The sequence below is a fragment of the Mus musculus genome, chromosome 13 (assembly GCF_000001635.26).
Source record: "Mus musculus strain C57BL/6J chromosome 13, GRCm38.p6 C57BL/6J".
NCBI lineage: Eukaryota > Metazoa > Chordata > Mammalia > Rodentia > Muridae > Mus > Mus musculus.
In genome coordinates, this window is record NC_000079.6 from 118,672,527 (window position 1) to 118,816,705 (window position 144,179).

The 144,179-nt window shown below is 37.0% G+C and overlaps 1 protein-coding gene and 1 long non-coding RNA gene across 7 annotated transcripts, besides 24 other annotated features; one reads left to right on the forward strand and one right to left on the reverse strand.

Annotated features, from left to right (window-relative positions):
- Positions 1-13,593: 13,593 nt before the first annotated feature.
- On the reverse strand, positions 13,594-33,113 carry Gm16263. Of its 6 annotated transcripts, XR_382940.3 has the most exons (6): positions 30,627-33,113; positions 28,635-28,754; positions 24,625-24,661; positions 22,789-23,035; positions 21,607-21,762; positions 13,594-13,692 (listed from the first exon to the last, which is right to left on the reverse strand). It is a non-coding gene; the product is annotated as a predicted gene 16263 (long non-coding RNA). The 6 variants fall into 6 exon arrangements; XR_873999.2 differs by lacking the exon at positions 22,789-23,035; XR_873997.2 differs by lacking the exon at positions 13,594-13,692 and having other exon boundaries at positions 19,372-21,762; positions 30,627-33,112.
- Positions 38,866-40,274: an enhancer, noted in NCBI's record as "construct 266". NCBI's record gives its function as "enhancer in inner ear" and the evidence as "EXISTENCE:transgenic organism evidence [ECO:0001131][PMID:23220102]".
- Positions 38,866-42,857: a biological region, named in NCBI's record as "Fgf10 5' regulatory region". NCBI's record gives its function as "regulatory_interactions: Fgf10".
- Positions 39,050-39,070: a protein binding site, noted in NCBI's record as "Gata3.1". NCBI's record gives the evidence for it as "EXISTENCE:protein binding evidence [ECO:0000024][PMID:23220102]".
- Positions 39,142-39,571: a conserved region, noted in NCBI's record as "conserved_region; 0.4 kb fragment of 3-1 enhancer". NCBI's record gives the evidence for it as "COORDINATES:sequence alignment evidence [ECO:0000200][PMID:15765517]".
- Positions 39,142-40,014: an enhancer, noted in NCBI's record as "3-1 enhancer". NCBI's record gives its function as "enhancer in inner ear" and the evidence as "EXISTENCE:transgenic organism evidence [ECO:0001131][PMID:15765517]".
- Positions 39,297-39,320: a protein binding site, noted in NCBI's record as "Gata3.2". NCBI's record gives its function as "important for enhancer activity" and the evidence as "EXISTENCE:protein binding evidence [ECO:0000024][PMID:23220102]".
- Positions 39,339-39,357: a protein binding site, noted in NCBI's record as "Gata3.3". NCBI's record gives the evidence for it as "EXISTENCE:protein binding evidence [ECO:0000024][PMID:23220102]".
- Positions 39,420-40,682: a transcriptional cis regulatory region, noted in NCBI's record as "delIII region; BlpI fragment". NCBI's record gives its function as "positive regulation of expression" and the evidence as "EXISTENCE:deletion mutation evidence [ECO:0005510][PMID:12490567]".
- Positions 40,774-41,410: a transcriptional cis regulatory region, noted in NCBI's record as "delII region; AflII/NheI fragment". NCBI's record gives its function as "mediates stimulation of expression by Tbx5" and the evidence as "EXISTENCE:deletion mutation evidence [ECO:0005510][PMID:12490567]".
- Positions 41,971-41,981: a transcriptional cis regulatory region, noted in NCBI's record as "SP1 site; -182 to -172". NCBI's record gives its function as "important for promoter activity" and the evidence as "EXISTENCE:site-directed mutagenesis evidence [ECO:0005528][PMID:14726452]".
- Positions 42,173-120,047, forward strand: Fgf10 (fibroblast growth factor 10). The gene is made up of 3 exons (NM_008002.4): positions 42,173-43,185; positions 108,980-109,083; positions 116,593-120,047. The coding sequence occupies exons 1-3, from the start codon at positions 42,858-42,860 to the stop codon at positions 116,788-116,790; spliced, it is 630 nt and encodes a 209-aa protein (NP_032028.1). The 5' UTR covers positions 42,173-42,857; the 3' UTR covers positions 116,791-120,047.
- Positions 42,204-42,857: a promoter, noted in NCBI's record as "0.7 kb fragment; ApaI to translation start codon". NCBI's record gives its function as "drives expression in apical ectodermal ridge (AER), limb, cartilage" and the evidence as "EXISTENCE:transgenic organism evidence [ECO:0001131][PMID:12455635]".
- Positions 62,998-64,887: an enhancer, noted in NCBI's record as "VISTA enhancer mm917". NCBI's record gives its function as "enhancer in: dorsal root ganglion[5/6] | limb[5/6]" and the evidence as "EXISTENCE:transgenic organism evidence [ECO:0001131][PMID:17130149]".
- Positions 86,421-88,145: an enhancer, noted in NCBI's record as "1.7 kb enhancer". NCBI's record gives its function as "enhancer in second heart field (SHF)" and the evidence as "EXISTENCE:knockout evidence [ECO:0001091][PMID:23093675]".
- Positions 86,468-86,498: a protein binding site, noted in NCBI's record as "Nkx2-5 site 1". NCBI's record gives the evidence for it as "EXISTENCE:protein binding evidence [ECO:0000024][PMID:23093675]".
- Positions 86,640-86,670: a protein binding site, noted in NCBI's record as "Nkx2-5 site 2". NCBI's record gives the evidence for it as "EXISTENCE:protein binding evidence [ECO:0000024][PMID:23093675]".
- Positions 86,886-86,915: a protein binding site, noted in NCBI's record as "Nkx2-5 site 3". NCBI's record gives the evidence for it as "EXISTENCE:protein binding evidence [ECO:0000024][PMID:23093675]".
- Positions 86,886-86,915: a protein binding site, noted in NCBI's record as "Nkx2-5 site 3". NCBI's record gives the evidence for it as "EXISTENCE:protein binding evidence [ECO:0000024][PMID:23093675]".
- Positions 86,979-87,009: a protein binding site, noted in NCBI's record as "Nkx2-5 site 4". NCBI's record gives the evidence for it as "EXISTENCE:protein binding evidence [ECO:0000024][PMID:23093675]".
- Positions 86,979-87,009: a protein binding site, noted in NCBI's record as "Nkx2-5 site 4". NCBI's record gives the evidence for it as "EXISTENCE:protein binding evidence [ECO:0000024][PMID:23093675]".
- Positions 87,227-87,257: a protein binding site, noted in NCBI's record as "Nkx2-5 site 5". NCBI's record gives the evidence for it as "EXISTENCE:protein binding evidence [ECO:0000024][PMID:23093675]".
- Positions 87,227-87,257: a protein binding site, noted in NCBI's record as "Nkx2-5 site 5". NCBI's record gives the evidence for it as "EXISTENCE:protein binding evidence [ECO:0000024][PMID:23093675]".
- Positions 87,374-87,404: a protein binding site, noted in NCBI's record as "Nkx2-5 site 7". NCBI's record gives the evidence for it as "EXISTENCE:protein binding evidence [ECO:0000024][PMID:23093675]".
- Positions 87,374-87,404: a protein binding site, noted in NCBI's record as "Nkx2-5 site 7". NCBI's record gives the evidence for it as "EXISTENCE:protein binding evidence [ECO:0000024][PMID:23093675]".
- Positions 88,049-88,078: a protein binding site, noted in NCBI's record as "Nkx2-5 site 8". NCBI's record gives the evidence for it as "EXISTENCE:protein binding evidence [ECO:0000024][PMID:23093675]".
- Positions 120,048-144,179: the final 24,132 nt, after the last annotated feature.

Genomic DNA, 144,179 nt, shown 5'->3' on the forward strand with positions numbered 1-144,179 from the left:
TATCAATTAGCCAGTAGGAGATCAGCAACAACCCAAAAAAAAAAATGACAAGACAAAACAAGTATACAGCACATAGTTATAAGGAGTAGTTACAAAAACAAGTATATGATACATAGTTATAAAGAGTAGTTACAACTGGTCAGTTGTTTACTTCTGGAATTTTCCATTGAATATTCCCAATCTTAACTTTCCCATGAGGAACTCAAACCCTGCAAAGCAAAACTGAGGAGAAGGTATGTACTCGAAACTTTTGTGCAAGATAGGTTACAGGCCACTAGGGAGCATTTGGCATATGTAAAGTATCTAATTTTCTTCTGGTTATTTTTTTCCATGGTACTCGTCTGTGTTGAATTTAGCTGCTATTGTGTCCATCAATGATTTCTTTTTATAGTCCTCTGGGATTTCTTTCTCTTTACCCTTTGTTAGACTAAATAGTTTGTCATCAACAAATTCTTCCCTTTTGCTACTCTGTTTTTAATATATTCGGCTTATTTGATCCCAATTGTCCCCATAGGACACCACTGTAACATTTTTCCATACTCAGAATTCCTCATTCATTCGCTCATTTTTATTTCTTAATAAGTATAAAATCTATAATGTGACCTCTCGATCTTTGCTCCTTTCTTTACCCACTGCCATTCAGATATTTCTTTCAAGGAAATTAATTTAAATTTTACTTTCGGCGTTACCATAAATTCCACTTATGAATATTCAGTAGCTTCTATTGTTTATCCCCTTTTGGAGAATCCACCGTCTCAGGATCATGATGGCAAAGAGGACTCCTCTGAGATCATGCTGTCCGTGTTCTTGCCTCTGGGATTAAGCTATCCCTGAGTGATTAACTCCCGTATGCTTTTAATCTGTAACAAAGCAAGCAATCCATTTTGAGTTCCTATTTGGTTTTCTAGTTCCAAGGCTCTGGGAAGGGTGTGGTAGTGAAGAGTACTATGTGCTTTGTTGTTCTACAGCTCTGGGTGTGCTGGTGGAAATGCACTGGTAACTTGAGAGACATCTCTGGATGTCCCATAGGTGAATACTGGTAGTGACAACTCCATTTCCCCCAGAAGCAATACAATCAGAAGTAAAGGAAGTGAGCTCTGAGATCAACACCATTTGCTTCTCTTGTTTTGTGGCACTTACCCCGACCCCCAGCTTGACTTCCATTTGTGTGTGTGTGTGTTTTCTGTGTCCAAAGTTGTTTGGTGATGTTACTCTGATACCAGTAAAGACCTGCTAAGCACCATTTGTAAATTAAATGGGTTATGTTTACATGCAGGAATTAAGTTTTCAAGTTAACATACAAATTTAAGACACTCGGAGAAGAGAATTTCTTATAAATCTTGATGCAAACCCTCATTGAAGGCTTCTCTGCTGTGTTTCCATAAAGCCACCCCATTTACTTACTAATTAATGCTAAGAGAGAGGTTTTGTTTCTTTTTTTTCTCTAGTTTTTTGTTTAGTTGAACATCTGGTCAGCAAGTATTTATGCTTCAAGGCAAACATCAATAGTTATCAAAATTGGGTGGCATAGCATGTGCCCCCAGCCAGGTTCACCCATCAGTCCTCAATTTAGTTGGTATTAAAAGGCATAATAATAGTGGGAAGTGGAAAGGAGATTTCTTCAATATGGTGGCATTGGGAAAAAGGACAGAGAACCACTGAATCCCTTGCATTCCTCTTCCTGACTCTTAAGAAAGATTAAAGTTTAAGTAAAGGTCTAAGGATACACATCTAAACAGCCTCAGTCCCACCTACCACTGACTGACCCATCATTGTCAGCTACAGCCTCAACCTCTAAAGTGGTCTGACAAGTTGTTAGAACTCTGTGAAATCTCTCCAGGAGACAAGTCCCTCTTCTAGCTGGCGCTTTTCCCTTCTCCCAGCATGAGATTCCTGGGGAAACCCAATTTCTTTGGAATTCTTTCTATTGTTTCAGTGGTCTAATAGATTGAGAGACAAAGATGCCTCTTTAGAGTATCTTCATCTCTGTCAGAACTGTTACCTAGTGATGCATTGAAATGAACATCTTATTCTGCAATACAAGCATTACAGTGCATGCCAAGATTCTCAGCTTACAGATCCAATATAGAATCAAAATGATTGGAAGATGATAAAATCCAGATCTTTCATGATGTTTATTGCTGGACATAAGAACAGAGTCTCAATGAGTGGAGCATCTCACAGAATTAGCCACACCATTTAAATTGTTGTTATTGTTACCATCTTTGCTTTGCTGAGTAGATAATATTAAAATTTGGTAGCTTCAAGCATATATAGCATATCTTACATTGCAGAATTGCCCATGCGATCGTCACTAATGATTTCCAAGGGTGTTTGACAGTTACTAGGACTGACTACAAGGGCTGAGTTAGGAGCCATTTCTTCCTATTACTAACAATGCCTTTCCTTTAAAAATTACCATCCTTTTCTGATTGATAATGTTCCCTCTGGATTTAGTTATCTAGTTCATAATGACTTTGTTTTCCTTGAAACAATTCTTAAGCATCACGTTTCCTTGATGTTTTCCTTACATCCTTTCGTCATGGTACAACTTCCCATCTGGATTGTTTCCCTTTGCAAACTTGACGTCTAATCAGAGCTTTGTACTCATCTGCTTTATTACCTATGTGGTGCATCTGAAAAGTAAGTGTATGGAACAGTTTAGAAGTACAATATCATATTAAACGTTTTTGAAGGTGACCCACATAGTATTTTTGTACTTGACCCAAACCTACACATATCTGAGAACAAGGGATCTTATTTGAGGAATTGTCTCTAAGTGATGACAGGGAGATTTTATCAGTGAGGGGAGCATTGCTGATTGATGTGGGAGAGACTAGCCTGCTGTATAAGATACCAACCCTGGGCAAGTATATCCTCCATAGCATAAGAAGATAGCAAAACAAGCCAGGAAAGCGCATGCTCTGTGATTCAGCTGTTGCCTTCAGGTAATTGCACTGAGGTCCTGGCCTCTCTACGATGGATTATGAAGGACAAGCTGAAATAAATCCTTTCCCCTCGAGTTGTTTTCAGTTGTGATGTTTATCTCAACAACAGAAAGCAAACTAGAGCAATACCCTTCAGTCTCCTCTCTTGAACATCTAAAACCTGTTCCCTTCTTTATTTAAGCAAAGCATGTGTATTTCTTAGATTATACAGAGACATTTCTGACTGGTCACTTTGAATATCAGTCTGTATCATTTATGTCTTTCACAAAAATACTATGTGGGTAACCTTAAAACTGTTTAATATGATATTGTATTTCTAAATTGCTCTTCTCCAAACTATCCAGAATATGCAATTACTTGGAAATGAAGTAATTACAAGTGTAAATAAGTATGATGTATTTCTATTCAAGCAAAATGCCTCCCCTGGGCATATGACTGATGTTCCTATATATTAGAACAATCTGCAGAGAGGCATGTACACACCACACATGCAGAATGCATGTGAACATTAAGTCAGAGATGGTTTATGTATCCATAGATGAACAGCACCCCAAACAAAGCTAGGGGACAGGTATGGAGTAGATTACTCCTCATGATCTTCAGAAGAAACTTAGCCTATAAATAATATTCCAGTATCCAGACATGTAAGGCAAAATTTTTTATATTTAATGTACTGCATTTATGTTTCTTATTTTAAATCAGCTTTAGCAAGCTAAAGAAACTGATAGTTTTAACTCAATCGCACCTATTTTCTATCACATCAAACATATTTCTTTCCATGAAATATAAAACTTGAATATGGTCTTGGATCTGTCGAGACCCTCCTTTTATGTTTCTTGGTTCATATGTTTATAACACTCACTTCATTTTCTTATATGTTCATACATGACAGCCTTCTGTATAATTATTCACTGGGAAGCTCCAGTATGTCCATCATGATACAGTAATGAAGAGATCAGCTCAGAGCCTTTGGAAAGTTCCATCACACCGCTCCCCTCCTAGAAGAGACATGACAGAGAGCACATGGGCCAGAAGGAAGAGGCTAATTAAGCCCCTACTACCTCATTCTCTAAAGACCAATCCGTTTAAAGGATATACTGTTTTGCCAATCATATTGTGCCTAGTTGCTGATGCTCTATTCTGCCCCTGGAAACTACATTAAAACTTGCCGAACAGGCCACCTGAGGTCACCACCTCTCCTTCTGGTACAGGACAACCCCAACACGTTAGAACTTGGGGACTGGGGTTTGTGGTGGCAGTAAGCTAAGGCTCGTCAGTCTTACAGTAATGGCATCTCAACCTCTGTGAATTACTACACAGTCTGATTCAACCCCTCTCTTCCCTGTGCCCATGGCGCCTTCCACATCCCACCCTCTTTGCTTTGCTTCTCATTTCACTTTTTAGCCTTCACTGACCCTCCCTCCTTATTCATTCCTCCATCCAACACTAAATTCCTTAAGGGAAGAAGTTTATGTTGTTCACTTGGCTCTACTGGAAGTTAAATATTCTGAATTGGTAAATGGGCACAGTCTCTTTATTCCTTAAAAGACTGTTTTTTAAAATTATTTTTAATTCTTTTTTATAGTCCACTCTTTAATCTCAACCCCCAGGTCCATTCTCAGACAGTTCCTTACCCTGTTTCTCTGTCCCTATTTCCAAGAGGATGTCCCCACCCCCACCCTGCCAAACCTCCCAACTCCCTGGGGCCTCAAGTCTCTTGAGGGTTAAATTCTTCTTCTCTCACTGAGCCCAGACCAGGCAGTCCTTTGTTGTATATGTGTTGGGGGGCCTCCTATCAGCTAGCATATGCTGCCTGGATGGTGGCTCCGTGTCTAGGAGATCCTGGGGGTCCAGGTTAGTTGAGACTGCTGGTCTTCCTCCTTTATTCCCTTCTTTATCCTTCATAAAATAGGTTCTCTTTCTCAGCACTGTGCTTAAATGTTGTATTGATTATTAAAAGATATTATGTGTGTGTGGGGGTACCTCAGCTCCTTTTCCTGCCTCCAACTTTCCCATGTAACCGTCTTGCTTTCTCCCAAATTCGTGGCATCTTTTTCTTTGATTGTTGTTACAAACATTCTGAAGTATGCTCAGTCCCTATGTTACTTACTTGTATGTATATGGTCTCAAGGCTGACCTCTTTCTCTTTCATGGCCATTACTTTTAATTTTCCCATTTTATGCTAAAAGGCTACATTTTCGTTATCACATGTTTTGCTCAGACATGTTTCTTCAGTTAATATTTATTTACAAAGTTGGGAAAGAACATGTAATAAACATATCTTTAAAATCCTGTTGGCCTAGAATTCGAACACCTAATACAGAAAATCATTAACCAAGGAAATAAAATAAAATAGTTTTACCCTATCGAATGCCTTTCCAACTCAGTCCTTTGTTTTAGAGCTTAATAGCAAATGTCCCTCACAGCATTGAGCACACTTGAAGTTTAAAGTGAAATTGAATAACCACACAATGTTCTTGGCTACACATGCATTTCTGTAGAAGACAATGTTGTCTAATGAGATTGGAGGCAGGGGGAGAGAAAGAGAGTACAACACTGTATTTCATTGTGTTCAGCAAATACCCATTTTAGTAAATATATATGGTAATGAATACATATAATTCTCAATAGATAATTATCTTTTCTTTAGAAATGAATTAAATATGATGAGTTTTTTGATTTCTGTTGTTTGAAATATTTTTTTCTGCAAAAATAATTGGATCCTTACTGAGTATTGGATTTCATTACTCCATAGTCTTTAGTCTGTATCATACAATTTCAAGACAGAAAGTACAGCAGAGGTTACCTAAAAAAATGGGAAGTTTTGAAAAAGTAGATACACGCATCCAGGGCTCACTAGCATGTCTGAATTTTTTTTAGCTATGTGGAGAAATGAAAGACTAGAACTAATGCCTTTGGGCTATATATGAAATGCTCATCCTGATACAGGATAAATTAGTGTCCCCTCTTGGGTTCCTCAGTTTTATTAATAAAAGAATTTTAAAATGGACTCCAATGGAAGCTTAAGGACATTTTATTAGAATTTAAAAAATACTCCCACCCCACTCAGGGAAGGCAAGCTGTAAATACTTGACAGTTTCCTGGAGGAGACAAATAGAGAGAATAAAAAAAAATCCATGTAACTAAAGCTGTTATGGAGGACAGACATGTGGCAGACAAGCAGTCACATGGCAGAGGTAGGGGAGGGAAGCTTTGGAGAAAGAATAAGGCAGCCCAGAACACTAAGGAAATCCAAAGTGGAAAGGGAAGTGTACTTTGGAAAGAGAAGTTTCAGGCTGGAGCAATGGCTCAGCACTGGAGAGCATTTGTTCTTACAGAGAATCCAGGTTTGGTTCCCACCACTCACAGGATGGTTCCCAAATGTTCATAACTCCAGTTCCAGTGGATCTGGCTTCATTGTTACACATACATAAATGCAGTCAAAACACGCGTACATGTAAAATAGATAAATAAATGAAAAACAAAAGTTAGAATATATTTTTAAAAATTAAGAAGAAGAAAAAGAGAAGTTATATTTCTATGAATAACCCAGAAAAGTAGGTGGTCATATAGAGCTAGATATGTATTCCTTGGAGAACTGCTTCACTAGGGGTGGGGATACTGGGAAGAAAAGGTATAGTATATCACTAAAAGAAAGGTACCCTACCTCCTATCTCCTTGTCGTGGCTTAAAGTGAAGCTGCATTCCTAGGAGTAACCCTTGGCCAAGTGATTGACCTGGTCCAAATGGAACATCAGGTTTCATCCCAGAATAAAATTTCTATTCTCTTGATTAGAAGGAAATCCTTTTCTACTGTATAATTTCTATGCTGTTTGCCCATGCCGAAAGAAAATCTAATGACAACAACAACAAAGCAAAGTATATAAACACTAACTCTGTATCATGCCAATGACAGGAGTGTCTTATAAATTTTCTACCATACCGGAAATGTCAGTCCAAGGTCACACACTTCATGAGTCTAAGATTATATTAGCCACAATAAACAGGGAGCATGCTTTTGTTGGCTCATGTTTCTATAAATATTTACAGTTGTTTGAATTACAGCATTTTTCTGTCAATTAATATCTATGTAGAAAGTAAAGGCTGGCGAACATTCCATTGACCAACTTTGAAAGAAAAACAAAAAAAAAACAGCAGAAAAATAAAAAACAAAGTTCACCGTGGAATACAAACATGTGATGTCATCACTAACATTTTGGTAACCTAAGGAAACAATGCATGCCAGCTGTTTTATTTAGGGAAGTAGTCTAAATGTTCAAAGATCCATTGTACTGTAAAATCTAAATCGTCCTGTCTCCTTTGTGTTTCTTTATTAATTTCATGTGCCATTATTCATTTCTCTCCTTTTGCTAAGGACAAGAACATTTATGTCCCTCACAGATCACAGAGGTAGTTCCCATAATACATGCTTTGTGCATAGTTGGGTGGCTGGAAAGAATCATGCTGAGAAAACACATCAGATCTTTTTTTTTTTAAAAAAAAGACAAGGTAACAAATAAATTATGAAGTCATATTGAAATAAAAAAAATACTTATGGACCTCTCTGGTACTGATTATGCGCAATGGGTCTCCAGAGGAAAAAAAATATAACAAATGATGAGCTACAAGGTCTAAGCAACTGTGTGATTTTCTTTTCTTTTCTTTTTGTTTTGTTATTGTTTTTCCTTTCCTTTCCTTTCCTTTCCTTTCCTTTCCTTTCCTTTCCTTTCCTTTCCTTTCCTTTCCTTTCCTTTCCTTTCCTTTCCTTTCCTTTCCTTTCCTTTCCTTTCCTTTTCTTTCCTTTCCTTTCTTTTCTTTTCTTTTCTTTTCTCTCCTTGAGGCAGAGTTTTTCTCTGTAGCCTTATGTTGTTCTAGAATTCTCTCTGTAGACTAGGCTGGCTTCTAACTCATAGACATCCACCTGCCTCTGTCTCTTGTGTGTTGGAATTAAAGGTATAGCCCACTGTGGTTCTAAGAAAGTATTTTAAATAACAACTTGCTTCACACTGTGACCTCTTAGATAATCAATCACTGAAAGTTGAGTTTGCTTTTTTGATTATGGCATTTTTCATAGGCAATATTCTTCAAGATATTAATAATATTATGGTACAAATGATCAAAATAGCTTTGCAAACAGAGTTAGGATTTCTAGATTCTAGATCCCTCAGACAGTAGAAGACTAGATAACTGTGAAGGACTTGTATTATGTGGGGGCAGTCAGTAAATGTTTAATTTCCCCTCAGTCCCAGCTTAGAACTTTATTTCCCATTGATTAATGATTATTTCGGAAGATTTATGTTGGAGTTTTCTCATTAAAATGAGGAAATTTGGCTACTCAGGATCACTTTACAGTCAAGTTCAAGTCACCATGGTTGTCTGTTCTCACAGCCTATCCAAGAAAACTGTCTGCTTTCAGAATTCAAACTCAATTCTGATTATCTAATACCACTGTTTTTATATTGCTCATCCTTTGTTTCTGGTGCAATTTTCCATTTGAAGATCTACCTCTTTTTTGCTTGTATAATGAGGAAGGAAATGATTATTACAGAGGAAAACAATGACCCTATACTGTTATATACTCTCTGTATATGTATATATGTATATATGTGTACATATGTACATGTGTATATGTGTATATGATGTGTATATGTGTATATGATGTGTATATGTGTATATGTGTATATGTGTATATGTGTATATGTCTATGTCTATGTATATAATTGTATTAATATACTTTTAAATTTTTATTCTTATTTTATGTATATGAATGTTTTGCCTATATGTATGTTTATGTACCAAGAGGATTCACGTCAGCAGAGGTCAGAGGGGAATATTGAATCTTATGGAACTAGAGTTGCAGACAGTTGTGAACCATCACTTTAGTTCTGAGTACTGAAGCTGAGTTCTCTTCTAGAGAAGCAATTGCCCTAAACAGGTAAGCGACCTTTTTAGTCCCTATATATAACATCTTGCCATGAGGCTATTACTGTCACCTTATGGACAGGCACTCAGATTTGAGGAATTCTTAATCCGCCTTCATGAAAAACAACCATACAAGTTATCCACCAATGTCCTTCATGAGTGGCTCTATCTCTTGAGATTTTGCTAGAGTCTATAGTTACAATAAACAAGCCCATATTTCAGTGGTGTACATAACAAACGCTTTTGTCTAATTTCTATGACTTTTTTTTCTACTGGTCATCTTCATATTTTCTGCCAGTTCCTTCATTCTTGGATTGTCACAGAAGAAGCTGTCTTTCTCCGAGAATGCAGGCGCAGTACAGAAGAAATCACAGAATGGTTACACCTTATGTACTTTATTTAAGTTGAGAATTATATGCTATTCTCCTGCTTATATTTCATAGGCAAAATAAATCAAAGAGAGAAGCTTAGAACCAACTATAATAAAAATAAAATAAAATATAAATTCTCCCATATGAAGGAAAAGAAGTACCCCAATGAACAAAGCAACTCCCTATGATTTCTTTCCCTTTGACACTACTATTCCTAGTTCCTGACTTGTAAAATGATAGTGTCACACTGACAGGCCACGCTGGCATGTGGTGAATTTTCAGATGCCTATTGTATATTTTCTTGAATACAAGTTACCATGTCAGTTTGTCTCAAGTACCTTCTTATCATAATCTTCTTTGGTGCATCAAGGAACAGGCCATGAAATTTCCAATGTTCTAAAACCTGCTGTCAGGGAACAGAGTTGCGGTGTTATGTACTCTTCTGGAGGAGAGCTTCACTTTCTCTGATGAATTCTCTTGAACAGGCCTTTGTTTAAGCAAAATAAGCAAGCACTTCTTCTTTTAGTAAAAAGCAAAGATGGTGAAATGCTAAGCAGGAAAACCATGACACACTTCTCTACCAGACTCTTCCCTCTTGTTTATATGGCCAGGAGGTCAGCTTGAGGATGGTGGTCACTGAGCCAGCCGGCTTAGCATTGATGCTGGCCTCTCCCGGGAACTCTGCAGCATACAGAGGAGATTCCAGCCTATTATGACCAACTCTCTATGCTCATATAACAGACACACTAATATCTATTTTATATAAGCATAGACAAGTTAATCCATCTATGGAGGACTCCACTTTCCTAAATGGAATGAGTCAACTACACTAACTGAACACTATGGACATGTAGAGAGGTAGTTCGAACAGGAGGTGGGAGAGGTACTTAGATATATGACCTATTTGAGTTACAAGAAATTAAGGGCAGACTTGGTATTTCTTTTGAAATGCATAATCAAATTTTGAGCACTATATTTCTGCATTTTAGAATGGTGTTGGTGATTAAATGAACCACACCTCCTGCCATACTGATCAAACATGTAGGTCCCCATTAGGACAATTTTAAAGCAAGTCCAATTTTGTAAAACCATGGAACTTACACTTTAGAATTTTCCATCCCTAACTACTTCTTTCACGTCAGAGGAAGTCTATTCCATTTAAAATAAAGAAAAGATTTTAAATTAAGTCACAAAAGATCCAGAGAACTCCAAATTCAGTCCAGTTCTTCTTTGAAACCACAACTGATGAAAAAAAAGTTCTTTGTTAATTTCAGTTTGTGTTACATTCTTAATTTCATTTAAATGTAGGTATTTTGTAATTTCCGTTTCCTTTCATGTAAAAAAAAAAAGCTGTATTAGGGATTATAGACATAAAGCTTCACAAATTACATGTATCCGGTATAAACTGGTTTGTACATAACACTCCCTTTATAAACAAACAGCATAAAGTGTACCTGATGTGATACTGACACTCCAGAGCTATCATTTGACATCAGCCTCTGTGTTTTACCATTTAATATAAACTTTTCACAGTTTCTTTTTTTCATAAAAGCTATCTAAAAGAAAAGGAAAAAATATTTTCCACTGAAGCTCTATGTAAAATATTTTAGTTTTAAAGCATATGTGTAATTATTTTAGGTTTGATAAGTGAATATTTTCTAATTTTGAAACAAAATATTGCTGTATACTGGATTTGAAATCATTAAACATTTAATGATTTTAGCATGCCCCATTTCACCTACTATACCATGTGAAATTCCCTTTTAAAATATCAGAAGACTTGAATAAGAGTATATACAATTTGACCACAGAGTTGCTTAATTCATTTGTAAGTAGACACATATTTTTTAAAGATATTTTCTTTATTTACATTTCAAATGTTATCGCCTTTCCTGGTTTCCTTCTAAAAACCCCCTATCCTCTCCCTGCCTCCCCCTGCTCACCAACCCACCCACTCCCACTTCTTAGCCATGGCATTCCACTACACTGGGGCATAGAGCCTTCACAGGACCAATGGCTCTCCATACTCTTGAGAGGATATTTTCAGTGTGAAATAAAGATGTATTTAAACACTAGGTACCTTAGCACATAAAGAATAAAGCAGGAAGTGTTTGGATGCTGTAATAAGCATTGCCTCTGATTTTGACTCTGTCTAATGTCTGACTCTAGTCCTTGAGAGACTGACAACTTTGATATCAGTGGTAGGGAGGGATCAAATGCTCATAGAAGCGAAGAATGGCAAGACCAAAACCTTCTACAGTCTAAGAACTATTTGTGTAGCTTTCTGAAGGAGACAGGGATCATTGCTCAAAAGTCATTTACTTTGATCACATGTTACCTTGGTGACCACAGAGTAACAGATGCTTCAAGAGAAACTGGAAGAGTGGAATTATGGAATTTTTTATTCCTTGCTATACTAAAGTAGAAAACAATCTCTTAGATAACTAACATACAAAAGCAGCCTAGGTAAGTGTGGGATTATAAAAGGCATTGAGGTGGCACAGGGGAGTTGGAGAACAGAAAATATTCCAGAAAGAAAGATGGGAAGGACAAAATCTGGCCTACTGGAAAAGTCCTTTGGGGGTTAGAGGAAAGAGTATACTTTCCAGAAAACATATGAGGTATTTTCTTCCCAGGCAGGCCTAAAGCTAGGCCTTTAACCTCAGGTAGCAAGAAGCTGATGTTGGAAGATCACAAGTTGAAGACTTGTTGGGGCTGTATAGCAATTCTAGGCCAGTTTGGACTAATGAGTGAACTGCTATTTCAAAACTATTTTTAAAATAAAATAGCTTTATGACAGAGTGACTGCCTGCCTTGTAGGTACTTGGTTTTCTTTCCTGGGACAGTCTTCCAGAGTTAGGAAATGTTAAACACTAGCTACTGATCCTAGAAAGAAGAAATGCAGTTAAATATATATAGAATTTGACTAGACAATGAATATTTGTTCTCTCTTCTCCAAATGGGCTACTTGATATTAATGGAGCATTTACAAGGGACATGCCAAATCACTGGCTTGGAGCTCTACCTGGAACTGAGCAGCCAGGCAGCAAAGGTAATTTGAGGTGGAAAAAGAAGCAATAATTCCTCTGGCTTATTATCACTTATACGGAATGGACACAAAGAATATGAGCACAAGAAATTTGGTAAACAACTCCGAGAAGCTACAAGTCCTAAGCAAGAAATTAAAGATTTGTTATAATGTACTTTTGTCCGAGTTCCTGTTTTTGGAGCTGGAGATTTTGTAGATTGAGGATTACAAGAGGAATGGTTTGCTGAATAAATAAAAAGTACAGGACAGAATCTGGTTGCTTCTCCAGGAGTTTTCTACAAGATTGATGAACACCTGGAGTATAGAGCACAGAGCGATCTGGAAGCCTGCCAGATTTGTACTATAAAGTCACAATCTAAGGGAGAGAAAGAACATTGTCAGATAAAACTATAAAACTGGATGTAATGAAAGACATCAGCCATTACAATCAAACATGTTATGCAAGCAGGATGGGGAGGGGGAAAAGAGAATTTATAGTTAAAAAAAGAGTAAGGGAGGATCCAGAATTGTGTAATCAGAACCCAGATCATCGGCAACATTTGGAGTATAATTCAAGACAGTAAAACACTAAGATTTGTAGCTCAAAACACATGATCATAACAATGAAAACTTGTACTTTGTTCAAGCAGAAACTTGAAAGAAAGAGTAAACAGATCCTACGTGTCGTGAAGATATAAGTTTATGTGGAGCTCATCAATTCTACTTTTGATAGCATGAAGGAAAATAGCCCGGTGGAGATAAAAGAAAAGAGAGAACAGAGTGAAATAGCAGAGAGAATGTTCCGTAGCTTGCTTACTTAAAGAAGGTCTTGTTCCTGCTCTTAGAACTAACATTAAGCTTAGATCCTGGAACTGTGGCTGGAGATGGCCCTAAATAGGCGGCCAGAGCAAAGTCATATCTGGAACTCTGTTTACCTAGGGAGTTAAAGGCCTTGGAGCTGGGGAAAGGACCTAGATCTTAGTTGAAAGCCAAAGTAATGAATGGTAGATTTAAAGATCAAGATGAGGCTGAAAACAGGAGCTGTCAGAAGCTGGAAGGATTAAGAGCAGGCCCCGGGTGTTGCAGAAAGTTTTCTGACAAGCGACTCTTGATGAAAGCAGGAGGCAGAGAGCACCGGAGTGTTTGGATTACCCTTAGAAGTGATGTTTAGTGCACAAGAGGTGACCATGGGTGGGAATATTGACAGGTGGCACTGTCTGCAGTTTAAAGGACACACAGATCCCAACCATGCAAAGGAAAACAAATAAAATGATGTTGGGAATTCTTTCTTCTTCTTCTTCTTCTTCTTCTTCTTCTTCTTCTTCTTCTTCTTCTTCTTCTTCTTCTTCTTCTTCTTCTTCTTCTTCTTCTTCTTCTTCTTCCTCTTCTTCTTCTTCCCTGTAGTCTGTTAAAGGCCTCTCATCTGTTATGGGGACCAGTTTAATAAAATCAGAGAAAGCATAGATTTTAGAATCAAATTGTTTAGCAATGAAGCCTGATTCTACAGGGTTCTGTGACACAACCCTGAACAAGAGATTAAGCTCTGTTGTGCTTGTTTCAAGTTTTTTATCAGTGAAATGGGAATTATATTAGAAGGGCTGATGTCACTGTGAGCTGAGTAAAATTAAATATAACAACATGTTGACAGGCTTGAGCTTTGGGCGTTATGGTTTCTATGTAAATATTAGTTTACTCTTAGTCCAGACACACGGCCAGAAGCATTTGTAAAGGCCTTAGTCTGCCTGTCACTAAGTTCTTGTCTAGCATTAAAATGGGTGTGGGAGGAGAGCCTACTGGAGGTCAAAATGGCTTTTAAAGAGGACAATCATATTCTCTCATCGGGAAATGGTGGTTCTCTAACCCAGCATGCCCTCAATGGACCTGAAGTTCCTCTGATGTGTTTCTTCTCTAGATCTAGCCTAGATACAACTAAAACTGAGCCTCAGTAAGCAGAAACTGTATAAATGAATAAACAGTGAAGGAATTGCCAAGTAGAAGAGACAGAACATGAAGGCTAACTCACCAAAAAAAAAAAAAAAAAAAAAAGTCACTCCAGGTTTTAATAGTATGTAATATTCATCTGCTTTCAAATTTTGCTGCCTACCTTGTACTTTTATCTAGAAACTCTAAAACTTAGTAAAGTAAAAAAAGATTAAAATTTATGTGAAGTGTATCAGAATTTATCAATATTTACTATTAATACGGAAGAAATACATTTTTTCCAAATTTAGACATTGATAGATCTAGGGAAATCACAGGGTGTGATTAAAAAAAAAAAGCAAAAACATAATTTAGGAATTATCTACCTGAAGGGATAAAGAGAAAAGCCAGGTTGGATTTTAAACATTGTGCTCGATGCAGGTATTGTGACTTATGCCTGCGTGTGTGTGCGTGGGTGTATTTTGGGATAAATCTTCAAACAGCTTTTAAGTGTTTTCTATAATTTGCCCTTCTCTGGTTGAAGGTCACAGGGTGTGTGATTTTGCAACTGGTAGAAGGCAGAACCTTACACTTTGAATTTCACAGCAGGAATCTGACAATAACTTATATTTAAAGTCAACTATTATCTAGTCAGAACATCAAACAGTGATTTCACTCACCATCACTGAAGACCAGCTAGTTGTAAATTTCTCATACTAAACAATCTTTTTAGGTAGATGTCACTCATATTGAGACTCAATCTACAAATTAGCAAGAAAATATTAATATTTATGAAATTATAAATGTCTCTAATGAAACCATCAGCTCTGGGGATATATTTAAAATGTTCATCTTAGTATATAGCATTTGTTCAAGTATGTATGAGATCAATTTTAGCCCAAATGAAGCACAAGCCAGAGTTTCAGTATCTTTTCTATCTTTCTTAGTTTACTTCTTATCAGTATAGTTTTCCAGTCTTTTCTACCATCTTAGTAAGTATTAAACTAGTGGCTTAATAAAACCCGGTGCCTGGACTTCTTGGTCTACGAAATGTCTATACTACTGTGCCCAAGACATAGTGTTCTCATGAAGATTGACTTTATATAGGTAAATTCCTTGAAGAAAGACAATGTTGTTCATCTCCTTGGCCATTACCAGAAGCATCATGGTTGGCATTTTCACAGCGAAAGTTTCATGCTGCCATATTCCTATCTTCCTGGTTACTGCTTCAGTCAAAGACCTTGGGCTGGATGGAGTGCTTTTTACTGTTTTAAAGAAATACTCATGGGAGGAAATACAGAGACAAAGTGTGGAAGAGACTGAAGGAAAGACCATCCAGAGACTGCCCCATCTGGGGATCCATCCCATATAGAGTCACCAAACCCAGACACTATCTATTATGGATGCCAAGAAGTGCATGCTGACAGGAGCCTGATATACCTGTCTCCTGACAAGCTCTGCCAGAGCCTGACAAATACAGAGGCAGATGCTCGCAGCCAACCATTGGACTGAGCCTGGGGTCCCCAATGTGGTCCCCAGTGGAAGAGATAGAAAAAAGGACTAAAGGAGCTGAAGGGGTTTGCAATTCCATAGAAAGAACAATAATTTCAACCAACCAGAACCCCCAGAGCTCCCAGGGACTAAACCACCAACCAAGGAGTACACATGGAAGGACCCATGGCTCCAGCCGCATATGTAGCAGAATATGGCTTTGTTGGTGGTCATCAATGGGAGGAGAGGCCCTTGGTCCTGTGAAGGCTTCAAATACTCCAGTTCAGGGTAATTCAAGGGCAGGGAGGCAGGAGTGGGTGGGTGGGTGTGAACAGACCCTCATAGAAACAGGGGGAGGGGGGATGGGATAGGGGGTTCTGGAGCTGAGGAAACCGGGAAAGGGAGCAACATTATAAAGGAAATATCTAATAAAAAACAGATTTTTAAAAAAAGTATGTTAGCTCATAATAAAAAAAGTAAAAGAAAGAAAAGAAAAGAATGGAAAAGAAAGGGAAGAGAAGAGAAGAGAAGAGAGAGAAGAGAAGAGAAGAGAAGAGAAGAGGAGAGGAGAGGAGAGGAGAGGAGAGGAGAGGAGAGGAGAGGAGAGGAGAGGAGAGGAGAGGAGAGGAGAGGAGAGGAGAGGAGAGGAGGAGAGGAGAGGAGAGGAGAGGAGAGGAGAGGAGAGGAGAGGAGAGGAGAGGAGAGGAGAGGAGAGGAGAGGAGAGGAGAGGAGAGGAGAGGAGAGGAGAGGAGAGGAGAAAAAAGAGAAGAGAAGAGAAGAGAAGAGAAGAGAAGAGAAGAGAAGAGAAGAGAAGAGAAGAGAAGAGAAGAGAAGAGAGAAGAGAAGAGAAGAGAAGAGAAGAGAAGAGAAGAGAAGAGAAGAGAAGAGAAGAGAAGAGAAGAGAAGAGAAGAGAAGAGAAATCCCCACCCTTTCTAAGAGAGTCTAGTCTATAATATCTGTGCCAAGAGGAGAATCTCCAGCTCCCATTTTGGTTTCTTTAGTTTTCTCTTCCTCTGACTTTGTTAGAATCCTTTCCTAAATTTGAATGACAATACTATGTTACTAAGAGTTACTAAGTTGGGCGCCCAGTTTTCTCCTTTCATTCTTGGGATGTGATTGTTTTAGTTGTTTTTGCAGTCAAATTCTGTCCACTGAAAATAGTGATTTACTCTGCAAGCTGAGCGACTTTGAAAAGCTAGGTCTAGCCAACACAGAATAAGATGCTTGGTAATACATTCACTATGTAGCAAGTGTATTAGAATTGTCTATCAGGTGTTGTTTAAATAGACTCAACGGATAGACACACATTGTATGTTTAGTATATAGTTTTGGCTGTGAATACTCAGCAAAATAAGTTATTTCTACATCTATTTTATCTCTCAGCTCATTTAGATCAGAATTGTATCAATACTTGTAGTTGGCATAAGAGTATTTTATATGGTTTCCTTCCTAATATTTCCAAAATTGCTATCCTGAATCATCTTTCATATTGATTGTATGTGTGTGTGTGTGTGTGTGTGTGTGTGTGTGTGTGTGTGTGTGTGTGTGTTCTAGAGCAGCAGTTCTCAACCTGTGGGCCTCTCTCACCCCTTTTGGGGTCATTATTAGATATCCTGCATATCAGATTACCTACATTACAGTTTATAACACTAGCAAAATTACAGTTATGAGGTAGCAATAGAAATAATTCTGTGGTTGATTGTGGTCAGTTCAACATGTATGGAAGGGTCACAGCATTAGGAAGGTTGAGAACAACTGTTCTGGGGCACAGGAATGCCAAGGCCCATATATGAAGTTCATAGGAGAGCCTAATGTTAGTCTTTGCCTACCTTCTTCTTTGAGCATAGGTCACTTTTTGGGTTTTGCTACTGCATACAATACTAGTTCAGCTGGCCTGGTATACAGAGATTCTCCTGCATCCATTGTCTGTCTTACTATAGGTGTGCTTGGATTATAGGCAAATGTTACCATGTCTGGCTTTTATGATGCCCTTGGGTTTCAAAATTAGGTATTTGAGTATGCATAACAAGCACTTTACCTACTGTTCTACCTACTAAATCTCTCCAGGCACATTTTCCTGTTAAAGTTACAAAGTTATTTGTGACTGAGCATTCTTGATGTGGCAACATGAGTTCCCGATGATCATCTCCCATACCAGACAGAAACCAGAACTATATAGTCTCCTTAATGCTTCCTGGAATCCAGGGATGGTGAGCCACGCATGGCTTCACCAATATTACTCCACGTATCTATTTTACTGTTTGTTTCAACGTATATGAAAATATACTTCAACTTTTAAAATACTTTTATCAGTGCTAAGAAAATGTTCAGTGTGAGCATAGTATAAGTAAATTCTAATTTTCACCCCTACCTCTCAGCATCACACACACACAGAGAAATTTAATTTATTAGCATGGACCACATACTTCCTGGAACCCCAGCACTAGGGAGACTGAGGCAGAAGGAATTCCATGTTCAAATCCAGCATGGGCTACATTATCAGATCCTGCCTATAAGAGAAAGAAGAAAGGATACAAGAGGGGAAAGAAAATATAAAGACCAAACCAGAGAATGAAAATATTCGCTTATTGAAAAAAAACTGTAACTGAATGCCTCTCTCCCTCGTTATAATTATCCATGCCCTATGTAATTTGATCTGTAACTCTCAACCTTGGCTCTGCAGCATTTGAGAAATATGGTTGTCCTACCTCACTATTTTATGGTTGGAAACTTGAAACTACATTTTGAATAAGCTTTGTAAGGTATTCTGATGGTCACATGTGAGATTCTTCCCATTTCATTCTAATGAATTACAGTTCACTATATCTTAATATTCGGGTGCATCACTTTGTACCTGGAAATAACTCCTCAAAAAGTCTTGTTCTCCGATGAATAACACTGGGACAATGCTGGGAATATGCCTGTGCTGCACTCTATCCTCTGCATTAGAGTTCTTTGCTCATTAAATACTAGGTATTTGCATGTTTATTTTCCTATGGACTCTGCTTAGTGAAAAGGGACAGCCAATGTAACGACATGTTATGTAAATGAGTTTAACTATTAGTAATAACTTGTAATGTGATGAAAAGTTGTACTCATTTGGATTGTAATGATCAGTGTTTATTCATATTCTTTAAAAATAACTTGCAGCTTAAGGAAATTAGAATATATAACTCTACTCTAGCGATGGTTTCTTAATCCCAAACAGATTGTATACATTTTAAATAATGCTAGACAGAAGACACTCCTTTTTTGAGCCTTCAATTATCCATTTAAATATTAATAAAGATCAGAAAATTTGCTAACCAATGAATCATGATTAAACAGATAAAGGCTGATGTAGTTTTGGAGCCAAATTGTCAGAAGACTCTTAGTAAGGGAACATCCTTTCATATAGATGTGTGTCCCCAACTCTAATAACTGACTTCACCTCTGAGTCATATTGTATACATATTCCTAGTATCTATTTAAACATAAGTAAATAATTAAATTATGCATGAATCTATTTGCCAGTTTATGAATTATGTATTTTTGTTTGTTTTGAACGTGTATAATAGCAGTGGAGGCCAAGAGAATGGTGAAGTTCCAGAACCTGATGATAGCATTTGAGAGGTACTTAACCATGAAAGGAAGGCATTGGCTAGAAAACAAAACAGCATGCATTTAATGAAGAGCCAACACAAAATGTCTCAGAATTTCAATGACTCATTCTATATGGATTATTGAACAACAGCAGAAAACAAACTTGAAGAATTCCCATGTGCTTTCCCTTTGGAATGAAACACAGCAGATAGGACTTTTGCCAACATTAGATCTAGGAACAAGCCTGATACCAAGAATTTGAAGCCACAACATTTACTTGGTACCATTAGCAACCCAAAGTAAAGTTCTGACTGCTGTTGATTGAGCTCAGATGCCTAGCTCATCAAATTCCAGGACAATGAAAATCTGTTCCAAATGAAGACTATTCTATTTGGCCCATCTCCCTGCACTAAATGGGCCATATGAAGCAGATACCATAGATTGTAACACAGTATAACATAGATTATTTGAAGTTAGCATCAAAATGTTTCTAAAAGTTGATAAACACTTCAAGTACCATCACAACCAAGGACGAGCCTCTAAGAATAACCAATCTGCTCATCAAAATAAAGTGTTGCTATAGAGATAGAAGGTGATACCAAGTTACAAGCTTGTATCCATGCTACAAACATTGTTACAAACATGTATCAATCTGTCTCACAGCTACTTTGGATACATAAATCTTCTGCAAACAACGTTTGGTGTATCTAGAGACTAGTGCCATGGATCAGGGGCTAAGAGGGCATGCTGCTCTTGCAGGGGACCCAAGTTTCTTTCCCAGCAAGCAAGGCAGATGACTCACAACTGCCTGTAACTCCAGCTGCAGGGAATTCAGGGCTCTTTGAGAATTAAAAGGTCGTTCCGTTAAATTTACTCTTAAATGGCAACAAACACTAAAATGAAGCAACCTTGAGATTTTTCATTATCCCAGATTTTATATTTGTTGCATTATAATGCAACATTTTATCAATGTTCCTGAGCCCCATTAAACTCTAAGCAGAAAAGCTTATAATTGTCTATGCCTGAAAAGTGTATTTTTTGCTTAGACAATAGAATTAACAAAAGTAATTTTATTTAAACACAACTCTGTTAGACTTAATTTACATAGTGGATTGGGAATAAACTAGTAACAGACACAGTCTTGTTTTGGAGCAGTCTTTACTTCCTACTTCATCATAAAACCATGACCTTTGTTGTACTTATTTAATTTGGGGAGTGGGCAGGGGGGAGTATATGTGATCAAAATACGTTGTATACATGTATTAAATTCTCAAAGGATAATAAACAAAACAAAAACTGAAAAGTTTTTGCCTTGAATAAGATTAACTTGCATTTAATCCCTCACATTTTAATTAAGTTCACTTGATATACTTACTTGTAAGATAATGCTATTCTGAATCATAGATTGCCCCCTGCAAGGGAGATGATAGTTGGATGGAAATGGATGGCTAAAGAGATAGGAGATAGAGTCTGAGGTAGAGTCATTCAGTGTGAAACCACAACAAATGTTATTGCTTGGATCAACTTCAGCACAGAAAACAATCTGAGCCAATTGTTCAGTGCAGCAGAGATACGCATGCAGGCTTCATTTTCATACCCATACCCGGTAGTACTTCCTTTGAAGTTGTGGAACTGAAATTGGAGACAAATTTTGCCTCTTTTATAGTTCTTCTATCTCAACAACAAGTGATGCTCAAAGGTAAAAGTTATTTTAAAAAATCTTGAGCAATAAAATATAAATGGCATCATGGCTCAAATCAAACAATTACCTAAGTTCTCTGGACATTGTTACTAGAGTGTTTAAATAAAATGCTATAACTATAAAGCCAAAACTATTCTTTCTTCTTAAATCTGAAAAATTGTGAGCATAGATATATTTGAAGTGGGAACAGGATTGCAGAACTTTATGATACATTAAATAAAAAGCTAAGATATTTTAAACTAATACAGCACATTAATATTGGCAAGAATTTTTTCAGCATATACAATTGAACAGAGTTAAGCCATCATTATAAAACAAAAACAAAAACAGATAAACAATGAAATTGTTTCATGTTCTTCTGAAGTCCTTACAATGAATGTTTTCCTAAATACTTTCCAGACTGGGGTGTACTATGCCTGAGATACCAAATGTAATCTCCAACTTTCATGTCTTTACCCTTATTCCCTCCACCTAGGGTCATAATGCATACATTGATTGTAGCATTTTATAGTCTAGAATTCAGAGACTATTATCTCAAGAAGTATCACAGACTGATAGGAAGATGCTAATTTGTAAAACATCAACTGAGTAGGAACAGAAACAAGGGAGACTCATGGTGAACTCACAAGTAGATACCTACCTTAAAGCAGTCTAGTCAAATTTACTGAAAACAAAGCCATAGCTGAACCAGTGTGATGTGGATCAGACAAGCCAGCTTCATTTGATTCAGGGGTTGCCATGTTGCAACTTTTAGTCTTCATTGCTGTTTCCGATCACTAATCACGATGTAGATTGACTGCATAAGTAAGAGCAAAATACAACTGAGCAATTCAGACTCATTCCCAAAGTTGGATAAAATGGTCTTAGGCGGTTCTCATGGAATGGACATCTTTGAAGCAGTTCTTTGGGTAATATTACTGCCAAAGTTGAAAAGCTCTAATATAAAGAAGTAAATTTCAGTTCATCACATGCAAATGATTTGTTTGCCCCTTTAAAAGCTAATCAGTAATGGTCAGGAACAGGCTACTAATTTGGAAACGTGTATCAAAGGCAATTCACTCAGCTATTATTCAAGAGCTTATACTAGTTTAGATTACACATTCACTTGTTTATAAAGGGTTGGGATACAAGTTCAGATTAGATCATGACATTTATACGACATGTAATAGAGGGTCCGTTTTTTAAATAACAGAATCATATCTATCTCTGTCTCTCTGTCTCTGTCTGTCTCTGTGTCTCTGTCTCTGTGTCTGTCTGTCTGTTTGTCTGCCTCTGTGTGTGTGTGCTTGTCTGACTCTGTGTGTGTGTGTGTATGCATGTGCCTGTGTGTGTGCGTGTCTATTCAGAAAGGGGAGGTTTGTGACTGTGAGAACTGTCATGTTCAAATGCTTCAAGGAAGACTAGCAGGCTGGAGATCTAGGAAAAGAATGACATTTTAGTTTGAGTCTAATCTCTGTCTGGGGGCAGAATTCCCTTCTTCCCAAGAAACTTCCTTCTTTCTTCTCATAGATTCTTCAGCAGATTGAAAGTTTCTCGTTCACATTATTAAAAGTTTATTGATTTAAATTTTAATCTCACCTTAAAATGTACAGAAATATGGGGTGACAGAAAAGCATGATCAAAATATATTGCATGAAAAATTTAATCCTAAAGAAAGGATTGTGACTACAGAAAAGAATCCTGTGTTCCTAAAGCAGGATCTTTAGAACACTCTTTAGCAATGACAGCTGGGAGAGTCAGTAAGAGGCAGTCCTCCAGGGCTCTGCTCTGCAGGAGAGCTGGATTATCTGGCCTCCCTGGCTGGGTTTGAGGGTTGACTCACAAGGTGGAAGTATTTCTTGTCTGCATTTGTAAGGCACAATGCCAGAGTTTGAATACCAAGGTGTGTTCCAGAGAGAGATGCCAAGGGTCCGTTTGCAGAAATTGGTCCAAATGTGCTATCAAATCAAAGAAGCCCGAGAGCCATAGCCAAAATAACGCTACTGTGGGAAAGCACAGGGAGAAACAACGGATCAGAACTGCAACTGGGAGGTAGTGAGCAGGATGGAACATCTGGTGCTGTCATCGTTCTGGGTAAAGCAGAAGATAAAACAAGCTGGGGTATTTAAAAGGTCTCAGGACAAGACAGACAGCAAGCAAATTGGCTTTTAAAACTTAGCCTTGGTACAAATTAATTCTATCAGAGAAGATTTCTAGGATTGTAAAATCTGTGATAGCAAATAGAGCCTGAGCCAAAAATGCTGATAGATCTTGGCTCCTTTTAACTATATTTTTAAGCTCCACCTTCCAAATAGAGTTGAATTTTGACCAACAATATATTTCAATAAAATAAATTACATATATATGTATATATATACATATATATTCACACACACACATATATATAATGATTTTAATAAGACACCAATTTGTTTGTTTATTTCTTTTTGAACTAGATAGTTTTTTGTTACTCAGAAACCTCTCTCCAAAACAAAATACACTCTAGCTTCTAAGTTTAGAAGTGATGTTTTTAAATGTAACATTTTAAATGCAACAAGGTAAAGTATGTTTTTCACAGGTAATATTCTTAGATTGGGTTTTCCTGAAACAATCTCCAGTAGAAGAATCTCTGTGAAAGTGGTTTCCTAGGAAAGTGCTCCCAGGCAAAAACAACAGTGGATCCAGAAGCAGGGAGTGAAGGAGATGAACCAAATAAGACACAATCTCAGCTAAAGCCACCTCTACTAAAACCTGGATACAACGTGACTTCATTAGAGTTCCCTAGAGTATGTGCCCCTCCTTAGGGTTATCCTGCCCTAGCAAAAGAGACATGGCTTTCATAGTATTGCATTGTACTGACCATCATTAAGAGTCACCTTCAAGAGACCACCTAGTCTTCTTTACAGGGAGATAGAAGTAGTTCTCTCTTACATGAAGTCAGACATACAGTTTGATGGAAGCAAAAGTACAAAAGATCTTAGATTAGGACGTCTTGAATCAGGAAGTGTATTAGATATCTGGAAAGAAGGCTAATAATTGTGGTAGATTTGGAGATAATATTATTTATGTATATATAAAAACTAGTTTGGGCTTTTATACCATATATATGTGTGTGTGTGTGTGTGTGTGTGTGTGTGTGTGAGAGAGAGAGAGAGAGAGAGAGAGAGAGAGAGAGAGAGAGAGAGAGAGGTAATTTCTAAGCAGTAGAAATGTACTGATCACACTTCAATGGCAATAGGCTGGGAAGTCCAAGATTGAGTTGTCCATAAAGTCTTTGCTAAACATAGCTTCATGAATGAACCCTCTTGGCTTCTTACTTGTAAGGAGAAAAGGCCAGAGGAGAATCCCTGAGCTTTATAAGGGTTCTCATCTCATTTGTGAGAGTGGAGCCTTCCTTAAGAATTCATTCAAATGCCATTGAATTACTTACTATTGTAATGAGTTTTAGAAACTGGGAAGATCCTAACCACTATCTGAACTCTGATCTGTTAAAGTAAAATCTTTTAATGAGATCAAATAGTCTTTTGTAAGAAAACAATGCTGTATAAAAATTATTTTGGGGTTCCAGAGAGATGGCTCAGTGGTTGAAGCACTCGTTGCTCTTGCAGAGAACCTGGGTTAGCATCCCAGAACCCAAATGGCTCACAACTGCCTGTAACTCCAATCCCAGGGGACACACCTTTGGAACTCCACAGGCATCAGGCATACATACATATCTGCAAAGAAAAAAAAACTCATTTACGTTAAAAATAAGTGTGTGTGTGTGTGTGTATGTGTGTGTGTGTATGTGTGTGTGTGTATGTGTGTGTGTATATGTGTGTGTGTGTATGTGTGTGTGTGTATGTGTGTGTATGTGTATGTGTGTGTGTGTGGATGTATGTATGTGTGGACGTGTGTGTGTGTGTTTGTATGGATGTGGATGTGTGTGGATGTGTGTGTGTATAAAGAAAATGTATTATGAGAAAATGTTTGCCAATTGCAACAAAAATTAGAAATCAGAGTGTTTGCTTGTAACCAACACCATCATCATTTTAGAGCTATAATGAAAGAGAAATATGGCAACAGAAAAATGATCTGGAGTGGTTATTAAGTGTCCTTACCATAGAAAGATGAAAAGAATAAAAACTCACTGATGCAATTTGGGAGATAGTGGCATGGTAGAGTGAAATAATATTTAAAAGAAAAATTTGACATATACAGTAATAAAGCAATAATTGTAAAATGTTCTCTATTAAAGTTACTAAATAAATGATAATCTATTGTAAAATCATTATAAAATGACATTAATGAAAACATCTCATAAATAATATTGATAATTTAAAATAAAAAAGCTTTTAAAATCTGATGCAAAACCTGGAAGACTTTCAAGAGGTAGTTAATAGATATGACTTACAAAGTGTAATTTTGTTTACTGTAACCAAATACAAATTAAGCAAAATTTAATGAGATCAAGTAATACTTCTAGAGCGCAATGGCACAGCACAGAAAATATTTAGGCCAGAAATTTAAAAACAATTAGTTTTTTTTAGGTGAGTATTCAAAAGCAATGTTTATTTCTTTCCATAACTGAAATAGTGTAATAAAAGAGAAGAAAAAGAGAAAATGAAATTCCTGCCATTAATAATCTACTTTCCTACAGATTCAAATAAACAATTTAAAATTACTAATCTTTATGTTTATTATCTCTACCAATATTTATGTAAACATTTGTACATAATTAATATATTAAAACATGTACCTATGCCCTTTTGTTTCAGTGTTTTATTTCTTTCCTTGCCTAGTAAATTTTATTAACCAGAAAGTTCCATCTATAGCACAAATTTTCCTCAAACTTATGGCTGTCCTTCTACCTCAGCGTTCTAAGTGCTGGGAAGTCAAGGATAATGTACCACATCTAGCTGTCAGTGTTCCTAGAAGTTGAGTTTCTAGGGTAAATGTGTACATTTTTAAATTTAAGGAGATAAAAATAAATGTAGCTGAGGATCCAGTTTTTTATTTCTTTTTTTCTTTTCTGTTTGTTTGTTTGTTTTTGTTTGTTGTTGTTGTTCTTGTTGTTTTCCGAGACAGGGTTTCTCTGTGTAGCCTTGGCTGTCCTGGAACTCACTTTGTAGACCAGGCTGGCCTGGAACTCAGAAATCCACCTGCCTCTGCCACCCGAGTGCTGGGGTTAAAGGCGTGCACCACCACGCCCGGCTTCAGTTTTCTATTTCAATGCAAAACTAGGAGCAACCAGAATCAAATTTTAAAAGCTTCCATAGACATAAATCACCATGCATTTTCTAGGATCTATAATCGCATGTCAGGTCCTCTTATCCACTATAATGATCCATATTGATATGTCAATGTAATATGACATGATATGATATGATTGATATGATATGATATATTATATGACATGATATGATATGATATATGATATATGATATATGATATATTATATGACATGACATGATATGATATATGATATGATATATTATATGACATGATATATTATATGACATGATATGATATGATATGATATGATATATGATATGATATGATATGATATATGATATGATATGATATATGATATGATATGATATGATATATTATATGACATGATATATTATATGACATGATATGATATGATATATTATATGACATGATATGATATGATATGATATATGATATGATACATAATTAGATTGGGAGATTCTCCCCACCCCACCCCTCCCTTCTTCCTTACCTTTCAGTAATACGTTTAGTAGCATTTCAAATTCAGCTTCTATTCTTTCTCAGTATCTTAAATTACTTTTTTATATTTCTCCCAAACAAGGCCCAGTGTTGTTTCACCCTTAACTCTTACACATATACGGCTCATCAGCACACCACACTCTTTATACTTTTGTCTGTATCAATGACATGGGCACTTCCCAACATCTTTAGGGTTGCCACTTCACTTTTTTTTTTCTTGAATATGGCTGTAGTTGTCAAAATGATCTCTCTGCTCTTACACTTTATTCCCTTCAAGGCTAGCTTTGTATAATAGCCAGAATAATTTGTTTACCTTAATGGGAGATATATAAATATATATCTCCCATTAGGTGTGCTGACAGGAGATATCAGATATAATTCACATAATGTCTGATGATACCAAATGCCTTTGTATCTTTGCCCCATAGCTGTGTTTAGCCTCTTCATGTCTTTAACTAGTATCATGATAATCCTAAAGTTTTCATTTTGAAAAACCACAAATGTTCTTTTTCTCAGTTATTATTTAATGAGCCCAAGAAATGACTCCTTTTCTGAGCATCATGAAGAAAGTCCTCTCATGTGTTTTTCATAAAACATTCAGTGATTTGGGCTTCTGCATTTAAGTCTATGACTCATCCCGAGAGTTACTTTGTGTGAACAATGACAGGTAAGGGTTAAGTTTTTACAAAGTTGAAATGTGGTCCTTTGTAGACTAACCTCTTGCAGAATTTGTAAAGAATTATCAGAACACCTTTTAAACTACTTGAAACAACTCACCATTGAGAACACTGGCCTTGCAATTTTCTTTGGGGGTAAGATTTATTAATTAGAAATACAATTTCTTTAATACGGGGACATCCAAATGTTCTATTTTGTGGGAGAGGTGATAGAATTTTCTTTATTTTGATAAATTCATTCATTTTGCCTAAGTTGTCAAACTAGTTTATGTGACTGTTCTTGTTACCCTGTTACTTTTTTTAATGTCCAAAATTCCCGTTGTTCACTTATACATTTCATCTTTAGAAAGCTCATTGTCCCGCACCAGAGAGCTACATCTGTAATAATCAGTCACTCTGTATTGCTGTATTGTCATCCAATCCCAACAATTACTTAATGGCTACCTTTTCCTATTCTGTGGGTGTTTACAAATGAATAACGGACATGTAATGACCATTCTACTCTTTTGTTTTCTTGTTTTTTTTGAGACAGGGTTTCCCTATGCAGCCTGGGCTGACCTGGAGCTTGTTCTGTATTCTCTGCCTTCCTCTGCCTATTCATCATGTCTTTCCCAGGCTCAACATAGCTTATTAGCTCATGTCTTTTTAAAACTGAGCAGTAGTCCATCATTTGAATACAACAGTTTATTTATCCACTCACCTACTGAAGGATATTTTAGTTGCTTCCAAGTTTGAGCAATTATGAATAAAGTTGCTATAAATATTTATATGGAATCTTTTGTGGAACTATGACTTTCCTGTTGATCTGGGACATGTTTACTTTTGTTAAGAAACTGCCAAACTCTTCCAAAGTGACTGCTTCATCATCTGTTTCTACCACTGAGCAAAAAAAATCTATCTTTTTTCCTCCCACCATGTATTGTTCCTCATGAACATAGAGTTGAAAAAAATGATGTGAGTCTATTTCTGGATTCTCTATTCTATTCTATTGATGCATTTGTCAGCTCTTATCCCATACAATACTGTTTTAATTATAACATTATTGGGGACTCATTTTTTAGGGGGGTGGGGGATTGGTTGTTTTGTTACTCTATAAAATCTTTAGAATCAAGATGAGGATATCCAAATAATTTTGGAAGGCATTTTGATTGGATTGCTCTGAAAAATATAGACTAGGTTGACAAATTCAGAGTCCTTGACTTTGCATGCCTTCCACCTTGAGTTTGCTTTGCTGCCTTGTATTAGAACCTGTAGCTATAGTGGATAAATCATCACCTACCTTTCACCACGTAGAGCATGGGTGCACTTGGTTACACTGATGCCTGCATTTCTCACTTGGGTGGGTGATAATGTAAGTCAGATTGTCTTTTACACTTCGAGTTCTCCTTGTCTACTGTTCCTAGGAAAGGATTTCATTGATTAGGTAGGCTCGTGTTTTATCCCACGGCATTGGTAGCAATCACCTTTTAGAGAAGCTGCCAGTCCCTTAGTATCTACACAGATGATCACGACATGTGCAAAAATGGCTTTTCTACTTCAATTTGTGTATGTTTCTGTGTGTGTGTGTGTGTGTGTGTGTGTGTGTGTGTGTGCATGTTTGAAACTTTATTTTACTTTTGTCTGAGTTATGACTTCTAGTACAGAGTTTGAAAACACTGGTGACAGGAAACAACACTTCTTCTTCTTCTTTTTTTTTTTTTTTCCCTCTCTTGTTTTTTTGAGACAACACTTCTTGTTTCTGGTCCTGATATGGAATCTTCAGATTTTAACCAGTACGTTACATCTCCTATAGTTGTTTTGTGCAAGACTGGTCTTTTTCAAGCTTTCAGTTCATCTCTATCCCTAGTTTTATTAGAATATTTATTTATCATGAATGGGCCCAGAACTCGTGAATTTTCTGTATCTATTGGTTCAATCATGTGGTTTTTTTTCTTAGCTTTTTGATATGATACATTTTATTTATCAATTTTAAAATATTTACTAGCCTTCAAAACTTGGGATAGGGCTGGTGAGATGGCTCAGCAGGTAAGAGCACCCGACTGCTCTTCCGAAGGTCCGGAGTTCAAATCCCAGCAACCACATGGTGGCTCACAACCATCCGTAACAAGATCTGACTCCCTCTTCTGGAGTGTCTGAAGACAGCTACAGTGTACTTACATATAATAAATAATAAATAAATTTTTAAAAAAATTTAAAAAAAAACTTGGGATAGATCCCAATTAGTCATTCAATATAAATTTACTTGTACATTGATAGACTCAATTTGTGAACTATATTAAGGATATTTATACCTATGTTAATGAAACATGCTGGTTTATAGTTTCTATTGATTCTAATATCTTTACTGAGTATTGTTATGTGCTTAGTGATGATGTTGTAGAATGAATTATGAAACATTCCCAAGGAGAGTATAGACTCATATAATTCTTTATAATTAAAAGCTTGACAGATTTGATCATTGAACAAATCTTATCCTGTACTTTATGTTTTGAAATGTTATTAGTTATCAACTACATTTCTTTAATAGATATAGGTCAATGCACATTGTTCTATTTGATTTTAAATGAAATTTTACGGGTCATGTATGTCATTCAAAGGACTAACTAATTTCATATATATTATCAAATTTATGAGTGAGGAATTTTCTTGATGTTAATTTGTTATTCTTATGATATCCATGGGATCTTTAATGATTTTTAAAAGCATCTGTTGGCAACAAAATACATTTTTTTCTTTTATCCTCATCTGTTTACAGGTTTATCAATTTCATTAACCTTTTCATGGATCTATCTTGAGATTTTATTGATTTTCTTTATCGATTTCCCACCTTTGGTTTTATCAGTTTCTTCTGTCTGAATTCTTTTTTTCCTCTGCTCACTCTGAGTTTAAGTTTCTTGAGATAGATAGGTAGATAGATAATTTTAAATCTTCCATTTTTAATATGTGTACTCAATACTTAGAAATATTGATGTTTTCATTTTCCAGTATGCACAAACTAAAAACTTTATCCCTCAGTGTTATGAGATTTTTTATTTAAAAAAAACAATGCCATAGCATGCAGGCTGAGGAGGATAGAACTGGAGTCTCTTCTACAAATACATGTTTCGGTGGTTAGCCACATAATGGTCTAAAACTTATAGAGGAAAACTGGGGCTCCCATTCTCTGACTCTCTCTTTCCTGGGGTGATCTTTGAGTTCCCAAGAGGCACAGCAGTGGCTGTGTCATTTTGTGTTTGAGACCAAAAGTTGTGTTTGTGCATCATAAGCTTACCTCTCGAAGCCAGCCCAGTAACTTCCCCTTCCTCGTCCTCAGGCAGCGGTACAACAAATGCTCCACATACAGAAGGCCCTGAGTTTGGTTTGCAGACTAAAAAGGAGGTAAGAAAACATGTGAGGGTTGGGAGAAGAAAGGAAGAATGAAGAGATAAAGGGAGGAAGAGAAGAAAGAAAATGCAAAGGTATTTCTGGGGTAAAATGTGCTTAGTCAGATTTAATAGACTTCATGTGATTCTTTAGCATACCATTTTGGCTACATACAGCAATTCTCTCCACTTTATAACATAAATTGTGAACGGCTTCATCTTCTTCACTTTTCAATATCTAGCACTGGGGTTGTTTCTTCTTCAATGTTAGAATTCATCAGTGATACCAGTGGGGACAACAGCTTGGTAAAATTTTCTAAAGCAAGTTGGATTTCTTTAAGAAATGTAGGACTGTTGTTTACACAAATTTAGGAGTAATTACACTTAGATATGTCTATAAATTTTGTCTCTTACCTCGTTGCAAGTGGCATGTTATATATTATCTTGCAGTCTTATAGCTCTTTACTTTGACTGAACTCATACCATCAGCTGTGCATTAGCTACAATCTCAGCTCAGTCCTCTCCTCTATAGCTGAGGTCTTTCTCACAAAAACATGCCTCAGAGCTTAGGCAGATAATTGTCTAGCATGTAAGGCAGACAGGAGATAGCTCACTCTCTGGTTGTCTTCTTGCATCATATCCCCCCTTCCTTTATAGTGTTCTGTGGTGTCATTCTGTCATTGTGGGTTTTAGACCAGAAAACTGTGGTATTTCATCACAGATTTGCCATGCCACATGGCCACTAACTGTAGCTTGCCCTCAGGCTTCTCCCTTTATAGCCACAAACTCTCTCCAGATCCAGGGACCACATCTGCATATGACAATGGCTGGCATGAGAAAACAGCCATGTCTTTTTATGTATCAGTGAGGTTGCCAGAAACCTTCCCTTATGCCAGACCTGTGTCATATGTCCACCCGAAAACCAATCACCAGTAAAGACAATGTTGTGTTATGTTTGGCTTAGTGAGTTTAATGGCGTGAGAAGGAGAGTGGGCTTTCCAAATAAGTCAGTGGCGCTACCACAGAGGAAAAAGCTAGTAATGGGTCTGAGATAGACAGCCAATCGTGTCTGCTATGAACACTTCTGGACTGAAAAATTCCAGGAGATGCTTTTTCACACCAACTAACATGGGGATTGTGGGCCCCGCGATTGTGCAATGTAGTGCTGCTAAAATTAATTACTAGATAATTTTATAAAAAGTGGAGAAATGTATGAAGTAAGAGATCAGATGTAATCCCATCGGATGGAGATAGAGGTAGAACAATGAGAAGTTAAAGGACATTAGTGACTGCAGATTTAGTTCAAGAGCAGCAGAGTGCATGAGGCTCTGACTAAAAACAAACAACAACAAAACAGAAAAAAGAATCTGCATGGGCTCCTACGTATTTGAATAGCTACTCCTCAGTCAGTGGAAATGTTGGGAAAGATTAGGAGGTATGGCCTTGTTGCACGTGTGTGTCACAACAGTTGGACTTAGAATTATCAGAAGGCCATGTCATTCCCAGTTGGTTATATGTGGCATATATTAATACTTACTTGTGTAAAAGCTATCTAAGTCTTGAGCAGTTTTTCTTTAAAAATATTTTTTGGCGGTGCTGTACATTGAATCAGGGTCTTACCCATGCTAGATAAGTAAAGTAGTCTATCTTTGAACTGTACCTTCAGCCCTTATAGTTTTTCTACCATAGGGATCTGTTGGCTGGTTTCTATTTGCCTTGTGTTGTAGGACTAGATGTCTAGCTAGAGATCACTGAAAAATTGTATGAGTGGGGGTTGAGGTGGAGGTGTCTGGGTGTGCATAAATAAGGGAAATTACTGTAATAAGTAAGGAAAATTCCAACAATAAGCTTTTAATATGAAAAATAGAAATAAAATAGTCCTCATGTATTTTTAGCTATACAAAATATAGTTGAAGTAGTAAAAAAATAGCAGCTAGACAAATTCTGCATCAATCTGTTTACAAATGAGCATAATTTCAGTGGTGAAAGGCAGACTGCTGCTTTCTCATAGATTAGCTAAAGGGACCAAGGCTGTTTTCCCTCTAGCAATAGAAATTTGCTATCAGAGTATCCCAACCTCTACTAACTGCCATGGGAACACAGAAGCTAAGAGTTTAAAAAACGTTACAATCAGGCTACCCTAGCCTCTACTAACTGCAGTGGGAGGTAGAACAAGGACTTGTACCTGGGACTGGAGGCACTAAGGAGACATTGTAAGGATTCTTTAGCAGAAATGGGTTGTAAGGTGCCACTGTTGCGAATTGCTAGCCTTCCTTGGGATTCAAGGGCCTCTCCAAGATCTCCTGGATATAGAGGTAGTTTAGTACACCCTCAGTCGCAGTGGTGGCACACGCCTTTAATCCCAGCACTTGGGAGACAGAGGCAGGCAAATTTTCAGAGTTCAAGGCCAGTCTGGTCTACAAAGTGAGTTCTAGGACAGCCAGGGTTACACAGAAAAACCCTGTCTAGAAAAGCCAAAAAAAAACAAAAAACAAAAAAAAACAAAAACAAAAACAACACCACCATTTTCTAAAGGCCCCTGACACAGTACGTGCTGAGAAAGACATATTCAGTCGCCTCATGTTCAAGACACTGAACTAAGAGGTGTGTCTCCCTCCCACCCCCCACCCCCCTGCTTCAGAGCCAGGAAAGGGCGTCTACTATCCTGGAAGGGATTCTGTCCTTGATGTCTTGAAGGGCTGAAACCTTTTAGGTTTGCTTATCTGGAATACACAAAGGAGACTGCCACTGTCCTACAACCTATGAAATTCCATTCACCCTTCCTGGAACCACCTTTTCTTTAACCTGTAAATTAAGGACCAGAGGACAGCAGGCAGCCCAGTCTTATCAACTGCATCCTTGCTGAGACAGTCAGATGATAGTGCAAAGGAGAAGCATTGCGTACTCTGTGCTGTTTCAGTTTCTACAAAAGTCCTGAAAGTCAAAGGGCTTATGGAATTCATGGAAGGACAATGGCCATCTTCACAATCCTCTTCATGTGCATTTCTTCTTCAGATTTTTCTACATGAAACAGCCTTAAAACTTATATGTGACTACTTATTCATTTAAAAAATAATTGTCTTGCCAGGCGTGGTGGCACACACCTTTAATCCCAGCATTCAGGAGGCAGAGGCCAGCCTACAAAGTGAGTTCCAGGACAGCCAGGACTACAAAGAAAAACCCTGTCTCAAACAAACAAACAAACAAACAAAAAAACAACAACAAAAAAAACCAACCCCCCCCCAAAAAATTGTATTTTGATGAAAACAAAATATATAGAGTAACACTAATAATGTTCCAGAAAAATGACATAATTAATTCCTATCCTAGTTTCCTAAAATAAACTATAAATATGTTAGTAAAATACTTTAATTTGCAAAAACAATTATTTTAAAGATTTGTAAAGATTTGCCCAAGGAAATAGTTAAAAGTTTCATAGTTAACTTGAAAGAAAACTAATGGTTAAATTAATATTTTTATTCTTTGATAGTTTCATACATATATAGATTTAATTGTGATTCTTTTAATCCCTATTGCCACATAAAAGGTAGTGTTAATATGGAGGTTTTAATTATAGCTTTTGAAAGAAGCACTTCATTTATACACATAATTTCAACTTTACTAAGCTCCTTTTATTATTTGTGAAAGCATTTTATCAAACCTGTAACAATCAAATAATTGATTCTTTGGACCTCAAAATTCATTAGGTAAATAAAAAGGTTGGTAGTCTTCAATCCAAATGTAAATCTGGACTATAGTATTTCAGTAGTGTAAAAATCCTGTTATCATTATCTCTTTTTACAATCAAAGAATCCAGCACATTCCGTAGCAAACACTAGATGTTTTACAATGGGCTTTGTGTTAAATTGCACTTCCTTATAATCTTGAATAAACACAAAAACACAATATTACAGACTGATTATTTACCTTGGAAGATGTGTATTCCAGTCTAAAGTCTGCACTATTCTAACAAAGACAAGACTGATCTCTGAAGATTTACAGGAAGAGAACTTCAGACCAAGTTACCACTCACAGAGCTGTAGTACAATTGAATAACAAGGTGCTATGCTGACAAACCAGAAATGAAAAGGAACTTCTAAAACTCCTTGAGCTTAACTAGCAAGAGAAGGAGATATCCTAGAGGCTCAATGAATAGCTAGAGATCTGGAGAAAGAGTCTGTAAGGAGATGTATAAATCCGGAAGAATACATCTCCTATCAGAATCATGACACTGAAATCAAACCAAGTATAAGAAGAAACACCACCTGGTGTGGTGGCTCACACCTTTAATCCCAGCACTCGGGAGGCAGAGGCAGGCAGATTTCTGAGTTCGAGGCCAGCCTGGTCTACAAAGTGAGTTCCAGGACAGCCAGGGCTATACAGAGAAACGCTGTCTTGAAGAAGAAGAAGAAGAAGAAGAAGAAGAAGAAGAAGAAGGAGGAGGAGGAGGAGGAGGAGGAGGAGGAGGAGGAGGAGGAGGAGGAGGAGGAGGAGGAGGAGGAGGAGAAGAAGAAGAAGAAGAAGAAGAAGAAGAAGAAGAAGAAGAAGAAGAAGAAGAAGAAGAAGAAGAAGAGGTACAGACATCAGCACAGAGCTGGGCAGACAAAGGAAGAGAATGAATTCCTAGGAATGAAGCAAGAACAACAAAGATGGCATTTACTACAACACAGTGGCTTTTCTGTTATCAGTGATTCATAGGCAGCACATCTCCTGTACCTGATTCTATTGAATAGGGTAAAAAACTTGTCAAACTTAGAGTAGATACTAGGTCAAAACAAATTTCACAAGATGTAGGTTTTCACACTAGGCACATGGGCCGGGGGAGATAGCTCAGTGGTTAAGAACTCCTATTGCTCCTGTAGAGGATTCTGTTCAGCTCCCAGCACTCTTATGGCAGCTCACAACTTCCTGTAATTCCATTTCCAGGGGATTCTCTTCTGCCCTCCATGGGTTCTTGCCCACACATAGTATATACATTCTCCTGTCAGTCTCTCTCCCATACAATACATTTAAATAAGCAATATTAAATAAATCTGATAAAAAATTAGAATATAGCAGGCAGGTTAGGGAATTTTTATCAGAAAATAGTTAATGTAATCATTTAGAACACACTATTGATTCATGATTCTGGAAGCAAAAGGAAAAGAAAGAACATCAGGGCTACCTGGCAGAGACTTTGCCCAAACCCTAAGTCTGTAGGAGAAATCTGGATCAAAGGATTGTGCAATTATCACAGAGTAGGTGATTATCAAATCTTTTTTTTTTTTTTTTTTTTTTGGTTTTTTGGTTTTTTGAGACAGGGTTTCTCTGTATAGCCCTGGCTGTACTGGAACTCACTTTGTAGACCAGGCTGGCCTTGAACTCAGAAATCCGCCCGCCGCTGCCTCCCCAGTGCTGGGATTAAAGGCGTGCACCACCACGCCCGGCTTCAAATTTTAATCCTTCATGAAGCCAGAGAGCAGACGTGACAGTCTCCCTTGGGTCCTTGGTAGAGGTGGACAGCATAGTTTATAGGATCCAAATCTTTCCAAACCCTTTCTAGGTCCTGAGACAATTCTAGATTCCCATCCCTAATGTCAATAAAATAAAATAAACCAAAGGTTCACCCATGTATATATGTATGCATACTCTTTATGAGTTAAATTTTCATATCTTCTTTGTTAGATCCAAAGTATTGAAAATTGCCTACTGCAGCCTAGTAGCACATAATAAGTATTCAATAAACAGCACTCGAATTAAAAAACAATTGAGAAAATATACGAATAATGACCACACTGTAAATATTTTCGTGTCAATGAACCAAAATTATATATATAATTTATGTATTTAAATATGTATTTGTATATTAAATAAGTAATACATATATATATATATACATATACATATATATGTAATTTCTAACAAAATATTACAAATATCACCCAACTAAGAACTAGAGGCCTTGACGTGGCAGGAGACAGAGGTCTGTAAAGGGTGAACAGGAAGCACCAAAAAACTCTTCAAAGATCTTACAACTTTGTCAAGGAAAGGCTGTCTGTCAGCATCTCAGAGGTGACAGATAGCAGCTTTGTGAAAATATGTTCACTGTGTTTAGCTTCAAGATACATAGCTCACATTTCTGGAAATGTGCTGATTTATGTGAGCGCATTTCCAATATTCCAGTACAGTTACTTTTCTTACAAAGATCCCATTCCTTTCTACCTTGGCCACATTTCTGTTTCCAGAGTTGATCGTTGGGTCATTGAAAACAAGAGAGCTGAAAATTCACTTTAGTTTCGAACTTCAAAAAAATAAATGTTTATATGAATGTGTATGCTTTGAAGGACCACTCTGTTGTAGAAAAATCTAACATGATAGTGTAAAGAATTAACTCAAATTAATAGATTACTTTGTGGGGGTGCAGACAGGATTTCTCTGTGTAGTCCTGGCTGTCTGGAACTCACCCTGTAGAGCAGGCAGGCCTTGAACTCAGAAATCTGCCTGCCTCTACATCCCAAGTGCTGGGATTAAAGGCATGCACCACCACTGCCTGGCTAGATTACTTTTCTAAATAGTATCATTAATTGCTTGAGGGAGCAACTTCAAAACTCTTATTAAATCCCAAAGAACCCATGCTTATCCTGAAAGTGGATGGTATAAGTTACTTTTAAATGTATTCATATCATTTGAAAGAGTCTGCTTTCCCCAAACTACAAAAACCCTTATTTTTTTTGCCTAATCAAGTGATAGTTAATATTTCAACACAAAGCCATTTTATAGCTTTTCTCTGGCTAATCAATGGTAGCAAAGATATGCTGGTTTTCCATAACTAAAGCCTCCTAAGGTTCCTTATCTCTTCCCTTCTGGTAACTCAGGCTATCGGAGCAAGTAGGGGATGATAAGAAGAAAAAAAAACAGAGAAAGGAGGAAGAAGAAAATTGGTAGATGGGTGTGGTGAGGGTCACAAGTAAGGCCTGTGGCTGGCACTCCTAACTGGTTTCTCATTCTGAGTGACTCCAGTCTTTCTATAAAGTCCAAGAGTTGCATCCAGTTTCAGGCTGACCATCTTTACTTCAGAAAAGACCCAAAGATATTCCAGTCATCCAAACTTTTCGAGGGTCATCATGACACCACAAAAGAAAAATTCCAAAGCTGACTTCCAAAGCCATGTTGCAAGTGAAGCAGACACATACTGGAATAAGTAAACAATCCTGTTTGTGTGTGTTCATGCATGAAGGTGTGAGCGGGCTGTATTGTATGAAGTGTATAGTGAGTTGTACATAGGTCAGGGAAAGACTTGTCCTATAGTATCCAAGTCTACCTCATTCTCTTAACCAGCACGCCCCTGTGATACCCCACATCATCAGGATTGCTGGTGTCCAGAGCAATACCTTTCCTTTCCTGTGTATGGATGCCAGGGATTCAAATTCAGGCCCTCATGTTTACATAGTAAGCACTCTGACCCTCTTAGCTATCTCCCCAATTTCCTAAAACATCAAACAAAAAGTTCTTTAGACTATAGGCATGACATTTATATTTGAAATGTAATGTCATGCATAGATTTGGATTCTGACAGTTGGTGACCTTGCCTTGTATATGCAATTGTTTAAAAAAAAAAAATCAAGAGCTTTGAAAACTAAAACTAAACTAAACTCTGGTTAATTCAATGAGGGATGCTCAGTTCCTATGGCTGGGTTGCCTACTGTTTTGCAAGTGTTGAGTTCCCACTTTCTGTGAGCTAAAAACCTCTTTTCTTTTCATTCGGAGCTCTTAATTTGAAAGCAATAATGATAAACTACTGTTTCTGTACTGAGCTCCAACGTGGTTGATTGTATCTATCCTTTCTAGCTGTAGCTTTGGAAGAGAACGAACAGAAAACAATGCCTTCCTACTGGCATTTCCTATATGTGAATAGGAAAATAGGCACACACTCCTACTACTACACAGTAGGCTTAAAAAAAAAAAACAAAAAAAAACATGGGGCCTGTGCATGTCGTAATTGTCAAACAGCCTGGCTGACTTTTGACCTGATTTAGCATTACTTGAAGCAGCTTTCTGACACTGTCAATGCCACCTCATATAATAGAACATACATCTTATAACTGAACCACAGACAGTGCTGGGCCACATAAAGAGCCCAGGAAAGGCATGCCTCATCTGTAAACCGCTCAGAGAGCATAGCTACTAAGGCATCTGGGAGAAGGCCTTCATGGGGCCCCGTTTACACGGAAGTGCCACATTTGAGAGGTCTTTTAATGCTTTCTTCTCACAATCTTGTTTTTTAAAAGTTGATAACTCCTCAAATCGTCGAATTTAACAGCAGCTTACCTCTCTTTCTTTCAATAAAGATTTAGACTAATATCACTGGATAGGCTTAGGCCATAGAAACAGAGCATGCCTTGCAAGGATCGGATGAAAGAGACAGACAGCCTTTTTAGAATAGTGGGTACCATTCTAATCTGAAGCTTATTCTGCCCTTTCAATCTTAACAGAGAAACAATTAATAAAGGAACCCATTAAGACCTGATTATTGCAGCTAAAAAAAAAAAAGGAAGGTAGGTAGAATTTCAGTCCTTTGAAGTAACTGAGAATGATTCAGGCCTCATTACAGAGATATAATCTACATTCATACATTTATGTTAGTGATTCAAATCTATTGGGAGAGATTGGATTCCGTTAAATAGCGCATCTTTCCTGTGGAACTTTTCTCAGGCTTTCTGGGGCTAAGCTAAGAGGTGACTTCACAATGCAAAGTGGTGGGGGATTTAGGGATTCCACTGGGCCTCAGAAAACAAGGCAGTACAGAGAAGAAAAAGAAGAATGAGATATAATCTAAAAAGCTATGTCAGCTTTTCCTTTGGGCAATTTAGTAAATGTCCCGCCCCCTCCCTGCCATCACGCTGTACAGATGAGAGGCAAAAGGACTCGGGAACCCTCAAACATTGCACCTGCTGCTGACAAGTTTTAATGTGAAAGTTTTGAGAATGCCCTTTACCTCACTATAGGTAGAACTAAAGGCAAACTTTTAGCTAGAAAATCTGAACAGCTTTGACTGGAAATAAAGGTGATGGAGGGTTGGGGTGGGGGTCCGGGGAGGAGTGGGAGTGTTGGGCTGAAGAAGTGTCTGGTATGAATTTAAAAAACAGAAAAGCACTCAAGTTGGCATCAGTAATGTTGGTATCCAGTGTAAAGAAACCCCAAACTAATTACTTCCTGTGTTTAATAATTTTTCACAAAAGAATCTTTATTGTATGGTTCCATCAAACATATTTTTTTAAATGTAATTTCAATGGGTTGTCAATTCAAACATTTGAATTCTTCCTTCTTTGGAGGTGTGACTTAAATCCCTTAGAAACTGTCTACCCCTTCACTTGCTTGTCTACTCAGGTATAAAACTGTGAAGTAGGAAATTGAAATTAGCACTGTGGGCTCATTTTTCAATATCCATGCTTTAATTAAAGAAGCAAGACTTTGTTTGACGCATGCTCTTTATTTGCTTAACTTTTCAATTAATAGCTACAGAAATCAGCTAATCATATTAAAGTTAGAAATCTGCTGTGATGTTCGTCACGTTGTTGAAATCTTTTGAATGAGCATTGCAATGAGTTATAAATAATGCAATTAAAAATCTCGATTCTGGTATTATTAAGTAGTTCTATTTCAAAGGCAGTGAACACACAGAGAAATGGAAGAGCATGCATTCAAACCACTAAAATGTATTTGGGGAATCATTAACAACGTCTATCTCTAAGACTTTTGAATTTTAATTGTCTTTCTCCAGTTCCCAGTGAAGACTGAAACCCAGTGCGCATGACAGGGTTCCTGGCTTGTGTGTGCAAGCTCCTTTTGTAAATTGTTTCTGAATCACTATGCCAGTTGCTAACTCTCAAATTCACCTTGAAACCTCTGCTTCTCCCTCAGCCATTTAGGTTGAATCATGTGAAATCACCACCACCGTATGATATTGACCATTTGTTTTGCTTAGCCAGAACACAGATGTCTAACTGCCTCCCACAACAGAGTAATATATGTTCATGCAATCCTTCCAGCCAGCCGTTCCCTAGTTTAGATATTTTTCTTAAGGAAATGATCTCTGGTACTCAGAATTGTATCATACTCAGGTAGGAATGGATTATTACAATGTTTCCTCCTGGTACCTTTTTGTTTTGGGCAATAGTTTCCTGGTCTTGTGCTGACTTCTGTCTGTGTCTGGGTTGAAAGTTTGTTTCTGAGAGCAGGGGTAGAGTTGGGGGTTGGTGTGCACAAGAGTGTTTGTGAAAGGTCGGTAGGTAGTGAAGCTGCGTTGTAAAGTAGAGCCCTTTAAACATTAAGTTTGAAGATGGGCGGGGACCTCCTCTTTATGGTAAAATGCAAAGGAAATTGCATAGAGGAAAAAAAACAGGCAGCAGGGGATTTGGTCAAACTCTGTGATAAAATCTGCGATCGCAGGAAAGTGCGTAGGCTTTGAAGTCCATGCGTGATTCTGTAAAGGACTCGTGTTACCAATTAGAAATCAGTAACCTGGGTCCCTGATTTCATTTGCGCCAAGAGAGAGGCTATGTTTAAGGGTGACGATAAATCTCCCTGAGCTTAAAAAGACAGAGAGGGCCAAAGTGTGAACTTTTTACTTCAGCAACGGAAGCGAGAAATCAATGATTCATTAAAACCCGAGACCTCCTTGGAAGCTGGCAGGAGAGGAGGAAACGAAGCTAGCTCATTATGTCTCCCTTCTCGATTTTAGCTTCTATCAGTTTATAATCTGTTCTTGGAGAGAGTTTGCCCAGAGCATCCTCTTCTGCCTTCTCCCCAGCCCTCTTCCCTGCTTCTGGGATCTGGAAGGCAGAAACACATCCACACACAAAAGCCAAGCTCCAAACTCTATTTTCGCGGCCAAAAGGAAAAAAAGAAAAGAAAGAAAAAAGAAAGAAAAGGAAGGAAGGAAGGAAGGAAGGAAGGAAGGAAGGAAGGAAGGAAGGAAGGAAGGAAGGAAGGAAGGAAGGAAGGAAGGAAGGAAAGAAGAAAACTACAGTGGAAAACAAGTGAGCAAGGGGCTCCCTGTAGGGGAGGGGAGTGGTTCCCGCCGGAGGGCAGCAAAATTCGGAAAGCACGCGGACAACTCGCGCTGGTGGCCAGCGCTGCGAGCACAGGACGCCGGAGCCGCAATTAGCAGGAGCTGCAGGCTGCGGGGCGGCTGCGCCCACGGAGGCGGCGAGGAAGGGACCCGCAGCCCCCAGCTCAGAGCAAAGGCATCGCGCACTCCTCTCGCCCAAGATCCCCCCGCCCCCTCCCCGGTCCCTTCCCCCCTCCCTTTTCTCTGGCGTTCCCAGCAGCTTAGGGTTTCAGATGTCCCACCGCCGTTTGACCCCCTCCCCCCCTTCTCCACCCCTGCAAATGAGGTTTGACCAGCAGAGGCAGAGCCCACCTCTGGCTGAAAAGCACTGACATTTAGACTCCAGGCTTCAACCTGTTTACAAGCGGCTTTCCAAGGGACTTGGAGGTGGAGAGAAGGGCCCAACAAAACGCCAGCCGCCAGCCGCCCCCCAAACAAGAAGTGGCTTTCGGAAGACTTCACATCAACAGGCACCACCAAAAAGAGAAAGGAAGGAGAAGACAACAGCGCCTGGGCAGCTGCCTCCAGTTCTGACAACTCCAAAGAGACACTTTTTAAGTGGCCAGCAGGCTGGGACTCTGCAGAGAAGGACCAGAAGGTGCCAACCGCAGAGGGGCGCAGATGTCTTCCTGCACCCCCACCCCACCCACTTTGGGTTTTGTTCACCGTCCTGTCATCTGTTTTTCAGACCTCTTTTGCATCTAACATGGTGAAGAAAGGAGTGAAGAAGAGAACAAAGTAACCCCCGGGGGGAGCGAAGAGCTCTGGTGACCGACACCACCAGTTCCTACTGCCGCGGCCACCCACGTCCACTGTTCACCCTGAGACTGGAGAGACGCAGGCAGCGGATCCGAGGACGGAGCGAGGACAGGCAGCCGGTCCTTCCTAGAAGTTATGGATGTTGGTGCACTCGCTTCTGGCCAGATCCGTACCCAGAGGGAGCTATCCAGAAGCCACCACCTCCAGCTGTCTCTCTGCCTCGCAGCAGGTCTTACCCTTCCAGTATGTTCCTTCTGATGAGACAATTTCCAGTGCCGAGAGTTTCAGTACAATGTGGAAATGGATACTGACACATTGTGCCTCAGCCTTTCCCCACCTGCCGGGCTGCTGTTGCTGCTTCTTGTTGCTCTTTTTGGTGTCTTCGTTCCCTGTCACCTGCCAAGCTCTTGGTCAGGACATGGTGTCACAGGAGGCCACCAACTGCTCTTCTTCCTCCTCGTCCTTCTCCTCTCCTTCCAGTGCGGGAAGGCATGTGCGGAGCTACAATCACCTCCAAGGAGATGTCCGCTGGAGAAGGCTGTTCTCCTTCACCAAGTACTTTCTCACGATTGAGAAGAACGGCAAGGTCAGCGGGACCAAGAATGAAGACTGTCCGTACAGTAAGTAACAAATGCGTGCTCCTCTCCTTCCAATTATCCACCCCCACCCCACGCGGGGAGGGGGGGGGAGACAGAATCTGTTCCAGATGTGGCCAGCTAAATATTTATGTCCCCAACCCCTGTAAAATGATGAAGTGGAATACTTTCACACTAAATCAGCCCCCTCCCGAGTATACATTGTGCGCAGCATTTCCTCCACCATGCAAGCCTCCTCCACATCCCTTGCAACCCTGATTCCCTGATCTCTCTAGTCTGTCACTCACAGGATCACTCCTGGTGCTGTTCAGTTGCTGCTGCTAGGAGATGCCCCATTCTGTCTCCAATACCTTCCCCCATCTCACCCAGAGGTCTCCTTTCCCTCCCTTCTGGAAATGGCTCAAGTAAACACATTTTGTTTCTTTTCGCTGGCAATCTTAAGAGTTTTTGGGACAGACTCCTCAAGCTGAAAATAATTATCCCGTGTCAATTATGGGAGCTTTATGGGAACTTTAAGGAAGAAAAGTCACTTCCAGTCCCCAGCAAAAGCCCCACCATTTCTAGATAGAGGCCAAAGAGTTTATTTTCCCTGGTTTTGACTTTTTTTTTCACCCCCTCCTTTTGGGTCCTTCATTTCGGTTTGAGTGATTGCAGTCCATGAAGTTGGTCTTTCGGGCAGCACCGCTGCTATTTGTCTCCTGCCTGCCTTCTCTTGGTAACATGACGCTCATGTCTGCATTGTCAATAGCATATGCGCTGCTTTGTGGTGTCTTGTTGTACTGTTTCTTCTGAAACCTCTCATATTGCAGAGGCATAGTACTACAGCATTGTAAACATCTGGGACTGGATTCACGCAGACCTCACACAAATTTCATTGTCATCCTTTTATTTTCAAAGTAAAAGCCCACGTCTGTTTCCAAGGCTGTATCCCATAGGGCGAGGCTGGTCTCCCCAGCACACATTCTGCAGGGGATCTTTGGATCTCTTTCTCTCCTTTTTTCCTTTCTCTCTGGTCTTTCTTTTCGTTCTGTCTTGTGGGGGTGGGGGTGGGGAGCTGGGGGGCTGAAAGGGGAGGAAGAATGGGGAGAGAAGGGGTGGGTACCATGTCTCTTCTTGAATCAAGCCAGCCAAGCCAGATTATTCTGCTGGCTTCCTTTCCTGGTTACTTTCAAGTGCTGTGACTTATTCATCCTCCACTGATTGTTATTTGAAAGGATCCCAAGGCTATGTAATGGCACACTGAAGACAGTAGACAATGACATTTAAACATCTTTAATGACCGCTTGGCTTTATCTCTTTGGTAAATTCCAGGTCACCTTTCAAGGGGAACTTTTTGTGTTAGTTCTTTGGGAATTCTGAATATATATTGGCCAGCAAACTTAAATATGTGAGTCATCCATTTCCTAAGCTTTGACTCAGAATGTATCAGGTCCTGATGAAAGTGACAGATGAACAGAATTAAGCATTTTATTTTTCAATAAAGATTACAGGAATTAAGACTTCAGTTTTCTTCTCCGAGGACTCACAAACACCCAACATTAACTTTTGCTGATCTTCACTAGCTGTTATCCTGATGGCTTGTTAAAATTAGCAATGTGTTTATGAGCAATACATTGGCAGAAGCATTTGAATGTAATCTATGTTAAGTTTAGTATTGGAAATATTAAGTACCTTGTTAGAAATGGTATTAGTCAGGATGGTTGCTCCTCCTTGAAAGTCTGTTGCCATCTGAGTGTGATAGATCCTATAGATAACTTTTATGGCTAGATTACCTAATTTAATACTTCTAAAGTAGAATTGGGTGGTGGTACCCAGTTAAGAAAGGACTAACCTCGGAATTGCAGGTGTTTGTTTGTTTGTTTGTTTGTTTAATCCCCATGGGATGACTTCCTTTAGTTCATATGGAAAACATGAAGAAATGTAATAAACTTTCTAAGTTTTGATCTTTAGGTTACTTCCTTCTTTTTAATATTTTAATAAGAACTCACTCGTTGTTGCTCTGTTTTAAATGGGTTTTTAAAATGTGATGTAATGATCAACCTGCAGCTATTTTTGTTGATGATACTTAAATGACTATTTTGTAAAATATTGATTCCTGTGCCATGAACTACTTAGCAAAATGACTCCCGGGGAACACATTGAGTTTTATTTTTACAATATGAACTATCCCAAATGAGAAAATTATGCAACTTTTATTGCATAAACAAGGGCAGCAAATTTCCACCCTAACATTTTTTAAAAATAAAAATAGACATTATCTTTTTTTGTGGGATAACATATACTAATCACTAATATTCTCTTTGGAAATTATAAGCCAAATATATAATATAAGAAGACTGTCTTAATTAATAGTTTAAAAGGGAAGGAGGATGGTTATATTGCTAAATACTGCCAGACCATAACTAATTTAAGCTTTCCAAGAACATGTGTATCAAAGCATAGCAAGTGAAAAACTACAGATTGAGGAGGCCTTAATTTCACATGTGGCCCAGTAATCAGAATGCTGCTATCATCTCCAGCTGGGCTGATTCAGCTGAAATACATGGTATCATTAAGATGTTGCTTAAAGATTCCATAATTGCACGTAAGGAACATTTGCCACACCCACAGGGGTAGCCAGCCAGTCAGCCCACCAAATAGTAGCCTGTTAAATATTAGGATATCTAATCTCTGAAGAGTGTTAGTTCCTTGTCTAAAACCACATTTCAGTACCATTTCCCTAAACAAGATATTAATTAGTCCCAGTACACAAAGCTGTTCTTTTGGGGTTTGCTTATTTTAAGACTAAATTTTTTTTTTTTTTGGTTATATTTGATCCCAGTGTTATTGCTGCTAGAATACCATCACAGCTTACCTAAGAGCCTATATGTTTGTGATGCCTTGGATAATTGAACAGCTGTTTCACGGGCTCATTGCCAGCAAAATGCTAACAAAGGGTAAGAAAGGCACTCACTCATAAGTATCCAAAAAAAAAAAAGATTTTTAACTTCTTCCTCCAAAGCTAACACCCTGTTTTGAATAGTTCTGAAGTTTCAACACGTGTTAAAGAAACTCTTCTCCAATTGAGTGATTACTATAGTTTTTTTTTTCCTTTAGAAGAGCGGCAGGGGTGTATATTTTCTTTACTCTTTGCTATTGTATGGAAGTAGAATAAAGAGAGTAGGGGTGAATTATGTTTCTCCTGCTGGAAGACTGAGAAAGCTTGAATAATTGAGAATAGCTATGGCTTGTCTGTCACTAGATATGTGCAGGCTCATTTAGGTTTTGTTTTATCATTCCTTACATCGAGAGCTTTGCCCTTGAAACATTACCACTCAGCTCTAGGTCTGACCTCCTAGAAAGGCTGGATACAGCTGTTAGGTCCCTTTGCAAATGAGACTGTTTGACTTATTTCTGAACATGAGTTAAGCAGCTGTGAGTTTCTCCCATGGTTGTCACATGAAGAAAAGAAGAATCTAGCAAAAGGAAAATCTATCCTGAAACTAGAGACAACTAAATAGATGTTCCCAATACAGAGTCCCAGAGCTTATGGGCCTTCCTGAGAGAAAGAAGGAAAGAGAGGGACAAGGAATATATAGCATGCAATCCATCTTTTCATGACACTCCATCCTTACAATGGTCCATAACTTCGATAAAATTATACACATTAGAAAGGATGAAAACTAAGGTTGGAATAAGTGGACTTTTCAAATCAACTACAAACTGATGAAAGCATAGCAGGAATCCACCCCCATCTAATTATCCCTCCTTGGATGCTGTAGCTCTCAGTTTATTAGACCAAGACACTCCAAATCTCCTACAAACAAGTCATCTAAAACTCACATTGCCTTTTGCTGTGAACACTAACCCATTTCCAACTTCACTGGAAGAGAAGTAAAAGGACCATGGGGATAAAGTGAACGTTAAAAGACAATCATTGCAGATGGCCACGTGGTACCAGACACTGTCACTGAATCCTTCAGGTCAGGGCTCTGTCCTGATATTATGTTTGAGAATATAATTGCTCATGGACACACACAAAGCACGTATACATCAATCTCACTTATGTTAACAGAGGTCATTAGAAATACATGACTATTTAAGAAAACCCATGAATGTCATTGTATATAGTAATTGTTTACAGCTGAGGGCCAAATGCTTAATTGTTCCCATGTGCAATAAAATAATTTGATTGTAAATACCTATGGGAGCTTAGGCTGTTGCAGGAACCTCTAACAGAGGACTGACTCTACAAAGAGTGACATAATAGAGACTCAAAGCTGGAGATAGTAAGAATGTTGTAAAGTGAATGGGCAAATCAAACAGATACTCTGCCACTTAAAAATGGTAGGTTGTAATGGCAGAAAAAACCTTAAAGGCTTGTATTATTACTCTTTAGTCAGGAATGAAGTTTATTATTGAATGAAGTTTAAGAAAGTGTTGAGGAAAGAAGGAACGACAGTATTGCCTCATAATAGATGCTCAAGAGTTTTCTGGAGTGTGGGGAGGAATCCTATGAGCAATTTATGGCTTCCGCTGGTGTCTTATTTACAATTGTGGTTCTTTCTAGAATTTGCTTGCAAAATTTATAACCAGAAATGTTTAATCATCAGCATGGAGGATTTATGAAGATAGAAGGCACTGTATTTAATGTTTGCAGGACACTGCCTTATCACCTTTACTGCGTTCGTACCATGTGGACCCTCCACTTTGATGGCGTTATCATAAATCCATTAAAATGCACAATTGGAGAGTTTCCTCTTCATAAACCTGATTTATAACCACTACTAGAAGAATCCAACAAACCAGTTGGCTAGAATAACATGCTGGTATTGGAGGAGGAGAATTTAGGTACCAATCCCTAGGTCTTGGCAAGTTCAGTAACCTGGTACCTCAAGGTACAGTGCATTTGTTAAAAGCACATGTTTCCAAAATGATATTTAAACACATAAGTTTTGAAAAAGAAGGGTCCTATGAAATCAAAGCCCATTGTCTGCACATTTTTTTCTACTGTCACTATTCAATTTACACATAAACTCTTACTCTAGTGTTTCCTTAGAAATTAAATAGCTTGCAATGAACATGAATAGATACTTTGAATTCCTATACAATTACCTTAATGTTGAGAGGAAAAACCCATTTATTATCCAAATGTCTAAGCTCTCCACAAACTAAAATGTAGGGGGAAAGGTTGGCAGCTCATTTGAAATGGAACTTAGGCTCCTCACATTTACGACCTGCCTATGGATATCTGCATTTTTCCCCAAGTCTTAATGTCTTAAATACTTATCAAAAATTATAGTGCAAATTATGTTTATTATCCTCCCAAAGGACGAGAGAATACATGAGTATTCAAGATGATTTTAATCTATTTTAACAGTAATTCTCTGAACTTTGCAGTGAATAGTAATTTCAAATGACAGTTTTACTATGAAGGCTCCAACATTTGTCAACATTAATAGTTGATGTTTGCTTAATATAAGTAAGTAAAATATTAGCATTTGCCTTGAAGAAGTTAAAAACCTCCTGTTATTTTACAGGGAGATGAACTACAGATTGCTGTTCATTTAATTTTAATACAGTTTTTTTCCTAACAGCTCAGAGATATGACAAGCTTCATTTTGTTTCAAGTACTATTTTACAAATGTATCTAAACATTACAAGGTATATTACAATTACTTAAGATCTTTTTTATTTACCACTTGGAAATATTTTTAGCCTTTTTTTTTTCAGATTTAAGGTGTTGACTTTCTAATATCAGCACGTCTTCTCCTAATATTACTTTCACCTGAACCAGCAGTGAATACAACCAAAAATATCATTAAAAAAGTGTGTCTTTAAAGTTAGAAGAAGGAACTATATCCGAATCCTAAGATCCACCCGTGATACTCTGATTCTGGACTGATGGATACAAAATTTTGATATTACATAGTATATTTTAAAAATTGAGAACCTAATTTTAACCACTTTTTTAAAAAGTTAATAGAAACATTCACAATATCTTCCAGGGAGCCAGATAACCCACAAAATAATGGCTGCCAGGGCTCCTTGCCTTTAAATCAGGTCACTTGTGTTCTTTCTTTGAACATTGTGTTCTAATTGGAACAATAAATCAAAGAAGACACTCAGAGTAGATTCCCATGTAAGGTGGATAACTGGACAGTGACTTTTTACTGCTGCTAACACGTGCATCCAATTACCATTTGATAGATTCATAGTGCCAGCAGTACAGCATTACCTCATTGTATAGCTCACCTAATAATTCTTCTGCCTAAATCTGTCTACCTTTACCTATACCTAACCTGTCAGTATGTGTATTATCATTAATGAGGAACTTTCAGATGTTTGGCATGCTTCCTGCAATGAATGATGTGACAGAAATGTTAATTTATTACCCAACTAAGCTTAATAGAAGGTAATGTCTTGATTAAGCTGAGGCACCCTAAACTTTAAATAATTAAATTTATCTAGACAAACCCAATAATTCCACTACAATTATAACCTAATTCTGCAGTGTTGGTTAACTGAAAGATAAAAGACTTATTTAGAAGCCATATTATACTACAGGAAAAAAAAATGTATTTTTCTTGCAGGTACCTTTTAGAATGTTCACTTTCTTGATAAGCATAATTGTTGTTTGGCTCTTAATTTTTCTTAAGATTTCACTATTGTGTTGAGACTGAATCGCCATCTGTGGTATTGCAACTGGACTCAAGACTCAGTTACTTGCAATAGTCCTGTTTTGAGGTATCCTATGACATCTCTATTTTAGAAACACTGTGACTCTGATTAGTTTACCTCTCTACTATTAGTTTACCTTACCACTATTTTCTCTTCCATTTTTGGTTTTAATTTTTTTCCAGGTCCTTAAACCTATTGCCTCTCTTCAAAGACAAACAAATCACCACTTAGTACCCAAGGTGATGTCCAGAAGCCCAGACAGATACTTTAGTTGTTATATAGTTTATTTTCAATGCATAAGAACTTCATCAGTTTAAATTGAACAACACCAGTAGCCTCATTCTATTGAATTGCCAGCTAATTCTTCCATATCCCAGCCTCCAGGCCAGGTTCTTCTAAGCTCTGCCTACATCAAAGCGGGGAAGACCCTTACTTGAACATCATTCTATGTTTGGTATCCAGGGGAAACGCCTTACCAAATACCCATTTCTAATGTTTTGTTTTCCATTCTTTTAACATTTTTTGCACTTGCTCTTGATCCTCTGCTATCTTTCTTGCCTCCATACCTTCTTCTAAACGTATTTAAAGGAAAAAAAAAAAAAGAAGATAATTTAAGAATGAATGTTTTCTCTGTATGTAGGAGGATTACTGGTTTGGAGCTATTTGATACTCCCAACGTTCAGAATGTCACAAAGGTTATCAAACACTTTTGTATAGCTTTGGCAAATGTATTTGGCGTAAAAAAAAAAAAAACTGAATCAATACCTTCATTAGTTCTGGTTATTGGTGAGAAAAAAAAATATATATATACATGTACATATGTACTTCTGTTTAAGCAAATACAGAGAAGTTTATCTCTATTAGGGATGGAATATTTTGAAACACTGCACAGTAGTTACAATCTTCAGCCATATATAGTGTATTCATATTCTTCTCCTAAGAAAGCAGCTCTGGGAACTACCTGCTAAATTAGAATTATTTGTTCTATAAACAGAGTCTGGCTATTTATACGTTACTCAAATTTATATGTTACTGTAATGGTAACTAAAAGTTAAGCTTTTTAAATTGTTTCTGATTTACCAGTAGAATTAAAGAAATTGGTATTAATATTCCATAATATGGCAAATGTGGCAACACATTACATATTTACATCTAAAGGGAGATTTTTTTGTAACAATAATAGTAACAATACTCATCATGTTTTCTTGCTACTTTTAGAATGTATCTCTAGAAGGGTCCATTGCATAGAGGTGGAGGGAGAGTGATGAAGATGCCAATCAGATTACAATACGAATGCCTGGTGAACAAAGATTCAGGAGACATCCAACCAGCCAGAAAGCTAGTGTAAAACATGTGACAAAAAGTCTAGGAACTGGGGGAAAGTACAACTAGAGGACCCAAAGCATGCGGGAATATGCTCCAACAAGAGGGTAGGGTTTTACTGGAGCGATGAAGACACACGTTTTAACTCCCTGGATAGAGTTCAGGCAAATGAGAAGCACTACACTACAAAAGGGCTGACCTGACAAGAAAATATAACCCAACTCCTGGCATTCAAGTGGATGTTAAATTAACTGAAATGATACCCTGTGATATAAGAGAAATCCCACAGAGGTCACCAATAGCCTGTGTATCAGCAGAAAGAAAGCTCAGACCCAAGTCTTGCTAAAGAAACTATACCTTAACAATGGAGTTAAAAAAAATGAGCATGGGCTTTGATTCAATGTAATTAAATATGGACGGAGGGTGAAGTAGACTTAGAAGTCACAGGTTTGGTTGCAAATTGCAAGACAGGAATGAAGAGCTTTGTGCAAGGTGTCATAAGTAAAAAAAGCATATTAATTTTTCTTCCTCTTCCTACATAATAATGATAAAAATAGAGAAATCGTTCATTAATTAACCCACTTAATAGAAACAGGACAATATTGAGAATGCTATAGTGAAAAGTATGGGAGAAATAAGTATGTACTAGGATTGGAAACACAGCAACTATTCTGATCCTTTTGGCTAGTGAAGGTCGTGGAGAGGTGGGGGTAAAGGAAGTGCAGGAAGATGGCACCCTGAGGCTAGGCTTAGCAAAGTTCACAAAAATGGGAGTTAACACATGGGCAGTGTAATATTATGTGTCATGTATTAAATCTTCATCAAGAAGATATTGTATTTTAAAATGAATATAATACTTCCATTTTTTTTCAAGGAAAACCAACTAATTGTTATTTGTTAAATTAAGCACACTAACATTAAAGAAATATGATTTGAGGCACCATCCAAATCACCTGGAATTTGATTTGAATTATGATCCTTATAATAATCCTTATAATATTCCTGTTTGAAGAAAGAGTAGATATTTGAACATCGAACATAGAAGACTAAGAAGGAAAACTTAGGGTAATGAAGAAGAGGTCACATGGAGAAATAAAGACAGGTTACATGATGGAAGACAGGAAGAGAAAAGTAACAATTTCTTCTAAAATTAAATATCTTAAGTCACAGATCTGGGTTTCTAGGATTATCAAGATATTCTGCTCTTTGCATTCATTTCCTGCCCCTTTACTTCAACCTTTTGGGTTACTCCTTTAAAAGTTTTCATTCTTGAGACGAAAACTGAAAGATAGTAGGATGCAATATATACTCAGGGCTGAGAAGCAGGGTAGAATTATCTAAGGAGCAAAGACTAACTCAAGGAGAGAATGATGGCATGAGATCACGGGAGGAAGAGATTCCAGCGGGACATGGCAGAACAGACAAGAGTAAGAACACCCCAGACGAGGACACTGGAGCATTCACATTCACAGTAAAAAATAAATTAAAAAAAAAATAACATCCAGGAGATAGCATCGTGACAGAGTGAATGGCTTACAGGTTAGTGGGCACACAATACAACCTTAGAACTTGCTGTCACGTAAGAAGCAACTGTGTATATATCTCTATATTTTAGGACTTCTGTTTTTCTGTCATGGTATCACCTGGACATGGTTTTGATTTAAAACTTACATTCTTCATTTTTAGCATTTTCCCCAGTTAATTTTATCTTTTGGTTATATATATGTGTGTGTGTGTGTGTGTGTGTGTGTCTTGCTTGCATGTGTACCATGTGCATGCCTGATCCCCAAAGAGGTCAGAAGGTGTTGGATTCCCTGGCACTTGAGCTATAGTGAACCACCATGTGGGTGCCAGGAACTGAAGCCAGATCATCTGAAAGACCAGCAGGTGCTGCTAACCTCTGAGCTATCTCTACAGCCCCCTCATTTACTTTACAAAATAGAGAAAAACACAGAAATCAAGCAAACAGAAGTATTTTGGGAAAAAAAGTCATTATGTAGGCTTATAATTGGCATAATGAAAATATAGCTAATAGTAAAAAAAAAAAAAAGTTCCAGCTGGATTAAAAGAAAACCTCAGAACATTTTTTTAAAAAGTAAGGACACGAAGCAGACTTGATATGGTCATTGGTTTAAAATGTAAAATATGGCCAGCTTTAAATGTCCTTACTATGCAGGTCACTGGGAAGCGTGGTCTACGCAGCAGCAGATTCCACAGTAGCAGTATTGGGATGCTGCCCTTCGCTGCCAGGATGTTCATTTGTTCTTCTATACTGTCTTAGGCTTACTAGACGTAGATGATCATAGGAAATAGAAAAGTTGGCTACAGCTCATTATCCGGCAAATGAAATACTTCGGTATTTTTAAAACAAACAAGGGCTGTGGTGCTGACAATATGTATATAATGATATCCAGCAATGAAGCTGGGTGCTTTGTAGTCAAACGTTTTTGGGGAAAAAAACATCTGAATTCTGAAATGTCATGACAGTGTGATCTTGGCCAATTTACTATGCAAGGCTTGGTTCTGCACCTAAGCAAAAATATGTGACTAATAATCTACCTCATTTATTGACACAAAGATGTGTTTGTAGGTTTACAACTGTGACTGAAAATGGAAATTGCAATATGGGACACTGTACAGAATCCACAAGTGTTGGCTGTCATCAGTCTTTGACACTATGACCAACTTGCACTGTTACTAATTATCCCATTATCTAGGGTGAGCCTTGGATTAGGAAATATTTTTAAAGTAGGTATAACATTGATAGCACACTACCTACCTTTGCTTTATAGTTTACAATACATTTAATGTTTTCATAAGCTGATTCTCAAAATAATAATAATAATAGTATAAAAGTAAGGCAGTCATTGTTACTCCCTACTTTTCTGGAAGAGAAAATTAAGCCTGAAAGTTGTGTCCAAGTTGAAGATATGGGTCAATACCTGGTGCCTACAAAGGCCTCCCTGTGTATCATAACACAGTCTTACATTTGGCAAGCCACTGCTTACTTCTCACTTCATCCTAATTGAGGATGCTGCTGTGGGTGTATGCTATGTCTTGATAAGCCTTGATACAAGCACTTCATTCAGTACATGGCGTATGTGAACAGTTTTCTCTGTATTTATTATTAAACAAATTAATCATTCTCACTTTATAACCTTAGCCGAGGCATTGAGACTCTTCTGGGGTCAATCGTGTGTTTGAAAAACATGATTAATATCCCATATGCTTGTAGAGAAGGGATGGATGTAATGGTCTCATAAAATTCCATTCAGCTTTTCTTCTCCGATTCTGAGAAATAGGAAAATACATTAGAAGGTCATTGTTAGTTATCTGACTCTGAAGTACTTATGTTCACTCAAACCTCTGAATTAAAATTGTGTTAGTCTGAAATCAATCATTTTTCATAGTTCCTACATATTTCCTACTTTTACAGGATTATTTTTGATTAGATTATATGGAAATGAATCATGGCTTTCCTCTCCACAATTAGTACTTTTGATAAGAATTGTTTCTGATTTCAGTTATTTATTTTTATTCTTGGACAATATGGTGGCTGTTAAGAAATTAGAAATTCTTAGTAATTCCTTTAGATGATAAGAATAATGTACTGCAAATGGTGGGGGTAAAGGGATGTGGCATGTAGTCTTGGTTTTGTCAAAATATTTACTGTGAGATCTTAAACAGTTCATTTACTTTATCTTGACCTCAGAGACTTATCTCCAAAATGAGTGCCACTGAATTAAGCTAAATCATCATAAACTATTCAAGTTTGGTTAAACTCATCCCATGAATTAAGGAACAGATTTCAGAAACACACCTCTACTGAGAAATAGTGACTAGGATAGGCTAAATTGCTTGGCAGTCGTCCTTTATAGACATCAGGGTTCAACCCTTCAGTACTGTGGATACAATGTTAAACTGTAAACTGTGTACTTCCCATGATATTTTTACAAATGATGGATGTTCTTTCTTTAGCTATATGGACCCAAGAGACTACTGCCAATGTTCTTTTTTTTTTTTTTTTTTTTTTTCTGAGACAGGGTTTCTCTGTATAGTCCTGGCTGTCCTGGAACTCACTCTGTAGACCAGGCTGGCCTCGAACTCAGAAATCGCCTGCCTCTGCCTCCCAAGTGCTGGGATTAAAGGCGTGCACCACCACGCCCGGCACCAATGTTCTTATAATGAAGTGCAGGGGAATATTAAAAGGAGAAGGTAGAAAACAATTTGATGAGAAGTAAAAAGATACAATGAGACAGTGTTTGTTCTAATTATGACTGCAAGAGCAGCAAGGCAAGGCATGTGGATCCCGTAGCTGGACTTGGAGAAGATCAGATTTTCCTTCTAGAGCTCACAAAAGAACTTGGTCCCTCTGGTGCCTTGACGTAGATCCCCTGAAACTGATATTGATATTGGACATCTGCAACCCCCTGGGTAGGGAAAAAATGCATCTGTGCTAAAACAACCATCTTTATAGTCTTTTGTTATAGAAGCCATAGTTTTTTTGACATGTAAAGTATAAGGCTCTTATAAGAAATGACAAGAAATGTAAAAAATGACTTTGGATTTGGCCACTGAGCCTAGAAGGGAAGAATTTTTAGACATGTATTTAAAAATGCCAAGATATTTTTCTGAAACAGATACCTGGTAGAAAGGTGGGCATTAAAGATATTCTGGTTAGAATATGGAAGGCTCTTGGATATAATGAAGCCTAAGTCACCTAGGAATATCTACCCCTTAATAAACTGGTGTTGCTGAAAATATAATTATGAACATTGCTTCTGGTGAAAGTGTGGGGAAGAAATGGCAGGTGTGTTATTGGAACCTGGAGAATAGGTGATTGTTGAGTTGGAGGCTCAACTTGTAAGTGGTAAATGTGACAAGCTGGGAACATCCCTCATGCTAATGTTTACAGACAGCCTGCTTTTTGTTGCTATAATAAAATTCAAGAAGAAGGAGAAACATTGGAAAGAGACCTGTTAAGTAGAGAAAGCATTGGGTGGTTTGGGAAAAACAAAAAAAACAAAACAAAACAAAACAAAACAAAACAAAACAAAACAAAACAAAACAAAAAAAACCTCAGTTTATTCAGTTGCAAAATACTTTTAAACTAAGAGACTCGATTTTAGAAAGAATAGACCCAAGGAGCTTCTGGACAGCCTTGAAGTATTCTTAGGCTGTCCCTAGAGAAGTGACACTTGTGCCATTTCAATAGTAGCTAGGAATAGCAATGAAACTGACCAGGTACGTTGGTAAGGATTCCCTGTGGTGTATGTTAATGACCCACAATGATAGTGAGAATGTTAAATCAGCAAAAAAAAATACCTCTTTGGATTAAAATGGGATAAAAATAGACAAGATGAAGCAGGATTGTCAAGCACCCCGAAAATACTATGGACAGTCTGGGGACTAAAATCTAAGTAAAACTTTTTAGCTACAAACACATGCTATCTTCAAAAACAAAACAAAGGTCACTGTGACCACAGAGTCTTGTATACAAACTCAACTCTTTGAGAAGATAAGCAAAAATCTTCCAATTGTGTGGCCAGATGCTGGACTTGAAAATGAAAAGAAGTTTCCAAACTAACAATATATGCTCTGTTGGGTCTGAAATTGCTCAGGACTATGGAGGATCTTTTCCTCCATGTTCTGGCCTCATTGGGAAACTGTACTAACTCTAGCTGCTATTCTGTACACTTTGACCACTACATCTGAGAATGAATTCCTTATATTATGGTTCTATAGGAACACTGGTGGGGAATAATTTTGTTTTTAGATAGATCATGTTATTTAAAATTTGAAATTGGACATATTTGAATGACCAATATTTGATTTTGAAAATATGCTATAATTGATGGAAACTTTAGAAAGATGTTGAAGGATGATTATCTTTTTCAAGCATACTATGGAATACATGTAGATGTGGGGGCATCAGGAAGTCTTTTTTTTTTTCTTTTTTTTTGTTTTTTTCGAGACAGGGTTTCTCTGTGTAGCCCTGGCTGTCCTGGAACTCACTTTGTAGACCAGGCTGGCCTTGAACTCAGAAATCTGCCTGCCTCTGCCTCCTGAGTGCTGGGACTAAAGGCGTGTGCCACCCCGCATAGCTTGAGGAAGTCTTAAAAGGCAAAACAATAGACAAAGATAACAGGTTGTCTTCTTGATAGGTGTGGATGTGACCTTATATAGTGAAGTCTTGTTGGCATAATTAAAATATTAAGATGAGATTATTATGATTATCCAGGTAGACCCTAAATGTCATCAGAAATAACCTTAAATGAGAAGGCAAAAGGAGATCAGATATATACATGCAAGTCAGAATGTGATTCAATAATGGATGCAGAGATTTGAAGATTATGCACTGCTGGTTTTCAATGCAGCAGGTGGGCCAGGAAGGAAAAACAATTGTGAATTCAGAAGCTGAAAGGGGCATGGACCACAACCTCCCCTGAAAGGCTTTGAGTGAGCATATAGTCCCAACCACCTCCATTTCAGCCCAGGGAAACTGATACTAAACATACAGATTCCAAAACTGTGAGATAACAGATTGCTGCTGTTCTAAGCTACCAGTATGCTCAAGTCAAAGATGGCAGCCTTATACGGAACAAATTAAGAACAGACAAAGTTTTATTTTATATGGTGGACAACACTAAACAAAGAGTCCAATACATGTACATTACAGTATTTCATCTACTTCTTAACTGGGTGCCTGAGATGCCTGGTTGCACCTGCTTCCTCAGCTTTTCTGTACAGGGTCAATGGGATAAGAGAGGCAAAAATACCAGGCAAAGCAAAGTTCAGAGTGATACCCCAGACTTGCCTAAATATCAGTGGATAAGTTTAAATGATTACCTATTTATAGGACATTGTTTAAAATACTTGTTTTTTGCATCGATGTGAATTCACGTTGGCTGGGTTGAAAGGCTTCCCGTATGTGGTTCCAAGTTCAGCTCTCTTGAGACTCTTGCTAACTCCATGGAAACTCTTCCTATTGAAAAAGTCCCTTTGTAACTGGAAGTGACTGAAGACCAAATTATAAAAGTAGGTAATTGGGGCTGGAGAAATAGCTTATCAGTTAGGAACACTTGTTTCTCTATTATAGGAGCTGGGTTCAATTCCCCGCACTTGAATGGTGGGATACAATCATCTACATCTATAACTCCAGTTCCAGTGGACTGGATGCTCTTGTGGCCTCCTGTATACATGGTTCACACATGGTACACAGACATAAGGGCAAGCAACACAGGCAAGCAAAACACCCATACACATAAAATAAAAATGTTTTCAAGTAGTTAATTGATCTAGTTAATTAGTACTACTTTTTGAAGGATGTCTTCAATGTTAAGAGTTGCCTGACGCTACTATATTTGTTCTTTTTAAAAATTAACTATAATATCTCCCCTTCTCTATATGCAAAAATGCATAAAACTCAAACTTGTTCTTCCTTAAGATGTTTTCATGGCACTATAGTTATCGCTTGAATTTTTAGGGTCTACAAAAGCAGCATGGCTCTACAACTAACGTTCCTTCTTAAAGATATTAGTTTCTCCCACTACAGTAAAAGCTACAGAATTTACAGATAGAAATCAGACATTTTGTTGTCCAGCCTTAAGACAATAGGACTTTTGCCAAGCTGTGGCTGATGGCCCTAGCTCCTACTTTTTCTCTTTAACACCCCTATTTAAGTTGGGCTAGACCTATAGGAATTAAAAAAATAAAAGATAATGGTAGAGATACTTGGGTGGCTACAGTTATGAACAGCATTATGGTACAAAAAATTAGGTAAGATATGCAATCCAGAATTACTTTTAACATAACATTTCAGTTTCATGCTCTGAAACCAGCCATATAACTTGAGGTAGTTCAAATCTCTACGGCATTTTGTAAATTGTTTCTGGTGGTAAAATGACTTCGAGTCAGTTGGACCTAGTCCCTACTCATTACTCTTAATAATATATAAGATTCCGTCCAATAACCGTTTAACAAAAGAGCTTTAAAGCAGGAGAGGGGAGTCAGATTGGAACTATGTTATAATAATGGGCAATAATTGGTATTTCTCAAACTTGTGTTTATAAACTAGACCACATGACCAGAATATATTGGTGTGATTATTCAAAGGCAAATTATGAACCTTAATCCAGAGGAAATTTAAGGAGTATCGTGGGAGACAGAAGAGATTCACAGACAGTAATCTGAACTGCGATAAACAGCTCCATTTGATTTTACTATGTCAATCAATCTTTAAGAAAGGTAACACCAGGAGTAGCCAAGTTGTTTTGAGTTTAGGATAACTTGAAAAATTGGCAGAAAAATCTTCATGCACACTTCCCATGCTGGCACGCTTTCCAGTTTTACATATATTCTGGAAAGGGAGAAAGTGCCAGTATGTTCTATAAAAGGGAAGTCATTTTTAACGTAAGTTAAAACAGATGCTTGCGTTCCGCCTCCTCTTGCTTACTGACAGGGTTTTTTTGATAGAGCTGAGATCAAGTCAGTTTTTCAGTTCACTCTCTCTCTCTCTCTCTCTCTCTCTCTCTCTCTCTCTCTCTCTCTCTCTCTCTCTCTGTGTGTGTGTGTGTGTGTGTGTGTGTGTGTGTGTGTGTGTGTGTGCTAAAGCTGGGAGGAGGGAGAAGAAAATGTGATCCTCTCCCCGAGCTGGCTGTTTCCTCGCTATGTCGCTGTGTTCTGCCACTACTCTCGATGAGCGAGATCTGGAGATGCTACACCAGATGACACTGTGTAAACACTTTAGAGTGTGGGGGCTTTTCCCTACACTGATTTAGAAGCCACAGGAATTTTGGTGCATGTGCCTCTGACCCGAAAACTTCTACCAGCACCTTAGCTCTTCAAGTGACCATCTGAGACTGAAGTAAAACTTCCGAAGCTGGGTAATATTAAGAGGGAATACCAGAGAGAGCGACTTTGTGTGCTATCTTTGGAACTTAGTCATTCCTTAGGCTGCTTGGAGCAGGCCTCTTGTGCTGTGAGAAATTCTTTCTTTTCATTGTTAGAATTGAGCTTTACTTCCTGAAGACATTTTTTTCCTTCGAACAAATGAGATCGGTAATGTGGTTAAATTCAAACAAACAAACAAACAGGTTACCCTGTCCACCTTGGTATTCTTGATTTGTTTTGTTGGGGCTTTTTTTTTTTTTTTTGCATATAAGTAATAGCTTCACTTCTAATATATATGACATTTCTTTTACACTGACAAAGGCAAGCTCATACAAGACTTAGACCAGTGGACTGGTGTTCCTCATGGGAATAACTTTAGTAAAGTCAAAACAAATAGGAATCTGGAATAGCTAATAAAGTGTTAACAACATGTAGCACACCTAAGGTGCACGTTTTGGCTTTCTTTATGTGTTTACAAATATTTTGTCTCTTTATCGTAGGCTGTAAAATAATCTAATAAGGATATATGAACTGTTCAGCTGAGCTAGCATTACATAGCTAGCGACACTGACCAGAATTTATTAGTCTCACATCTAAAGCAAAAGGCTTGAGCTTTCCACAGTTCCCACAGACTACATGGGGGGTTCATTATTTGTTATAGCCTGTTGGGTTGGCTTATGAGACACTTGGCCAAACACATGTGTACCATAACCTTTGTGATTCAAAGAAAGCACTAAATTGTTTCTCCTATTAATAAAAAAAGAAAAATCATAATTACAACCACTAATTTTAATTACCAGAAAAACACCATCTGTCAATTGTCATGTTGAATGTTACTTCACCTCTCAGAAACAATGGCTACAGACTAAAACCTGGCTGTCTTTGTCCTAAAATATCTTACCTGCATACACTTCTGTTTAAGTGTATGCAGGTAAGATATTTTAAGACAAGATTTTCTTGTTCCCATGAGAGAGTGCATTCTCATGCGTATGCCAGGGTTTCAAGTAGACCAGACTAACTTCCAACTCACCTTGTAGCCAACTGTGACCTTGAACTTCTGATGCTCTTGTCTCTATTTCCCTAGTGCTGGGATTACATGCAAATATCTCCAAGCTGAATTTATCTGGTCTTAAGGATCAAACCCTGTGCTTCATTTATGGTAAACAAGCTCCCTACCAGCTCAACTAGATCCTCAGAAGTAATAGGTTTGGCTGAAGAGATTGCTCAACATCTTGTGTGCAGTGGCCCACAAGCCTGGTGACCTGACATTGATCTCTGGGACCCCTGGTGGAAAGGAGAAAATCTACTCCGGAAAGTTGTCCTCTGACCTCTGACCTCTACAGGGGTACACACACACACACACACACACACACACACACACACACACACATACATGCATACACAATAGTAATAAATTTAATTAAGTTAAATTTTACAGGGGTTAGCCAGTAAGATGACTCACCAAGTAAAGGTAGAAGAGAACCAACTCCCACAAAGTTATCCTCTGACCTGCACATAAGCACTGTGACACATGTCCCCCTCCTATATTTTACATACATCCACAGACACAATAATAATTATAATAATAAATAGTGAATTTTAATGAAATAGTGGCTTTTTGGTGAGGTGGAATAAGAGGTAAAAATCTCAGAACTTGTAATAAATTATCCAACTCTTATTTTGCTGTAAGAACAAATGAACAATTCAGTAAGATACCCATGTTTACTTAGATCTGACAAAAAACTCTGGCTCTGTAAGTCTGTCATGTAACAATGTGCAGTCTCTGATTATCACTTCAGTTTTAATCAGCACACATTGTCTTCACATATCATTGTATTTTTTGTGTGTGTTATCTTTGTGGACATCTGCAGAATCAGTTTGTTCAGCTGGTCAATTTTGAGACCATGTGTGTGTGCGATTTTAATTAGGCAGCACTGAATGGTTGATGCAAACTAGTTGAAGGATACTGATACCTATCTGTCTCCTGGGTTTTAAACATCCCCTCAGCCATTTTGGGACTTGCATAAAATAATAACAGTAGGTATTGTCTTTGATATTCAGTTACCCTTACTTCACCTTTGTACTCATTTTAGAAATATAAATAAATAAAAATAAATGGTGTAGATAACATAGATATTTTATAGAGGGAATCATTCATGATCACTGATTAATGTCACTGAAATTTTATCATTATCAATCAATGGAGGCCCTAGGATTTAAACCCTATTGTGTGGTTCTTGTTTCTATGCATTTAATCACTGTGCTATCCCCAACTAGTGTATTTTAAAATCCTTCATTGACAAATCAGCCCAGTGTACAAGCATATATCCATAGATTTGACTCTATAGCTATTGGAACTTAAGCTGTACTCGACTTTCATTAGTCAATTTTTCTTACATAAAGACCCCATAATATCTCTTCTTGTTATCTAGAGATTTTTTTACTGTAGCTACAAAAATCTGGCTCCTGTTTTTATCTTTGTATTCTAAAAAAGGAAACAGAGTTGAAAAAATAGTCTGTATTTCTCACATAATGTCCTTTTCAAAGCATTATAAACATGATTTTTAGAAGATAGTTTTATACTGTAAATTATTTTCCAATAAAAGTTCTTTCAGCTTGAATTGTTATATAATTCCTTCTACTATCAACATTTGTTTTACTTATTTACATATGAGGAAATAATTATTTATTGTTTTCCACTTATGGATTTTTTTATTCTGATGCCATACTGCCTGAAGACATATTCTTTCATTGAGAAAGCAAATTTTTATGGCCAGAAGCAGCAGTTGAGAGGCAGAGGCAGGGAGATCTCTCAGTTTGAGGTCAGCCTTGTTCATTTACATTGTTCATTGTGAGTTCCAGGGAAGCCAGAGCTACATAGTGAGACCTTGCACACACACACACACACACACACACACACACACACACACAATTTTTAAAAAGCAATTATTTGAAATTCTTTTGGTAGTGCTGATATTCTCCCTTTAATTTAACTTCCCCATAGTTCTCTAGTTCAAGACCACAACCAAATCTCTTTATAAATAAATACTTATTCATTAGTAAATCCCCAAATCTACATATAGCCATTTCTAAATTCAAAGCATAATTGAAGGATTATCATCAGAACTCTGGATTAAATGAGAGATTTATTCCCCCATTTTAGGAAATGGCTTTTCTAATCAATTTTAACTTAAATGAATCCACAATTAGCTTTTGGCATCCTCCATGCTAATGGTAAAGTTGCTTTTTGCTTTTGAAGGAGAATTGATATTCACAAATCATATGTCACAAGCCACTAAAAGTGTCAGAATCCCATAGCAGGCCCTTGGTGGCTTGTTAATCTCCCCTGTTTAAAGGAAACAGACTAATTCACTTACATATAATGAAAGCCATGCTGCTCAGCCCAGCCCCTCAAGAAGCATCAGTCCATGCAAGCACCGCCTTCTCTCTTCACCTCCTTCTTCCTGGCTCTCACAATTAAACATGGAATTAAGACACAGTGATTTCCTTAATGCTGCCATGTCTGAGTCCTTTCAGATGTCACATATGTGGAAAGATGGAACAGTTCATGTTTTCCCTGGGTCAAAAATAAGTAGAAGGACCCCCCTGCCCACGAAGCATACAAGATAAATCAGGATGTTAAATGCGAGGGCCAGATGTATATATAACCTTTTGCCCTCATTATTGTAATTGGTTTCCATCAGGGAGAGGGTGGGAAGAATAAAATGCCACAAAATGGGAATTAATTAATGTAAAGCTGAGGAAGTAAGCATTCCACACTGGCTTAGCTAAGTATCTAGGAGTTTTAAAAATGTAACGATAAGAAGTTTCAAGATAACAAAGTGCATAATCCTAAAGGAAGAAGAGAAATGACTTATCTTTATTGTTTGCACTAAGTAATTATCTAATTTCCATGTATTGTGCCCAGGCTATACTATTTTTAATACATCTCATGTATACATTTATTTATTTATTTACTTTGAAAGACACACCAAATGTTCTAACACTTGTGGCTCACTGTGCCTGCAGTTGGATCTTTATTTTGACTTTGTGTGTGTCTTTCCTTTTTAGTAGCATTGGCTACTTGTGGCAACTAAATATAGTTGGGTGAGGTCATCCTCACAAGTGTATTAATGACAAAGGGAGAAACCTGCATCTGGGATGAAAACTGACTTGTGCTTTCAACGTATGTCTTAATCAAAGCTTAGAGTCATAAAAGTGAATATCTGGAGTTAGGGCATTTAGGAGGGAAAAGTTTTCATTGCAAGCATACTGTACATGTTAGTCATGGCTCAGAGTGGTGTATGGGGTTTTTATGGAGTAAGAAGGGGGAGGGGAAGGAAGGTATTGAATTTCCTTCCAAATGTATTTTTAAATAACATTTCAGAATCAGGATCTAGGAAGAAGGGAAAAATAATAAAGAGAAAGATTTTGCCATTGTCACGTGACTTGAAGATGGCATTGAGCATCAGGAATGAGGTATGAAGAGACCCAAAGAGACACTGATTAAAGGACTGAATGTGGCAATGTCTAGACTCCTACAAGATACCTTGCTAAAGTGTGCTGACAGCTAATCTTGGAGTATAAAGTCAGAGTGGAGGTTCTGAGGTACAGAAGAGGCTTCCAGAGGTCATTTAGGTCACTCCGTGCTTGTTCCACACACCATACCCATCATCCTGACATCTCTTTCCCACTCTTAACAATGAGAATCACCGTTGGAGATTCTACTGTGTTTGTTAATAACCAGGTATTTGGTTAAATATCTGAATATATGTAATATATATTAATGAATATATTCCTTATTCATATATATTGTATTATATATTTTCACTTTTCAGCATGTGTGTCTAAATTTACCCCTTCAGAAATTCATGTCAAGTCTCTGTCTCTCCCTCTCCCCCCCACCACTCTCATGCATGCATGCACACACACACACACACACACACACATGCCTGATGACCATCAATAATAAGCTCTGTTTATTTTTGTAATGTGAATTGGAGAGGCTGGAATGGTGGCTCAACTGGTGAAGTGTCAAAGAGCTTGTTTACCACAGCATATAGACCTGATCCGAGTTCAGATTTCCAGGGTTTTAAAAGGGTAGGAAAGGGGTGGACAGGGTAGAGAGAGACAGGTCTCTTGAGCTCCCTGGACACCCAGTGCAGCAGAATTGGTGAGCTCTGGGTTCAGTGACAAAGACAAACATTATCTCCAAAGCTAAAATGGAGAGGAATCACAAAGATAACCAATGTCAACCACCACACTTCAGAGCACATACTCACCTTTGCACACCCATAGACACACACATGTGAACACGTACGCATACATCATACATATGCACACAACTTAAATTGCAAAAGAAAATATATGACCTAGATGCTTTTGAGAGTCTTGGTCAGTAAACCTTGATCTGTAGTTAGAATTTGTATCTTTTTACTTTTTACTATAATTCCTGGAATTATAATTTTCTGAAATACATTTTGAGCTACACAATGCACAGTAAGTATAAAATGTCATGTTTACTACTGTCACTAATTTGCTGCCTTACTATATAGGTAATTTTATTCAGGAAGTTTGTGTCATATAAAGTCAAAAAAATGTATCTCCAGGAAATAAGAAAATAGGTAGAGAAAAGAAAGAATGAGGTGCTCTGTAGACCAAAAGTATGTATAAAAATATAACTGATTTCAAGCACAGGATATGGTCATTGGTATCCCACTAACTTAAACATACATTTTCTAAAGACACAATGCAAGTACAAGGTTACTAAAAATATTTTGTTCACATGATAAAGAGAATCTTTCAATGGGGAAAGATACTGTCAATAACATAACTGAAATGTTTCACTAAACATGGTTGAATATTTCATTCTCTGAGTCTACTTTTCATCATGCATTTGACAACATTCAACATTTTATTTTCTTGGGATAAATAAGGCAATTCAGGCAAAACCACAAACTGTGACACTTGCTTCAGAGTACTCACAGAAATCTTACAACAGTCAAACATCATCATCTGAATGGTTTTTAGATTTTCCAACTTACAGTTTTAAAATTGTTGACTGATTTAAAGAATGTTCAACATCTGAGTCTGACTGGTTCCCTGCTGGTATAGTCATTCTTTTCTGAATCTTTAAAATTCCATTTTCATTACTCCTGTTTACCAGAATGTCCAGGTAACATTCACAGAACATCATTAAGAGAGCATCACTTGGGATTCTCCAATTCCTTAACTGCAGATTTTCACCCAAAGAGCTTCTTTCACTCAAAGAGTTCTTTTACCTGAAAGTTGAAAAAAAAAGATTCATAGTGCATTAAGTATTAGACACTTAGAGATCTCCTATAAGGATACATTTTTTAAATGTCATGTTTTTAAGTCAATTAAACCCTTCTGTTAGTTAGCCCAAACTAAACTACAAAAAAATACATAAATAAAACTAGTGTTGTGGAATATTTGGGAAGTTCCAGTGTATGTTCATCATTCAGCAAGCACACACTAAGTGCTCACTAAATTTTGTGAAGTAGTTTAAGACAACAAGATGAATAGTTGCTAGTTTTTACACGCTGCTCACAACCTGGAAGCAGAGAAAAAACCATATCTACTCACACAGGCGCATAATTGCCCCAATAATAGAAAGGAAAGGGGATAAAGAAGAGTTAAATGTAAGCCTAAGGGGGTCTAAGTGTTCGAGTCAAGATAAATGATACCAGCTCAAGTTCTCCAGGGAGGACTTCTCTTTATCAGGGGATAAAGGATATATGGGTCATCGTCAAGGCATTAGGGAGATGGGGAATATAGAAGAGCAGCACGTATTATAGCAGAGAGAATTAAAACAAATCTATCATGGTCAGGAGCAAAAGAAATCAAAGCATTTATTATTATTATTTATTTTTATTTTTATTTTATTTTATTATTTTTTATTTTATTTTTATATTTTTTTTTGGTTTTCGAGACAGGGTTTCTCTGTGTAGCCACAGCTGTCCTGGAACTCACTCTGTAGACCAGGCTGGCCTCGAACTCAGAAATCCACTTGCCTCTGCCTCCTGAGTGCTGAGATTAAAGGTGTGTGCCACCACACCCAGCAGTGTTTATTATTTAACAGACAGTATCTATTTGTACTAGAGGAAATCTCTGTATGTAATGGAATGGTACAGTACATACGTGACTCACCGGATGAATCACTGTGAGGAGTATTAGTTCTGCCAAATGTGGGGAAATGTAAAAAGATACATGCTAAAGTATATATATATATATATATGTATATGTATATATAAGAGCTGTCCATATGCCCAATCAATTCAATCAAAAATGAGGTGGTTGTATTTTTAACAAAATGATTAAGATCACCACCTCTCCATGAAATGTAGCACTAGAGGGAGAAGTGAGCAGTAGGCTTTATGTATGTGTATATTTTAGGAACTTTACAAATGCAGAAAAATGGTAAAAGGAATGGTATCTTGGTGCTATGAAAATTGTGACTATGAAAGTGCTGAGCAGACAAAATCAGTCAGTATAAAAAAAAGTCAAAACTCTAAGCAACCGATACCAAATACCAAATGCAGATTTATTAAGTGCAGCATAATAATGAAGTTTGTCAGGCACTACAAGTCTGCATAAGTCCTGCTCATCTCAGCCTTGCCGGACTGTGCTAGGCAGATTTCTCTTGCCTCCCTGGCTCAGCTCCTAAACAAGGCTTTTATCTGGAGAGATAATTCCAGATGTACTGACCCCTTCCAAATTCTGATTTGATGATCTGTCATCTGGAGTAGAGCTCTGACTCCCCATTGAGTTTTCAGAGGGATGCACCTGGGCTTGTTCTCCTAATTAACATGATGGGTCATCCCCATGTGCCTAGTAGTTCTTACTGGTCAAACTGTCAGATCCTCAAATCTGTGTCATTGACCCTGGGGAAAAGACGAAAGTACTCTTGAAGTGACCTTCACGTTCCTTTTCCTAGCAGGCTCCCATGAGTGTCTGAGAAATCTCAGCTGTTATTTCTCTGACTTCTTTTTCTTTTTCTTTTTTTTTTTCTTTTTGCAATAAACGACCAGCAAAAAAGATTCGGGGAGCTTCTGTAGGGCAACAGAAGCTGCATAGAGCTGAATGAGCAAACTCTGATTATCACCCTTCCTGTCAAGATTTCAGTGCTGAAGAAAGGTCTTGGCATGGAGTTATTTCTGCAAGTGACTGTTCCTTTTTATTGTTTCTAAGAATCCAGAGATGCTTTTGACATAGATATTTCTAGATACTTCAGTTTGTGTTCTATGTGGACTCAGAGAGATAATTAAGATAAAATCCATTCACGAATGTTAAAAGTTTAAGGTAGGAAAAATCAGAAGACCACCCTAGGCCTTCTTAAAAGATTCAAGTCTTGAAATATATTATTAACAGCACAATAACATTACTATTGTTGACAGTAATTCAGTTGGTAATTGTATGGCTATAAATGTCTTGCTTCTTTTAATAAAGTAATGACAGTTTTCATCATAAAATACAAATGTTTGATGAATACACATTGGCATAGTAAAGAGATCGATGCCAATCCGGCAGTGTTGAAATCTCAATACATAACTTTGGATGCTGGATTAAGAGGATAATTAGTTTCAGACCCATTTAATCCATATAGGAAGACACTTGTCACAGAAATCATCATATTTATATAACAATGAAGCAGAGGACTTCAGCCCTATACTTCAAACTTCTACAACCACCTAATTTAGAACCTAAGGAAGGCAGTATAATGATATCTATAAGTACCTATAACTTCTGAGTGCAAATAAACTAGTCTGTACAGTGGTGGGTATGATAGAATCTTGGGGTGGACACACAGTGAGAAATGCTATTTGAAGGAAGCATATATTCTAGAGGAGACACTGAAGATAAATCATGCTAATAGCTCTGCCCTATTTTGAAATGTAGTTTGTATGTTCACGGATTAAAAGCCAAAAACATGTAGCTGAAGAAATCATGACATCAGGAAAAATAGCGTGGGAGATACTTGGTGAACTCACATTTTGATAGACATTTGGAAAGCTATTCTAATATCTCCAAACACATGACAAACAGGAGAGTTCAAAAATCACTTTTCTTGGTGGAGTAGATTTTAAACAATTAAATGTTATCTCTCTCTCTTTTAATTTAATGATAGTTGCTGTGGGATTAGATATCATCTGGCTTTCAAAATTATCCAAATGAATCTTGGCAAAAGTCATCCATGAAGTCATGATATGTCACAGAGCACCAAAGTATTACAGGAATATTGGTCAATTGTCCAATTTTTTTCTTTGGCATTTTCAGGACTGTGATGACTAGATGAAGGGCAGCTCTAAGACTCATGAAAGGGGTTCTGTCAAGGAAAGCAGTATTTTCTAAACACTCATGGTGATGGGCTTCCATCACCTGTTTTTGAAAATATCTAGACCAAGTTATACCAACCACCAAGACATCTCAAGCTACAAGAAGGGAAAAGTTGTCAGTGTATACAAAATTGATAGATGCGATTGGATATGTCCCTCCAACGAACCAGTTGGAAAAGTGTACCATCACCTTCACTCAGCAGTAGGAAAACCCATGATTTTGCGATGCTCCCTGAGTTTGCTAAAGTTTCCAGGCTGATACACTTAAGCCCTCAGGCTAGTTTCTTTGAAAAATCCAACACTTAATGTTGTCTCTCAGATTCAGTCTGTGGGACAGACGTGAAAGTGATGTCTTTCAGGTAATGTGGATGGTTTTGTGATGCAGTAATTTCACCTTTAAAAACTTCACAACAACACATGACAGGTAGAGAGATCAGCAATTGTATTCTCCGTGGGGACTACATAATATCATTACCTGCCTGTGCACTAATGTTTGCATCCTGTATCGTCCAGTGTGTTTCAGTGTATTTTGTTTTTCTTATAAACCTTCTGTATACAAAAGGTGAGAGTTCAGATCATACCCAAGGGCCGGAAGGAAAGCCTCAAACATTCATTATCTCTTTGAATCCTCTGCAAAGGTGCTATGAATGGTTCAAAAACAAGTACCAGATGGATTTCTACCTTATGGGGCTTACTCCTTTTAGGAGGATCTCAGAAGGATAGAAGTCTGTACACAATCTACTGCTGGAAGCTTTGAGTCTTTGCACCCATGAGGATTTGAGCATGTGTGTGTTTTGCATCACACAGTGAACAAACACAACCCAGAGACAGAACTGGTCTTGGAGACTGTTATCCTGTGATTTCTATTTTGGGAGACTAATCCTATTAATTATATAATTTCCATTTCTTTTGGCCTTTAAAATAGATATCTCAATTTAAGATACAACATGCTGACTTTTAGTGTTGTCATGGGTAGAGCATGTACTATTAAAAGTGATGTGTGAAGATAATACACACGCACCACATGGTTCCTGACTGTCTATAGGTCTGGATTTAATCACAGATTCTACATGAAGTGTCGCAATCCTAGGGTGAGCTAGCTGTTAGATTCTTCTGGGTTGGAGCTTGTTGTGTGTTATAGGTGAAGTTGCATTACGAGGCTACTGAGGTTAATTATGTCTGAACGTTGCCAGTACAATCTACATCAGTTGACACTCTGTGCATACTACATAAACAGTCTGGAGGGAGACCTTTATTAGCAGAGCAAGAAAGCAGCTAGCTGTCGGTGCTCGATACTGTTCTTTTATTTTCCAGAGCTTTTGACTCCAATCATCATTCTGTTTGATTTGGTGTGTAGTTAACCAAATGTATGTTTGTAATATCAAATAATTAATAGCAAAGAAGACCAAATCTTGAATTTAAATCGTCTCCATGTAGGAATAGTTCTTAGCTGGAGGTGACAATGTATCAGTATAGCACCCCTCCCATGCATTGCACCCCAGGAAAGTATGACTTATTTACTCCAAATTTCAAACCATGTGGGATGACTTCAGAAAACAGTCTAACCAGCAAAAAATTGTATAAAGAAGCTACACAATAAGATTAAAGACCTAGTCTCTTGCATGTGTCTATTTGAGTTTCAGCCATGTAAAATCTTATTTTCAACAAGCCATCATCTCCATGTCCGTAACACCATTTTTGTTCTTAAACAAGAAAAGATAAAGATTGGAGCCAGATAATCTAGGATCTGAAAAGACCTTTCCTTCCATCAAGCCTCCAGGTCTCATGTCAAAAGTCCAGGGGTCTACAAGCTCCATCTTCCCTCATGAAAGCTGTTTCACTGTCTTGCAATGTGGTCCATACTAGAAGAGATAAGGAGATACAGTTCCTGCAGGGAACCCATGACTTCTAGGGTAAACATGTTCAGGAAGATTTTAGGGTCCTATTATCCTTGCAATTGAAATGTACTTACTAATTCTACAGAATTCACTGACACATTGAAGAAACACACACACACACACACACACACACACACACACACACACACACACACACACACACACACAGTGTTTTGGCACTGGACTCTAGAGCTGATGATTAACTTGCACCCGAGTTGAGAGTTGTACCACTTATGAAGTATGTTACTTAATAGTATATGCCTGTCCCCTTGCAATAAAATGGAAATGCCTGTAGAATCCTACTCAGGGCCCCTACAAGGACTGTATAAGTGTCACCTGGCAAGTATTAAACAACATCCCAACTGAGAATTCTCAGTTCCACCCAACCCTTTAATAACACGTTCATGAGTAGTCTATACTTGTAGAACAGTTTTTGTATCTGCAAAGTAATGAGAAAATAAAAACGTAACCAGAAGAAAGACAATTTGCCCTGAACCCAGAACTAGCAAGATGAGGCTTTCTATAATTCTCTGAACTTTCAGGCTTGAAGTCTCCCCAGATCAGAGATTACTCAGCTTCTTTTGAATAAACCATCAAATTGCTTCAACTCTAGGGTTTTGTTGTGTCCATCCCAAAATAACTTGACACGATTCCAAAATTTTTTCTTTTTTTTATAATCCCAGGAAACTTCAGGTAGTGCCAGTGATCTAAGTGGCATCTCCTACCTACACAGACATATATTTTCTTTGTTACGATCTTTATTTGCCAGCAGTTTGGCAGTTGAAACAGGAAGAAGTGAAACATTAGATTTTTTTTTTTAAGAGCAAAGTATATGGGGAGGAAAGGGGATACAGGGTCACCCGGTTAGACTAAAGTGTATAATCCTTTTCTCTCTCACCTCATTCCTGTTTCTCCAGAATGGCAGTTGGGTAATACTGAATCAGTTTGATAAGGCTGCCTTACCCTTCCTAACAACCAAAGCCATCTTAGACACCTTTTCACGTACACTCCCTCCATTAAAGCTTCAGAGAACTTTAGAATTGCTTTTTAAACTAGCAGAGAAATTAATGACTTTCTTGAGTAACACTCTTCATAGAGAACATCTCGCTGAAGAAAACAGTTGACAGTGCAGTATAGGATCTTATCCCTGAATAAAGACACTGGGTCTTTTGCTTCCTCTAGAAACATGCTCACAAAAAAGCCCGGGATGTCGATAGTCTGTTACGTTTGGCTGCCAGTACAGACTTCATTTTGTTTATGTTATTACTCTGCGAAGCAGACAAGATGAGATTGTCATTATCCAAATGTTGTCCAGGGTTTTCCAAGTTTGTTCCTGAGCTAAAGTAACAGATTGCCAAAAAGCGTGTTTACAACATTGGATTCATTGTAGATAGTGTTAGGTAGATCAGCTAATAAAATTACTTATTTTAGACTTCAATCTAAGTTGAATTTGGGTTTAATTCACCATCAGGGACAAAGAGAGTTGATTTCCTGATAAACTGAAATATACCCAACATTTCATTGTTAATAGGGAGTGCACTCTTTTATCTAGATTTTGCCCATGGGAACCTCTCCCTTTCAATGGAAGAAGTTGGCCAATATTAACTGTATTGCTAATGGTCACCTAATTGATTTCGATTCCCAAATTTGTTTAAAAAAATAGTTGGCAAAGCATGCATACCCTGTATTGTTCCTTTTGACTGACAATAGCCTTGTGAACTAGAATGGAGTTGGTAAAAGATTAGGAATAGAATTGAATTTAAATCCTTCAATTCCCATCGTTGATTTCCTAGGGGAAATTTTGTTAACAAGTTCACTTTTCTCTCTTTCCTGTCGTGGGGAGTTTAATGATCAGCATCTATTGTTTAAGTAGTAATGAGTCAAGTCTCTTGAGAAAGGCAGTGGTGTGCTCCAAATCTTTGGCCCAAATTATAACTTAAGATAATTTATCTCACTTTATGCTCCTTATCAAATACAGAATAGGAAAAATGAATCATAATGCCTGAAGTATAAATAATGTATTTTACCCTCGATATAGCCAGCAGTCAGGCATCTGAACTTTCTATTCTGTGGTGTGCTTTTCTTGTTATTGTTTAGTTTTACAAATGTATTGTGAAAAATATGGGCCACTCATTCTGTTTTCCTTGTTTCTATATGTCATGTACTTTATTTTACACTAAGAAATCTGAGGTGGTTGCTCACTCTCTGTCTTCTTAGTTAACCCGATCACATTAAATATCAATTGAATATGCATATATAGTGAATATGCCCTTGAGTCTTTTCATATGAGAACTTCGTAAGTAACTTATTTTGCTTCTAGCTATCATTTATCATATTTCCAAAAATAACATCATACCATAAAAGAAAGATAATGTACTTGGATTTCACATAGCTCCTGTAACGTTAGATAGAGACACCTTTATCAGAGGGCTTTTGTAAGATGAGGCCTCTACACATACTGAATAGGCCAGGAGATTATGGGCCTTATTCAGTGAATTGTTTGCTTGTTTTCCTACTGAGTTTTCCTAACTCTGAATGCATTTAAAATAAATATTCTTTTATGTTCTCTTCCCCATTGATGCCACTTATTTCAGTTCTAATTGTATGAGCATACCGTTCAGAGATTGGTTTCATGCAAAGAGGATGAAAATGATTGGTTGATTTTACAATGGCCTGAGCTTATATCAACAGTGCTCTGTTGCATAGAAAGTCTAATGAGTTGAGAAGAAACTGGTGTTAGAATGGTAGTGAATCATGCAAGCTAATAAAACCAAGATCCCACCAAAGCAGCATCTGGGAGTGAGGTTTTAAGGAGCAGGCAGGAATGTGCACTAATTATCGGATTGTTAATATGTTACATATGTTTTGGAGAGGAGATTGTGTGACTCAGGGCAGGCAGTAGCTGAAGCGGCAGCCCTGGGTTTTATCCACCACAGATTTAGTATTAAAACTCCAGCTGCATTACAGATTTCTAATGGACCAAATTCCTACACATGACCTGCGGATTCAGCCTAACACTACACCACAATGAGAGATTTTTATTAACATATATGTGAGGACTGATAGGTATGTGACATTTTCTCTAGTAGGATGGAAATTTGAACATATCAGGATACCATTTATAATTGCACTGTAACAATAGATAAAATTTGAGAGTTACAGGTCTTCATATGCAACTATTTTTTTTATTATTTTTTATTTCTTGAAATTATAATTTATTATTATAATTATAATGTATCTCCCCTTTCCTTTCTCCCTTATAACCCTTCCTGTGTATTCACTTACTTTCTTTCAAAATCATGTCTCTTCTTCATTAAATTGTTGTTACATGCATATATGGATATTCATACATATGTCTAAACCCAACCTTTCCAGTGTGCTTACTGTTACATGCATGCATATTTTCAGGTCTGACCATTTGGTATTGGCTAACCAATGCTATGCTCTACGCTGGGGAAGAGTGTCCCTCCCACTCTCAGCATCTCATAGCTGTCTGTAGTTCTTCATGAAAGGTTGAGTTCTCATGAGTCTCTTTGCACATTAGTGTGCTTGTTCAGGCCTTGTTCAGGCAGCCATGTAACTTCATGGGAGTAGCCTCTCCAATATTTCTAGGAGACACAATCTCACAGCAAATTTCCTGTTCCTTTGATTCTTACTGTCATTACATCTCCTATTCCCAAGTGATACATAAGCCTTCCATAGAGGGATTGTGTTGGACATGTAGAAGTTGGGACTGAGCTCCACAACAGTTGTGTATATATTTAAATTAAGAGTTAATTCTTTGTCTTATTATTACATCATGATTTTATTTTTGTAATAAGGTAGGTGGAGTCAGGGAAGATGCAAGGCACTTCAGTGTCTTTTATGATTTGAAAAAGCACTTTCAATTCGAAGTATACATTCTCTCATCCTGTGTGAGAGATAATAGTATTTATAATGCCTACAGTGTCACTCCTTTCTGAATTTTAACCACTGTCTCACTTTGGTCTGCTGTGATAAAATCACCAGTAGTAGAAAAGCTAATTTATTCAATGATTCTATTAGTAACTTTTTGTTTTGTTTTGTTTTGTTTTGTTTTTGTTTTTCAAGGCAGGGTTTCTCTGTATAGCCCTGGCTGTCCTGGAACTCACATTGTAGACCAGGCCTTGAACTCAGAAATCTTCCTGCCTCTGCCTCCTGAGTGCTGAGATTAAAGGTGTGTGCCACCACCCCCAGCTTAGTAACTTTTACTAAGATATTCAAGTTAAACATTTCCCAGTTGGTTAAAAATATATAGACATTGAAAACAAATTCCAACAACAAATACATTTGTATTTTATAAATTCAAATTCATAAATACATTCACTTCAAGAATATGTATGTACATGTGTATATTTCACTTGAACACCTATGATGCATATCTTTTAATTCAAATTATTACCTTAACTCATATGATTGACTATACTTCTCCAAGTTTACTGTACAAAAGTGGGAAACTTCCATGATTTGCTATAATGCTTTCAAATGTTAAATTAGTAACAATAGTAAACAGAAAAATAAATGTTTGCTCAGAAATTAGTGATCGGTAACTTGGAAGTTTTCCTCCCTGGTAGAGTTTAAGTCCTAATGTTGAAGCTGCCTTACTGTGGATGGTCTCTTATTTAGTTAAACAAACACAGTGTTTGTGACCAGTCATTTGCGTAAATCATTTTTATTTTATATTCATTGGTGTTTTGCCTGCCTGCATGTCTGTGTAAGGGTGTCAGAATCCCTGGAAGAGCAGCCAATATTCTTAACTGCTGAGATATCTCTCCAGCTCTAGTGACCAGTCATTTGAATGAAGCTTTATATATAGTTCTGAACTCCTTGGGAATTTTTCAAATAAAATTGAAGTTTGATCCTTTCCAAAAGAATACATCAAAACATTTGGCCTGGACTACATCAACTATGAGGCATCTTGGTGCAACCTTTAGGGGGACTCTGAGAATGAATCACTTACATAAGTTCCAATTCTCTGTCTCTCATGAGATGATAATGTCCCTCCTTTCCCTAAGAAGATGTGCAGACCCTCGCTTCATGGAACTGTGTCTAGTGTAATAAATTATTCACTTTGAATGAGAGAAATAGAAGTTCGTATCATGGGTGCTATCTTTTCCCTTAAGAAGTAGAAGAGTTTCTTGGAGCCCTATATGGTGGGCTGAACTGAATAAGCTAATTTTCTTCACTTAACACTTACAGAATAATCAAACTGGCTTTAGAAAGTTAATTTTAGGTACTCTTAAACTTCTTAGATGTAATTATAACAATAAAATGGTTTATGCTGGGGCTTGCTGACTAAGATAGCAAATGATGCAAATTAAAGTAGGGTTTCTTTTCCAACTGGAAAACTCAATGAAAAAAATTTTTTTTTAAATCATGTTCTAAAACACAAAATAAACCCAAACTGTGGTGTGATTAAATACATGGAACAAAACCCAGTAATGTACCATATTAATTTTTATAAGGTTGCTGCTACCATCAAAGAATGATAAATCACAAAAATCTCATTTCTAAAAGTTCCTAGGGAACTTTAAAACTGAATATATTCATTAAATTATACACACAAATTACATATTTTATATAACTGAAGAGCATATATCCATATGTGGTATATATGTCATTTATATGCATATATATGCATCATTTTCAATGACTAATTTTAATTCATGTTCATTTTTACAAGTGTGTAAAATAAAAGATGTAGTACAAAAATACTCATAGTTCTACCACATAGATTATCTGCTTTTGTATTTTTCTGAAATTCCCTTTACTTTTAACTCTGTATCTATGCTTAAGTAATTAATAGTTTTTATTCTCATATATTTATTGCACAAACTAAGGGTTTCATAATTTATTTAAGTATATCATGTACTTTGACTATATTAAATTCTCACACCCAATCTAGCCCCCAACTTCCTGAAGCTGTTAGTCTTCTTGCTCTCCCTAGTCTTTTACTTGACTTCATGCCATATATGTGTGTGTGTGTATGCATATGTATATTATATATGGTATATGTGAAAGATTATACAATATTTGTCTACTTTTGATCTAGCTTTGAATTATTTTTTCAGTAAGATAACTAGTTATGTCCTCCAATTTTCTACAGGTGACATAATTTTGTCATTTTGTGGCTTAATAAGTCTTCTTTGTGTGTATTTATCACACATTTATTACCAAGTCATCTGTTGACAGACACCGAAGCTGATTCCATAACTTGGCTATCATAACTAGTGCTATAGAAAGATGGATTAGCATGTATCTCTTTAGCATGTTGACTTTGATTTCTTTGGGTAGATTTCTAGGAATAGTGTGCCTGGACCATTTGGGAGTTTTCTTCTTAGTTTTTGAGTGACCTTCCTACTGATTTTCACAGTGGACAAGCTAACTTACATTATTACCAGTTGTATGCAAGTATATATATTTTCCTGTATCCTCACATTTGCTGATGTTTGTTGTTTTTTTTTTTTAACTTATAGCCATTCTTATTAGATAGGGAATCTCAACATAGCATTCACCTATATGTAATTATGTAATTATATAATAAAATGGATACACTGCATACATATTATACTGTACATAATATATTCTATGGTAGTTATACTCAAATTTACTCCTGGATTTTTCATATCATTAACATATCCATATATTAGTTTGACACATTTAAATATTTTGGCCTGTACATATCTTACAGAGCCATTAATGTATACCATAGATTTATATTCATAAGACTTGCAAAATTACAGTTACGAAGTAGCAATGAAATAATTTTATGGTTGGGGGGTCACTACAACATAAGAAACTGTATTAAAGCATTGTGGGAAAAAAGCACAGCATCTTATATTCACAGTGGCATAACACAGTGTCCTTCCATTCTTACAGATGCTTGTCCAAGTCCAAGTGTCTTGAATGAGTTTGTGGAAAACACTACAGAAAATCAGTCCTGCTTCCCAAGGCAACTGACACATTGCCAAAGGAATGAAATAGACATGAAACCTGGGAATGCAATATTACTGGAAAGATAAGATGACTAACTGCCTGCTGGTAATCTCCCCACACAGAATGACCAGATTTTCACCAGTGCGCACCTTTCCTTAAAGAAAATATCCCATTCTAAGATTTCAGTTAAACAACAAACAGCTTTGACTGTAAATAGGCATGTGCAAAACCTCCCATGGAATACACATACACTCAGCAAAGATTCATACGATGTTTATGTACAGCTGAGCTCTGGTTGGATAGTGCATGCTTCGTTCACTCAGCCTGGCAACCTGCTCCTGGGAAGAGATAATGAGACGGGTCACAGGTTGCATCTTATCTGGAATGGGAGTGATAGAAAATTGCTCTGAACTTTTGTTGCAGCTCTGAGGGCTGAGTGAGCACAAAGATGCACAATTAGTGTCAGAATGATTATGAAAGCCAGATCCCGAGTTACGTGCTCTTTTTTTCTGTCCCTGGTTCTGCTTCTATTTATGGCTAGAGGAGTCCATTAGTAAGTTTTATTAGCATTAACTTTGTTTAATACTTATAGATTATTTTATTCTATTATTGTCAATGGTTCCAAACATGGATTTTTAATAACTCACTGCTGGCCCCCCCTTGCAATGCATAACTCTTTTTAAAGAAATGTTGCATTACCACCATTACCCACTTCATCTATGCTATAGCTAGAAGGCAGGCATAGTCTTCCTGGGGCTTCCTTGGACCAGTCTCTTCTTTGTCAAACATTTTCATTCTAACAGTTTCTTTCTTTCTTTTTTTAATATTTTTAATTACATATTTTCCTCAATTACATTTCCAATGCTATCCCAAAAGTCCCCCATACCCTCCCCCCCACTTCCCTACCCATCCATTCCCATTTTTTTGGCCCTGGTGTTCCCCTGTACTGGGGTATATACAGTTTGTGTGTCCAATGGGCCTCTCTTTCCAGTGATGGCCGATTAGGCCATCTTTTGATACATATGCAGCTAGAGTCAAGAGCTCCGGGGTACTGGTTAGTTCATAATGTTGTTCCACCTATAGGGTTGCAGATCCCTTTAGCTCCTTGGGTACTTTCTCTAGCTCCTCCATTGGGAGCCCTATGATCCATCCATTAGCTGACTGTGAGCATCCACTTCTGTATTTGCCAGGCCCCGGCATAGTCTCACAAGAGACAGCTACATCTGGGTCCTTTCAATAAAATCTTGCTAGTGTATGCAATGGTGTCAGCGTTTGGAAGCTGATTATGGGGTGGATCCCTGGATATGGCAGTCTCTAGATGGTCCATCCTTTTGTCTCAGCTCCAAACTTTATCTCTGTAACTCCTTCCATGGGTGTTTTGTTCCCAATTCTAAGGAGGGGTATAGTGTCCACACTTCAGTCTTCATTCTTCTTGAGTTTCATGTGTTTAGCAAATTGTATCTTATATCTCATTCTAACAGTTTCTATTTGTGTTTATGCCAAACAGTGTAATGTTTTTTAAGAAAAACATTATACTGCAGAATGATTTTCTGAAAGGCTCCTATATTTGCCTTCTAAATTAAATAAAAACATATCATTATCCAAACATAAATCAAGTTCTATTACCCAAACAATAAAAGAGGTTTTCCTATATTACAAAAATGGGAGAAACCAGTCATATTGATTGGTTCATGCCTGCAATTATAGCTTTTAAAAAGCCAAGGTAAGAGAGTTGTGAATAATTCAAGACCATTCTCGACTATGAAATAAGTAGGCTAGCTTGTGCTATATAATGTGGGATTCTCTCAAAAAAATGAAAAAAAATATTTTTTTAGTGATAATACAAGGCAGTCACTAGGAGAGAAGAGTGGATTCCTGCTATATGGATGTGAGCCGTGTTTAATAAAGTTATTCATTCAGCAGCACCTACTATGTGCTATATCCAGATCTTTCACTCTGGGCTAAGTTTCTGAAACAAGCTATACTCTCTGCATCTGATGCAATTTATTCACATAACAGTCGGGGTATGGCCAAGTCTCTATGCACAAGTAATTCCTAGCAAGATTCTTTCCTTGGCAGGAACAAAGGCAGAATTTCAGGTTTCTGAAAAATGAGTATAACTTGCCCAAACACAAGAGGAAGTATTGCTAGTGGCAGCCTAAGGAAGAGTTGAGACTTGATCTGACAAAATCACCCAATCCTATGAGCTTTTTAGCTTCAATATTTTTACTTATTTGTGTTGTGTGCATATGCTTACATAGATAGAACCCAGGTCATCAGTCTTGGTGGCTTGCATTCTTTTCCATCCAAGCCCTCTCCTATGTACTATACAGAAAAAAAATTTTTCAAAACTCTATCAAAACAATAAAGTACATATGAATGATTTTAAAACTGAAGCAGCAGATGAACTAGAACTATGCTACTCAACAATGGTAGCAGCAGATGAACTAGAACTATGTTACTCAACAATGGTAGCAACTAGACATGTGTAGTTATTTAATTTAAATAACTAACATAATGAAAGATGTTTAAAAAAACTATTCTATTTTCCCAATACAAATAGACACAATTTAAATGTTTAAAAGTCAATTAGATAGCATAGGTCATCAAAAATATATATTATTGTAGAAATATCTATATAGACCTACGAGAAGGTATGATTTATATTCATTTCCATAATAAGAGTTAATGCTGTTTGCAATGAGATATAGATGATGGGATAGAGCAAATCTGTGCTTGTTAGTTTTGTCAACTTGACACAAACTAGAGTCAGCGGAGAAGAAAGAACTTCAGCTGAAGAACTGCCCCTGTAAGATTAGTCTTTGGGGTATTTTCTAGATTAATAATCATGTGGCAGGTACCCACACAATGATATTTTAGTAAATACTTCAATAAAATATCAGGTTGATAAGAAAAGCAAGCTGAACAAGCTCTAGAAAGCATCTCAATAGCCAGCACTCTCCAGGATTTCTGGTTCAAGTTTCTGCCTCGTGATTCCTGATTCAGTCCGGTCCTTGGCCTCCATCATGACAAACTCAATGGGATGATAGTGTTAAAGGAAATAAACCCTTTCGTACATGGTAAGGGTACAGTTGTAAGAAAGGAATGACTCGCAGATACACCTTGGAGGGAGAACCTGAGTCTTCAGCTTCCACGCAAATGGGAGGGGGACATGCAGGCATTGTGAGGGGTGAATCTGTGCTCCTTTAAGCTAAGAGATACCTTGGGTCAAGGAACAATTTCAGGAGGACAACTCAGTTCATTTCAGAGCTATTGAGATCACCATTAAACTTTGAAGGGGTGTTAAGTAGAGGTTTATGAACTTAACAGAAGATGTCACAGTTGACGATGTCTGTTTCGGCAGCGTCAACATGTGTTTAGGATTTAAACTCATGAAACAGATTCCTGTGGAAACAATGCAGAGCATCTGGGCCTGAGTCCAAAGTCAACGTAGCATTTCCATGTTGAGGAGAGCAATAGGAAGAGACAGAGGCAGACATAAGTGGCCTCAAAGGATGCCCAAATGTTCAAGAATATTCTTGAAGATGACAGGTGAGAAAACTGTTTCCACAGAAGGCTTGATTTATAACCTTTGGAGTAACACAGGCACCTCTAATGGTCAGGAGAATTAAGTAGAGTCCCAACTTCACTGGGCTGAGGCAGAGAGGAAAGAGGAAAACAATGAGTGTTAACCCACAGAAAACCCCATGTTCTCCTAAGAAAGCGAACATGGAACCAAAATGCAGAGAAATGTAGATTATGCCTGGTCAGTCAAAGAAAGGTTGTTCTTAATGCGAGACCGATTAGAACTTGTTGCTAGTCATGGCCTCACATGCAGACAGATATTAATGATGAAAATAATAATTTTGGTAGTCAAAGTGATTAGAAGTTGGGTAATAATGGAAACCTTAATTACACTAATATCCTTATGGCGGAAGAAAACGAATTTGATAGAATCTGACACATAGACATAGCAGTTTAGATCCTAAGCTTTTATTTTCCTCCAGAGGTTGCTCAAATCAAATCTTTCCATTTTATCATTTTGTCCTTCATTATTTTACAGTACAAAATATTACCATCAATTCTCAGCTTTTAATATTTGGAGATTTGTTTTTAAAAATAGATTCGCTGGGCAGTGGTGGCACATGCCTTTAATCCCAGCACTTGGAAGGCAGAGGCAAAGGCAGAGGCAGGTGGATTTCTGAGTTTGAGGCTACCCTGATCTACAAAGTGAGTTCCAGGACAGCCAGGGCTATACAGAGAAACCCTGTCTTGAAAAAAAAAAAGAGAGAAACAAAGAAAGAAAGAAAGAAAGAAAGAAAGAAAGAAAGAAAGAAAGAAAGAAAGAAAGAAAGAAAGAAAGAAAGGAAGGAAGGAAGGAAGGAAGGAAGGAAGGAAGAAAGGAAGAAAGAAAGAAAGAAAACAACAAAAATTTAAAAATAGATTCAGGCCTGGACTTACCATGAAGCCATGCAAGCTCTTCATTTCTGACTTCCCTGTCTATTTCCCAAGTGCTGAGATTACATCCATGCACCACCATTCTTAGAAAAGTTATCTTTTAACAAGAAGGTATTTTCTGCCTCTCTGTAGAATTATTAAATTTGCATCATGATAAGAAGTTAGTTTTTGTCCTTTAAAATAAATTGTATTATTTTGTGGCTAGGAACATCAAATTGAATTAAAAAAAACAGTACATACATGTATAACAATGTATACTGTAACTATGAATTACATTAGTTAAAACTTTGACACTCAAAGTCAAAAATCAATGGTCCATATACAATAAAAAGAAAAAAAAACCCTGAAGAAATGTCCATTATATTTAGTCTAATTGGAGATGTTACTAGGAATAGACAAATGTGTTTTATCCAAATTCGAAGTTATTTTTTCAAGTGAAATCCTTTGAAAGTCCAAAAACTTCCTCTCTTTTCCTGACCCATAGAGATCACTGACCCAGTGCATACCATAAAATCAGAACAATGTTGAAACACTGTTATTATTAGCATTAGGCCACAGAAAATCCTCTTGAAGGGACCAGCACCCTCTCAATCTCAAGTACTAGAAACACAAAATATTTGTCCCTGAAAGCAGAAATGGGCTAGAGAACTGTGTGTGTGTGTGTGTGTGTGTGTGTGTGTGTGTGTGTGTGTGTGGTGGTGGTGGTGGGGTGTTGGCGAGCCAGAAAAGACTAATTTAAAACTTTTCCTAAATTACAGCTCAGCAAAAAGCTGACATTTTTTTCACTGTTTGCAATTTAGAAGAAAGCAATCACTCATGTAATATTTAAAACATTTCCAAATTATATTTATTATGATTTTACAATGATCTACTTAAAAATACAAGGGCACAGAGGCTGTTATCCTAATCGCTTGTCTCTAAGCAAGCTTGGTGCCATCTTATGCCTGAACTGACTTGTGTGGTACATACAGTAGAATTCAAGAGTTCCTGAAATGGAGCAATGGCCATGGGTCCATAAACCTGAGGTGGGGAACACAGTGAGCGTCAGCCTTGACAATGATGTCTGCTCTGTCATTTCAGTCTAAATGGCTCACTGTCACAGTGGACAGACGCACTTTCATTTACCCTTCAGAGCAGATTTCTGGCCATTCAACATGCCTTGTCTTTCCTGTCTCTGTGGGTGACTTCATCTCCAGCTGGTTTCTTAGTTGTGTGTCAAGATGTTGTGTGTCAGTTGCCCATTGCCGTGTTGTTACATCATCATTAGTTCATTAGCATAGTTTCTTCGACAACTATTTCAACTGCTACTGCTACAAACTTGGCCATGTCTGTTAGACCCCCTATCTTATTACTTACTAAATTCTTTCCTATAAAATGACTTGTTGTATGTGACATGCTCCTTAAAAGAAATTATCATTCATATACTCTCATAAAGGAAAGCCAACATCAATTGCTGTGAATAAAAAGTAATAATTAAATATAAACAATTTTGATATTATGTCCACTTATATAGTGGATTTTGCAGAATTATCTAAACTTGAGAGTGAATAATCATAGTAGTACATATAATGATCAGATTAATTGTGTTTGCTTTTGTGAATGTACCCTTACAATTTACTCACACACACGCACACACACACACACACACACACACACACACACACACACACACACATGCATTGATACCATTCTCAACCTTGTAATTCAGAAATTGACAGAATGGTGAGAAGATGCTCATAAAGATGCTGATAAATAAAGAACCAGTCTTCTCTAGGAATGTGTCCCCTAGAAAGTTATTCTATCCCAAATTCCAAATGGTCATCCCTAAACACATGTAAAAGTAACTTCAAGTGGGGTCAGGAAGTGTGTGTGTGTGTCTGCAGAATAATTATAGAGGTCATGAAATTGAGATGAGGTGGAGGCCCATGGGAGGAGGAGCTTGGAGGTGGTAAAAAGAATCAAAATGATGTAAATGTAGTATTCATTTATGAAATTATAAAAAAAAATTAACCAGGCAATCTTACCAAATTTCATGATATAGTTGAGCAGAAGGATCATGCTGTGAGTCTAGTATTTAATGGTATCACTACTGTAGTGCTACAGATTCCATCTAGCAATTTAAAAGTGAAATTGACATCCTTAAATTTGGAAATGTCGTCAATCATCTCCTTTGCTTAAGTTACTGAAAAATCCAAAAACATATAATTGATGAGTTTTTGTTATTTTATTTAATTGAATTTGTTCTTTGACAATTTCATACATATACAATGGATTCTAACTTCTCATCCTCCACCATTTTTTAAAATCTTCCATCCTTCCAAACCCTTTTCCTCCCCTACCAGTTTCTTTCAGATTCATGACTTTTGGTTTTAGTATCAGGCTTTAGTGTTGTAAATAACCTGCATCCAGGAATGATTGGCCCAGTTCTGTATAATGAAAGCATTTGAGAGATGGAGGCAGGAAGATCAGGAGTTCCCCTACTCTTCCAACTCCAGGATTTCCTTCTCTCTCTCTCTAGAAAACAAACAGGCAAATAAAAATAAAAAACACAATAATGAAACAAAATAAACAATACAAAGCAAAGTAACACACTCACACTCACACTCACCCCACCCCTCCCACCCCATAGAAACACAAAATCGGAAACCACGATACAAACAAAAAACCAGTAAGGTAAAAAAATACCTAAACAAAGCAGTCTGAGAAAGAAAAAAAAATCTCCAAAACCACCCTTGAATTTGTTTTGTGTTATAGCCTAAATTCTTAAAAGGCAGTTTCTTTTAGAAGTTCACAGCTAGTATATGCTGTGTAGTCCAAAAGTGAGAGATCCGAGCTATAAATTAATTATGTCAATACTAAAAAAATAATGAAAAGTAATATTTCACATTCTGACAAGAAAGCCTGGAACTATGCTTTGATCTTGGTGAGACTTATTTTAGTGTAGAAATTCATATGTGCACATCTTATTTTTAAAGTTCCATACTCATTATGCTGTGTATGATTGTCTAAGTCAACGTTATGCGATTTAAAAAGTCAAACCAAGGAGAACACCAAAGATCCAAGAGTTGTCACCTATGGATACAGGATAGATGCGAAGGTTTTGATTCTCACTTGAGTTTACAATTCTCACATTCTTTGGCTTGTTTTGTTTTTTCCTGGAGAAATTATATTGTCAAGATTGGCTTCTTAAAAATGATATAACCGATATACATTTCTAGGTAACTATGTAATCCAGATTGCCCTTGAACTCATGGCCATTTTCCTACCTCGTACTGAGAAGCACTGACTACAGACAAGTCCCACCACACCTGGGCAAATCTGAGACTAAGAAAAAAGCAAGCCCAAAGAACATTGTTACTCTTGTTCATGTCACCTTCCAAATTCTGATAATACAAATATTTACATTTCTATCCACACTCACTATTCCTGTCTGACCTGTTAGTGCCCTTTTAACATATTTCTCTCTTCTTTAGTGTCCACAATAGTGGAGATGTACAGATACATACAATGGACTGGTAGGGGTTGTTAGTGTGAGAACAAACGACGCAACTGCATCCCCAAATTCCTCTTTCTTGGTCTCCTCTAAATGCTAATGTCCTATCACTTTTCTCTCCCACTCAACAAGCAATAGAGAAGGCAAATGGAAAGCAAGAGAAATGTAAAAAAACAGTAAAAACACTCCTTTATTTGAAAGCAGCATGTAAAAATAGAGACCTAAGTCTTCCAATGTGACAGACTGGTGTTGATAGGACATAAAAAGAATGAAGGCAGATGGCCTAAAGTGATGACCCTTTGTTTGAGATAACAAGGAGCCTGAAAGGGAGGAAGAATATAGCCCAGAGTGGAGGTGAGGGGCTGAAGAGCAAAGAGCAGGAAGCGTGACATTACAGATAGGGGTCAAATGTCCAGAGGAAACCTGTGAGATAAGGAGACCCCAGTCAAAGGATCTTCAAGTGGAGAAAGCTAAATGGACAGCTCTCAGCATGGGCCTAATAGGTTCCTGTTCTCACATACAGAGTGTTGGTGGGAGGTTGTCACTGTGGCTCAGATAATTTGCAAACACACAAGGAAATTGTCTTGGCATAGCAGAACAAAGCTGACTCAATCAAACGAGAACAATTTCCCCCTATAGACTGGCTGCCTTACTATGCAGATTTTGAGTTTTGTGTGTGTATGGCTTTTTTTTTTAAATGTCACTTAAAATGAGTGTAATGAATTCTAAAATAATTTATCTGATCATTTTTATAACACTGAGAACCTAAGATATACAAATAAAAATTATTGAATCCACTTAGAAATGTTCTCTAGAGATATTAGATACTTTGAATATTTTCATAGCTGTCTTTCTTTTAATCATATTCATTTAGTGCGTAGATCACTTTTAGAAAGAAAAATAACAATAGGAAAGGTTGGTTTTGTTTTAAAATTAAATAGAGTTCATTCTAAATAAACAGGAAATCAGATTCATTACTTTGGCTTTACAGCAACATCTATCCACATTCTGACTGACATTTTTAACATGCTTCAAATTCATTTTTAAGTACCTTGTTGAATAATCTCCACATGGATATTACTTGATTTCCTATTCTAATCCTTTCATGGAATATGTCTCTATTCTTTTGTCTTTGGTAGTAGAATCAGAAGCCATTAATCACAACAGCCAATAAAAATTGACAAAGAACTTTAAGTGAATTGGTCAATTTCTGATAAGGTTATAGATAAACTGTACATCATAAATCAAAGCAAGGAAGAGGCCTTTGTTACAGTTTCACCCCTTCGTAATAAGAGTTTCTTTGAACTTATGCTGCTGAGTGGGAAGAACAGGAGAGAGTGCTGACTATCTTTAAAACACATCAAAGCACTAGAGGCTAGAAGGATGTTTATACCAGGTTGAATGGGAGCTGGGCCGCATCTTTCAGTGTAGACATCCATTTATCTCTGAATAACAGAAAGGTTCTCTGGTCACCACTAGGACTCAGAACCAGAAGATCTACACAGGGTCCAAGTTTTCTTTGTTTTGGTATTTTTCAACCTTGATTATGAAGTCATCTTTTTCTCAAAATCATTTTGTATTATGGAGAAAAAAATGTTATGAATACCAGGTCCAGAAAAATCCTGAAAAAGAAAGAAAGAAAGAAAGAAAGAAAGAAAGAAAGAAAGAAAGAAAGAAAGAAAGAAAGGAGGGAGGGAGGGAGGGAGGGAGGGAAAATAATACCAACCCTCATAGTAGCCACTATTATTTGTGATCTCCTTCCTCCTTTCTATTATATCAAAATTACACGTGTCACATAAGTTGGATTTCTATTTTTGATAGAATCATTGATATCTAGTAGTATATTTAGTGTCTACATTATAAGCAATTATTGAAATCATCAATGCTATTTATTCACTATACTTTTCTCCATTTTCTGCCCCTCCACAACTGTGTTGGCTGTTGCATTGCTCAGGGCTGAAGTTTTTGCATACCTTTAAAAACTAGATGTGTAAGTCGACATAGCATATCTAATTAAAAACTCTGTTATGATTTCAGGGGACTAAATCTAACTTTTCATAGTGATTATCCTCTACAACTCTGCTCAGTTTAGTTGACTACTGTTTTACTTAAGCTTCAACAATAGCTTTCTTTAGGTATTTATTAACTTTATTACATTTCAGTACCACAGGCATGTGACATTTTTACATCAGTCGAGATCACTGAGAGAGCATGGACTTACCAGTTTTAGACTGGTAATATGTATGAGCAAAATCCCAAGATAATTCTTTCATTGGGAAAGATTCCAAAAACTCTTTTGCAGTGGTGTGGTCATGATGCTGTTACTGCATCTTACTGTGATAGTTGTTTTCTTGTTTGAGTCAAGTGCCAAGGAATGCAGTAGGGGAGAAAATTGGAGGGTCACCTCGATTATTTTCCAAATGTCCACCATGCTATGCTCTCTCTCCAGCAAACTGGTTAGTAGGAACTTGTGGGGTTTTGTTTATTTGTTTTTGTTTTGTTTTGTTTCTCTATATCACTTCTCTCTGGAGTTCGGACTGGAAAAGCCATAACTCAAATGAAAACCTTGTCTTCAGAAATAAGTAAAACAGCATTTTTGCCATATAAGTATCATCATGGGTCCTAATGCTTTGAAGGTATCATGGCACTTGATTCTTGACAGAGTTCTAAGTCCTCTTATCTCAGATTATGGTTGAAAGATTTATCAAGATTACATAATCCACAGAAGTCACAGACAATGCATGGGGAGAGCAGGGTTTAACCAAAACCAGTTGGAAACTTTCAAAGCCAAGACTCATTTGTTCAGTAGTCTTCCGCAATTACCTAACTCAGGAGGAGGTTGTCTGCCACCTTTCTCTAGAGTCACAGTGCCTGGGAAGACAAAGTTTCTACTTTGATTAAAACAATTGAGGGAATCTGGAAGTCTGTGCTATTTTTATCTTATTAAATACTTTGGACTAATCATTTTTAATATTATTGAATCAAAATAAATAAAAGAATTTTAAGTTGAACATGCCTAATGTGATCAGAAGCAAAAAGTGCTGCAAAATCTGAAGTCTCAGATATTAATACCAGAAATTGAGAACTTGATACTTGATTTCAAGTAACAGCATTCTGCCAAAGCATAGGCACACCAAAAATAGTATATAAAATAACCTTTGGGCAATGGATATGAGAAATATTGAAGCATAAAGTATAAGTGTATATACATTATATAACTATACATGCACACAAAATCTGTATAAATATATGTATATATGTAATCATATATAGATGCACACAAATAATATATATGCATGCATAACATTGTGTGTGTATATATATACATACATTATATATATATGTAGAGAGAGAGAGAGAGGGAGGGAGGGAAAATTTAGTGTTTAAATTAACACAAATAACAAATGAAATGTGTAAGGTATAAGGAACTCCATCAGTAGCAATGGGATCAAAGCTTTCTGAGGACATTACTGAAATGGTGATGAAATTGATTGTGAAATTGTTGGAACGCATATGGGTACTATAACATGAAAAGATTAATCATCTATAAATCTATCCAATATCCACATAGAAATAATTCACATTTTATTATAGTGGTTGCATCTTCTAGTCATTAAAATATGAAGTCATAGAGCTGTTCTTGGTTTTCTAATCTCTGATAAAGCAGCAGGCACAAATTACGTTCTGATGTTTACATACTCAAGAGTATGAATAATTATATAGATTATTAAGATGTGTTGCTCATATTAAATAGCGTTGTCTACCAAGTTAGTTTACAGAATAGTTTCCTTAATAAACATTTTTTAACAACATACATGGTTAATGGAGAAAATAGTAAATTGAAGCCAGACAAGCAAACATATATAATACAGATTAGTGTAGTGTCAGATGGCTTACTTTTCATAATCAGTTTATTGTAGTAAAAACTAATAAAGAACATAACTTAAAATAATAACCTAACTATACGGAACTTACTTGATCCTCATGAACAATGTTCTAGTCATAAGCCAATGAATACTTTAGAATGATGTAATTATATTTGGCATGTAGTTTGGTGATCATACAATTACCAGGAAGACTTAAAAGTAAATTTTCCTTTACCTTTCTTGAGCTATCCTTATTAAAAGGATTTTTTATAAAATGTAATTCTCAGACTGATGCTAAGTAGGACACTAGCTATGAACAGGACTGGAAGCTACATTTGAAGCTTAACCTGGTAGAAAGTCTAAACGACTTTTATAATCTACATGGACTTCTAGAATTGAAGAGTAGTCATTGCCCTGTGTCATTAAGACAAAATGTCTGATCATTTGAACATCTCTCTGTGATTATTAAATCATCTGGGAGTGTGAAATGCAGAAACTGGGGCTTTATTTTAGGTGATCTGTGGAAATGTTTGATAGAAACTACCCAACCAAGCTCATGAACAATCTAAGCCATGTGTGGTTTCACCCACTAGAGGGCAGTGGGACATACATACCACCCAGTACTGCCTTCATTTCTAAAGTTGGGTTAAAAGTTCTTGTAAGATCACCTTTTGTTGCCAAAGGGGGTAAGCATAGTTCCTTGAAAAGAGAAACAACAAAGTCATAGTAGGTTAGCATGGGGAAACTCAACATGTGAGGTTAATGAAATAAGCAATACACGGCACTAGCGGATAAAATCAGATGCCAAATCCTAAATTGTAATGTTGGCTCTTGTTCCTAGATCACAGAGCTATAAAGCTGGGGAAAACTTTTGATACTCACCTCTAGGGCAACCATCTCAGCTTACAGATGAGAAAGCAGACCATGAGAAGTTAACCAGCTTTTCCAAAACCAGAGTTTTACAGTTTGCTAAGACAAGGCTGAAACAATTGTCAATTGGGTTCCAACCAAAAGAAAAAAGAAGGATTTAAAACTATGCTAAGCTTTTCTTTGTATTATCCCATTGGTAAAACGTGGTTTATGCCAACAATGGTCACATGCCATGGCATAATTCCAGTAGCTGTTTTTGAGCGGTGTAAAGCTACAAATGAATGTTTAGCGTTTCTTTCTTTTCTTTTCTTCTCTTTTGTTTCTTTCTTTCCTTCCTTTATTTCATTATTTATATTCATCTGCACCTACATTCAGAACACAGCTTGGATGTTTCCAGATCAAGCCCAAAAGTGTCCACTTGTAAACATTAACCAATGACTAAGTATTGGGTAACCATAACATGGCACTCATTTACATTCCTTTTAGCATGATGCTTGTGTGACTGTGACTCTTGGTGGTCCTTGGTTCTGTGTAGCTTGGCCAGTAACCACTTCTCCTGAGTTCCACATGGTTTTTGCAAGCAAGATGGGATCAATAACATTGTTTCAGACACACATATGTAAAAGGTGTTGAAAATTGGACTAGGAGATGTTCATTCATTTGAGAAAGTGACAAGATTCCACATCTAAAAGAGTCCTAACTGCTTATATAACAACCTCAGCACAAATGAAAAAAATAATTCTGTGTTGAAAGCACAGAGAGTCATATTTTAATGTCTTCTTCCTCTCTTTTGTTTTGTGTATTTGTTTTTTATTTTTGTTTTCTTACCAAGGCAATTTTTTTATGAATGTGTAAATTACATAAAATGTATGAGCATAGTCACTTGGGTGTTAGTAGATATTTTACAAACATTTTATAAGGATCTAGATTTTTTTTAGTAAGGCTCCAAAATGAAAACTGTAGTGGAGAAAAGTATTTCCAGAATGAATGATCCTAGCAGCAGATCAACTCTTCAAATATGTACCTAAAAACCTAAAGGTCTATCTGGTCTACCTGAGATCCTATCCTTACAAAGGATTATGTCTGACCAAGATGTAAATTCAGCTCCCAGAAACATCTTTAAGTTATTTTTTCAAGTTAAAAACAAACAACAAATACACTTACCTTGTCTACCATTCGAACATTTGACTGAAGTCACACAGCCGTAATCTGACCAAGAAGCAGTTATACAATGTGTTTTCCCTCAAGTTCACCTTTAATTATCAACAAGAGGAATGTAAAAATCTAATCACTATGCTTGATTGGAGAATAAAGAAAACAGCCAAATAAGGATTTAAACTAATGAAAACCTTTACAAAAAAACCTGATCAGTTGAGTTAATAATTTTTAATTTATAATTTTAACAGCTTATAAAATTTTAGCATTTAAAGTATAATTTAGATACTTTCTCAAGAGTAAGATTGTATACCATTATATAATGAGTATATGTTTCTCTTAGTAAAAGTACAATAACCTTGAGTCCAGACAGTATGATTCACTGTGTGTTGCTTTCCAAATTCACATACATATGCAGATATTTCAGGAAAGAAATTATTCAGGCTGATTCTACAAGTTTCATCTAAGAGTTTCTTTCCTCTGACCCTCTTATAATAAAGGAATGTGTCTTGCAATCACTACCAGCAATGTTAGTGGCACACTCGTGTTTATATTTCAAATATGCTTTTCATTTTCTGAAACAGAGGCAAATTCCTGGTGATATCTTAATGTTTAAAAGTAGTTAATGCCAAAAGGCTTGGACCTGTTCTAAAACTGAATATTTCCCAGATGTTCAGTAGGGTTAAAGGTAGAATAGCGAACAAAACCCAATTTCCTAACCATGTTAAACTTACTTAGATGAATTTTAAGTAAGGATTAATTAGACAGTAGGACCTATGAGTAGCTGAAGCCACAGAGATAAAAGGAAGAGTCTGTCTCAGTTGTAACACAAGACCGCTGCTGAGAATGACAAGCATCACCTGTCTCCTAATACCTTGTTTATGTCATTCCTCTAACTAGCTTGATTTTGAAAATGCAACCCTTTTAGAAATTTTGAAAGGTTATTTACTGACAAATTTAGAGATTGGGAACAACTACCAGATGAAGGGTGAAATAGTAAAACTACATTTAAAATAAGTAAGTCATAGATGAGTTCAGACATATAAAAGGCCAGCTTAGGAAACACAAGAGGAAACCACTATCAATGTGGCTTATTATAGACAAGCACTGAGAACCCTATGTCTCAGTGGGAAGCCAAGCTGGCTACTGTCGGAAAAGAAACTGTGCCAACTCATAGATTTAGAAGCTCTGAAGATGAATTAGAGCTAGACTCTTCTTAAGGCTTGGGAACTTTCACCTGGCATGCCACTAAAACCAGGTGTTTTGTATTGGTGACTGGTAAATTTTACTGAACCATTTAAGTCTAATTCATAAATTTTAAATAAAATGTTTCTGGCATTAGAAGAATATTCATTTGGTGATATTTTTATTTAGATTATAATGTGACTATGGGTTCTGGTTGAGGTTAAAAAAAAAGAATAGTGCAAACTTAAAAGGCTAGCATCAAACATATCAACCAAATTTGAAATAAATCTACTTTGACAGATATAATAAAAAATAGACTGTACAAAGCTAAGAGGAGTCAATAACTTGCATCATTTCGCTAATAGAAGACCAAAGTCTACATCCATAAATCTTCAAATATGTCAACCAGTTATTTTAGATAGGAATCTATTTGAATAATTTTCCTTATGGGCACCCTATTCTTCGATTTAAAAACATTTTATGTCTACAGATAAGGTTGTCACTAAGGGTTATGTTTTCACATATAGGAGTATGGTAAGGTCTAAGGAAAATATATAAAAATCTTTCTGGGAAAGTTATCTTGTTAGAAAATGACTGATTTTATATTTTCTCCTATGCCAACAGATTTTGCTAACGTGAATTTTGATATATTTTCCAGTGTGGGTGGCTTATGTAGTAGTCAGCTAGCAGAGAGAAATGGAAAGGAAAAACTATCAGACTCCACAAGCAGGACACTTTCCATTCTCTATGGAGGTCACACCTTTTCAGGATAGTTGAAGATGAAAGCAAATCAATTATTATCGCATACTCAATCCTTGAAGTCTGCATTAGACAACGTCTAAGGAGATGTCTCTCAAGCTCTCTTTCTGCAAATCAAGTTTGTGTAGCTGGACAAGACAGGTGGCAGAAGCCTGGGCAATTAGATCACAAAAATTAGGACCACAAATGTAAGCATTAGTGGCCATCTCTGTGGACTGGCAAGTTGGAGAAACAACCAAGACAGGAGACAGAGATAATGAAGAAGAGGGGTGTTAAAAGGCTGTGTTCTTCCTGGAGCCTTTTAAGTCTACCTAAAGGAAAGATGTTGACATCCACTTCAGAGTTAATAGTGTTGAATGACTGTGAAGGCAAAGAAGGAGGAGGAGGCTGTTTATTCACTGGAGGAAGAAAGATAGGATCCGCCACTATGTCAGAGAGCTGTTAGGCACTCAAGAAGAAAACACTCATCGGGGTTTTAGGGTCAACAAACAACTGTTTATATTGGGATATTTGCAGCAGACTTCCTTACCTTCACATCCCTGGCCAAGCTTCTCAGACGAAGAACATCCAGCGCTAGGGTTGGGACACTGGTCTTTTGTGCTTAGGTGACCTCTTTTAGAATTCTCTTTTTATAAAGGTTCCCAAGACTCTGCACTAGAAACGGGGAGGGAGGGAAGGAGGGAGGGAGAGAGAAAGAGAGAGAGAGAGAGAGAGAGAGAGAGAGAGAGAGAGAGAGTCAGTCCTTCGTGCTTATGAGTGAAACAAGTGAATTTAGTAAGAAAACCCGGAGTACATTCTCATTTAGATTCGCAGTTCTTTTCTATCTTTTATTTTCCTGGAGTATGAAGTGGACAGTGGCTCTTTTGTTTCCCACAAGGGTCTTAAGCACTAAACATCAAAGAATGCCAATGAGGTTTTCTTAGGGTTACACTGTGCCAAGTGTCTTTCAGGGTACTAGTGTGTAAAATACACATATATAAAATCAGGTGAGGATTTCTTCCGTAGACTCGACGTTGCTGAGCATAGAAGACAATCGTAGCTCTCCCGGCTTTAGCCTCGTTGAGCACCATGCCGGTTGAGTACCATGCTTAGGGTTGCAGAGTGGCAGGCAATTAGAGAAGGAAACGCTGGCTTCCGTGTTTTCACATAGTGTCACCTCGGAACTTCAGAGGTGAACTCTGGAGGACGGAAACCAGGGGTTTGTACTTCTTCCTTCTATCTAAAGGAAAATGAGTTTGATAAACATATATTTCCCGTGAGCACTTTTCAGATTAATGAAGTTCTCCCAAGGCCGTGTTTGGACATCTTCCATGACCCTGCACTGCTAGGACAGCATGAAGTAAGGGTGACAGATGAGGCCAATATGAAGACGTAAGTGTGCTGTTCTTTCAGCAAACCACGAGCAGGTTGCCTCTCTTCTACCTCCATGCTATCCTCTTTCTTCTTCATGGCTCTCTCCTTGACTGTGTGGCCACAGGTCAGAGATGTGAAACAGCTTGAAACCGACATACTACAAATTTCCCACAATGCCATATGGCCTAGCTTATGCCTAACAGAAAGACATTTAGCTGCCATTAGTTGTATTCTAATCATAGCAAAAATTGTTCAATTGATCGTTCTTTCTGTTTCTATTATCTGCCATGGTTTTTTCCCTTTTGTTTGTTTTTTTTCGTTTTTCTTCTTTTCTTTTCTTTTTTTTCTTTCTTTTTTTTCCCCCCTTAACTTTTAGAGGGAAGCTCTATTTTTAATTGATTGTTTTGGTTAGTTTTTTTTTTTTTAACATTTGAATTTAAAGTTGTTTCCTGGTTGTTCTTTTGTGTAGGACAGATGTGCATGTATCTACCTGTCTATCCATCCATTGAATAACAGCAATATGTGAAAATCATGCCATGCCTTTGTGCTAAGTTTAAGTTTATTTTCATAAAATTTGAAAACTACACACATATCTCCTTCTAACAATTAGATAAGGACCCTAACTTTTCATCTGTCAAAATATCATTTGTAAGCTCCTTATGTGAAAATAAAATTACTTTGATTCTTATCCCAGAACAACCCTTACTGGGATACTTCAGTGTTTGTATTAAAATAAGTAGGTTCCAATCAGTTCCTATTCTCATCTAGAATTATCAAGAGAAGTGGAAACAACTGAAAAAAGAAACTGAGCATTTATCAGGCTGTTGGTGCCTGCTAGTTCTTATTTCATTATTATTATTTTCAAGATTATAATACAATTACAACTTTCTCCCTTCCCTTTCCTTCTTCCAAACCCTCCTACTTACCTCTCCTCACTCTTCTCCAAATTCACGACCTCTAAAACCACTGTTATTGTGTGTGTGTGTATTTGTAAGCACACACACACACACACACACACACACATATACATATATATATATATGTACATATATATATATATTCCTAAATATAATCTGTCCAGTCTGTGTAATATTAACTTACCTGTATATATATTTTCAGGGGTATTCGTTTGCCACTGGGCAACCAATTATTCTTGTAGATATTTCCAAAATCCTATAACCTAACATAAATAGCCAGAACTGGAAATTTCACAAGATTTTTCAAACATCTTTTTCTTCCTAGCTAGTGATGGAACTACTAATTATAACTAATTATTGATAATACTTATCATAAGAGGTCGATGCCTCTCACCAAATGTGTAATTGCCCAACAGTACTTCAACCAGTCAAGATTGATCAAATCGACCCATATTCTTCACTGTAATGTGCTACATACATTATGTAATAAAGAGTGTTACTGAAGAGTTTTTTCAAGATATAATATTATAGTTATTTAGTGTATGCTTGTGTGCACATATATGCTTATTGAGCCCAGGACCTTGCACATGATAAGTGAGTACTCGACAGTGGAGCTAGAGCCCAAGCCTGTGCTGGGGGTTATTAAACACACAGCTGAGTTAGATATACCCAAATGAAATTTAAGACAATTTTAGCTTGTATATTTTTCTAACTCTTTTTAAGTTTTAACATTCTTGAATAAAATACAAATGAAGCAAAATCAAGTGTGTGTGTGTATATATATATATATATATATATATATATATATATATATATATATGTGATGAACAAACAATTGGAGTAAGTCCAATGATTTGATTATTTTGTTCAGGGTTTCTTTTGTTCTGATTACTTTTAGGATTTGATTTCTTGTTAATCTCTTTCGTCCTATGGTTCCTTATCATAGTGATACTTTATATGTATGGGTACTGGAACTGAAATATAATTATAAGCTAGATGTTCTAAATATTCAATGTTGCTTTCAAGTCATTTCACTTATAATGTTGCTCAAACATCCTCCAACTAACTCTCCCCCCCCCTCTCTTGTGTGTATGTTGTGTATGTATATAATATTTCTTTAAACTATAGTGCTGTGGATCATAGTATTGTAAGCACAGCTTTGGTACAAATACGTTCATTCTCTTTATTAACTTCTTTGCATATTGAATTCCTTCCTAAACACTCCTGCTGATTATTTGTACCCAATGTACCATAAACCTGCCCCCCTTATCCATTAGTTTTCATTTGAAATCTTGCATTTTTCTCAAAGGGCAGCTTTGTTTCTCAAGAACATACGGCTTTAAACCTATGTCAGCATTGGTTAGTATAGCATTGGTTTTCTGATAAAATACTATACTAAGACAATTTACTCTCTTGTCCAGGAGCTCATAATGTGTCAGGAAGAATTCACTCTTTCTAAGAATGTCTTTACAGATTGTTAACCCAAGACTTAATGGCAACAACAAAAGTGTGTTCAGTTGGGACTTTTAACACTTTTACCTAACACCCTAACACTCTATATCCCATATACAATTACTGAACTGAGCCATAAATTTGTATTGTGGTACCTAGTCTTCTTGAGGAAGGAGCAGTCCTCCTTCATCCTGTGGGGGTAAAGAAACAAGGTTTATTCCTAGAACTTTTCCCAGCCCAGAGCTACTCTCTTGCTGTCTAGACTAGAATGTCTGACTCATTCTACTTTACCTTTTGTCTTTATGTGATTTCAAACTATTGCACCAAGCAAGCACTTTACATTAACTTATGAAAGTACCCACTCCAGCCTACAATGCAAAGTAATGCCTGTACTTTAGTAGTGATAAGAAATGAGTGCATGGTTTGTCCACAGCCTTGTTTTCTTTGTCATGTGGGTTGTACAAATACAAAGCGTTTCCATGGACTTTGGGAATATCACTTCTATACTTGGCTTAACTCACTCCTGCTAGTTAACTCTAGAGAGATGTGAACTTCCTAAGTATGGAGACATAATGTCTCATGGCCAACACCATGAATTACCAAACTGAGTAGTTAATTATAAATGACAAGAGAATATAGTTTGTCAAGTTACAGTTATAACTGAAAACTCTGTAAATACATTACACAGTCAAATCAAAATTCACATTTCTAAGTAGCCATAGAAAGAATTTAGGGCTAATTTATATTGTTGTGAGAATTTGTCAAACTCATAACACATGTAAGTGTTTGAGCCATGAGTTTGAACCCCTAAAACTTGTTCCATGTTAAGTATTTTACTACTTAGACCCATCCGTGTTTATCTAACATATGAACTCTTCAACACAACAAATAAGACTTTCTCGTGGGGAAAAAAAAATCAGTATGTGCTCCAATGACTCATTTTTCTTCTAATTAAGGCAAGAAAAGAAAAAAAATACTACATTGTAATTAGGTACATTAGAAAATTTTACTTTAAAAGTAATAAAATGGTAGACATTTTACTAGGCTATCTTAAAGATAAATATCTGCATTAACATAATGATAATTTATTGGACTATTCCATGTAGTAATTCATCTAACCCTCTGTGTTAACTTTAAATTTTTTTCTCCATTTATAAATAAAAAGCAATGGTCAGAGTCAAATAGACTGAACTGTTTCTGTGTAATGAACAAGATGAATTAGTCTATAAAACATAAAGCTGATATAAAGTCTTTTCCTGGCTGCCAACAGTTTATAAATGTTTACAGGAGCCTCAGGAAGAATATAGACTCAGGATTTACTTCTGGTCCTAAGTGACCTTACTACAGGTGCTTGGATAAGCTCTTCAATCTCTCTGGATCCCCGGGTGTCATCTCTAGTACAAGAGAAGGGATATGAAGCAGACATTCTCTACATTTCTTTAAGCTCTTCTCTGATTTTACAATGGGCTAAAACATAGCCTTCCTTGAGAGTGAAATACCTTCAGTTCTTCCCACTTAAAAAACAAAACAAAACAAAATAAAAATAGTGTTTTTATTTTGTGATATTTTATTCATTCTGAGGCCGTTATGGTCATGCCTTAAATTAGAGTTATCACAGGCTTTGGTTCCATACAGATTTCTGAAAAATGATTTATAGCTTAGTTTTATGACATAAAAAATGCATAAGAATTAATGATTGCCAAAGCCCCTTTACCCCAGTAGATCTAACTTAAGCAGCTTTTTGGCTTCTACTAATGCAAAACACAGCTATAATATCATGAATTACTTACTGATTTCTCTGGAAGAAATAATGCTACGATGGTTGTGCTTAGGGAAACACTTCCTGCACAAAATCGCAGACTTTTTCTTCCTTCCATGTTTGACAAAGACCTGAGTTATATATGAATTCACTCAGGGTTTTCTCCACAATGTGAAGTAAGTGGGCAATGTTTTCCCTAGAAAAGATTTATTTCAATATCAGAAAAAATTTTTATACAATGTGAAATACAACTCTGTTCATGGCTTTGATTGCCAACACTTGGATGGGTCCTTCTGGAAGTATCTGCAGCTCTAAACACCTGTGCTTTGTACTGTCCCTACCACAGCACACCCCATGTGATCTCATTTCAAACTGGGACAGCTGTTAATCATACACAAGCACTTGCTTTACCCTAGTTTGTCATTAAATCCTTTCCTGGTTTGTGAGATAAGTTTATATTAGAATTTACTTGGATGGTTTTAAAGAGCTCACTGTGAATCCTGGACCTGGAAACACACCATATCTGTCTTTCTAGGAATATATGCTAATGGAAGGTAATGTTTCAAAATATAACACTTGTGAAATTCATAAGTCATGACTCCTGACATGTTCAAATAAGAATAGGTTTAGTCAAAGAATACACATGGAGGGACCCATGGCTCCAGCCGCATATGTAGCAGAGGATAGCCTTGTCAAGCATCAATGGGAGTAGAGGCCCTTGGTCCTGTGAAGGCTCAATGCCCCAGTGTAGGGGCATACCAGGGCAGGGAGGTGGGAGTAGGTAGGTGGGTGGAGGAACACCTTCATAGATGCAGGGGTAGGAGGGATGGGATAAGGGTTTGGGGGGGCAAACCAGGAAAGGGGATAACATTTGAGATGCAAATAAAGAAAATATCCAATAAAAAAAAAGAATAGGTTAGGGCTGTTTGTTTTTGTTGTTTTTAATCTTCACTGGGAAGAGACTTAATAAAGCATTACCTAGATCATGCTCTCTTATAGACAACTCTATAGAAGATTGTCTTAATTGCTAATTAATGTAGAAAGAGCCACTCTATTGTGCTACCAGTCCTGGAACAGGAGGTTCCTGAATAGTAGAAGAGATAAGAGAGCAAGAAGAGAGAAAGAAAGGATACAACTATGCAATTTATTTGCTCTTGACTGTGGGTGTGATGTGACTAATTGAATTCTTGCCCTGACCTCCCTGAAACCACAGCCTATGACCTGGAATGATAAGCCAAATAAAACCTTTTCCCCAAAGTTGCTTTCTATCAGAGAATCTGTCATGGCAACAGAAAGGAAAGTAGGATAACCGATGAGACAAAACAGCTAGAAAAATGTCTAGCTGAGACTGTGGAAAGACACATTAGATCACTAACTCCAAGTATTTGTTGACTACCCTGGGGCATAGGGCCACAACACAATCAGGGGCCTTCTCTTCCATTGATGAGAGATAAGGCCATCCTCTGCTACATTTGCAGCTAGAGCCATGGGTCCCTCCATGTGTATGCTTTAGTGTCTGTGTTTGGTGACTGTATATGGAATGGAGTCAAGTTTGATTTGTAAGAAATATCTTAAACAGAATTCAGCAAGTCAGCAAAATTTTAAAGAATTATATTTGGATTTCGTGGTAATATTTCTGACATTATTAAATACTAGATCAGTGCCAGTGGGTTGACTATTTAAAGTTATACTTGTATGTGTGTGTGTGTGTGTATGTGTGTGTGTATGTGTGTGCGTGTATGTGTGTTTGATGCTGTGTATGAAACACAAGACTTTGAACATGCTAGATAAATTCTCTGTCACTGAGCTGTATCCACCAGACCAAATGCTCAAACTTTTTCATTAAATTACCAGTTAATTAAATACAGTCTTAAATGTGTAATTCTTAGGATTGGCCTCCGTTCTGATCCATAAGATCAAACTGATGTCTCAGTTCTTTTCTATGTCTTGGGTTACTAAGTGAGAATGTAAAAGACCATTTGGTCTTTAAGAAGATAGGAAATATACATCTCCTCATGGAACATTGGTAATGACTTTTCTCATTGGACCTCATTTCTTTTTGTAATTCTCAATGTCAAGTGTCTTGGAAGACACTGCAGCTTATAAAAAAAAAATAGCTGGCCTGCATTATGCAGAACAGGAATCCCATGTCTATAACTATACCAGATACCTCAGACTTAGACTATTCATTGGCTCACTATGCTGTCCTTCTTTGAAAAAAAAAATCATTTTAGAAAAAGCATATTCTTTCAACCCTGGGTTGAAAGGCTGGGGATAAAATGAATCCCAATTGTACTGAACCAGTGTCACAACCATGAGCATAACATTAAGGGCAACATACAGATCTTTACTCCTTAGATTATCAATACAAATCATTTGAAGATGTCCATAAAAGTTGTTGAAGTCTCCTAAATTTCCTTTAACATTTCTACAGTCATATTTGTAAGAAAGCAAATCTGATAATAAAATCTTTAATAAAATATTTATATTTTTATGTTATATGTATGCACATTTCGTCTGCATGTATGTTATGTGCATCATGTACATGCCTGGAGCCAATGAAGGGCAGAAGAAGGAATTTGGTTCCCGCAGTCCTCTGCAAGAGCAGGGCATGCTCTTTACCGCTGAACCATTCTCTAAACCCTCTGATGATATTACTCCAAGTCTTTAACGACACGGCCAATGAAACAATACATGTATAGTGCTTAGGTCCCAAATTCATATTTTGTCAGTTCTGTAGCTATCAAGAACCCCACTCCTGTCATTCAGAAGAAAACCCTCTTCTAGTCACAACTCTCAAAAGCTTTTTCCAGGGAAATTAAAGGCTGCCATTATTTGTATCTCTTCCTGGGTTGGTTCTACCCCTCTCCACATGGTTTTGCCTCTGTTTTTGTGCCATCAAAGCTGTCCCTGCCTCTGAGCTGTAATGTACAGAGCAGTGGGTGGTCCTTGCACTGGCGGAAAATTCACATGCTGGAAAATCTTATGCCAGGGTCCCAGCCTAGATCTATGGAGTAGAAGAACCTACCAATCTGTGTTTAAACATGCTGTCCAGGTTGCTAAGGCGGTTTGAGTTTGGAGACCACAATGGTAAATTAGTTAACCTGCCACCATAGTGATCCAGCTGACAGGACACAGATTTACTAGCCTTTCCCTAAAATGCCAACACCCTGTGAGCACTAAAGCAGTTTGTCCCAATAAACAAATAAAAATCTAAGAGTCCGGAGTGCAACTGACTTTCCTGTATTGTTTAGTTATCCAGCATCAGGGGTGCAAACCCTGGTTCTTCTGCTTTTGCATAGCTATTGCTTAATTCACTTCCAAATTTCATGACCTCAAGTGTGACCTTGCAGTTCCTTTGAAAAACATGTGGTAAGTAGAAACAGGAATTAAGGGAAGGAGAAGCTAACTAAAAAAAACAAAAAACAAAAAAACAACAAAAAAAACCAACTCCCCAAAATTTAATATCACATATATTATTTTGAGCTACACTCAACATAGTGATTACTTACACATTATTTCAAAAGAAATTAATTGTTGAATTAGCCTAATACACTATCTCAGACAGGTCAAAAACATGTTCTCATTGCTACTGTATGCAAAATAAATTTTAGAGTGCTTGTAATCCAATATGACAGATGTGACTCCAAAATAAATGATATTTTATTTTGATTAAAACCCAGACAGGTTCAAACTGGTAGTAAACTAACAGACAGTAACATGCCCAGCTCCCTTTCATAGGGCAATAATCTTTTTGATCTTTTTTTTATATCAAATATTTATGGAATATTTTGGTGACACAGAACATCCAAGATTTTGGTGAGAGTTTTTAACTCTACAGGCTCTGAATGATGTTTTTTTTTTAATTATTATCATATAATCATCAAAGGGAAAATAACAGCACTAGAGACTGCTCCAGACAATAGGCCAGCTGTTCAGACAGTCATGGTAATGGAGAGAAGGATTATGGGAACTGGGGTCAACTCTGTGACAAAGGTAACTGAGGTTTTTTTTAAAGGAAGACAGATAGGGTCTGTATTAGTACCTTTTCTGTTGCTATGACAAAATACCTAAAACTGTGTACCATGTAAGGAATAAAGGTTTATTTGACTCATCATTCCAGGGGGCAGAGAGTTCAATATCAAGGTACAGACATCTGTCAAAGCCTCCTTGAGGCATCATTGGTGAAGAAGAACAGATTAGCTCAGGTCTCTCTGTGTATGTAGCCATGAATGCCACCACAGAAACCTACCTTAATCGTGGGTCTCTATTTAGCCATAAATGTCATCATATAAATCTACCTCACTTTCATGACTCTATCGAAACCTTTGGTATATTACTAATAGCAGTTTTATTTAATAAAGCTTAACACTGTAGAAAGAGTAAAGGCTTTGTATCCAAATATCAAATCAACTATATTCAAGACAGTATATGCCCACTAATTTATATAATTTTGCCAAAGCTTTCTCCAGCTTGCAAATAACACAAAGCTTAACTCTGATATATTTTGTTAAATTAATTGGGAATTTGAGTCATATATAAGAGTACAAAGCCCACGAGGGGCCTTTATAACAGCTTTATTTGTGTTACCTATTATTTTCAAATAAATTTAAGGGAGTTGGAGATACAGCTTAATGGCAACATACAAATATTTTGTTGTCTTCCACTGATCAAAAATGAACATTGCTTAAATTAAAGATCCTACATGAAAAATAACCGTTTAACACCATGTTCAAAATTCCTCTACTTATAATTATATTAACTAATAGTTGAGCATATATTCAAAATTTATTAAAAAGACCCTCTAGATTTACAATAACTTACTTATAACTGATATCAAATATACCTTAAAATTCATTTTTTCTTTGAATTCATTTTGAAGTTATTTTTAATTTCATGTTTCTTTTAGTGAGATATGAACTTATTTATTCATAATTTCACAAATAGGACTCCTAGCAAAAACAAAAATTGTAGATTTTAGAAATGCCCCCATTTTGCCATGCACAGTCAATTGATTCTCTTGGCATTCTTGACTATCTACCAAGTGTATATTATGAACAACATGTATCTATTACGGTTCTTTAATGAATATGAATTATACAGGAGATAAATCCCAGTGTGATTCTTAGGGGACCAAATGCATAGCCATGACCTGCTGCATACTTCTCTGTGTGCCTACTTAAGCTCTGATGTACACAACTGAAAAGTGAGGGTGACCAAGGTGTTCTTCCATGTTAGCATAGAGTAGATCAGTTTGAGGCTCTACAATTACAATTACAATGGGAAAGAGGGAGAGATTTAACTTTAAAAGATTTAAATTGTAATGCCATTAAACTAAACATGACATATTTCAAAATATTGATTAAAACTAGCAAAGTATCTAAGTATTTTAAATGTCCTTGGGCTTGGTAATAGATATCTTTACCACTGAGCCATTTGTCCGAGTCTCCAAAGCTTTTACTAGAAATAATTGTAGCATCATATAGGTTGCAAAAATGGAGAGAGGTCCCATATACCCTTCACTCACTCTTAAGCAGGAGACTCTTTCAAATGGCATTGCATTTTATGTAGACACATACAAATATAATAGCAGCTGATCTAACAAACCTCAAAAAATTCTGGAGTTCCTTTCCAAGAATGATCCATATATATCTATATCTATCTATATCTACATCTACATCTATCAATCAATCAATCTATCTATCTATCTATCTATCTATCTATCTATCTATCTATCTATCTATCTATCTATCTATCTATCTATCTATCCATCCATCCATCCATCCATCCATCCATCCATCCATCCATCCATCCATCCATCCATCCATCCATCCATCCATCTATCTATCTATCTATCTATCTATCTATCTATCTATCTATCTATCTATCTATCTATCTATCTATCTGAGACACCTGCAGACTTGGTTCCTCCCAAAGAGGTGTCCACATACACAGGTGCTTGCAATAAATGCAGCCACTGTCTGGGTCCTATGAAGCTTTGAAATTATGAATTGGTGACCTGTGGTACAACCCAGACTTACTTTCAGAATTCAAAAGGGCATTAAATCACCTAAGTCTTTCCTTTTGTTCTATTTTGAAAGAATAGCAAACTTCCTTTGAAGGCAAAGGTAAACTTATTCTGATATAATCATTAAGCAATACACATACATTCTTGAGCATCATATGATGGCCCTTAAATATGTACATTTTAATGTCTCAATTTTAAAATGCTTTAAAGTAAATATTTATATGCTTGCCCAAACTAGATATAAAGTTAAAAGGGGGGGGGTGTCAGTCCTTTAAACACTGAGTTCCCATTTGAGGTAAAACACAGAGTTCCAAGTGTATTTTAGCAGATTCTCTGACACGTTGTGTGCCAGAGTCTCCAAAGAGCCAGCCATGGATTTGGTGATATTCATACCATGTTGTTTCCTTTATTCAGCTTGGTCTCATTTTTTTTGTTTTTTGTTTTGTTTTGTTTTTTGAGACAGGGTTTCTCTGTGTAGCCCTGGCTGTCCTGGAATTCACTCTGTAGACCAGGCTGGCCTCGAACTCAGAAATTCACCTGCCTCTGCCTCCCAAGTGCTAGAATTAAAGGCATGCGCCACCATGCCCGGCTTTGCACTCCCTTCTTTAGAGGCACAGAGGCTTAAATTTTTTTTTTTTTTTTTGTTTTTTTTTTTTGTTTTTTTTTTTTTTGAGGCTTAAATTTTTTACATCACATCGGAATGCCACGTGCTGTCTAGTTAGTATCTTCTCCTTGTCATAAGTTTATTAAAGTTTACCCCCCCTCTGAAACTCTGAAATTTTCCCAAGTGGCACCCCAATATCATTGGGAGAATAGCATGTTGTCATTTAATAATGAGTTATATTGCTAAATGGTTTCTTTAGAAACCAATTGTAGGAAGGAGAAAGAGAAGGAAAATGAAAATAACCAGATGTGAAGAGAGAAGCCACAGGACTGAACTTGTCTTGACCTTGTATGTGAGCTATATAAATTATCTTTATCATTTATTTTCTAATCTATAACTGATGACAAGAATGGCAATACCTCCTTGATGAACAGTTATAGATATTACAGTCATTCACCACAAGAGAGCACTTTTTAAATTATTCAAATGAATATGTGTATGAGTACCCTGAGGGCAACAACCAGCATAGGGTAATGTAAAAGTAAATTTTATTCACCTGATGTAATTGTTGTCTGGGAGGCTTATTGCCTTCATCTGCTAGGCCTAGAATGTTTGCAGCCTCTGAGATTTGTTGCTGAATAAGCTCACCCTTCCTTGTTCTTTCTAAGCTCTACTTGGCTGGTTCAACTCAGATGTTCCGGATCAAAGTCCTCTCTCCCAGATGACTTATTCAATTTGGCTTTTTTGCGTTGCTCTGCTTGGCATCAAACTAACTCTAGCAATCTTTTATAATATTCTAGCTCCTTCTCATTCTCTTGCTCATTCTGTCTTTCCCTGTGTCTAGCTTGTTCTCTCTTCAATCAGTCTCTATAAAACTCTCCCAGTAAAACTGCCTCCTCTCTCTCTGAGCTGCTCTAACTCCCACTCTACTGCACTGGTCTCCACGAGCTCTACTGTATCCTATACTGCACTCTCTTCCTCCTGTACTGCCTGCTCTACCTTAAGTCACTTCCCTTTGCTCTCTCTTCTCTTGAGAGTTGAGCATATTCTGTCCCATCAAACTGTTCTTTGATCCATCACTTGTTCATCCACTCAATTTGACATCACTTTCAAACATGGGTGGTTCCTTCTACAAACTCTCTTTACCTTCATCGTTTGGGATTAAAGGTAAATACTAAGGGCTTGTCTGTATTCCAGTATTCCAGGCAGAGGGATTAAAGGTGTGTGCTAAGGGCTGAGCCACACTCTAACTAGAAATAGGTTCAAATATCCTGTAACAGGTAATAAATATTAATGATGTAAACATTGTCCCAAAGTGCACCTTAGAATCTGGCCTTGCAAATGCAGTGGGATGTCACATTAATGAAGATTGTGTTGTATGAGGCTAGACATTTCCTCTACACATGGATAGAGGTTTTCCTGCACAAGTCTCCTTTAATGTCAACTTACTTGTTCTCTCATTTCTTCTAGCTTTTAGTAGTCTAACCTGGAAAAGAAAAGGAGAGAAAACATTCAAGTTCTGAGTATAAGCCATTTGTTCCGTTGTGGGGAAAAAAATCTGAGGATACATTTTATATGCTACATTTAAGATGGTGTGTGTTATGTTAGGTGATACACATTATGTGGGAACTTACGATTTCCTTCCACCACATTATCTGGCTAAGCCAATGAAAGTTTTATCTGATGTATGGAGAAGTTTCATAACTTTGGGAAGAAGTTCCAAGTTTCAGAACTATTAGGAGAAAACTTGCCTCTAATAATAACAGAAGCTCTGAGATCTAGGCAAATTATAATCATTGTTTTATGGACCATCTTCACTGCAAGATTCTGTGAGGAAATATTATGTTGGCCACTTTTCAAATGATGCTGAGATGTGGGGCAGTCTCTTGACTTCTGTGGGCACTTCCCAATAGATGCAGAGCCATGAGTCAAATGCATATACCCCATTTCCAATGTTACACTCTCTTCACTGTCCTGCTCATCCAGCCTGAGCAAGCTCTCTTGCAAGTAATGAAGTCAGTTTTATTCTGAGATCTTCTTAGGCAAAACAGGTGGGCTTTTGCATTCTGGATCAAATGACTTTTCCCACATATGCCTATAAACTTTTCAAAGAATATCATCGTTGCATACACCAAACTCTGCCTTTTACTGGAGGAAGTGGTCTTCTTTGCTAATTACTACTTCTGTCCATTTTCCCTTCCTTCTAGAAAAAGCGATAATCCCTTAACCTGGAGTATTGTATCTGCTTTTGTAAGATGGTGTGGATGCTAAGACAAGTCTCTCTGTACCTCAGAATGTCAACACGTTGGCCAAAGAAATGAATTTATCAGTTAAAATGCAGCCAAGGGATTTAGTTTATCTAGATGTGCTCCAAAGGAAAAATAGTTTACCATTGTTTTTACAGATTGAGGTAAATCTGACAGATCTTTGACATATGCTACGGATTTAATTTAATACCACAGTACAGATGTAGGCTCTGATAAGTTTTTTTTTTTTTTTAAATCTAGGCTAAGATGAGTAGAGTAGTTTCAATATTTATGGGGTTGAAATTGCAGAGATTGCAAAGGAAGCATTTTAATTAAAACAGCATTCTCCTGTATATGCTCAGATTCTGTACAAATGGAGGGACAACCTCTCAAAGCCTCACTCCTGGTTTGCTATACTCCCTGGGGTTTTCAACACGTTCAACAGTTTTGGCTCAGTTTGGCTATCCCATTGTTTGTCTTTTGCCTTGAGGATAATAGAAAATGAACTTTATCATTTGTTTTGATTTTTACCTTCTCCCAGCTAAACATGATGACCCTTTACAGCTCATCTTTGTGATTGTGTGTTTTAGGTGTCCTGGAGATAACATCAGTGGAAATCGGAGTTGTTGCCGTCAAAGCCATCAACAGCAACTATTACTTAGCCATGAACAAGAAGGGGAAACTCTATGGCTCAGTAAGTAGCCTGATTTTGTTTTCAAAGCACATTGTATTGTTAGTACCAAAGATTTGGATGGTTTCCTAGAGAAGACACTGAATGGCTTTGCTGTCATTTGATCGCTACTAATAGGATTCGCAGCATCTCAAGGGCTGGCAAACAGCTTGTTCAACTCTATAATCTCCCGAACTGTTTGCCAATGAGTCTACTAAACAGGCCATTACTAACATTTGTGAATGTTCAGAACTGCAAGCCAATCAGGCTTTCACGGAAGCATCTGGATGAAATAGTGTAGAGACTAGAGATGACAACTTGGAGAAGAATCACTTAAAACAAAAACATTGGGTGGAATGGAAGATCATGCACTATGAGTATCTGCCATAGCTGAAAAGTAAAACCACAGCTCAGATGCTGTGTACTTTGTTAAAATCATAAATAATGAAACATACCTAGGAATTTCACATACCTAGGTAATAGTGTTAAATTTTAATTATGCATGAACATTATAGACATTATGTAAAAACAAAATACTGTCCTCACAATAGGGTCTACTTCTACCAAAAAAAAAAAACTACATGTAATAATAAAGGATACTCTTTTAGTAAGGTCCTCATGTGCCTTGGGTAGACTGATTAGTGTTAAGTACTTTGAATATGTTAATATTTGAATTTGAATATTAGTGTTAAGTACTCTTCAATTTCAAGTTCAGTTCATTTAGAAAAAGTCTTTTTGACTGAAACCTCACATAAAATAATAAGTATTTAGAATTAAAATCACAGTCATAATTAAAACAGTATCATTCATGGTATATGATTTAAACTTTTAGAAGAAATGTCTTAATTAAACATGTGGGTAGCTACTGTGTGCCAGATACTGGTTATCCTGCCTCCCAAGGATATATAAGGAAGAAGTTTAGAATAACACATGGTGATGTACAACTCTGGTCACAGCACTTGGAAGGCTGAGGCAGGAAGATCACATATTCTGTACTAGTGTAGATACATAGAAGAACTTATTTCCAGACAAAGCAAAACAACTCCTTCATTCATGTGAATGCACACATATACACACATACAGAGGGAGAGATTGAGAGAGAGGAGCAATCTTTGACTTCAAGCATTTTATACTATATAGGGGAAACTGTCAACAAATACAAAATAGTTATAGAACAACTAGCTTGTATTGTAAGAAAAGACTGTTAGTAGTACAGTAGCCTTGTGATGACGGCAGAACTCTGCTTCAATCTCTTAATTGCCATTTTAAGTATAATACAAGCAGGACAATTAATGACTATGGATATGTCTTGCAGTTTTGATCCCAGCACTATACTAAAAATCACTAAATGAATTTAAATTTTTCTAAATTCCACTATAGAGGAATATATGGAATATAGATACATAAACTTTTAATTATATTTTTGGAGAATATATAGTAACATTTGACACAGGTATTTAATAAGCACATCATTTTCTAGCGAGATATTTTATATTTTCACATTTTTCATAGATATCAAAAATTAACTTTCAATATGTAAATTTACTTTCTTAATTAGTATAAGGGTGGTCAGTAGTTCTTAAACGTGAGTAAGCTTCAAAATCAGTGCGAGGCTTTGTTAAACAGCATAATGATGGAACACAGTCCCACACTGTCTGATTCAAGTTTAAGGACTAAGGATTTATACATTCAATGAGGTGCCCACTGCTGTCTGTGTTATTGGTTTTGAGTTGAGAACCATACGTCTTGAAATGATCTAGCTTTGTTTTTTATTCATATCAGCTCTGCTGTTAAATGACAAGCCAGTCATACCAGGACAAATCCTGGTATGAGGGCCACAGGAATTTTAATTCAATTTCTTCATTGCATATTATTCCCCCAAGAAGCCTAAAAAGGCAGTAAAACATTTTTAAAAACAGCTCTATTTAGGGCTTTAAATTCTTACCACTTTTGAAAAAATAGTGTTTTTGCTTTTGTTTTTATTAAGCATGTTTAGGGCCTTGCCAGATGGCCCAGCCTGTAAATCTTCGTTCTCCCAAATCTAACAACCTGGGTTCAATCTCCAGAACTCATATGGTAGGACAATGATGACTCCCACAGTGGTCTTCCTGCTTACACACACTCATTTATTTGCCCCCACCATACACACTCATGCAGGCACGCACACACACAAACACACAGATGCATACATACTACCACCAGCACCACCACCACCACCACCAACAACAACAACAAAATAAACAAATCTGCTTATAATTTTTATTTCAAAGTGTCATAGGCATGGAGAGATGATGGCTCAGTGTTTAAAAACACTTGCTGCTCTTGCAGAGGACCCAAATTCAGTTATCAGTAACCACATGATGGCTCACACCATAGGTTATTCCTGTTCCAAGCCATAAAATACTCTATTAACATCCTTAGGTACCAGACATGCAGGTAGTAATCAGAAAAATACACAGGCTGAACATCCATACATGTAAAATAAATCACTTTTAAAGTAAACAAAACAAAACAAACAAAAACAAAATATGTCTGAATCCAGACAGTGGCCTGCACATTAATTTTCAGCGACCTAAGGCTAAGGTAAGAGGACAACTTTGAATCTACAAAGCAAGAGGTCTTGGTCTTTTAAAAATATCAACTAAACAAAAAGTCCCTTCTTGTTCCACTATATCAGAGTCAGGATGTAAGAGTGTATTCGTATACTCTTTGAAGAGGTACTTAAATGTACACATTAGCCAAAGCTAACATAATACAGAATCATCTAATATAAGTTAGCTTAAGAAAATAAAGTATACAATTTAAGTTGTGAGAAAAGATTAAGCCAATTTTAATCATAAAACATGCTTCTTTTACAATGTGGTATCAAGAGAGTAATAACCCACTCTCAAATGAACTATGACATTAAAAAATGACATTTTCTTATCAGTTACCCATTCCCTTCTATGCTGACATACCTCCTGTGCTTTGTGGTTGCCTCATGTTGAGCTATATTCTCTATAAGTCTCTTCATTCAACCTGTTCGTTTGAACTTGTTCCCCAGGTACTCTATCCTATTACCATATTACCTAGATATTACCTAGATAGGCTCACTGTCTGAAATGACTATTATCTGGTGTTTCTATCATCGGTGTGTTTGCTGCCAACCTCCTACTACCAGGTTGTAACCCTGAAGAAGGCTGAATTAGCCACCTCTCTCACTATGTACACAACATCTGCACACAACATCTAGATCCACTCGGTTTCCAGAGCACAACAATGCAAAAACTTATCTACCTCCCAGTAGCTCCATTAGAAAACATGTTCTCTGCTTCTAGCCCATATAAGAACTAAATATCTAAAGACTATACTGCTAAAAATCAATACTGCATACTAGTATGCATCTACACGCCAGGAGATAACACTGATTTTTGTATTATTATTTCCAAAATGATTTCTATTGATTACAGAAGCCTGCCTGGAAGAATCTCTGAGCAAACACACGAGTGATTGGTGAAACTTTCTCTGTATTATTCTCCTTGAATATTTTCTTCTGTTCATTTATGGGGAATGTCTATCTTTCTTTCATTTTCAGAGCAATACTATCCTATGTTCCAAGGTTTCTGTTGAATGATAGACCTGAGCAAGTCTTGAGGATGAATTAGTCTGGTCTTCAAGCATCATGATTGAAGAATCAAATCAATGCCTCAGATGAGCACAGAAAATCCAAAACCTTTCCTTAATCCACCCTAATTCAATTTGGGATCTTGTTTTACCTAATTCTTTGAAAGGATTTTTATTCTTTAAGAATTACTCACAATGCAGTGTGATCTTTTTCACCAACTCCTGGCCCTGTCGCCATCAAGATACACTTCCACCTCCTTACTATCTCAATTCAATTTGGTGCTACCTACTTTTTAAATAACTCATGGGTTCAATTTTATGCTGTTTAAACATTCCTAGGTGTAGACTCACCTACTAGTGTGGTAGACATACCAGCATCCACACCCTTAATAGTAAACTCGCTCCCCTCTCTGGAAGCCATCAGCTGTCCACAGTATCTTGGTTAGGGATGAAGCCCATTAATGACTTCCTAGTCCATGATACAGTTGACTGCCTTGATCTGATGTAGTTTTGTTATCACAGGTGTGGTGCATCCTTGATTGCAGTAGTCCTGCCATGTCCAGCAGTCAGTTTTCTCTTATTCCCTCTGACCTCTGACCTTTACAGTCTTTCTCCCAACTCTTACATGATACTATGATACTCCCAGATCCTTATGAAGGTGGGAGTAAGATACAGCAGACTAATGAGTCCATGACATTTACTCTCCACTGACATGTTGTCAACTACCATCCAATACAATACACAATGAAACGTCTCTGGTGAGATCTAAATGGTGTGCTAATCCACCAGCAGAGAGACAGAGATTTACAGGAAAGTTTGATGTTTTGTTCATTTCACAAATTAATAGCAATAGGTACAGTCTTGGGTCCCATGCGCTCCCCAATTATGAATCCTTAACCAGATTTATAGTATCAAGTATATGTTTCCTCCTGCGAAATAGGCCTTAAGTTTAATCAGAAAGTGGTGGTTATCCTCATAATATTTGTACCACTATTGAATTTGTGGGCAACTCTTGACACATCAGTCATTATGGTAATTTACAGAGTTCACAGACAGGTAAGACCTTCCCTCAGTATCCTGTATAGCACCTTCCAATATTATGAAAGCAAGCAGTAGAGAGAAATGTCCTTCATTAGTACAACCTAGATTTCCTAATCATTAGGACTTAGGCTTATGCTTATCTCATGAACATCTAGGCCTTCCTCCAGAAATTATAGCTATGGCACATTTCAGTTACATCCCAAGTGTCAAGACACCTGAGGTGAGAAAGCTGAATCAGGCACACTTCATTTTTTAAAATATTACTCTTTAAATTCATTTTAGAGAGGGGAAAAGCATCAATTATGGAATCTCCAATATGAAATTATTTGAAATAATCCAAATCTTTATTTTAAAAAGTTTATACACTTGTTTGGTCTCTGTCTCTGTCTCTGTCTCTGTCTCTCTCTGTCGGTGTGTCTGTGTGTGTGTGTGTGTGAACATGAGAAGGCAGGTACATACTGCAATATGCACATGTAGAGGCCAGAAGACAACCTGAAAGAGTTGTTTCTCTTTATCCATCTTGTATTTCTTCGAAATGGAAATTAAACCATTAGTCTTTGAAGCAAGTGTCTTAACTAATTAACTGTCTTACTGGCCTCTTCTTTTACTCTTTAAGCTATATAGCACTTTAGTAAGTGTAAAACACAACTCTATTGCTTGAAAGCCATATATTTCAGACAAATGAATAAGAAGTAAAATTAAATATGTTCATAAAAAGATTTAATATTTTCAATACAGATTTTTTTATTTTATTAAAAGACTTATCGTAGATAATTTATTTTTCTTCTTTATATCAGTCTTATCATTGAATGGATTTTGTATTTAATAGTACTTTATAGATGAGAAGCACACACTACTATAAAACTCCCAGAATGGAAAAATAAACTGATAATGTCAGTATAAGCATGTGATGTTTCATTATGTTCCCAGCAATTATCTATAGGGCAGAAACCTGAATTTAACTTTGTGGCCTGGATCAATGGCTCAGTGATTAAGAATAGTTACTGTTCTTTCCGAGGACCGGGATTCAGTTGCCAGCACCCATGTAGTGGTTCACAATAGTCTGTAACTCAAGTTTCAGGGGGATTAGATACCCTCTTCTGACCTAAGCATGCTCCTGCTAGAATGTAATACACTCAAACTAATAAAGCCTCATGCACATATACATAAATCTTAAAAATAAATAAATAATTTAAGGATAGAAAATATAAAGATTCCTGGGATGAAAGAAATTGCCCAGTTGAGGCTTCTATCTTCAGTGTGTCATGGGGCCCTTTTGGTAGACGAAGAGAGTAGAAACTCAGAGCTCTGGAGTTTTAGTTTCTGAACTAGTCTAGTTTTCTTCAAGAGCAGAGGGGCATTTCTTCAGGTTTTGTGTCTATAATTAACTGCAGAAAAAGATACTAAATTCTGAATTCAAGAAGCAGATGACAGAACATTCTTGACTCATCAAAAACTCTCTAAGACCATTGGCCACTTGAAGCAGTGCCAGAATTTTGCAGGTATAGGTGGATATCCCAGTGAGAAGGTTCATAATTATTTTGACAGGGTGATTGACAAAACAAAGCATTTTTTTGAAAAAAAAATTGAAACAAGGCCTCATGTGGCAAGGGCTAACCTAGAACTAATTATTGTAGCTTTCCTTGTGATCCACTCACCTCTACATTTCAATCTCTAGTAGTCATAGTAGTCAGGGTTCTCTAGAGTCACTGAGTTTATGGAATGTTTCTCCATAGGGAACTTTATTGTAATGGCTTAGATTGTGCACTCCAACTAACCCAATAATGGGCAGCCATGAATGGGAAGTCTAAGGATCCAGGAATTGTTCAGTCCCATGAGCCTAGACGTTTCAGGAGGTCTTCTATATAAACTGGTATCCTGAAGAAATAGATTCTAATAGATGTGTTAGCAAGTAAGGGCAAGTAGATAAAGAAGAGTGAGGCTTCCTCCTTTCAATGTCCTTATGTAGGTCTCTAGCAGAAAGTGTGGCCCAGATTAAAGGTGTGTACCACTACGTCTGTATTTGGAACTTGCTTTGTCACAGGCTGGCCTTGAACTCAGAGATCTGCTTGCCTTAGTCTCCTGGGATTAAAGGTGTGTTCTACCCAGCCTGGGACTAAGCTTTTCATGGCCACTATGACTCAAGATCTCCACATCAAGATCTAGCTCAGAAGCCTGTGTCTTTCCAGCCTCAAAATCTGGATCACAGGTGTGCTTTCCATTTCTGGATTGTAGTTCATTCTAGATGTAGTACAACCAGGAATAGCCACCCCACAAACATTTGTATTATAATCATATGGCACCATGTTCAGCTAGAACCCAGGGCCTTCTTCTTTCTATGTATGAACACTATCAAGTGAGTGACATCTCTAGTACCCAAAACATTTTCTGTATCTTAGCTTTAAATCATCCCTTGAATTGATTTTTAAGTAGATAAGGTTTGTAAATGTGATAAGCCCATATTTCTGGTAATTCCATTTTTCTTACAGGATCTATAGTTAATACCATGAAAAATAAGATTATTAACACTCTCCTCTATAGCTAGATCATCATAAATACTGGTATTGTAATGTCTACTTCCTGATAATCATTCTAGGCACATAAACCATGTTATATTCAAAGCATTTCAACTTTTTAATGGGCCAGAAGACATGGCACTGCTGCAGTGATTCATCAAAGATGACTCGTGTGTTTTCAAACACAGAATCTGTTGTGTGCTTAGGATTTTTGACTCTTCTGTTGTTAGCGTTGTATATGAAGTGAGTACTTTATGTAAGAAAAAAATGGAAGCTACAAACAAGACAATGGAGTGTAGATCATTACATGGCTTGTATCACATGGAATCAAGTATTATCACCATCTGAATAAATAACTGTGTTTCCCTTGCAGAAAGAGTTTAACAACGACTGTAAGCTGAAAGAGAGAATAGAGGAAAATGGATACAACACCTATGCATCTTTTAACTGGCAGCACAATGGCAGGCAAATGTATGTGGCATTGAATGGAAAAGGAGCTCCCAGGAGAGGACAAAAAACAAGAAGGAAAAACACCTCTGCTCACTTCCTCCCCATGACGATCCAAACATAGAAGAAAACACTGTTGGTGGATGCAGTACAACCAATGACTCTTTGGACAGAAAGAGATGGTATCCTCACTGAAGACTGTAGCTCAAAAGGCAAAGACATAGCCCTGAATTCAGCTTGTTTAAAGGAAGGAAGGCTTTGGATGTTTTTGTACTCACTGCTGACATACAAAGTTCTTTTCACTAGCTCTGTGTCATTGTGTCATGCCTTATAATCAAGATAGAGGCAAGTCAAGTTTGGATGGAAGTTATCCTCAAGTGAACAATGTTGTGGTGGGGGCTGGGCTTTTTTTGTTTGTTTGTTTGTTTCATTTTTAAGTTTTTGTTTTTGAACTTCTGAGATAGAACTTAAAGAACATGGAACACTCTGTTGAATGATCTTTGGGAAAGTTATTTATGGAATATGAACACATATCAAAGACTTTCATTGCTCATTCAAGCCTGATGATTCAATGAGCAGTAAGACACGCAAGCATTTACTGGAAAGCACTTGGGTCATATCATATGCACAACCAAAGGAGCTTTGGGTGTGGCACCATGGAAGAATTGGATCAGATTTACAAATATAAACATAGTAGTATGAAACTGTCCTAATACAAATAGTATGGTATGCTTGTGCATTCTGTCTCCATCCTTTTCTATTTCCTTCTAAGTTATTTATTTAATAGGATGTTAAATATCTTTTGGGGTTTAAAGAGTATCTTCAATGCTGCCCTCTGGTTTACCTTTTCTCTCTCTCTCTCTCTCTCTCTCTCTCTCTCTCTCTCTCTCTCTCTCTCTCTCTCTCTCTCTCTCTCTCTCTCCCTCTCTCTCCCTCCCTCCCCCCTCTGGCACCATACGCACATTCATGACAAAGTGTTTTAAAACCTTGGCAAACACTTCAGAAATAGGAGATGAGATCAAGGAAGCAGTATGAATGCCCCATGCGCTCTCAGTTGACTTAATTTGCACTTCTGCAATAAAAAACACCAGCAATGACTATGGCAGAATTCTGCTATAGATTATGTAACAGATATCTGTCATCATTTGTCAACATATATCAGTCCAGAGGGACCCTTACCTTAAAATGTAGAAGGCCAAATTCTCTTTCATTGTCTTATTTCATCTTCAAGAATATACTAAAAGAAGAAAAAATGAATTGTTAGACTAACATTGTTGGGTTTTTTTTTTCCTACTGATGATGGCTTGCCACAGGTCACAATGGCAAATGATGCAAAGGTTATCTGCACATACATGAGCCCTTTGTAAGGCCCACAGAATCCTTCTCCCTCAAAAGAACCAAAAAAGGAAATTTGGTATGAAGTGCAACTCTCCCTGGGGCTTAACCTGAGCAAATATATCCTAGTATATGAGTAACCATATACTGACACCTGTTCAAGCTGAATGGTCTAGTCTTTACAGAACCACATAAACCTTGTTTTCTGTAAATTTAAAATGTTCTAGAAGGTTCCATAATATAACCACATTGAAATTCATTTTCTTAGAAAAGGTATAGAAAGCAGTATGTAAGTGTGCCATGCACCCTCGCTCTGTAGATCACTAAATAAACACGTAAGCCTTATTTGCAGTGTCTGTAGTGATTTTAAGAATGTAGGAAACACTTCTAAAAAAATTTTAAAGGATAACTCTGAGATGATATTGATGCTGCAGTCTTCTTTCTTGTTTGGAAATGTCTGTTTATTTTCATTGTTTGGATTCAGTATTTTGATAGGAACAAAAAGACTCACCAAATGTGTCTGTTTACTAAAATTTAACCTCTAGAGAGGCTAGTGATTTGTGATCCTCTTCTAACTTATTTGTGCTGATGCTTGACCAGTACAAATCAGCTTTTTAAAATATTATTATTAAAGGTTGATCAGTCATTTTAAAATTGGCCTTTTTTTTCAGAATGTTCCTACAGGTCATAATTTATGATTTCTTTGAAAAGCTTGCATTTCAAGAGAAAAGCACAGAGGCACAATGCTTTGGTTTATGGGTATAGGTTGCATTTTGTGGTGTTCTTTCAACTTGTTTTCTGACAAATGGGATTTTTAAAATGTATACTTCTTGTGGTTGGATTCTGTATGTTAGAGTTTAATTGGTAACTGAGTCTAAAGGCTCTAATGTAATGAATCTCTAGAAGAACTAGGTATCTTTTTTTACTTTTATTTTAAAATAATAATTATACCTGACACATGACCATGGACCACCCACAACCAAAATTAAATGTTTGGGGAGACAAACTATAGTATTCAGTGACAAGGGTAACAGCAAATAGTGCAGACGTTGGATTCTTATTTCACTTTGCCATTTAGATTACTAAAGAGACTATGTGTAAACAGTCATCATTATAGTACTCAAGACATTAAACAGCTTCTAGCAAAATGTATCAAAGCTTGCAGAGTCCAAAAATAGAAAACATCTTTCCCCCTCTCCCACCCTACATTTCCCCCTGTATGCATCCTAACAGAGATAAATACAAAATGAATTCGGTAAGGAGAGAGGAGATTCTTCTTCACTTCATATTTGTTTGATATTAATAGAGAATTCTGGTCCTTTTTACAACTACTGAAAGAAAAGAAGTTCAGTCCTAAATTTTGTGTGTTAAAAAAAGAAAAGATTTTGTGAGTTCTGCCTCCGTGGGAAGTGTGGGCACTGCTCCACCATGCTGAAGTGTGTTAGCCACGGGTACAGAGCATATGACTGTTGACATCAGACTCCTTAAAGATACAGAATCGCTTCCCTCCTCCTAATCCTCAAAAGGCTGAACAGTGTATATTATGTTACATTTAAATAAAGGCAATAAAAATGCTGGGAAAAGAGAATAAAAGTACTGTTCTTATTTTATTTCCTTTCTTTCTTCTCTTCTCTTTTCTTTTCTTTCCTTTTCTTTTTTTTTTCCTTTTTTTTTCTTTTTTTTTTTTATTAGCCTAAAACTATACCTGGTAATGAGATCAGCTCCAGGGCTGTGTGCATGGCAGGATGTGGTTAAATGCCCCACAGCCCCAAACAACAACAACAGAAAAAAAAATTACTCAAACATTTGTAAGGTTTCTTTAATGTTTTACATGTGTGAGCCGGCTATCCTTACCCTAATAACAACCAAATGCTTTCGGGTTCTCCTAACTACTCAGGTCCACCTAGTTTACACAGTGGATAAAGAAGAATGAATTGAAAACAAGGATGGCTTGTGCAACAATGAGAGGCTCTTGGAGGAAAGCCAGGAGCTGCAAACGTTGACTTCCAGGGCATGGAAAAGACCAACGAATTTGATTTGAAAAGTAGGCAGGAAAGAAAAGAAAAAAAAAAAAAAACTGTAGTAATGCAAGTTGATTCCAGGGCTCAAGCAAGTTTGTGGACAGAGTGGAGGGATCAGTGTTCTATGGCTCAATTCTAATAACTAGAGCATTGTTAATTCTTGGATTGATTATTCAATAAAGTAAACGTAACATTTTTATATCAATGAGTAGCTAGCCCTAAGTTAGTTTATATATGTATGCACGTATACATCCATATATACATATATATGTATACCTGCATACATACATATATACAAATGTATATACATGCATACATACATACATGCATGGAGTTAAAAATATTTAAGAGATGATGAACTGTACTTTAAAATAGCACATATGAGTTCAAACAAATGTGGAGACAAGAGCTTTGCCTACCTTTGCTATTTAAACTAAGCTAGAAAAACAATTTATCTTGAAAGAATCCTGAGGCTCTCTGAATTCTTCCAGAATTGGAAAATAGAGCAGGAAGCATCTTGTCGCTCTCCCTCGTTTCCTGTAAGCTCACACTGACTAGATGGTTACGGGTTGCTCACTTCCAAGTTGTTTCTTTCCAACTACAAAACTCTGAACTTCCTTTTCTCAAGAAGAAAAATCGAAACACTGTTAAGTATGACTCCTAGTGCTCGGTTTTGACTAATTTACCAATCAGCATCAGGAGCAATCTGCTAGCAAGGGATCTAGGCATCGTGAAGGGCCAGTCTTCATTCATGTGAGCACAAAGAGGCAAGGGACAGTTTCTGCAAGTTCACACACAAGAGTGAAGAATCAGCCACTTAAAGGAGGAAGAAAAGAGGAAGAAAGGAAATAATAAAAAGTAAATGATAAAAATAATAATAAAATAAAAGGCAGGTATAAAAACTGAATAATTGCTAGTTACATGTGCTTAAAATAAACTATTTATCTTATTCCTATATATTTTAATCAACTCCAATTATCTGTCATTTATTTTTTCCAAATGAAAAAGATAGAAAGATTTTTAAATGAAAATAATATTTGCTTTGTTTTAAGCCAAGAATGGAACCCTGGATATAGCCAAGCTCTCCGTAGCTTTGCACACTTTGTAGAAAGATCAGTTGAATGAATTACAAGTTTTCAATGAAAAAAGGCTGGCCCTTCTAGTAAATAACAACTAGCATCATAAAGATGCTATAAATACTTCTTTAAACGTCTTCCATAAACATGTGCTAATGTTCTTGAGTAATCAACATACAAAAGATTGAAAAACAGGTATCATTTGTTGTTTTAATTGTAGAATAAAAATGGAAAATAAATTGTGTTACATCTTTTAACGTATCTTGTAGAGTTTTAACAGAAGACAAAAGAAAACTTTACAACCTGCATTCCTCTTTTCTCTTGTATATTAGGGGACACATCAGAAAATTCCCTTCTAAGTAAACAATCTATTGAAACATATTTATAAATACCATGCATTAGTTAAAATGGAATGATCATGACCAAACTAGCAGGATCAAAGCAGCTGGTCTTATTTCTAAGTGGATATAACAGACATTTCTATGAGTCTCCATCGTGATAGCAGAGAAAGGCAACAGTCTCCAAACTCTGAGAGAAGCCATATGCCAACCATACATGCATGTGACATGTATTATTTTACACATCTTTATTACCCTCCACAAAAGAGCCTATATTCTTTTTTTTTTTTCATGCAGGCAATTGCATCCTCCAGAGATGAGCACAGCAAATGAAGAATCAAAACATCCCATGTTCCTCATTACAACTGTAAATTGAACATATGCCATAATACAACGTAGGCAGTGACCCCAGTTGCAGAGCAACCAACTGCAGTGTGGCCTTAGCCCTCCTAAAGTTTGGTTTTAATTACCTTATACACATCTTAAATGCCTAAATCATCTTACAATTTTCTAAATTATTTAGTTATCATTTCTGTGGTCAATTTAAGCTGCTGACAATGCAAATACACTCAAAGAGGTCTTTCAAGGAGAAGTAAATTAGAACCAGTTTTCCATGAGGTATTATAGATTTAGAAAGGACTGTGTTTTATGGTTATGGGAAGCACTAGGGTTAGGGGTCAATTATTAATTCAACTCAACATTAAAATATTTTAACATATGGTATTTAAACCAGAATCCTTAACAGACATTTTTTTTCTGTGACATAAATTAATATGTTCAGGTATAAATGGTATTTAAGCCAATATTTATATAATTTCTATGAGAAGCATATTTGTTATCAAGGAGTTTTCCAGTGGGAAGCACTGAAGGAGGATGGCATTAAATGCTAGTAAAGATGCTACCTTAGGGACATTTCCTGATAAATTGAGTTCTGAAATCAAAATGCATTTTACATATCAAGTTTATACTTACATAGAAATCAAATGAAATTAAATTGTAGCCTTAGCTGATATCTGTAGTCATTCCTCCCAGTCACATGGGCGAGCCCTATATTCCACCCCTTACATCCCTAGAAAATAGGCAAGCCAGCCCATTTCTACAGGGACAGTGCATTTACCTGTCTACTTCTCCTCTGCTTTAATTCAAGAGGATATTAAATAGCTTCCTGCCATGCATTTCCTCACAAGAAAATGATGGCTTTTATTGGAACCAATAATCTACTCCACTTCTTTCCAATGACTAGTAACTCTAGAAGGCTGTAAATAGAGATTGTTGGTGGCAAGTAGCAAGATGATTGTTCTATTTTTTTCTTATTGTTAAATTATTTACCTTATTAGAGTAGTGGTTTTCAATCATTTACATAATTCAGTTTGAACTCGGTACTAATGAGAAAACAAAACAAAATTTAAGCATAGGAACTACTACTGGTTGAATTTTTAATAGCAGTCAGTCCCTAGAATATGTTCCTATTTAGAAGCAAGGTCATTTCAGGGACATTGAATAAAAGCAATTTATACATAGACATAAAACAAAACCACCCTAGTCTCTTCGGGCTTCTCTAATAAAACACCACATCCTGAGTGGATTCTGTAGACAAATGAATTGGATATATGTTCTAATAATCATTTTGCATACAAATATTGCATTCAAAAAGACATGACTATAAATAATTGAGTTCTCTAATACAATTTATGTACTCTAGTGAGTATTGACCATTTCAAAAATATATCAGAAGATTGTGTTTACATTAATAGACTTCATCATAGAAATTAGATGCTGTTGAGTGACTGCTTGAGGAGATGTATCTATTTATCCCAGGAAGGGAACTAATGACAAACCAAAGAAACCATTCTACCCAAGTCTATCTTGATGAACCACTGAGGTTGTTTTGCAATTTTCTATAAAAGATCTGATGCCTCAGAGGCTGCAGTGTCACTGAAAAACCCCAGAGCATGCTGTCTAAGCTGAAGACAGTTCCACTAGACAGTCTCCCGTATCTTAGCAACCACTCATTGATTGCTTATATAATCTTAGGGTCTGGCCTTGTGAATCCTGTAAATTTCAGGTGCTTCCTGAACTTTGTACATATCAATTCCCTGAATCCCATGAACCTCACTACTTTCCCTGAAAGGAAGTGTTTCAGTTTAAAGGAAGCAGCTATACAACACATGTCTTCAAAATTTCTCTCCTCAAAAGTAACTTCACATCTTATTCACAGCTATTTGAACTACAGATAGGCACTTTGGCTTTAAATAATTCATCTTAATATTCTTGCTTTTTTAGACGTACATATATTTAAACATACAGATATGTTCAAATATATATACATATTATATATGTTATATATATCATACATATATATTTAGACATGCAGTATATTTGAACATATTCATCCCATCCCAAATTCCTCCCATGAAAAACACACTTTTATATCCTTTAATTCAATCCCATCAAACGTTGAGATTTCTCCTTTTATTGCCTTTTCCCCATTGAGCCCATTTTGAATTTCCCAGCTAGTCTTGAGAGTGGAGCCTACCATGATATTTGGCCAGCCTACCAGGATCGTTCACACACACACACACACACACACACACACACACACACACACACACACACACACAAAACCCAAAACTCTCTCTTTCTCCCCCCCCCCTTTTCCCCTCCCCAGAAGACATCAAATGACAACAGTTTCTCAGCTAGTAGTGGAATTTTGAGACCACCCTATTCCCTCTATGTTGAAATTTTGTCTGACTAGATCTTCCACAGGTCATATGCATGTTATCACAATCAATATGAGTTCTTATGTACAAATACCCTGCTGGTTCTAGAAAACATCATTTCCTTGGTATTATCAATCCCTTTGTCTCTTACAGTCTTTCTTCCTTCTTCCTTCCTTCCTTCCTGAGCCCTGTGGGAAGTAGTATGACATGGATGTCCTATTTAGGACTGATAACGCTGCAGTTTGTAATTCTATGCACATTAACCAGTTGGAAGTCTCTGAGTTAGTTGCCATCTTCTGCAAGAAGTTTCTCTGGTGAACATTGAAAGAGAATCTATGGATATAGCCATAAGTCATTAGAAGTTTTTTTTTATTAATAAATTCTATGACCATTATCAAAATGATAGTATTGAGCCATAACTTAGGGCCTATAACCTATCTAATCACAAGTTTTTGCCTCTTTTAACAGTGCCAGGCATGGGTTCTATCTCACGAAGTGGGCCTTAGATACAGTCAGAAAGTGTTTGGTTACTCCTATAATATTTGTGCCACAATTGCATCATGTCTGTTAAGGCTAGTTTTTGCAGGGTTTACAGGAAAGTGGGACCGAGATTAACCTTTCTCCTCCAGCAGTGTACATAGCATCATCCAGCACCATGTGTGCTAGGTGATAGGAATAGCTATCAGGTTGAGTTCCAGCTTGGTTTCTCTATGTTTTATGATTCAAGGACGTGACATATTTAGCAATAGTGTTCTGCCATCTACTTCCTAAGGATAAGCATGAATATGGAAAATAGCCTATAATTCCTCACCTCTGGTGACCTCACTGGCCAACATATCAGAAAGATACTGTAAAAGAATGAAGCAGAAAAAAAATATAAATATAAATTTTGAGCCACCCTAATTTTTTTCCTTTATGTTACTGAAAATTTAAGTGTGAACACCACACCATAGTTTTTTTTTTTTTTAATTAAAATTTGGTATTTTACAGTTTTTTTTTTTAGTTCATCATTCTCTTTGATGAACAATAAATTCTGAAAACCTATTTGGTGTTACAGGGCATAAAAATTAAGTATAATACATTGACTAAAACCTCAGAGCCAGTCTAAGTATTTTTAAGTACTCTTTTCTCCAAAGTTGATTAGTAGTAGTAGTAGTAGTAGTAGTAGTAGTAGTAGTAGTAGTAGTAGTAGTGTAGTAGGAGTAATGGCTTTTCTTTGTTGATTTTTCTGTTATTCAAGGAATGGGTTTTCAGCCTTTATACTTTTAAAATGTCATGCTGGATTGCCTGTGCATTATAGTGTTTGAATCATAACAATATCCCACCAATTGTGATAGCCAAAAATGCTTATAATAAACAAGAGTTAAATTTGTTTTTGTCCCCTGAACTCAGCATTAGGTAATGAAGTAAGTCTCATGACTCTACAACATTGTTCTCCTTCTTGTATACATATTCTACACAGGAAAAGCAAGTCCAGTGTCTTTTATAACCCTGCTTTTCAATCTTCAGAAATGCAATTTTAAAGACAACCAAGGTATTTCATTTTAATGATGTACCTCTTGGTTGACATTGTTTTACAGGGAATGTTATGTACTTGTAAATTAGAGAAACAAATATTTTAATTCTTGCTATTCTTAGCCATACATTTGGGAAAGGCACTCTACATAAGGTAAACATGAGTAACCGTAAAAGTGGCAATAGTCACTAATGCTGGGTTCAGTCCTAGGAGTAAATAATATATTTGTTAAGAGTTTTGTATGATGCTGCCCAATAGTGCATATTCAATTCATGTGTAGTTTTCTACAGCTTTGGTTCTTAAGTCAAAGTTCCTGGTGATGATAATACCACCTTATCTGAAGGAAGAATATTTATGGAAATTTTCCTGATGTGGTAAAATTATGATGAATCCTGTTCTGAATTTTCCTTTAAGAGAGGGCATACAGAACACATGTGAAGGGTTCTACAAAAATACCCATTGTTTTCTTGCCAGAATGCTCATTTGTCTAAAACTACTGAAGACCCCTTGCAAGCTCACACTGGTAGCCACATCCAGTGAAGGCTTTCTGTTAAGTACACAAAACTGGGAATAACCTGACAAGGTTATTACCTATGATCAGCTGAAACAGTGACTGACACTTGACATCATGTCAACTTTCCTTACTTCTCAACATTGCTTCCTTTCCCTGGTCACACACATCCTTATGGGCACTCCCCACAAAGCTCCTACATGTGTCTCTTTATTACAATTGGTTTCCTGTAGGAACAGCCCGAAGACATTGTTTGAGACAAGTTTGTTTATTTTTAAGGTAGGAAATGAGCCTATTTCATGCTGTTACAGGAACATAGCTAAAGCTAGGTAATTTATAAAGAAAAGAAAATAATCTGTGCTGTCCAGGAGAGTAGGAAAGTCAAGGTCAAGAGCATGAACTAGGTGAGAGCCTTCTTATTTTGCCATTCCTGATGGAAGGCAGAAGGGAGAATATCAGCTAGAGTTTTAATTCACAATATCAAGACAGATTTAACTATAATTTGATTTAAGTTTTTCTTGAAGGCAGACCCTTCCTGACATAAACATCTTCCATTCAGCCTAACATTATGGCACAGTTACAATGGGTATTACATTTCTGACACATGAATTTTGGATGGACAATTTCAAACTGTACCAAGGACTATTAGAGAAAACAGTATCAAAGAACTAGTTACCCTCTCATGTGAATGCCAGTCTTCCTCATTTTCTTTTTCTTTTTTTTTAAAAAGATTGATTTATTCATTATATGTAAGTACACTGTAGCTGTCTTCAGACACTCCAGAAGAGGGCGTCAGATCTTGTTACAGATGGTTGTGAGCCACCATGTGGTTGCTGGGATTTGAACTCCAGACCTTCAGAAGAGCAGTCAGGTACTCTTACCCACTGAGCCATCTCACCAGCCCCCCTCCCCTCATTTTCACTTACATAGCCTATGAGTTTAATAAATGTACTGGAGATACTCAAAATGTTCTTGGAGCCAATCATTAATGGGAACAGATAATCTTGAGGGTTAAATTGGAAATAGGTAGCAACATAAGGACAAAGAGTTAAATGATTTGCTCAGTGAACTAGAGAAGACACATGGTTAAGAACCCATGGATGTTCTAATATTAGGGAAAGGAAAACTAAGGTCCCTCCAAGTTTCTTTCTTCTTTATTTTATTGAGGAACTGTCAGAGAGAATCTGTCATAAGCTTGGTTGAGTTGCAGAAACCTCAAGTTTCCAAATGTATGCTTGGACATTCCAAAAACCACATTCTCCAGCATAGCCTTACAAAACATGTGCGTGCTACAAAAGGAGGAGAGATTTTGGAGGAGAGCTGTGAACTTCAGCATGAGAGAACAAAACAGAAAGAGGAACACTATCCAAACCTAGCAAAGGCCTTCTTTTATCCCTGAAAATTGTTGCTGAGACTTGTCCATGAACTTACATTTCTGTAGAGAAAGTCACTGATAACAATTTTAACATTACCGTTTTTTAATGTGCTGTGTTGAAATGTCTTACCGAGAACCCCAAACATTACTGAAGACAATTCTCTATTATTAAGCTGGGAATGGAACTTGGTTTTGGGTTTCCAACTGCAAGTCCCAAGTGGGAACTAAATGTCACAGAACAAAATGTCATGCAATGAGATCGGATACTAAAGTATGTGACATTAACCAGATGGCTCCCTAACAGTCACTAGGAAGCAAAATCCAGTCAAACAAATGAAGTGTCACACTTCTCACAACTCAAATGACACTCCGTGTTGTTATTTTCTGTGTTAATGTTTGCCAGTTTCTGTCCTCATGAACAAAGCCTGAAGGCCTCTGGAGAAACCAAGGATAAATTGCTAAATACCATTGCTTCTATGAAAGATAATAGTTTTTGCAGTTTGGGGGTTGAACCCAACACCTTGGGAAAGCTAGACAAATGTCCCATCACTAAAATATAGCTAGACACACCAAAATACATAGTAGATAAATTATCAAAGGTCACTAAGGCAACTTGTATCAGATCATCAACAGTAAAATCTAGCTCTTCATTAAAACATGGACTAGATAGAAGGAGTGAGGACTGCTTATTCTAATCTATTTACATCACAGCTCCATCCTACCTTCTATCACATTTAGTCACTCTGCCAACTGTTGAATGTACAAATGAACACCAAAGAGGGGGAATCAGAAATATGAGAGAGGTTCAACTCAAATACAGAACCAAATCCAAAACAGAATAAAGACACAGAATACCATCTGCCCTCAGAACTCTGAATATTATATTTTGTTTTATGTTTGTATGATTTTAAATTTCATTTTAATTTTGAGAACTATATATATAAGCACTGCATCTATACCTTTCCCAACAGTGTCTCCCCAGTCAAATTCCTTTGCCCCCTCACAAATCCATGATCTCTTTTAAAATTACTATTATAAAACATATATCCATGTGACAACATATACATACATGTATAAAGAACCTACTGAGTCTGTTTAAAACACGGGATTTAGTCCATGAATGGATTCCTTAGCATCAAAATCACAATGGAAATTTGAGAGAACCAATGATGAATTAGTAGATAGGCATCCATCCCTCACTTTTAACATGCATACTAACACAATGATAGCACCGTGCAAGAAATAAAACAAAAGGTTGAAAAGCAGAAATATTCTTAACACTCAATGACTATGCCTTAGTTTTATTGAGATAGAGGAAGGTATTAGTCTAATGAGTCAGGAAAAATAATATTGTAGCAACCAGAACCCTCAAATAGAAGCAAGTAGGTATTTCCTGTTGAAATAAACTTCAGATGAAAATAAATGTTGGAGACAGGTAGTTATAACAGTTTGACGTGAAGAAACTAAAAATAATATATCTTATTTTCCCTTATAGGTATAATCTTTCTTTCTAGGAGTCTAAAGGTTCCAGGAACTCATAAATTTTTGAAGTAACATATTCAGGTTTATCATAGTATAAAATAACAATTTGAAGTATTTTACGTTTTAAAATGTGCCTGGGTTTTTCTTCTCAGATCACATTCATTCAGAGTGCTCAAGATATGACAATATATACAGTACATTGGTGAGATGCACTAGAGACCTTTCTTGTCATCATAAAAGAACTGGTAGAGGCAACTTATGTTGAAGCACATATTTGAGATGATAGTTTTTGAGAATTTCAGTCAAGAAAGACAAAGAGGAGAGAGCATAAGGCAGTTGCCATTTCATGACAGCCACCAGGAACTTAAAGCAGAACCAAGAAGGCTGGGTTTAAGCTGTCAAAAGCCAGCCCCTACAAACCTTTCTTAACCCATAAAGCTCCATTGCTTAAATATGATACAATATTCCCAAACAGTTCACCCAGCTGGGAGCCAGGTGTTCAAACACTTGAGCCTGCATGGGACATTTCCGACTCAAGCCATAGCACAGGGTATTTTGGTAATTCTGAATTTGGTGAGAAATCTTAAAATATGAAAATATCTATACTTCTTTCCTTTCTACTTTTTAGCTTTTTTATTAAATGTGAATTTGCCTTCAGCATCCTTTATATACAAAATACAGGAAATAGACCACCCAGTCAAGATGGAAAGAAAATGGCAAAGATCTGCCTCCCTATGACTCATGAAAATTTTATTCAAGGCTCATTTAGTTTAGTAATACACTACATTCCACTTTATGAAAATGCTACAGATTTATTTCTCCTCCTTCAAACTGATATACACATACACATATACATACACATACACATATATTTTGTTCCTGAGTTCTCATGAATGCTAAAGTACCATTGTGTGTGAAGTCAAAATCTCCACTCAATTTTGGAATTTGAACTTTTAAAAAATTTTCTCTATATTATCAAACTTTTTTTCTAAGTTCTCCCAAAATAAAAATGTTAATATTTAACGTGTCTTCTGTTTTCATATCATTATAAAACTGTCTTGTCTTTATTGTTGTAAGGTATTTCTTTAGTAATTACTCCTGGGCTTTAATAAAAAATATTCATTTTCAGATTCTTCTACTCATTAGAAATTCACTTACTTTTACATGGTGTTATAGGAATATAAGACTATATAGACTATAGGACTGATTTTTATTCCTTTGGGTGTGGATATCATATTTCTACATCCAGTTCCATTCATGTATAAGAACATTAATGAAATTTGTATTTCATAATATGTAATATGTAGTACATAAATACATACATAGATTTTCATCTGAACCCAAACCCTTTGATACTGAATGGGCATACTGCTAATAATTGTGCTTGAAAACAGGACCTGATCCACAAAACGAAGACCGTGTTTTTTAAACCATGATATATATGCACACAAAGTTATGTTTTAATGCTCTTGGATCTTTTATTAAATCTTCTGAGTGCTTTTACTGCTATGAACTCAAAACCATTGATGGAAATGCCAAAGATTTTCTTGTTTGAACTAGAATAAACCATATGTGATAGAAAATAATTTATTAGAGTGAAAATTATATTTTCAGTATATATTCAAGAGAAAAAAAGTTTCACAGAATCTCCTAAGACCTATACATTCTCATAAAATAAGAAAAGTTATGATAAACTATTGCATACCTATCAGGTGAGAAAGTTTAGAAATTATAATACCAACTACTATGAAAAAAAAGATGGAAAATGTCTCATAGTTTGGGCATGAAGATCCAAAAAGATGTTAGTCAGGGGGAAAACAACAACAACAACAAGAGCAGCAGCAGCAAAATAAATATATTTAGCAAAGTGGTTTTTGTAACCACAGGGCTTTTCACCCATGCCCCAGTTCTTGAGTAATGACTCGGAGGCTTATTATTTGATAATAAATGCCTAGGCTTTAAGCTTTGGTTTGTTCCCACTAGCTTGAGCCTCATTTATCCCGTTTTAACTAATCTAAGTTCTACCATATGGCTGGTTACCTCTCCTCAGCTTCATACATTTGACTTCCTAGAGTCCTGGTGGTGAATCTCCTGCCTAGATTATCTCCCAAAGTTCAAATCTTTCTACCACATAACCCACCTTCTAATCCTGCCTTAGCTTACTGGCCATTAGCTTTTTATTGACAGGTGATGCCTCCACACAGTACACAAGAGATTCCCCCTTTTTTATTAGATTGGTTTACAACATTTGAATCATGTAATTTTACAATGGCTGTCTACAGTGGAGGGGCAGAGAACATAGTAACTGTGGAATCTATGAGACAAGGTGACTCAGCAGTCCCAGCCTCATGATGGTAGAGCAGAAGGATTCCTGAAGAGCCACAGGTCCATGGAGAAGGCGATGTAATGGGAAGGCAGCAGCAGCAGCAGCAACAACACTAGAGTAGATGCATTTGAAAGCAAGAGTAAGACAGGTAGAGAGCAAATATTACTTATTTCTGTTTAGATTTATGCATGGCTGAATAGAAGACAGCAACCCTTGTAGTGCAGGGCAGTGAAGGATATATCTGCTGCAGTTAGTTAATCCTTTAAAAAATACCTAATCTGTCCTGCTCAGAGGTGTGTCTCCTTGTTAATAATAGATTCCAATCAAGCTGACCAACAATACTAATAGTCACCGTCAACTTCACTTCATTTCCTCACCACAAAATCATTTTAACTGGCCCCTTTTATATGAGTTTTTATTTTCTATACCTTTTAATTAAAATAGAATTAAATAACTTTCTGCCCCCCCTTTCCTCCCTCCAGATAGTCTCATGTACCAGTTTTGAGGTCAACTTGTCTTTGTCTCTGAAAATCATTTCTGTTCACTTGGGTCTTTGCTCTCAGCTGGCTATATCCATCAGCTTCAATACACAATACACAAATGTCACAGTATTGCAGTTTAATGTTTGAGAAGAAACCTATGAGTTTACAATATTGGTAATATTGCTTGATTATACCAGGAATAAACATACCAGAGACATTTGGTACCAAAAATTACCTCATGCATAGATAATAGGTAAAGCATGTTGTGAGGAAAGGTGTCAGATGGTGTCCTCTAAAATGACTTAATATTTTAAAATAAACCTTGATTCTCAGGTACTGTCTAATCCATATGCTGGTTTAAGAAATAATATAAAGAGGTCTTATGTAACCCCAAACTGATTTGCCCCATTGGTGCTATCTTCATGGCTCTAGCTGCATATATAGCAGAGGATGGCCTTGTTGGGCATCAATGGGAGAAGAGGCCCTTGGTCCTGTGAAGGCTCGAGGCCCTAGGGTAGGGGAATGCCAGGGCGGGGAGGCTGGAGTGGGTGGGTGGGAGGGGGAGCACCATCAAAAAGCAGGGGAAGGTGGAAGGGGGAGAGGGTTTTTGGAGGGAGGGGGACTGGGAAAGGGGACAACATTTAAAATGCAAATAAAGTAAATATGCATTTTTTAAAAAGACAAAAATAAAAATAAAACTTCATTTTTAAAAGGAGCTATGGTATAGTGTCCTAGAAGATAAGAACATCATCATGCTATAAAATCTTATGATCACAATAATCCCTTCTGTTGATACCACAATGGCACTCAGGCTTTGCCTAACTCACTCTTTACAGCCGAAAACCAAATGGCTTATTTATTTGTATAATCTCATCACTTCAAGAATATTGTACAAGTGGATTCACACAGCCTATAACCTATAGCAAGGACAGGAGAAGAGAAGCAGAGAAAGGGAAAGGCTTTAAAGAAAGGAAAGAAAAGAGAGAGAGGAGGAGTCAAGGCAGGATGAGGAACATGGTAATGAGCCATATGCATCCTCAGTCTGCATTTGAATTGATTTATTTGAAATGCATTGATCGAGAAAAAAAAGAAGTTGACGTTTTCAAATCATTGCCTTCCATTTAAATAAGCTTTTTAAGCTCTTCTTTTGTGCTTAGATTTCATATTTCTAAAGTTATGTCAAACTATCTCCTTGGCAAATTAGGCAAAGGACAAATGGTAACTCAGGTGGCAATATGTTTCCAGTTGTATTCTTCAATCGTGGTGAGATAGCAGCTGTTTCAGGGAGCACGCTTGTACTAGTTTATTCGCCTATGAGTATGAGTGGAGACTGGGAACGGAACTGTGTTCCCGGTTTTAGGTCGTCTTCGAAATGATTCCCTTCCAGCCGGAGTTCTGTTACTTTTCTCCTCACTGACCCTGCCATGTGCGACTTTCCCCCCTAGATATCCTAAATGTTCATTTTAGGCAAGCCAGTCCTAAATTTACTGTTTTAAAAAATTCTCACATGGATTCGTTTTTCCACACATCACTTAACAGGATCTAACACAGTCTGTGTTTACAATTCGAAATGTAAGATCCACAAGGGCAGGTACGTTTTGTTGATTGTTTTGTGGTCAGAGCTTATCCTGGAACACTTGTTGCAGAGCAAGTATTTGTTTAGTCAAGTAGGTGGGGGGGGGGCGGGGGGGGGAAGGAATTTTACACCATAGTAGAATGCTTGCATTTCCCTGGTGACTGGGCACAGTTAGACCTCGCTGCGGTGCATTTTAACACAGAAAAGGCCAGGAAGAACATTTGAAAATAATCACATAGCTGAGAGCAAAACAAGGTAAGAACCCAGCCTAATTGCATCCCTTTACCAAAAAGATTCCAAAAATCACTTTCTTCTCCACCGTTATCTAGATTTTGCGTTGTTATCTGAGATTGATTCTTCTATGCTTTCAAGCCAGCCGAAATTTCACAAGCAGAAATCTTGCAACATAAAACATATAGAAATATTTTGTTCCCCCAAATCAGGTCTAAATTACCCCAAGAGCTAGCTTTCCCTATAGGATTTCAGCATTTCCCCCCTCCTGGCTCCAATCAGATCCCAAGGCCTAAAGGTGTTCCAAGCAAAAAAACCAGGGGGAACAGGAAGGAAAAATTAACCAAACTCCTGAAGCTTTCAGAATGATTCGTTTCAAGTTGCATTTGCGTCTTGGTATGGATTAGTCATGAGAGGTGGAGGGGAAGGGCTATTATTCAATTCAATCTAAGCCTCGAGGTTTGAGATATTTCTCTTTGTTTAACTTTCTTTTGGGGGTTTCTTTCTTTGTTTAAGTCTCCCCTGTTTCTTGCTGACAACTCATTTTTAACAATTTCTCCTTCATGTGTATTTAGAAATTTTAACGGGAGCCAGGACACGTTTAACATAATCAGGATGGTCCTAATTAAGGAGGGGACAGATGGCGATCTTTCCATAATACATGGGAATCTTGTAAGATTTCTTTTTAATTGAGCATGAAATATGTAACAGATTTATTGCCACCTAGATAGAATGACAGATTTGGGAGTAAATGTACATGATGGTTTACACACACACACAGAGGGGTCTTTAACACCCAGGAAAGCAAAACACAAAGACCTATAGGAAATGTTTTACATGTTAATTTATCACAAGGCCTGGGACAGGAGTCTGAAAAAATAATGAAAATCACAAACACCTTTTATCTTTCAAAATTATTGTTCTTTGCCCTGGTTAAGAGTAAAGGACATTTCCATAATTTACTTCACAGGCTTATTAGAAGAAACTATAGATATTGGAGTCATATATTTCTACATTCAAATCTGGTTCTGTCATTTTGCAGCTAAATTGAAGTTCAGTTGACATGATACAATTCCATGATTGTAATTATGATTTGTTCCTGAAGGGGGTCTGCAAACATGTGAAACATTATATATAATGTTCCCATCTCAATTTTAGGCATAAAGAAAATGCCCAATAAATGCAAAGCAGATTGTAGTGAGAATAAGTATCTGAACAACTATTTAAAATTATATTTTACTGAAAAACTGGGTTATCCCCTAAAATGTACAGCAGTACATACATTGTATGACATTCAAGGTATAAAGGGTACAAGAGTTCAACTGGACCAGATGACTCATTTAGGAGCAATACAACAGACTGCCTGATGTAAACTCAAAGCTGGGTGGACACATTAATTTAAGTTTGCTGATTATCTCGAAAGTCCATCAAAACAGAATTTCTAATTCTATGACCTGCTGCTCTTGCTGCTTTGATTATGCAGCTCGTGTCTCTGTGCACTCATTTCATCCACGTGTTGACAAAATAGCTGAAATCTATGGATTTTTAAAAGTTATTTTATGCCTTAAGAAGTAAAGGAAGGAGAAAAAAGAAATCACAAAAAAATGGGGGGGGGGGGAGATATCCTATTTGGAGAAATCCCGTTGTTTGGAAGTTAAGTTCTGGACTCTCAATTAGCTTTCCATTGAAGCCATGTTAATGAATTTTATTTTTCTTTATGTCAGTGTAAAATGCCACTTATTGAATTGATCCTTTACTTGACCAGTGTAGCCAAGAAGGGATAGTACATTTACAAGGACACTGACATTTCCTTGTAATTTTTCATGTTCTGGCTGTCCTTTGACAATAACTATATCAGTTTCAAGGGTTCTCAAAAAGGAGGCTCCACAAAAGCAAAAAATTACACTTTGCATCAAAAATGTGTTACTCATATTAACAACAAAACAGACATTCACCAAATCTACCAGAAACCAGTCTGTCCTGACATCACTCAGACAGGGGAAATTGGCTCTGTGTGATAGCCATGACGAAGCATATGGTGAGGTGCTTTGTGGCAAGAGGAAAATGGGTGCATAGACTTCTACATTTGTTGGTTTCATATTAATGTAGAATGGAATTAGCAGACTCACAGGTTTATATAATCTAGTTTAACTCGAGATAGACTAACCCTAACTGGTGAGCACGTTTATTTTTGTAAATATTCAGATATGAGGATATTAGTTAAGTGAAGCAAGACCAAATAACTATACAAGAGAGAATGGCATTCCTGCTCCTAGAACAAGTCCTCAGCCACCTACCACGGCAAGGAAAACACATGATTGAAGATGATAAATTATTTCTTCCCAGTGAACTTTCAGAATGATCTCAAAAGTAAAGCTTTTCAAAGATGGTGTGTACTATTGAATCTAAAACTCATCCACTAGGCTAACTGGCCAATGAACGTTTGGGATCCACACACATCTGCTGCCCCCGTCCTGGGATTTCAAATGTGTGTTATTGCATTTGGCTTTTTACTTGATCACTGGTGACCCAAACCCAGTCTTTATGCTTCTACAGCAAGCACTAAGCCATTTCCCATGTGTGCCCACTAAAATGACCTTATTACTAACATATCAAATTATTGGTGAGCAAGGAAAATACAATTAGAATTATTACTTGATGTTACATTTACAACTGTCAAATGCCTGTGTATACATGTGTATGCCCATACTGCATGCTTTACTAAATTGCCATTGCTTCATCTCTATATCCTTGCTCCATAGAAGTTCCCTACTTTATATTTGGTTCATTATTTGAAAATATAGATAAAAGTGTTTATCTACAGCAAAAGCACATTAGGAGAATTGTTTAGTGTATATGTATGTCTTTGAGTCGAAATGTAATTTTTAAAAAGGTGGTACAATTTTTATATTCTAAATTCATTGATGAGGTTGTGAGGTTGCCAAAGTTTAAGAGCTAACATTTCAGTGGTTGAGACAGTCAGATTATACCATACATCTTTTAAAAATAAAAAGTATCAATTAGGGAAGAAAAGGTTCATCTTGATGGATCATGGTTCTAGAAAGATATATTCCATCATGGTGAGGAAGGAATGAAAACAGGCAGGGGAGGCATCGCAGAGGGAACAAGGAGGTGGCTGATAGCATTATCATCAAAACACAGGAAGCTGAAAGAGATAACAATGGGAAGATTCTATAAACACCAAATCCACGCTGTGGCTAAGGAGCCAGTAACCAAGGTTTCACCACCCAACGATTTCATCATTTCTACAAATGACCACCAATGGGAGATTAAGTGTTCAAATACATGGACTTTGGGAGCCATCTCTCATTCAAATTAGTATATTCTGCACCTCACATCGAAGATCATGACTAACTCAGGATAAAGAGCACAGTTAGTATAACTTTAAGTCACCATAGTACCAATCAGTCTCAAAGCTGTTCAAAAATCTGTAACTTGAAAACTCAAGGCAAATTTTTAACCGTAACTTCATGTGAAATCAGTAAACACATACTATTTCTCCATCATACAATGAAACAGAATATATTATCATATTCAAGAAGGAAGACCTAAAGGTACAGTGAGAAAATATTAGACCAAAGCCCAGTAAGCAATCACCAAATTCTGAAGCTTGCTGTCCATTGCCTGGGGATTCAGTTTCAAAGGGCAAAAATAGCCCTATCCCTCCATCATTGCTGCCTGAAACATTTATCTTTTAGGTTAATTCTGTTCACTTGGTGCAAAATTCATTGGCATGTCTCCATTTCTGGGAACTCCCACATCTTGAGGTCCCAGAACAACCTAGGCTTCACCACCGTAGCTTCCTACAGTGCCTCTCAGAGCCTTCCTCACAAGGACCCCAACTTTATCACTTATTTCCTGGCCTTGGTGGTTCTCTAAAAACATGGAGGACAAAATCATACCCCCTCAATCTTACATGTTTCTGTCTCTAAAGCCAGTATTATGTGGATAATTCTAGATAGTTTAACTGCCGGCTTAAGATGAACCTTATGTCCATGAGCTATAGTTACAGTTGCTTCTGCACACTGATAATTGGTGCAAATATTCCCTATATATATTTTCCTCTAGGAGCAGAAAACCACTTAGACCTTTTCCTTTCATGAATTCAAGACTCAGCAGTATGAGGACTTGCCCTTGGGACACTTTTCCTATTATTCCTGTGCCAATAGATGTTTCTATTTAATGACCCTATTATCTTTAAGCAACTATACACTCCTTTCAATATAGACTCTTTAACTATAATCTTAGCTCTTTAAATACTCATTTCCTCTTCAAACTTCACATTTAAAATTTTCTATCTGTCCCATTTGCTGCTACTTTTCAATGTAGACCTTCATAAAGAGTAATCATTAATAACTATTTTAAAACTCGATGTTTTGCTGTCTTGAAACTTTCTCCATCAAAGAAATTAGTTCATTACTTTTAAATTTTGCCACATTTAAATTCCTAGGACAATGGCAGAATACTGACTTTTTTTTAAACCAAATTTTTCATAAATCACTTCTAGCCTAGTTGCAGATAGAGTTTTTTACTCCCCTCTGATGTTTTGTGAGCTGGGCCTCTACAGTTTGCATTTCTCTCAGCATTCTTATCTTTAAGTTTCCATAGAGAAGACCATTAACCTGTTTCGACATTTGATGGCTTTTCCACTTAGACTTTCAAATTCTTCCACAGAACACTCCAAGGACAACAAAAGACGCATGGTCACTTTATCACATGAACTTCACTCCTGGTACCAATTTATCTTCTAGTTTACTTGTGATAAAATATCTTGACAAAAAGCACCTTAGAGAAGAAAGCATTCATTCAGCTTATGGTACTTCTAGGATAGAGTACATTACAGTGGGGAGGCATAGAAATAACTGATCACATTTTCATCCTCATTCTGAAGGCAGAGACAGAGAATGTGAAGAGGGTCTACTTTATAAAACCTCAAAACCTACCCCCAGGATTCCATAATCTCTCCAAACAGCACCAATTGGAAAGTAAATGTTCTAACACATGAGTCTATGGAGGCTATTTATTATAAAAATCACCATAAAATACAAAAAATAAGACTCACATTATATAAAAAAGATGCTTATACAAAAACATTTAGTAACAATTTGTTTAAGTGAAACAAAGTACTTGCATATTTTTTAAACTTATTTTTCTTTTATCAGTTGAAGTAACTTTATAAAATATTTGTTTTCCGTTAGACTTACTCTGAAATATTATTGTATTGCCTTCAAAATTTTAAAACTATTCAATAAACAAATAACACTAAATGTACTGATCCTGAAGATGTATGTATCTATTCACATCAATATTCACAGTGGCATGCTCATTGTAATTGCATACTCTGTGTTCACTTTAGAAATACTATGAATGCTTTATTAAGTCAAATATACATTCAAATTTTATTTTATTTAATTCAAGATTCATCATCATAGCTTACCACAAGGAATGTGCTTTGTTGTCTATAAGTAGATGCTACATATCAAAACTTCAATATTGTTATTAAACAACCACAGTACATAATGACAATTGCCTCCCTCCCCTTTCCCCCTCAAATCATATTTTATTTTGTCACCTAATCATAATTATTCTTTGATTAGACAAAATGTAGGCAAAAATACATTTTGAAACTAAGATTTAAACATGACCTTTATTCACATTTTAATATTGTCCCAGAACCAGTGGATAGTTCTCTTACTAAAGACAGACTATAATCAGGTCAATAGTGGGGTCATCCAAATCTTTTGTTTGTTCTTGACACCTTTAACATGTGGGAAGATTCATTCTTGCCAGTGCAGCTCTAGTATTGAAAGGGAAGCCTATTTTATAAACATTTATATAATACCAAATATACATATTCTATATCAAAGAGAAGAATAGGTTTCATTGCACGGTTTCAATGAAGGTAGTATAAGCACACAGTAACTTTCAGAAATGAATTTAAAAATCAAGTCAATACAATTGTACAATACCAAATTCAATATTTTTATTAGTCTAAGTTTGATAACATCACTCTTTACAAACAAACTATTCTTCCTTTCTAAGGCCAAAGGAATCTTCTTGGGAAATGAGACCCTGTTCTTCATAAAAGTCAGTACAAACACAACTCAATGTCAGGTACAGTGATAGGTTTATAAGACAGTCATGCTCCTACTCTCTGAAAAAAAAATGATATTCCTCAACAGGGGAATGGATACAAAAAATGTGGTACATTTACACAATGGAGTACTACTCAGCTATTAAAAACAATGAATTTATGAAATTCTTGGGCAAATGGATGTATCTGGAGGATATCATCCTTAGTGAGGTAACCCAATCACAAAATAAGTCACTTAATATGCACTCACTGATAAGTGGATATTAGCCCAGAAACTTAGAATACCCAAGATACAATTTGCAAAACACAAGAAAATCAAGAAGTGAATACTTCATTCTTCCTTAGAATAGGGGACAAAATACCCATGGAAGGAGTTACAGAGAAAAAGTTTGGAGCTAAGACAAAAGTATGGACTATCCAGAGACTATCCCACCCGGGGATCCATCCCATAATCAGCCACCAAACCCAGACACTATTGCATATGTCAGCAAGATTTTGCTGAAGGGACCCTGATATTGCTGTCTTGTATAAGGCTATGCCAGTGCCTGACAAATACAGAAGTGGATGCTCATAGTCATCTATAGGATGGAACACAGGGCCCCCAATAGAGGAGCTAGAGAAAGTACCCAAGGAACTGAAGGGGCCTGCAACCCTATAGGTGGAACAATATGAACTAACCAGCACCCCCAGAGCTTATGTCTCTAGCTGCATATGTAGCAGAAGATGGCCTAATCGGCCATCATTGGGAAGAGAGGCCCCTAGGTCTTGCAAACTTTATATGCCCCAGTACAGGGGAATGCCAGGGCCAAGAAGCAGGAGGGGGTGGGTAGGGGAGCTGGGCAGGTGGAGGGTATAGGGAACTTTCAGGATAGCATTTGAAATGTAAATAAAGAAAATATCTAATAAAATAAAAATTTAAAAAATGATACTCTGAAATTGTCTTCAGGTTTATTTTAGTTAAGCAGCAGTTTCAATCTAATTTTAGCATTCTTTAGTAAAAGGCACTTTTAAAAAATAACTCCTCTAATACAATAAATCCTGACTGCAGTAGAAACTGTCTACAGTTTCTTCTGATGCCCTTGACCCTCTGGCTCCCACAATCCTTCCTCTGGGTCTGTGCATATCCTTCTATGAGTTGTAGGGTGAAGCCTCTTTGATGACAGTTAAGCTAAGCTCTTGTCTGTAAGTACAACAGTATATCATTAACAGTGTCAGGAGTGGGCTCCCTCTCATGGCATGAGTCTCAAGCTGGACCAGTCATGGGTTGGCCATTCCCTTACTTTCTTCTTCATTTTTACTCCTGCACATCTTGTAGGCAGGACAAATTGTAAGTCACAGGTTTTGAGGCTGCAGTCCCAAACCCTCTATTGGGAGTCACGTCTGGCTACAAGAGATGGCCATTTCAAGTGTTATATTCCCATTGCTAGAAGTCTTAGCTAGGGTCACCCTCGTAGATTCTTTGGAGTTTCCACTGTCCTGGGTTTCTAACTTGTCCAAGAGATACCCTCTACATTCCAGTTGCCTCTCTCAGTACCCTTTTCCTCCATCCTCCCCCAACCTGATCCCTCATTTCCCATCCCCAACCCCTACCCCATCCAGGAACAACAGCCCCACAGCCTACAGAATGGGAAAAAAAATCTTCACCAACCCCACATCTGACAGAGGTTTGGTATTCAAAATATATAAAGGAATCGAGAAACCAGGCATCAACAAACTAAATAACCCAACTTAAAAATGGGGTTCAGATTTAAACACAGAATTCTCAACAGAAGAATCTCTAATGGTGGAAAAGCACTTAAAGAAATGTTCAACATCCTTAGGCATTAGGGAAATGCAAATCAAAATGGCTCTGAGACTCCAGCTTACAACTGTTAGAATGGCTAAGATCAAAAACTCAAGTGATACCTCATGCTGGCAATGATATGGAACAAGGAAACTTTCCCGAATTGCTGGTGGAAGTACAAACTTGTCAAGCCACTTGGAAATCAATTTGGCAGTTTCTCAGAAAACTAAGAATCAATGAACCCGAAGAATCAACTATACCACTCCCAGGCATATTCCCAAAAGATACTCCACCATACAACACAGACATTTGCTCAACTCATAGTAGCTTTGATCTTAATAGCCAGAAACTGGAAACAACCTAGATGTCTCTCAACTGAAGAATGGATAAAGAGAATATGATACATTTACACAATGGAGTATTGCTTAGCTATTAAAAACAATGGCCACAGTGGGAAAGGTTGTGTCTAGACCTGCAGTGACTTGATATGCCATGGTGGCTTGGTACCCAAAGGAGACCTCCCTCTTCTCAGAGGAGAAGGGGAGGATGGATAGGAGGAGGTGCTATGTGAAGAGACACTGGGAGGAGATGGGAGGGCTTCAATTGGGATGTAAAGTGAATTAATTAATTGATTGATTAATGGATTAAAAACAATGACATTGTGGAATTTTAAGAGAAAGAGATTGAATTAGAAAAGATCATCCTGAGTGAGGTAACCCAGACCCAGAAAGAAAAACATGGCGTGTACTCACTTATAATTGGATATTAGTTGTAAAATAAAGGATAACCATGCTACAATCCACAGACCCAAAGAATCTAATTTATAAGAATCAATCAAGGGAGGATGCATGAATCTCACTATGAAAACAGAATATACATAGTCCATAAGGAAAGCATTTTTATCACTTTATTTTCATTATATTAGTATAAGATACTAGAAAATATGAATTGCTATTTCATTATTTAACCCTGAAATATATAAATCAGTGTTCATAAATACTATTGTTCAGAAAAAACACTCATTTTCATGTTAAACTATATGATTTTCTTTAAATAAGTTTTGTTTGTAGATGGTCTTAATTATTTCTCGGAGTTTTATTACTTTCTCATATTTTTGTTTTAGCTTTTGTATTCTGTTAAGCAATTTTTTCAATTTTATTGTGTTAAGTGACCAACAACCTTGTCCAGTTAGCGAATACATTTTGGGTCATTTATCAGGCACTGTTAGCCTGGTAAGTGGATCTGAGATCTCTCAAGTATAAATCAACCCACCATAATATTAACCCATGGATCTGAGGGTGAAGAATTCAGCTGCCTCTCACTAGCTAGAGGACGAATGAGGCCTCTTGTGCCATTCAAATTTCACTGAACACATTCCACTAGCTAGTTACTACCCAGGGTGTCATTCTTTCATATTGTGTTATGTGGGGACATGTATGACCAAAAATATAGCAAACACAAAAATTTGGGTGGGTATAAAAGTGATGTAAGCTGCCAGGCATGGTGGTGCATGCCTTTAATCCCAGCACTTGGGAGGCAGAGGCAGGCAGATTTCTGAGTTCGAGGCCAGCCTGGTCTACAGAGTGAGTTCCAGGACAGCCAAGGCTACACAGAGAAACCCTGTCTCAAAAACAAAACAAAACAAAACAAAGCAAAACAAAACAAAAAAGTGATGTAATCTATGGGCACCTGGTACTGTGTTTTATTCTTACTTTATCCTAGCCAACTTCTCCCTTGAGAGTGCCTCTACCCACTCCTATTGGGGCGTATGCCTATCTGACCCACTTCTACTTTCTGAAATCAGTGTCCTTTGGGCTAACAGTAATGTGGCAAGGCTGAAATCACAAACTGAAAAATCTGCATTTTCATCTGGGGCACTAAGCTTTTTGTTTGTTTGTTTGTTTAAATATTAGCATGGAATAATTTCAAGGAAGAAATATGTGATAATTTTCTCTATCCCTGTCTCTGTTTCTGTCTATCTCTGTCTGTCTTTCTGTCTCTCTGTCTCTTTGTCTCTATCTTTGTGTCTCTGCCTCTGTATGTGTGTGTATGTATATATGTATGTATGTATGTATGTGGTATATATGTCTCTGTTTGTATGTCTCTGTGTGTGTCTGTATGTGTGTGTCAGTCAGTGTGTGTGTGTGTGTGTGTCTGTGTCTCTGTGTGGTTCTTGAACACATCAGAAGTCTTCCTTTATCTCTCTGTTCCTAATATTTTTTAATATAGGGTCCCTAATTGAAGATGAAGCTTAGCTTTTTGGTTAGTATGACAGGTCAGAGAGAACCTGAGAACCCACCTGTCTTCAACTATATTCCCAATGATGCAGATATGAATACGCATGGCCATTCCCAGCTTTTACATGGGTGTTGGAGATTTGATCTCAGGTCATTATTTTTGCTGCAAATTCTTTAACTCACTGAGCCATCTCCCTAGCCCAATTTCCTTTATTTAGTGTAGCCATTCCTCTTAATAGGGAGAGAAATCACGAAGACAAGATTTATACAGGAGAGCTATAGAATTGTGTATCAACCAGGTCTCAGATTATTAGCACTAGAAAGCTAACTACAATCTAAACTCCACAGAAACTGAGACCTAGTTTGTCCTATTCTGCTTTCTTCCCTGG

Bases quoted from the DNA above. Each gene is read 5' to 3' on its own strand.
- Fgf10 (NM_008002.4), top strand. From the start codon at position 42,858: ATGTGGAAATGGATACTGACACATTGTGCCTCAGCCTTTCCCCACCTG. The intron at 43,186-108,979 runs GTAAGTAACAAA...TGTGTGTTTTAG, and splicing joins GAATGAAGACTGTCCGTACA to GTGTCCTGGAGATAACATCA. The intron at 109,084-116,592 runs GTAAGTAGCCTG...TTTCCCTTGCAG, and splicing joins AGGGGAAACTCTATGGCTCA to AAAGAGTTTAACAACGACTG.